Source organism: Balearica regulorum, chromosome W (genome assembly GCF_011004875.1).
Source record: "Balearica regulorum gibbericeps isolate bBalReg1 chromosome W, bBalReg1.pri, whole genome shotgun sequence".
NCBI lineage: Eukaryota > Metazoa > Chordata > Aves > Gruiformes > Gruidae > Balearica > Balearica regulorum.
The window spans coordinates 5,627,114-5,771,292 of record NC_046219.1 but is presented as its reverse complement, the minus strand read 5'-3'; the positions used below and the strand labels follow the sequence as shown (position 1 = coordinate 5,771,292).

Here is a 144,179-nt window from a genome sequence, read left to right as displayed (position 1 = left end):
GGAGGGCCATGAAGTTGATCAGAGGGCTGGAGCACCTCTCCTATGAGGACAGGCTGAGAGAGTTGGGATTGTTCAGCCTGGAGAAAAGAAGACTCCAGGGAGACCTAATTGCAGCCTTCCAGTACCTGAAGGAGGCCTAGAGGAAAGATGGAGAGGGACGTTTTACAAGGGCATTTAGTGATAGCACAGGGGGTAATGGCTTTAAGCTAAAAGAGGGTAGATTTAGATTAGATGTTAGAAAGAAATTCTTCACTATGAGAGTGGTGAGACACTTGAACATTTTGCCCACAGAAGTTTTGGATGTCCCATCCCTGGAAGTGTTCAAGGCCAGGTCAGATGGGGCTTTGAGCAATGTGATCTAGTGAAGGGTGTCCCTGCCCATGGCAGGGGGGTTGGAACTAGATGATCTTTGAGGTCCCTTCCAACCCAAACCATTCTATGATTCAGGTCATCCTACATGAAAAATGAATAATGGATAATAATCCGATGGCCGTACCAAGGTAGGAAGTTTTCTGTTCACATCTTTAACCTGGGCCCCAGGGAAGCAGCAGACTTCCCTAAGAAGTGGTTCTGGTTGTCATATCAGGCCTTCTGTTCCCTGCAGAAAAGAGTCTCCTATGACAGCAATCCGTCTTTTATTCTTTATGGAAGTGCAGGGCATAGGCTGACTTAACCTTGGCAGCACCTCCAACCTAGATGAACCATCATCATTGTCATTGTTCGGCTCCACTTGCAGAGCCTTGTACCTGTTACAAAGATGATCTTCAAAGGTCTTTTCCAACCTAATCCATTCTATGATTCTATGATTCTTTTTTTATTGCTATTCTAATCTCCGTATGTGGTCTCTTCCAAATCATGCACCACTACTTCTAAAATGAGTATATAATAATAATAAACATATGTGCTGGGTTGACCTTGGCTGGATGCCAGGTGCCCACCAAGCTGCTCTATCACTCCCCCTCCTCATCTGGACAGGGGAGAGAAAATATAACAAAAGGCTCGTTGGTCAAGAGAAGGACAAGGAGATTGATCAGCAATTACTGTCATGGGCAAAACAGACTGAATATGGGAAAATTAATTTAATTTATTGCCAATAAAATCAGATTAGGGTAATGAGAAATAAGAACAAATCTAAAAACACCTTCCCCTCACCCCTCCCTTCTTCCCAGGCTAAACTTTACTCCTGATTTCTCTACCTCCTCCCCTCGAGAGGCACTAGGGGATTGGGAATGGGGGTTGCAGTCAGTTCATCACATGTTCTCTGCTGCTTCTTCCTCCTCACACTCTTCCCTTGCTCCAGCATGGGGTCCCACCCATGGGAGACAGTCCTCCATGAATTTCTCCAGTGTGGGTCCTTCCCACGGGCTGCAGTTTTTCACGAACTGCTCCAGCATGGGTTCTTTCCATGGGGTGCAGTCCTTTAGGAACAGACTTCACCAGCACGGGTCCCCCGCAGGGTCACAAGTCCTGCACAAGTCCACAGGAACCTGCTCCAGTGTGGGCTCCTCTCCACAGGGTCACAGCCTCCTTTGGGTGCATCCACCTGCTGTGGCGTGGGGTCCTCCACAGGTTGCAGGTGAATATCTGCTCCATCATGGACCTCCACGGGCTGCAGAGGGACAGCCTTCCTCACCATGGTCTTCTCCATGGGCTGCAGGGGAATCTCTGCTCCGGTGCCTGGATCACCTCCTCCCCCTCCTTCTTCACTGACCTTGGTGTCTGCAGACTTGTTTCTCTCACATATTGTCACTCCTCTCTCTTCCAGCTGCCGTTGCACAGCAGTTTTTCCCCCTTCTTAAATATGTTATCACAGAGGCTGACTGGCTCAGCTTTGGCCAGCAGCAGGTCCGTCTTGGAGCTGGCTGGCACTGTCTCTGTCAGAGATGGGGGAAGTTTCTGGCATCTTCTCACAGAAGCCACTCCTGTATCACCCCACTAACAATACCTTGCCACATAAACTCAATAGAAGATACCTTTAGTCTTGTGGGTTGACACAGAAAATAACTGTCTTGTTCTATACTGCACTGGTAAAGCTTCATCCAAACTACTCTGTTCAGTTTGTGATACCAATGCCTTTTCCCTGGACATAGTTGAAAGGATGAGAGACAGTAATGATCAGAGGGTTAAAAGGGAACTGGTTTGTGTCATCTAGTGAGGATTAAGTTGGGGAGATATGATAAAAGTTCTGAAATATGATAGATGAAGAGAATAATTTCTTTATACATCTGCTAGGGAGAGAATGAGAAATCACAGACTGAAATTGTAACAAGGTTAGGTTATATCAGATGTTAGGGGAAAGGATGTAAAATAGTTATATCTAGGTGTTGTGGTTTTACCCCAGCCGGCAGCTGAGCACCACACAGCCACTCACTCACTCCCCCCTGGCAGGATGGGGGAGAGAATTGGAAGAGTTAAAGTGAGAAAACTCGTGGATTGAGATAAAGACAGTTTAATAAGTCAAGCAAAAGCCATGCACACAAGCAAAGCAAAGCAAGGAATTCATTCACCACTTCCCATGGGCAGGCAGGTGTTCAGCCATCTCCAGGAAAGCAGGGCTCTGTCACATGTAATGGTTATTTGGGAAGACAAACGCCATCACTCTGAACGCTGCCCCCCCCATCCTTCCTCTTCCCCCAAGCTCCTTATAAACTGAGCATGAGGTCATATGGTATGGAATATCCCTTTAGTCAATTTGGCTCAGCTGTCCTGTCTGTGTCCCCTCCCAACTTCTTGTGCACCCCCAGCCATCCCACTGGCAGGGCAGTGCAAGAACCAGAAAAGGCCTTGACTCTGTGTAAGCACTGCTCAACAATAACAAAAACATCTCTATATTATCAACACTGTTTCCAGCACAAATCTAAAACATAGCCTCATACTAGCTACTATGAAGAAAATGAACTCTCTCTCAGCTGAAACCAGGACACTAGGTATATGTTTTCTAGAAAGCTGTGGAATTTTTCAGCATAATTCACATATAGTTGAAGTTGCCTAGGAGCAGTGAGTTGAATTTAGATGTTCTCTCTAGTTCTTTTCCAGCCTGTATTCTGTATTCTGGAGAAACACCTTGTTTAAGTGTTCCTGTATACTATAGAGAGAGATTGTGGTGGTTTAACCTTGGCTGGATGCCTGGTGTCCACCAAACCGCTCTATCACTCCCCTCCTCAGCAAGGCAGGGAGGGGAGAAAAATAAGATGGAAGAAAACAACCCCAAACTCGTGGGTCAAGAGAAAGGCAGTTCAATACAGAAAAAGCAAAAACCTGTGCGCGGAAGCAAAGCAAAAGCAAAAGATTATTCCCTACTTCCCATCAGCAGGCAATGTCCGGCCACTTCCTGAGAAGCAGGGCTTCAGTATGCGTACTCCTTACTCCAGAAGACAAACATTGTAAAAAAAAAAAAAACCTGAATACCCCCACCCTGTTCCTCCCCCTATCTCTCAGCTTCTTATTGCTGAGCAGACGTCATATGGTATGGAATATCCCTTTGGTCAGTTTGGGTCGGCTGTCCTGGCTGTGTCCCCTCCCAAGATCTTGCCCACCCCCAGCCTGCTGCTGAGGGGGAAAAGAAATGTTGGAGAGACAGCCTTGATGTGTGCTGGCACTGCTCAGTAATAGCCAAAACACTGGTGTGTTATCAACACCTTGCTAGCTACCAAGACACAGCACAGCACTAGGAGGGCTGCTGTGGGGAGAAGTAACTCCATCTCAGCCAGACCCAATACAAAGGAAGATAGATACTAAGTTATATGTATATACATATATAGATACATGTTTGTCATGGTTTAACCCCAGCTGGCAATTAAGCACCACACAGCTGCTCGCTTGCTTTCCCCAGGTTGGATGGGGGAGAGAATCAGAAGAGTGAAAGTGAGAAAACTCGTGGGTTGAGATAAAGATGGTTTAATATGTAAAGCAAAAGCCACATGCACAAGCAAAACAAAACAAGGAATTCATTCACCACTTCCCATCAACAAGCAGGTGTTCAGCCATATCCAGGAAAGCAGGGCTCCATCATGCATAATGGTTACCTGGGAAGACAATCACCATCACTCCCAACATCCGCCCCCCCTTCCTTCTTCTTCCCCCAGCTTTTATTGCTGATCATATGGTATGGAATATCTCTTTGATCAGTTGGGGTCAGCTGTCCCAGCTGTGTCCCCTCCCAACATCTTGTGCACCCCCAGCCTACTTGCTGGTGAGGTGGGGTGAGAAACAGAAAAGGCCTTGACTCTGTGTAAGCACGGGTGTGTTATCAACACTTTTTTGGTCACAAATCCATAACATAGCACCTTACAAGCTGCTATGAAGAACATTAACTCCATCCTAGCCAAAACCAATACACTTCCAAAGAAATTTAATACATTCAGATATCCATCTTTCTCTGAAAGGACAGTTCAATACAGTTTAAATCTGAGTAATTAGACACAGTATATAAAAGTTTTGAAGGAACTCCAATCCCATTAGCTCAATTAAGTGTGAGAGACTGGAAATAGAGAATTTTGGCCAAATCCTCAGCTGACATAGCTGAAAATTTATTTCCATGTTCTTCAGGGTCAGGATTCTCCCATTTCCTAGTTGAAATTATCTTCCACAAACTTCAGGAATTTCCCAGACTTGCTTGTCACAGCAGTATGGTATTCCCAGTTGATGTCCGAGAAGTTGAAGTCTCCCATAAAGACAAGGGCTACCAATCCAGAGATTTCTTCTACTTGCCTATAGAATAACTCATCTGTGCTAATATCCTGGCTGGGTGACCGGTAGTAGACACCCACTACAACATCTGCTTCATAGCAGGATGAAACCTAAAGCTTCTGGTGAGAGCACTTCCCTGAACATGAGAGAAGCCCAGACTTAGGTCACTCTGCTGGCAGATATTAAGCAGGGCCTCTGGACCTGACTCAATACTTACCTACAGTATTGCTTGTGTCTGTGTATCTTACTCTAACTTGTCCAGAAATCCCACCTTTGCTCACTAGATTTTCAGTGTAAGTTTTGATGTTCCTGTGAAACGTTTTGCTTTGACAAATTGGCATTTTCTACTGAAGGAAATTCAATCAATAACTTCTGCCAGTTCTACCTACTGTTTTTAGGCAGATTTCAACACAGGGTATGTTAGGCAAGGGAAAAGAATGTTATTTTTCTGAGCAAGAGGCATACTCACATTAAGAGCTCAAAGAGGGAAATTTAGAGTAGGGTTTCAAGTGGAAAGGAAAGAACACTTGTTTGTGGGACTCTGTGGAGAGCTTGCAAGTGCCAGAAGCTTAATTTCCCTTGCATCTCAGCTCCCACACATGTCCCAAGGACACCACTCAACCTCATTTGGGCTGAAAGATGAGGAGGAAGGGATCATTTTATCAGTGATAGGAATATGAAACAATATAGAGGATAGCTCCAGTGCGAGGTTGTTTTTTTTTGACTGATGTGGAAAAGCAACAGAATATAACCTATTAATTTGGTATCGAAGAAGTCAAAGTATATTTTCAGTGCTAAATAGACGAAAATTAGTGGAGGGTGTCCCTGCCCATGGCAGGGGGGTTGGAACTAGACGATCTTTGAGGTCCCTTCCAACCCAAACCGTTCTATGACTCTATGAAATCCACTGTAATAAAAATAAATAAATACAACATTTTCCCTGCTCTTCTTCTATTGTTTTTCCTTATTGTTGTGATAACTACAGCTTGATTTTGCCCAAAATCTGATAATATTTTAGCATATGTTCTAAGTTATTTTTCCACTGATGATTTTCTTGAATTTAGACTTGTTTGAAAAAAGATCTGTGGAAAAACAATGATGCTGTTTCTTTTCTATTCTTTTCTTTTTCCTGTCTGAAGTGGGCCCTAGGCCATGATTCCCATGGTGATAGGCCATCTGGGTTAGAAATCTGACTCCAGAATTGAGGGTTACCTCATTGTCATGAGGAAAGAGGAAGTAAGTTAGAGAAACATCTATTTTTCACCTTGGACAAGTTTGTTAACTTGGATGCAGTGTTTTGTAGCTGTTTTGCTTCTACAAAGTCTGGAAAGTTCTGCTTTCTCCTTTTTTTACTTGAGGAGACATAACAGTTATGAACTTGAAACACAGATTTATTTTCATCTTTTCTAAAATTTAGATGTAAGAGGAATATGTTGATTGAAAAATATAACAGTTCAGCATGGGGTGTTATTATTCTGGTATTATTATCATTATTATTATTTTAAATATATTTACTACAACTGTGTTTCTAAATTATTGCCCTGGTTTCAGCTGAGATAGATAGAGTTATTTTTTTTCTAATAGCTAGTATAGTGCTGTGTTTTGGATTTTGCATTTTCAAATGCAACATCATCACGCATCTACTGGATGCCCCACGTGCTAATATGATATATTTGTCTAATTGCTAAAAGACATGGATTAAGTGAACTCATATAGACTGATTTTTGAACATAGTTTTTGTTCCCAAGAAACCAGATATCTCTTGTTGATTGTGTTATATATACATGACAAATTTAGTCTAATACATAAAGAGCTTGCCAGTATAAACATCACCTTTTCCATATATCCACTGAATCATATTTCAAAGATGACAAAATGTCACATGCATTCCTGTAGTTATTTGCATGGAGGAGTTATTCTCTCTGTGTAAATATGTTTTCGATGCTATCTTCTTGTATTAAACTCTTGTAAGTGTTGGGAAGCAATTTTAAGGCTGTAACAGATTGTTGGCTCTCTAGACAGTGCGTCCATTAGCTGATTTTAAAATGTAAAACAGGCAGAAATAAGCATTTTTTTGCTTTAAAGGAAAAAAACCCCTAATTCCTTGATGTGCATTTAGTTCAGGACTACAGCTGAGCTGAGTTGCACTGGATCAGTGACACAGCAGTTTTTTAGTCTTCCATCTCACTGTTCAGAATGCCAGTTTTCATTTTGAAATGCATTTTTTTCTCTTTCCTCGCTATAGTGAAATCTCAGCAAAGGTGAATTTAGGTGACTGAGTCCAGAGGAGCTGTCTACCTAGAGAGTCTCCGCCAAAGTAACCACAAGGGTGGTACTAATTTGGAAGGTCACTGATAATTATCTAAATTGTCAGTTTAACCAGCGCATTGGTGTTAAAAGCACATTTCCAAGAAGAGGAAAGATCACAGATCTCCAGTGTTCTGTGGGCAGTGATTTTGTTTAGTATTAGGGGAGAATGTTATCACTGATTTCTTCCCAGACTGTGGGAAGGAAGGGAAACCTGGAGGCATATGTGAGCTACATGGAAGGCAAACTAACCCTTCAGAGCCCAGGTAACCATTCAGTCTCCAAGCTGGTTAAACAGGATCCAGTTTTCCCCCTGAACTGCTCTGGCTGGTGCTGGTTGACTGAAGTGTGGAATCAGGCACCTTTTCTAGTTCTCGAAGCATTCAGGTTGCTCTGATTTGACAACGTGACACTACACACATTTTATGTTTTGAATAATTTCCTTTAAAAAAAGTTTTGTTCCAAACTAGTTTAGATTTTAGCAGATTTACACTATTCTAGGGGTCACTGGCCCATGGCACATGCCTTACTATGATCTGCTTCAAGATATAGCTAAACTTCACTGAGTAACAGACAAGGCTGGGAGATCATCAGTAGGCAAAATAATATTTCAAACCATTCCCACATTTCTGGAAATATTCATATATATCCTGGAAATGACAGAGTTTTTACTTGGAAGTGGAGCTTGTCCAAGTACTATCAATTTCTTCTCATCGAGCATAACTGAATTTTAAATTTAATTCTGCATGGCCAAAATTCTATTTATTCTTGGCAAGTTAGTGATAGTCTATGTGGTCTTCTAAATCACTAAAGCTGACTGCGACTTTTGAAAATACATAATTATTTAAAAATATGGGAGCATTTAACTTTAATTGATATACATGTGTATGAGTGTACATATTGATTTCTATAACCCCATTCACTGTATATATGGATATTACCAGACACTTTAAATACAATATATTGAAAACCTTCTTTGTAATTGAAATGACCAGCCATTAAAAGAAAATCATTCAACCATTAAAAGAAAATCTCACACATAGCCAGCCAAGTTCATCTGTCTTGTAATTTCATTGGAGCCATGGATTTATACCAGGGAAGAACTTGTTCCAGGGACTTATTGCTATAATAGGAAAACATAAAAACTATAATGCACTCTGTTGCACAAATGACAAATGTCATTCTAAACTTGTCTTGCCAGTCAAATGTATAAAAATGATAAAAAGCCCATGAAAATATGATTATACATAGCTGCATACTTTTTCTATATACAATGAAATTCTCACAGTGAAATCTTTTTCTTGTTCCTTTTTCTCTCTTAGAGATCAACTTGTTTCTAAGCAGATGATCATATTAGAAATGCTGCTAGCATACTGCATTCAGGAAATTCTGGGCTTTTCACTTAATTTCAAATGGAGTTCTTTGCATCCTGGTGTCACTCTGGTTGCGTTGTAATCTCTAGCATGATAAAGTTAATTTTTGGAAAATACTGCTTTGAAAAATATTTTTATTTGAAACAAGTGATCTTTAATTATACTGCTCAAAATCAAATACATTAGACAACTTGTGTCAAATTTGCCCTGCCTTATTTGGAAAAAAATATGTGTAGATAAAATATTTGTTTGACTTCCTGTGTTATCAGACTGTGAGTTCTGAGGGTTGCATTAGCTAGGCTTATGCTGTATTAAATGTACACAAAGCCCTCATCTCTTTCTTCTTAAGGCCTCCATCTTTTAAAGATTTTATGCATGTGCTTATCTTTATGCACTGTAAATAACTCTATAGACTTCTTAAATGTGGATGTCCTTACAGTATCAGGGCCTGAGATTTTACAAGGCTGTCTCTGTGCTGTTTAAGAGCTACACAGAAGCTCCAGACAAAATCTCTGTTTCTCTGTAAAAAAGGATAGCATGACTCCATGTGTGTGTACATGTATGTAGTTATCTTGTCTTTTTCTTTTTGGTGTTTGTCCTGGTTCTGGCAAGGACAGAGTTAATTTCACAAGGAGCCAGGACAGGTGAGCCAAGCTGGTCAGGGGCTATTCCATACCATGTGACGTCATGCTCACCATAAAAGGGGGCTAGTCGGGCAGGGGCGGTTTCGGGTCTGGTCGGTTGGTTGGTCCTCAGATCCGTAAATTGTTCTCTGTTATCACCCATTGTGAATATCTGTTATCAGTACTGTTGTTGATTGTTTTCCCTCTCCCTTGCTGTCCCAGTAAACTGCCCTTATCCCAGCCCTCGAGGCTTTGCCGTTGTTTTTCCGTTCTCCTCCCCGTCCTGCCGGGGGAGGGGTGAGCGAGCAGGACGTGGCACTCAGCTGCCGGCTGGGGCAGTCCTTTTGGCGCCCAACATGGGGCTGTGTTTCCACCCCTGGGGCAGTCGATTCCAGGTGTAATGGATGCCCCTCCAAGTGAAAGCAAACTGTGGCCTGCACTCTGTCACCAAAGGGATCGAGAAAAATGCATTAGCAATATCAATTGTGGCGTACCACTTGGCTGCCTTTGACTCCAGTTCATATTGAAGTTCCAGCATATCCGGCACAGCAGCACTCATCAGTGGTGTGACTTCATTCAGGCCACGATAGTCTACTGTCAGCCTCCACTCTCCATTGGACTTCTGCACTGGCCATATTGGACTGTTAAAGGGTGAGCGGGTTCTGCTGATCACTCCCTGACCCTCCAGTTGACGAATTAGCTTGTGGATGGGAACCAGGGAGTCTCTGTTGGTGCGGTATTGCTGCTGGTGCACAGTTGTGGTAGCAATCGGCACCTGTTGCTCTTCAACCCTCAGCAACCCTACAACAGAAGGGTCCTCCGAGAGACCAGGCAAACTAGAAAATGGTTCAATTTCCTCCGCTTCCAAGGCAGCTATTCCAAAAGCCCACCGGTAGCCTTTTGGATCTTTGAAATACCTTCTCCGCAGGTAGTCTATGCCCAGGATGCACGGAGCCTCTGGGCCAGTCACAATGGGGTGCTTTTCCCACTCATTCCCAGTTGGACTCACTTCAGCCTCCAGCAGAGTCAACTGTTGGGATCCCCTCATCACACCAGAAATAGATATTGGGTCCACCCCTTCATAGTTCGATGGCATTAGGCTACACTGTGCACCAGTGTCCACTAGGGCTTTGTACTCTTGTGGGTCCGATGTGCCAGGCCATCGGATCCACACAGTCCAATAAACCCTATTGTCCCTTTCCTCCACCTGGCTGGAGGCAGGGCCCCTCTAGTCCTGCTCGTCATAGTCACTACTCACCTCTTGCAAAAAGGACTTAGAAGTCCCTTCAAGAGGATCAGAAGTGCGATCAGGCCTTTCACTTGGTCTGGGGGGCTGCCCGGTGGAAACTGGAGCAGCATTCTTTCTGGAAGAGTCCCTTTTTATGACTGTCTTGCCTTGTAGCTCATGTACGTGTGCCCGCAGGGTTGAGGTAGGCTTCCCATCCCATTTCCTCATGTCTTCTCCGTGGTCACGCAGGAAAAACCACAGGATACCTCGTGGTGTGTATGCTCTATATCCCCTCTCCGGAGCAGAAAAACGCTTGCCCCCCACCTGTACAGATCGTATTTCAGCTGTTAGGAATTCAATATTATTTAATATTGCATTTTACTTTGCACTGTAAATTAGAACAAAAAAGAAAACAAATAACAAAACCTGAATATGTAATTTAAGTACATTCACATTTAATTTTGTATGTATTTTTACTGAAACATAAAATGATATAAACCAATTTCATTAAAAGTGTGTTTTATTAATCATAGTATTTGCTCTTATTTGCAAGCAGGTTGTATATTTAAATCAATGTTCTGGAACAAATGTAGGAATATTTACATAACAGAAAAATTCTAGAATTGTTCGGGGGAAGAGGGAAAAACTAAAAATGACCTTATTTGAAGGTCAGTGGAGAACTTTTGTCTGTCGTGAGATATCTGATAACAGAAGTAAATACAAGTAAAATAGTAAAGTGCTACATCTCCCCCAGGTCACGTAAGATAAGAATTGTAATGACGTCGACAGTATGCTGGCCCAATTAAAAACAAATTACCCACACTTTTATCAGCATCTCTATATAATGAAATCTAATTACCAGTGTCAAAGAGCACAAAATGGTCTATTTTTCTAAGTTCTGAATAAGATTCAGAAATCACCCATGATACAAGTTGGCAAAGGATGGACTAAGCCAGCTTCCCAATATATCAGCCATATACTATAGCAGCCTTCTGTTTGGTAATAATGCATCAGTGGAAGCTTTCACACCTTGAAGCTTTATTCATTTTTCTCTATAATTTATTATATTTAGCAAACATGGACTTTTATTTGCATTTTAAATATTTTTCTATTAAATTTAGTTTGTAAGTTTCTTACATCTTTATTCTAAAAAGTTTGGTGCTTGTCAGAAACAAATCTGCTGTCAGGTGAGAGTAGAATCTGCTGTTATCCCTGATGTGGAGTAATTACTGGAGGTGGCTTACTGAGACTAAAGCAGTGTTGAGGAAACTTCCAGGGTGAATATGCAAAGAATCTGTTCCATAAGCAACATGGCCTGCAACCTTAGATGTTGGCAAGCACCAGGGGAGCTTGGTGTGCTGACTCTGAGAAAAACAGCACAGAGCATGGAGCTAAGTGGAGACACCATGGCCAGGCTCTGTGATAACACCACAGGGATGGGAACTTGATGGTACCAATGGTACCGTGGAACTGATAAACTGCATAGTTGTTACCCTGAGCCAGTCCTGAGCCAGCAGTATTCCATTTTTCTGTTGAAATCATGTCCTTTGGTTGAACCTTGCTCATTATAATCTCATTATAATACCAAAACACACCTCCATCCCAAAGGCTACCCGCCTCCAAGGTGCGACCACCCCTCACTGAACATGCGCTCTGAATTTCTTTAAGTCTATAACTTTAAAAGCAAAGCGAGAAGGTTTTACACCAATCATAACAAAGCTATGTATGACTAGAGTCACTCAAGCTCCACCTGAAAGTAAGAAAATAGTATAAAAATGGCTTAAGAGAGGGGGATGTTAGGGAAGATACCATTGCAGACAAGTTGGGAGGACATTGCTGACTTTTGGGATCAGTTGATGGGCTGAACCTCTCTTTCCCCCCATAGGGACGCCTATTAGGTGAGATTTGAACACTCGGCTATATCGAGTGCTTCCCCAGGAAACTTAGAAAATCTCTATAGAGTTGTTTCATAATTTAATATATTTGCAGTTGGCTATATTATTCATATTCTTGGTACTTACATGTGCTTTGCAGACAGTGTATTTATCACCAGCAATCCAAAAGAACCTGTACTTCTGTCACTTCAAGAAACTGCACCATTCATTAATCTAGCCGTGAGAGTTCTTATTGGATGTGACCAAACTCCTTAAGTATGGCCCTGCTAGTCCATTGAACGCAACTAGACTGAAGGTGCCTCACACTATTGATGCATCTGTAATTGTGATAGTGTGGTGGGTTGACCCTGGCTGAGGGCCAGGTGCCCACCAGAGCCGCTCTATCACTCCCCTCTTTCATTAGACAGGGGAGAAAAGGTACAATGAAAGAAAACTTACGGGTCGAGATAAGGACAGGGAGAGATCATTCTCTAATTATCATCACGAGCAAAACAGACTGAACTTAGAGAGGGAATTCATCTAATTTATTACTAAGCAAAAACAGAGTAGAGGAATGAGAAATAAAACCAAATCTTAAAAACACCTCCCCCTACCCCTCCCGTCTTCCCGGGCTCAACTTCACTCCCGGCTTCAACCTCCGCCCCCCTCAGCAGCACAGGGGGACGGGGAATGGGGGTTACGGTCAGTTCATCACGCGGTGTTTCTGCCGCTTCTTCATCCTCAGGGGGAGGACTCATCGTTCCCCCGCTCCAGCGTGGGGTCCCTCTCACGGGAGACAGTCCTTCACGACCTTCTCCAAGGTGAGTCTCCTCCATGGGGTGCAGACCTTCAGGAGCAAACTGCTCCAGCGTGGGTCCCCCACGGGGTCACAAGTCCTGTCAGCAAACCTGCTCTGGCGTGGGCTCCTCTCTCCACGGATCCACAGGTCCTGCCAGGAGCTTGCTCCAGCGCGGGCTTCCCACGGGGCCACAGCCTCCTTCAGGTGTCTCCACCTGCTCCAGCATGGGGTCCTCCACGGGCTGCAGGTGGAATCTCTACACCCCCTCATCCTCCCTCCATGGGCTGCAGGGGGACAGCCTGCTTCACCATGGTCTTCACCACGGGCTGCAGGGGAATCTTGCTCCGGCACCTGGAGCACCTCCTCCCCCTCCTTCTGCACTGACCTTGGTGTCTGCAGATGTTCTTACATCTTCTCACTCCTCTCTCTGGCTGCAAAAGCGCTCTCTAACTGGTTTTTTCTCTTTCTTAAATATGTTATCACAGAGGCGCTGATTGGCTTGGCCTTGGCCAGCGGTGGGTCCGTCTTGGAGCCGGCTGGCATTGGCTCTGTCAGACACAGGGGAAGCTTCTAGGAGCTTCTCACAGAAGCCACCCCTGTAGCCCCCCCTGCTACCAAAACCTTGCCACGCAAAACCAACACAGATAGTTCAATATATTGAACGCGACCGGACCTATAGTGCCAAATTGGGTATCACAGAATCTAAGCCCAGCTGCCACCAGCCCCTCTGATATCTGAGGACAAGCTGGAACGCAAGGGGGTTTATTTCCTGCCAAACTTCTTTACCCTTTAATGTGACACCTGACCCCAAATTATCTTCTGTAATTGGAGGATGGGACTGCTAACAAAATTAGCCAGATGTCTGGAACTAACATTTTTTATTTCATGTTTTGGCTAAGATATGATGAGCACAGTAGTTCAGATGATACAGGCCAAATAACAAATATCCTATTTTATAACAATATGTTTCACAATTTTTTGCAGTGTCAGTTTCAATATGTTTAATTTATCTAGTAATATTCTAATATTTTTTCAGTAGGCTGATGAGCTGAAACAGGCTTACTTATTTGAGGGACCTGTAAAACAGTGCCTAGAAAAAGCATGTTAAATAAAGTCCTCACAATAAATTATTATTTCTAGATTAGGACAGTGGAAAATATCCTGTCTCAAAATTATGTTGGCAAGTGTGCTTTTCCAAGAATAAAATGAATATGAAGAGAATCAGCTGTGTGTCCAAAACCACTTAAAAGTTTGATATTCAAAGTGTTCAAATCAAGACCCTCAAATGCAATTTCTTCCCATTTCAATACATTGTGGCAACTCATATTTAATCAGAATCTGCATGGGTTTAAATAAAGGCAGAATTAGCTTAATAGGTCTTTTCTAACATGAAAACTTCTATAACAATAAGCTCTGATTGACCTTTCAGAGATTCAGGGGCCAATCTAAAATTTGGTGTAATTTATCAAAACAATAGATAAAACTCACCAAGTTTAGTTTTGGATTAGAAGTTCTGAACAAAATGGAGGTTTATACTTGCTTGGCCTTCAATTTATAACAGAAATTACAAAGTTTTTATTACAAAAACAAAACTAAAAATTTAGAAAATTTTGACATTTTATAGAATGTCATTGAACATCCTGCACATACTGTACATTTCACATGTTGCATTAATGCTTCAGCAATTTCATGTCTAATGGATTAGATCCTCAGCTGATGTAAATGAATAGTGAAGCCATTGGAGCTATTGAATTCAATTGGAACAGCTGAAAACCTGTCTGTAATACTACAGAAAGAAGCTGTTTGAATTGGGTTGACATAAAATTACAGTTAGCAACACAAGATATTTAAAGCATTTGTCCTTAAAACCAAACAAAAATACTTGCCATAAATGTTTTTTTCATAAGCTAGTAAAAAATTAAGAAAGATAGGAACAAAGAAACATCTGTGTTTTCTTATTTACTATCTCTTTGCTTTGCTTATAGCTTAATTGAATAACTTTAAAATATTCCTTGCAAAGCCTATATGAATAATAATTGGAAAAGGAACAATCTTAATCAAAATTATCTCTGACCTTGCAATACATTAACTGTATTGACTCAGAAAACAATAATTATTAGTGTCTGTGAATACAGAGGAAAGGTGTGTCTGGTTAGATAGGACATGATGTAATCTTGTCTTTAAGAACAATCAGGAGATGGTAATGCTGGTTCAGTCAATTCTCCCTTATCCAGGATAATGAGCAGCTGAGGTGTCTTGGAAAATGACAAACCTTAAATGATAACCCTGCTTCCAGAGAAGAGCTCGTACCTGCAAAGCCAGGACTTATGTTTCTTTGCACTGGTCCCAGCTTATCTGCTCCCAAGGCAGGGGAGAGAGGGAGGATGTTTAGTAGTTTACATGTAATGTAATGACTATAAAGAGAGGATTTGGGGGCCAAAAGCTGAATAACTACAGTCAAACGATGTTCCACAACAGCTCGGAAATCTTTTGGAACTGTGGAAGTGATGAGGAAATGTAATAATAAGAAAACTGAGTGCATTTAGATTAGGTCTAATAAGGGCAACATGAAAATCAAGCTCATAAACCCTGCAGGACCTGAGCTGGCTTAGGAATCTTTTGGACCTGGCAGAGTGGTGCAAAGACATGACTTGTCACTGCCAGTTCTTCAAGTACAGCAAGGTTTACTAAAATCTGATTGTAGTTTAATCACAGGAAAAGAAATGCTGTTCCTAGTTTCTGGGTTTGGCTTTACTGGTTTCTTCACGTCCCTACCCCTGCTGTCCCTCACCTAATCCCTATTGTACATCCTAATTGAAAATATACAGTCTACTTGCTCAAGTCATGCCAGTATTGTATTTACCTCCATTGTGGAGGATACTTATGGGAATAACAGTGACAACATTGATGGTTGAATTGAAAGTCAGGTTCATTTATATTACTACTTCTGTTTCATCTATACTGTGGAAACCCTTTAAGCGTGTTCATTACTTTCTAGTATCTTTCCAGTAATATCCACAGTGGGCTAAACTAGTGGAAACAATTAACAGATCCAGCCTTCCTCAAGAGCTTGAATTCCAAAGAACTTCAACCAGAGGCAAGATTAGGAATACAGTAATAAGCAAGATATATATTAACCCAAGAGAGCATTGCATAACAATAATACTAGCAAATATCTTATATTTTGTTTCTAGATTAATATGTGTATTATTTCTAGTTTCTCTTTGCAATTAGGTTTTCCTGTGATTATCACAGACCATGTGTCTGTAGAGAAGATCAAAAGGGAACATGACAACAGCATTACTAAAAGTATACAGGAACATTTCTGTTTCTGCTGTGCCTAGGAAAGACAGCGAGAAGGAAGAATATGATGTGAGAAAAATGTGTCATTCATGTATTGAATTTCATTGAAATCTCTATAACAGTCTGTTGTGAGTGGATATCAATACTGGTTTTACATAGACCTGAATATTTTGGGAATGAGACACTGATTGCCAGTTTTGTTTCAGAGCAACAGAAAGCATTAAATCCTTTTTTTTCCCTCAGAGAATGAATGTTTACAAGTTACTTTAGATGCATATGTGTACATAGATTTCATTCTGAATTTCATTTGATATGAAGCCAAATAAGAAATACCAGCTAATCTGAATAAGACATGAACTAGTAAAAGAATTGTAGAAGTCAATTTGAACAGATTATTCTGGCAAGGAAATTTCTTATTAGGTTGATGGACACTGCTGCTGAAGCTCCCCAAGACTGACCACTTCCCATTAATGACTTTGGTATAAAATGTAAGTGTGTGCCAATGAAGTCTGGGGACCACACAGAGTTGAGAGGCATTGCCCATACAGAATTAGAATATCTTGTTGTGGAACTGAATGACTGTGAGGATTAGAAGGACAGAATGGGGGGAATTAGCAAAGTTTGCTCTTCAAGAATAAAAGCAAGAATTTCACTATAAACTGAGGCTCATCAACTAACCATGACAGAGGAGGTAAAAGATCTTAGTACACTCATCACAGTATGGCTATCAGCCACTGGTTTGATGCAGCTCTGGAAAAGGAAAAGAGACAATGTTTCCACTAATGTTTTCCACAATGTTTCCACTAAAGATAAGCAGACACCAGTGTGTTTAACCTCTTATGTTCAATTCTCACATTATCCACCCCATGACTATAGTCACTCAATTCGAGATTCAAATCATGTTTGTATAAAGTCAATCTTGGGGGTATCCCTTATGTTTGAAGTTTCTTCCTCTTCACCTGGACGCATCTTCAATTCAGTACACCCAGACACCATACATACTTGATGAATTAGCACCCAGGTTAGCATAGATTTGATGCAAGCTAATAATATACAAACCAGAATAATCACAATGATTACTATCAATGTAAATTGCAATAAAACAGCAAGCCATCCTGATAGTGAGAATCCTAATCCATGCAAAAGTTTGTTCAACCATCCTACTTCTATGCTTCCCCTAAGATCCCTACTCACTTTTGCCACACACTTCATGTGGTCTAATTGTTCATTAAGGCTTTCTGTTACATTTGGTATGTGGATACAGCAAGTGTTGCTGGCTAAGTTCAAGTATCCACACACTCCATTTTCATGCAACAACAACAAATCTAACATCAGTCTGTTCTGTAATGCCATTTTCAATGTTGCCTGTAGTTGTATATTAAGTTCTTCCAAGTTGCATTAGCCAATGCTTCAATCTGTCCGGTGAGGTTATATAATATCATTCGATTCTGGAATTCTGTTATTTGAGGCATGAAAATTGATTCCAGAACCCATCCAACCACAGTTCCTGTTGTTGGGTATTGCCAGAAGTCTTCCGATTCACTTTTGATACTGAAACAGACTCTTAATAGTGTAATAATAGGACTAAATAGCTTGATTAGTTTTAAGAAAACCTCAATACACTAACTTAAAAGGTTGACATTGTCTGCAGCATCAGGGACTAAACTTGATGAGAAAAAAAGACTCTTCCATCTATTCTGCATACACCGATACAATGACTACACACTCATTAATATGTAGCAAATGAGGTTTGTCTGTCCAAAATAACGTATGCTGTAGAGATTGGGATTTCAAAAAAGACTTAATATTCAATTAATTTGTTTTCTTAAAAGTGAAAATGTATATATGACTGAACACTAAATAATTTTAAAAATTCTTCAATGTATATAATTATAGGATGTAATAATGAAAGGATTTTGTACTTAAAATAATGTTAAGCATTTCTTATTTTCGACCTGATGTTGAGTGGTTATTGACTCTCTTAGAATATTGATCAATGTTGAAGGCATGAGTGTTAGTATACTTGTGGTCATATTTCCATTCTCAAGGAAAATGCTGAATCATATTAGAATCACAGAATCATAGAATCATAGAATGCTTTGGGTTAGAAGTAACCTCAAAGATCATCTAGTTCCAACCCCCCTGCCATGGGCAGGGACACCCTCCACTAGACCACATTGCCCAAAGCCTCATCCAACCTGGCCTTGAACACTTCCAGGGAGGGGGCCTCCACAACCTCTCTGGGCAACCTGTTCCAGTACCTCATGACTCTCACAGTAAAGAATTTCTTTCTGACATCTAATCTAAATCGACCCTTCTTCAGCTTAAACCCATTACCCCTTGTCCTGTCACTACACTCCCTCATAAACAGGCCCTCTCCATCTTTCCTGTAGGCCCCCTTCAGGTACTGGAAGGCCACAATTAGGTCTCCCCAGAGCCTTCTTTTCTCCAGGCTGAACAATCCCAACTCTCTCAGCCTGTCCTCATAGGAGAGGTGCTCCAGCCCTCTGATCAACTTCATGGCCCTCCTCTGGACTCTCTCCAACAGCTCCATGTCTCTCCTGTACTGGGGACCCCAGAGCTGGACGCAGTACTCCAGGTGGGGTCTCACAAGAGCGGAGTAGAGGGGCAGAATCACTTCCTTCGACCTGCTGGTCACACTTCTGTTGATGCAGCCCAGGACACGGTTGGCTTTGTGGGCTGCAAGCGCACACTGCCGGCTCATATTGAGCTTCTCATCAATCAATACCCCCAAGTCCTTCTCCTCAGGGCTGCTTTCAATCCATTCCTTGCCCAGCCTATAGTCATGCTTGGGATTGTACCGACCCATGTGCAGGACCTTGCACTTGGCCTTGTTGAACTTCAGGCGGTTCTCACGGGCCCGCCTCTCCAGCCTGTCAAGGTCCCTCTGGATGGCATCCCTTCCCTCCAGCATGTCGACCGCACCACACAGCTTGGTGTCGTCGTCAAACTTGCTGAGGGTGCACTCGATCCCACTGTCCATGTCGCTGACAAAGATGTTGAACAGTGCCGGTCCCAGTACCGACCCCTGAGGAACACCACTCGTCACCGTTCTCCACTTGGACATTGAGCCGTTGACCACAATTCTTTGAGTGCAACCATCCAGCCAATTCATTTTATCCACCGAGTGGTCCATCCGTCAAATCCATGTCTCTCCAATTTAGAGACAAGGATGTCATGCGGGACAGCGTCAAATGCTTTGCACAGGTAGATGACCTGAGTTGCCCTTCCCTTATGCACCAACACTGTAACCCCATCATAGAAGGCCACCAAGTTTGTCAGGCATGATTTGCCCTTAGTGAAGCCCTGGTGGCTGTCACCACTCACCTCCTTATTTTCCATGTGCCTGAGCCTAGTCTCCAGGAGGGTCTGCTCCATGATCTTGCCAGGCACAGAGGTGAGACTGACCGGCCTGTAGTTCCCTGGGTCTTCCTTTTTTCCCCCTTCTTAAAAATGGGGGTTATGTTTCCCCTTTTCCACTCAGTGGGAACTTCACCGGACTGCCAGGACTTCTCAAATATGATGGCAAGTGGCCTGGCCACTTCATCTGCCAGTTCCCTTTGGGACCTGCGGATGCATCTCATCAAGTCTCATGAACTCCTGCACCTTCAGGTTCCTTAGATATTCTCGAACCTGATCTTCTCCTACAGTGGGCGGTTCTGCATTCTCCCAGTCCCTGCCTTTGCCTTTTGTGACCTGGGCAGTGTGGCTCGAGCACTTGCCAGTGAAGACTGAGGCAAAGAAGTCCTTGAGTACCTCAGCCTTCTCCATATCCTGGGTAATCAGGATGCTTGTTTCATTCTGGAGGAGGCCCACATTTACCCTTGTCCTCCTTTTATCACTGACATACCTATAGAAACTTTTCTTGTTGTCCTTAACATCCCTGGACAGATTTAATTCTATCAGGGCTTTGGCTTTCCTAACCTGATCCCTGGCTGCTCGGACAGTTTCTCTGTATTCCTCCCAGGCTACCTGCCCTTGCTTCCAGCCTCTATAGGCTTCCTTTTTGTGTTTGACTTTGCCCAGGACCTCCTTGTTCATCCATGTGGGTCTCCTGACATTTTTGCCTGACTTCCTCTTAGTTGGGATGCATCGCTCCTGAGCTTGGAGGAGGTGACCCTTGAATCCTAGCCAGCTGCCTTGGGCCCCTCTTCCTTCCAGGGCTTTGTCCCATGGTATTCTACCAAGCAGATCCCTGAAGAGGCCAAAATCTGCTCTCATGAAGTCCAGGGTAGTGAGCTTGCTGTACGCCCTCCTCGCTGCCCTGAGGATCTTGAACCCCACCATTTCATGGTCCCTGCAGCCCAGGTTGCCCTTGAGCTTCACATCCCCCACCAGCTCCTCCTTATCGGTGAGAACAAGGTCCAACATGGCACCTCTCCTCGTGGGCTCCTCTATCATTTGGAGGAGGAAGTTATCATCAATGCATTCCAGGAACTTCCTGGACTGCTTGTGCCCTGCTTTGTTATCCCTCCAACAGATGTTGGGTTGTTGAAGTCCCCCATAAGGACCAGGGCTTGTGAGCGTGAGGCTGCTCCTATCTGCCTATAGAGGGCCTCATCCACTCGGTCCCCCTGGTCAGGTGGCCTGTAGCAGACCCCCACTATGATGTCCCCTGTCCCTGCCCTCCCTTTAATCCTGACCCATAATCTCTCAGTCAGCTCCTCATCCATCCCCAGGTGGAGTTCCATGCACTCCAGCTGGTCATTGACATAGAGGGCGACACCCCCTCCTCGCCTGCCCTGCCTGTCCTTCCTAAAGAGCCTGTAGCCTTCCATCCCAACACTCCAGTCATAGGAGCTATCTCACCACATCTCTCTTAAAACATTCTGAAAATAGGCAATGAAATAATATGAAATCATTGCTCATTGAGATAACAAGGTGGCTATTCAAGCAGATAAACTCCTTAGAAACAACTCTTTCAACACTGTTGTTTTCAAATGCTTTCATACATTTATTTTTATGTAGGCCTACAACAGTGTGTCTGAATGAATCTCTGTTTCAAGGACTCAATCACATCTTCTTCAAGAAATTTATATGGGATCAGGTTGTGCTGTTGGTACTGTCGCGTGAAAGGGTACAAGTCTGATGTGTGGCTGAGGGAGGCCCTCCCGTTGAGTCACGAGGTTCAGAAAGGACCCCCTTGCTTTCTAAACTCCTTCTCAGAGAGGGGCCTAGGTGTGGCTAGGTCCAGTCTTAGTCCCAGACTTGGTCAACGGTTTATGTCTAAAGGGTTATGTGTGTAGCCACTTATCAGAGTCAACGTTTGCCTGTCAGAGCCCCACTAAGGACTTTCACTGAAACAGTTTCACAAAGTTGAAAAGAAAAATAGGTAATTTATTGAGGCGACAGATATAAAAGTTCGGAATTGCCGTTGATAAATGCACTAACTGCAACAATTTTGAGCTCAAGTTAATAGTTCAGCGCTTTTGTTAATGATAGTTTTCCCAGGGTGACATCCGACATAATCGGAGGCACGAGTCTTACCAAAGAGGCGTCCCTGCTTGGGGAGGAGAGAGGGGTCCAGGCCCGTCGACCCGTCCGGATAGTTGGAGTTCTCGTCCTCAAAAAAGAGGATTCTAAATGCCAGATTTATACTTTTGGCGAGGTGGGACTAAGTCAGGTATTGTGTGCCGATTGGCCCTTAACAAGGCTTGTTGTGCAGTTGATGGGGGCTGGGGGGGGAAGTGGCGGAGAACAAAGGCATTCAGTACAGAGGAGCGGTGGTCTGTTTAGTTTTACCAAAGTAAGGTCAAGCTGTGAAGGCTCCCCCTCACCCCAGGTGTCACTTAGTTGATTAAGGAGCAGACCCGTCAGGCGCCGCATCTTGTTAAGATGAACAAATTGCTCATCTCCTGCCCCTGTTCAGGTCCAGTGCTTATCAGTACAAGATAGAGGTACATAGAGGCCAGGTGCCCACCAGAGCCACTCTATCACTCCCTTTCCTTAAGTAGACAGAGGAGAAAAGGTATAACAAAAGGCTTATGGGTCGAGAGAAGGACAGGGAGAGATTACTCACTAGTTATCGTCACGAGCAAAACAGACTGAACTTAGAGAGGGAATTCATCTAATTTATTACCAAGCAAAACAGACTAGAGGAATGAGAAATAAAACCAAATCTTAAAACACCTCCCCCCACCCCTCCCATCTTCCCAGGCTCAACTTCACTCCCGGCTTCAACCTCCGCCCCCCTCAGCGGCACAGGGGGACGGGGAGTGGGGGTTACGGTCAGTTCATCACACGGTGTTTCTGCCGCTTCTTCCTCCTCAGGGGGAGGACTCCTCTCATCGTTCCCCTGCTCCGGCATAGAGTCCCTCTCATGGGAGACAGGCCTCCACAAACTTCTCCAACATGAGTCCTTCCCACAGGCTACAGTTCTTCACGAACTGCTCCAGCATGGTCTCTTCCACAGGGTGCAGTCCTTTAGGAGCAGACTGCTAGGGCGTGGGTCACCCACGGGGTCACAAGTCCTGCCAGCAAACCTGCTCCGGCGTGGGCTCCTCTCTCCACGGGTCCACAGGTCCTGCCAGGAGCTTGCTCCATCTTGGGCTTCCCACGGGCCCACAGCCTCCTTCAGGTGCCTCCACCTGCTCCGGCGTGGGGTCCTCCACAGGCTGCAGGTGGAATCTCTACACCCCCTCATCCTCCCTCCATGGGCTGCAGGGGGACAGCCTGCTTCACCATGGTCTTCTCCACAGGCTGCAGGGGGATCTCTGCTCTGGCACATGGAGTACCTTCTCCCCCTCCTTCTGCACTGACCTTGGTGTCTGCAGATGTTCTTACATCTTCTCACTCCTCTCTCTGGCTGCAAAAGCTCCCTCCAACTGTTTTTTTCCCCCCTTCTTAAATATGTTATCACAGATGTGCTGATTGGCTTGGCCTTGGCCAGCAGCGGGTCCGTCTTGGAGCTGGCTGGCATTGGCTCTGTCAGACACAGGGGAAGCTCCTAGCAGCTTCTCACAGAAGCCACCCCTGTAGCCCCCCCGCTACCAAAACCTTCCCACGCAAACCCAACACATACATGTGTTTGCATAGAGGCATTTCAGTTGGGCCCCCGATGAAGCTGACTGACTGGCTGGAGTGGATGGAAATCCTTTCTCCTGCACTTCAGGTGCTCTCCTGCTGACCTGTGATCTTTTTCCAGGCTCTGGGCATCTATTGCTTGCACTGGCATCAAACTGGTAGGAGTGGGATGGATTGAGGTTCCCCTCCCTGTCACCAAAATCTGGGAATAAACCTCGTAACACCAATGTAGTGTTAAAAGGCAGGCATTCTTTATCGCAGCGCTGGATGCATGGGGGAAATAGCTCCACCCAACGTGCATGCCAGGTGATCACCAACACACAGGTTATGTAGGATCAAAACATACATATTCATCATTTTTCTCAGAAAGGGCAGTCCTATGATAACCATTTCTTAGAATCCATTTCCATATTCCCCTCCCCGTCACGCATGCTCAGTGATTTGAGTCGGTGGTCCTCAAGGGGTCTCTGGTGGTTGTCAGTGGTCTCGCACCCGTGTTCGCTGGGTGACCCTCTTCTTGTGGGCATGCGCAGTACCCTTGCTGTGGGTGCACCTGTCCATAACGACTTCATAAGAGTAATATCTCCGTACTTATTGTCCGGTTGGGTAGGGACTATATATGGAACATAGCAGCATTGTACATTGCCATGGTCAGTTAGCTTCATTACCTATGACCTTGGTTACAAACTAGTTATCTCAACCTGATTCTATAGTTTCTGTTTCACGGCCCCTATCCTATGGTTACATCCCCTGTCAACTTTAGTTTAAAGCCCTCTTCACCAGCTTGGCAAGCCAATGAGGAAAGATGCTCTTCCCCTTCTCTGACAGATGGACCCCATCAGCCCCCAGTAGACCACGTTTATCAAAGTGAGTCCCATGGTCTAAGTAGCCGAATCCCTGGCTGTGGCACCAGTCCTGTAACCATTCGTTGCTTCACCAGCTTTGCCTGTCCCTTTCATACCCCTTCCCTTTGACCAGGAGGATTAATGAAAAAACTACCTGCACTCCAGAGTCCCTTACCACCACTCCCAGGGCTCTGTAATCCATCTTGATACTCCTCAGACTGCTCCTGGCTGTATCAGTGGAGCTCACGTGAAACAACAGCAGCAGATAATAGTGGACTGTACAAGGCCTGGTAGTCTCTCAGTGACATCCCTGATCCGAACCCCTGGTAAGCAGCACACCTCTCTAGAGAGTGTGTCAGGTCAGCAGATGGGTCCCTCAGTACCTCTCACAAGAGAGTCACCTACTACTATCACCTGTTGCCTTTTCTTAGTTGCACTGGTCATTATATGGAGAGCAGATCGAGCTGCCTTAGCTCCAGCATCTCTCCTGATGTAACAGGTCTTTCCTCTTCAGCCTGCAGAGCAGTGAAGCGGTTCTGCAAGGGCACCTCAGGCTTTGGGGGAAGTCTCTTCCTCCTGCTGGTCCTTGCCATTGCAAGCTTCCAGTCTTCTGTATTATTGCCCCCTCACCCTTCTGTGTGCGCCAGTGGGGGAGTTTTTGGCTGTTTGGTCATGGGCTGTGGGTCCACTGGAGACTGAACTTGGAACCAGCTATCTAATTCCCTCTCAGCCTCTCTGATGTTACATGGCCTTCTCACTGCCTCCTGCAGCTCAGCCACCTGCTGCAAGAGGTCCTCCACCTGGGCACACCTTTTGCAGACAGGTCTGCCCCCATTCCTGCCCGGAGAGAATGGTCTAGGCACTTCCTGCAGTCTGAGGTCTGCATTGCAGCTTCTCCCTTTAGCAGCTCCATCTGGGTGGAGGCATTGGCCACCACTGGGGTAGATGGTACAGACTCCCAGGCTGGAGCTGCAGCCTTTGCTCTCAGACAAATGCCCACTATTCTACCTCAAGGGTCAGGTAGGATGAGCACCCTTGACCTGTACAGATGGTCACAGAATGGTGCCTGGTTGCTGGGTTATGTGTACTTCAATTCTCTCACTTGGCCTGTCGAATGCCCCTTCTTCAAAAAGGCACCCTTCCATACAAACTACTGCACCACACCCTAACTGACACACCCCACTCTAGTCGCTCATGCTTCCTAAGGCTGCCTTTTGTAGGTGTGGGGGCGGCCGCGGTTGCTCTGGCAACGCCCAGGCCTCATCAGCGTCTCTCGCAAGACCTGCCAGCTACTGACAGGTCTCGCTGCTCCCCTGGCGTTTCCCTGCCTCAGGAAAACCCCCTGTAAGCCGAGATCTGCCGCTCTGCTGCGGGTCGGGCCAGCTCTGGAGTATCTCCCCTCGGTGACTGACTGAATGTTTTCCTACATTTTAAAGAGCCAAGTTATTTATTTTGATGGCTCTCCTTGGCAACTAATTCCGTATGATCTACTTCCAGCATCATACTGATTTTCATATATCTATCAAAAAACAGCTACTGGCTGTTCCCATAGCCATTAAAGCCTTGCCTGACTGTAAGTTGTAACAATATATAGGCAGTAATTTCTAGAAGGTAAGCTTTTAAGCTACAGAAGCTTTCATAATTTATTCTGTCAGATGGAACCATTGTTTTTTAGATTTGTTTTTTATTTTTTCAAAAGAGTAAAAATTCTTGGCTTCCTCATGTGCTCTTCCTATGTCTAGCTGTTGTCTCTTTAAGTCAGGTTCATTAGCCCGGTGTGCAATAAGCCAGTCTTGTACACAGAGACAAGATATTGTCTATTCCATATTTGTGCAAAAATGGGTGCTAGGTAGTTTCCCACAAAGCTAGCACACCAGTTACAGTTCCATTGTATATTTATACAGTCCAGGGTGTTAGTCCTGCCTACTATTCACACCTTCTAAACTACAATTGCTTAACTTTTTGCTCACTTTGATTTAAAGACACAGTACTTTCTAAATTCACTATGCATGTTCAGCGAGTAAGGGTCTTTATCTGGGGAGGGGGTATTTTTAGCACTGGAGGTGTGGTTTTCATATTATAATGAGACAGTTCACTCTAAGGACACCAATTAGAGGAATTTCGCTGACTTTTTACTTTCATCAGTATTTTCATCAGTTTAAAGCTAATATGAATGCTTGATCTAGTACAGTAGTCAATAACTCAATTTACCATTCAGAGAGCACCCAGATTATCTCCACGTAGTACTGGTTGCATGATGCATAGAGGGGATGTTTCCTTTCAACATCCAGTGTAGCATGGTGGTGTGGTTTTGCCCCAGCCAGCAAGCAGCTAAGCACCATGCAGCCACTCGCTCACTCCTCCCCCCCCCGACACACACAAGGGGATGGGGAGGAGAATGGCAAAAAAACCCCAAACTCGTGGGTTGAGATAAAGACAGTTTAATAGGATAGCAAAGGAAGAGAATAACAACAACAACAATAATACAAGTGATGCACAAATACAATTGCTCACCACATGCGAAAGGAAAATAAAACAATTCGACACCCAGTCTGTTTCCGTGAATCTGCCTCCCGGCTAGCCTCCCCAGTTATATCTATAAGGAGCATGACGTTATATCGTAAGGAATATCCCTTTGGCCAGTCTGGGTCAGCTGTCCTGGCTGTAACTCTCCCAGCTTCTTGTACACCTGGCAGAGCGCGAGAAGCTGAAAAGTCCCTGACTTAGTGTAAACACTACAACTACCTAGCAACAACTAAAAACATCACTGTGTTATCAGTATTATTCTCATCCTAAATCCAAAACACAGCACTACACCAGCTACTAAAATGAAAAATTAATTCTATCTCAGCTGAAACCAGGACAGTATCCACCCCTTATTCCATACCATATACATCATGCCCAGGTCCTATACTTCTCAATGCATTCCAATTAATCCCCATCACCTTTCCTGTCTTTTGATATGTACACACAGATATCATTCCCTTAGTCTATGGGCCATCCCTCTAAAATGTCCATTGAGTTCATTTAGTCCATGACTTTGGGCTCTGTCTGTCATTACAGTCTCTCAGGGCAGGGGAGATGGTGTGTGCTGCTGGATTATTGCATGCTGCATCTGGAGCTTGTAGTTGATGTATCTGGCATTGTCCACGCTCACAGTCTGCAGGCTGAGGATGTCAGTCTCGAGGAAGTTGCTGGGTGTCGGTTGCTGAAATCAGTTCTAGTTCCATCATCGCTGCACTTTGCTCACTTTCATCAAAGTTCATCTTTCATTAATTTGGGTGATTCTTACTGTAACTGTTGTTATGGCATACAGCAATCATAGTAGTGATGATATGCAATATTTTGTAGCAATCAACATTGTAGAATTTAAATCATTGGCTATTCTCACCCAAAGTCAAATCCACTTGAGGTACACATCGGACTTCCCCATCCTTCCGCATCACCCACCAGGTGCACCCAGGTCCTTGAGCAAAACCAATCCCATAGATGGGTTTGCCTTTGCCTGAAGCAGGAGTAATCCAGACTGTCTTCCCTAACATATTCTTTATATGCACTACAGGAACTTTATCTCCTTCTACAGTACGTAAAAGTTTTGATTGGGCAGGGCCAGCTCGATTGGTAGATCCCGTAGTGTTGACTAACCAGGTGGTCTTTGCTAAATGTGTATCCCAGTGTTTGAAGGTCCCACCACCCATTGCTCTCAGGGTAGTCTTTAACAGTCCATTGTATCATTCAGTTTTCCCAGAGGCTGGTGCATGATAGGGTGTCCTGGTTTCAGCTGAAAGGGTTAATTTTCTTCACAGTAGCTAGCATGGGGCTATGTTTTGGATTTGTGCTGGAAGCAGTGTTGATAATATAGAGATGTTTTTGTTCTATGGACCTATTGTTGAGCAGTGCTTACACAGAGCCAAGGCCTTTTCTGCTTCTCACACTGCCCTGCCAGTGGGATGGCTGGGGGTGGACAAGAAGTTGGGAGGGGACACAGACAGGACAGCTGAGCCAAATTGACTAAAGGGATATTCCATACCATATGACCTCATGCTCAGTTTATATGGGGCTTGGGGGAAGAGGGAGAGGAGGTGCGGCAGTGTTCGGAGTGATGGCGTTCGTCTTCCTAAGTAACCGTTACACGTGACAGAGCCCTGCTTTCCTGGCGATGGCTGAACACCTGCCTGCCCATGGGAAGTGGTGAATGAATTCCTTGCTTTGCTTTGCTTGTGTGCATGGCTTTTGCTTGACTTATTAAACTGTCTTTATCTCAACCCACGAGTTTTCTCACTTTAACTTTTCCAATTCTCTCCCCCATCCTGCCAGGGGGGAGTGAGTGAGTGGCTGCATGGTGCTCAGCTGCCGGCTGGGGTAAAACCACGACATAGGGGATGTGATACACCCACTCAATGCCATGCTCTTTGGCCCAGGTGTCTATGAGGTTGTTCCGAAAATGAGTCCCGTTGTCTGACTTGATTCTTTCTGGGGTGCCATGTCGCCACAGGACTTGCTTTTCAAGACTCAGGATAGTGTTCTGGGCAGTGGCATGGGGCACAGGGTATGTTTCCAGCCATCCAGTGGTTGCTTCCACCATTGTAAGCACATGGCGCTTGCCTTGGTGGGTTTGTGGGAGTGTGATGTAGTCGATCTTCCAGGCTTCCCCACATTTATATTTCAGCCATTGTCCTCCATACCAGACAGGCTTTAACTGCTCGGCTTGTTTAATCGCAGGGCATGTTTCACATTCATGGATAATCTGTGAAATAGCGTCCATGGTTAAGTCCACCCCTCGATCACGGGCCCATCTCTATGTCGCATCTCTTCCTTGATGACCTGAGGTGTCATGGGCCCACTGAGCTATAAATAATTCACCCTTATGTTGCCAGTCCAAATCCACCTGAGCCACTTCAATCTTGGCAGCCTGATCCACCTGCTGGTTGTTCTGATGTTCCTCAGTGGCCCGACTCTTGGGTACGTGGGCATCTACATGACATACTTTTACAACCAGCTTCTCTAGCTGTGCAGCAATATCTTGCCACAATGAGACAGCCCAAACAGGTTTGCCTCTGCGTTGACAGTTCCTCTGCATCCAGTGCTGAAACCACCCCCACAGTGCATTTGCCACCATCCATGAGACAGTGCAGAGATAGAGCACCGTCCACTTTTCTCTTTCAGCAATGTCTAAAGCCAGCTGGATGGCTTTCACCTCTGCAAACTGGCTTCATTCACCTTCTCCTTCAGCAGCCTCAGCGACTCATCATGTAGTATTCCACACAGCAGCCTTCCACCTCCGATGTTTTCCCACAATGCAACAGGACCCATCAGTGAACAGGGCATATGGTTTCTCATCTTCTGGCAGTTTATTATACAGTGGGGCCTCTTCAGCACTGTCCCGTTCCACTCAGTGGGTAAGGGAGAGGTTAACTTTTAATTCTCTGCACGATAATCAGGAGTAACGATAAATACTCTAGAGGTTCAAAGAAATCACAAATTTACTTAAAACTCAGCAGAACCACAAAAGATAACAGCTTAGCAAAACTTGCAACAATATTACCCTAATGTGCTGAAAATGAAGTTAGAGACTGTGGTGGTTTACCCTCGGCTGGATGCCAAGTGTCCACGAAGCCGCTCTATCACTCCTCTCCTCAGCAAGGCAGGGAGGGGAGAAAATAAGATGGAAAAACAACCCCAAAGTTGTGGGTCGAGATAAAGGCAGTTTAATGGCAAAAAGCCACGCACGGAAGCAAAGCAAAAAGCAAAAGATTATTCTCTACTTCCCATCAGCAGGCGATGTCCGGCCACTTCCCGGGAAGCAGGGCTTCAGCACGCATACTCCTTACTCCAGAAGGCAAACATTGTAAAAAAAAACAACAAATGCCCCCCGCCCTGTTCCTCCCCCTATCTCTCAGCTTCTTATTGTTGAGCAGACGTCATATGGTATGGAATATCCCTTTGGCCAGTTTGGGTCAGCTGTCCTGGCTGTATCCCCTCCCAAGATCTTGCCCACCCCCAGCCTGCTGCTGAGGGGGAAAAGAAATGTTGGAGAGACAGCCTTGATGTGTGCTGGCACTGCTCAGTAGTAGCCAAAACACTGGTGTGTTATCAACACCTTGCTAGCTACCAATACACAGCACAGCACTAGGAGGGCTGCTGTGGGGAGAAGTAACTCCATCTCAGCCAGACCCAATACAAAGAGAGTGGTGGAGAGGAAAAGAAAGAGAGAAAGAGAAAGAAAGGGAAGAGAAAAAATACCACCACCCTTGGATCCAGCGATGTTCTCTGCTTGTAGTTGTAGTCCTCAGGTGGCAGGCACACGCTGAAAACTTGTTTCCCCTTTTTATAACCCAATGTGCTCTCCCCATAGATGGGGTTTTGTCACCACTGAGCAGGTGCAGTATGTATTCAGGAATGTTCCAGAATGTTCCAGAATGTTCAGGAATGTGTTGGCGGGTTGTGGGAGTCTCACTGTCCCCCTCCCTTTGGGACTGACTGAGCGATGACCCCTCGCGGGCACGCATGCATGGCAGACGATCTTTGTCTGCATGTTTCAGGAATAGGGGGATGGGCTCCCAAGATGGCACCCTGCCTCTGCAGGTTCTGCCCTTGGTCGACACTCCCTCATTCAAGATGGGTGTTTATGACATTCACTTGTTATCAGAGCCCCACAAGCACGTGTCACCTCCTCCTCTGGTGATATTCTGAAATCTTTGTATTGTGGCCAATCCATGATCACTTCCAAGATTCCTGGGGTTTACCATTTGAGCACGCTGTGTGATCAGTGCGACTCGCTTACTCCATGTAGCATCATTTGCATGGTGTGCAGAGAGGGCCCTCCCTTTGAACATCCAACCCAGCACCAGCAGTTGGGGATGCTAAGAGGAGCTGTGCTTCAGTGCCAATCACCTCTGAAGCAGCTCGAACCCCTTCATATGCTGCCAATATCTCTTTTTCAGGTGGAGTGTAGCGGGCCTCGGATCCTCTGTATCCCTGACTCCAAAACCCCAGGGGTCAACCTCGAGTCTCCCCTGGTGCTTTCTGCCAGAGACTCCAGGTAGGGCCATTCTCCCTGGCTGCGGCGTAGAGTACATTTTTTTACATCTGGTCCTGCCCAGACTGGCCCAAGGGCTACTGCATGAACTATTTCCTGCTTAATTTGTTCAAAAGCTTGTTGTTGCTCAGGGCCCCATTTGAAATCATTTTTCTTTCAGGTCATCTGACAGAGATAGCTTATGATCAGACTGTAGTTCGGGATATGCATCCTTCAAAAACCAACAACATCTAAGAAAGTTTGTGTTTCCTTTTTGCTATTTCATGGAGACATAGTTACTATTATGTTGATCACATCCATTGGGATCTGACAGCATCCATATTGCCATTTTATTCGTAAAAAATTGGATCTCCTGTGCAGGTCCCTTGACCTTACTTGGTTTTATTACAGAACTGGCTTTCAGAAGAATATAGATTATTCTCTTCCCTTTCTCAGAAACTTCCTCTGCTGAGTTGCCCCATACAATGATGTCATCAATGTATTGCATGTGTTCCAGGGCTTCACCCTTTTCCAATGCACTCTGGATCAGTCCATGGCAAATGGTGGGGCTGTATTTCCACCCCTGGGGCAGTCGATGCCAGGTGTCCTGGACACTCCTCCAAGTGAAAGCAAACTGTGGCCTGCACTCTGTCACCAAAGGGATTGAGAAAAATGCATTAGCTATATCAATTGTGGCATACCAATGGCTGCCTTTGACTCCAGTTCATATTGAAGTTCCAGCATGTCTGGCATGGCAGCACTCATCAGTGGTGTGACTTCATTCAGGCCACGATAGTCTACTGCCAGTCTCCACTCTCCATTGGACTTTCACACTGGCCATATAGGACTGTTAAAGGGTGAACGGGTTCTGGCTCTCCAGTTGATGAATCAGCTTATGGATGGGAATCATGGTGTCTCTGTGCTGTGTTGTCGTTGGTGCGCCGTTGTGGTACTGATCAGCACCTGTTCTTTGGCCCTCAGCAACCCCACAACAAAAGGGTCCTCTGAGAGACCGGGCAGACTAGACAATGGTTCAATTTCCTCCGCTTCCAAGGCAGCTATTCCAAAAGCCCATCTATACCCTTTTGGGTCTTTGAAATACCCTTTCCGGAGGTAGTCTATGCCCAGGATGCACGGAGCCTCTGGGCCAGTCACAATGGGGTGCTTTTGCCACTCATTCCCAGTTAGACTCACTTCAGCCTCCAGCAGAGTCAACTGTAGGGATCCCCCCGTCACTCCAGAAATAGAGATGGGTTCCTCCCCTTCATAGCTTGATGGTATTAAAGCACACTGTGCATCGGTGTCCACTAGAGCCTTATACCTCTGTGGATCTGATGTGCTAGGCCATCGAATCCACACAGTCCAATAAACCCTATTGTCCCTTTCCTCCACCTGGCTGGAGGCAGGGCGCCCTCTAATCCTGCTCATTGTATTCGTTACTCACTTCTTGCAAAAAGGACTTAGAAGTCTCTTCAAGAGGATCATAAGTACGATCAGGCCTTCCACTTGGTCTGAGGGACTGCCCGCTGGAAACTGGAGCAGCATTTTTCCTGTAAGAATCCCCTTTTGTGATTGTTTTTCCTTGCAACTCATGTACTCATGCCTCTAGGGTTGAGATAGGTTTTCCATCCCACTTCCTCATGTTCTTTCCCTGGTCACACAGGTAAAACCACTCTATATATCCTCTCTCTTGAGTGGAGTAATGCTTACTCCTAATAGCTGAGATACTGGTCTGTACAGTTAGGGAATAGGACCTATCCTCTTTGAGTTGCTGGACCAGATTCTCCACAGCTGAGATGAGGGAGGAAGAGGGATTTTCTTCATATTGGCCGAGTCGGCTAGCCAGTTTATCCACTGTTGGTCCCTCTTTGTCTTTCCAGTTTATTGCAATGATTTGTGTGTCTCTGGAATATCCAGGGTTACAGCATACTTGTCATGGCAGTTGGAATAGCCACAGTGTCATTTTGTTGTCAGATCCAGAGACCTTCTCTTCCCTTTGAGGGTACTGAATAGTGTTGAACAGAGCTCAGTAGGCATGGGCCAGGCTCCAGCACATTGCAGTGATTTGTGTGTCTCTGGAATTGCCAGAGTGACAGCATACTTTTTCCAAATATTCTACTAGCTTTTCAGGATTCTGCACATATTCAGGGGTGAATTTCCAAAATGCTGGAGATGCCCACTGTCCTAGGCATTTGCCCATGCTATCCCACACACCCTGGCACTCATTACTATCCAGCCTTGGGGCAGATCTCTGGGCAATGTTTTTAAATAGTTGTTTAGGGTTAAACAAGACCTGAAACACATTCAGGAGACATAGCAATAGGAATATGGTGGTCTGAATATACCAAGGATATTCAAAATTCTCAAGAGCTATTGTAACTAGCCTGAAGGCAAAAGGGAAGGTGAAGGTGAAAGTATTCTCCCATCTCCTCCATAGACTGGTTCTCCAGGAAAAAAAGGTAGAGAGTGTGATTCCTAATAATTCCCGGGAGATAGCACCCGAGATATGAATGTGATAGCAATGATGAATACATAGATCAAATCATTCTCATGGCCACTAAGGTCATGGTTTAGCCCCAGCTGGCAGCTGAGAACCACGCGGCCACTCACTCACTCCTCCCACCTGCCCCGGCGGGACGGGGAGGAGAATCGGAAGACAAAGGTAAAACTTGTGGGTTGGGATAAGGGCAGTTTACTGACACAGCAAAGGGACAGGAAAATAACAACAACAGTACTTAGAATATACAAAACAGTGATAACACAAGGGGCAAAACAGAGTAGACTTGTGGAAATTAATTCATTACCAATCAAAATCAGAGTGGGATAATGAGAAATAAAACCAAATCTTAAAACACCTCCCCCCACCCCTCCCTTCTTCCCAGGATCAACTTTGCTCCCGATTTCTCTACCTCTTCCCCTCCAGCAGCACAGGGGGACAGGGAATGGGGGTTGCGGTCAGTTGATCACACGTTGTCTCTGCTGCTCCTTCCTCCTCAGGGGGAGGACTCCTCACACTCTTCCTCTGCTCCCGCATGGGGTCCCTCTCATGGGACACAGTCCTTCACGACCTTCTCCAACGTGAGTCCTTCCCACAGGCTACAGTTCTTCACGAACTGCTCCAGCGTGGGTCCCCCATGGGGTCACAAGTGCTGTGTCCTGCCAGCAAACCTGCTCCAGTGTGGGCTCCTCTCTCTGCACAGGTCCACAGGTCCTGCAGGAGCCTGTTCCAGCATGGGCTCTCTGTGGGGTCATAGCTTCCTTTGGGCACAACCAGCTACTCCGGCATGGGATCCTCCACAGGCTGCAGGTGGATATTTGCTCCACCATCAACCTCCATGGGCTGCAGGGGAACAACCTGCCTCACCATGGTCTGCAGGGGAATCTCTGCTCCGGCGCCTGGAGCACCTCCTCCCCCTCCTTCTTCACTGACCTTGGTGTCTGCAGAGTTTCTCACATATTCTCACTCCTCTCTTCAGCTGAAGTCACCACAGTAGTTTTTTTCTCATTTCTTAAATATGTCATCACAGAGGCATTACCAACATCACTGATTGGCTTGGCCTTGTGTGGTGGGTTGACCCTGGCTGGGGGCCAGGTGCCCACCAGAGCCGCTCTATCACTCCCGTCATTCACTAGACAGGGGAGAAAAAGTATAACGAAAAGCTTATGGGTTGCCATCATATTTGAGAAGTCGTGGCAGCCTGGCGAAGTTCCCGCCGACTGGAAGAGGGGGAACATAACCCCCATTTTTAAGAAGGGGAAAAAAGGAAGACCCAGGGAACTACAGGCCGGTCAGTCTCACCTCTGTGCCTGGCAAGATCATGGAGCAGACCTTCCTGGAGACTAGGCTCAGGCACATGGAAAATAAGGAGGTGATTGGCGACAGCCACCATGGCTTCACTAAGGGCAAATCGTGCCTGACAAACTTGGTGGCCTTCTATGATGGGGTGACAGTGTTGGTGGATAAGGGAAGGGCAACTAACATCATCTACCTGGACTCGTGCAAGGCATTTGACACTGTCCCAAATGACATCCTTGTCTCTAAATTGGAGAGACATGGACTCGATGGATGGACCACTCGGTGGATAAGGAATTGGCTGGATGGTCGCACTCAAAGAGTTGTGGTCAACGGCTCAATGTCCAAGTGGAGACCAGTGACAAGTGGTGTTCCTCAGGGGTCAGTACTGGGACCGGCACTGTTCAACATCTTTGTCAGCGACATGGACAGTGGGATCGAGTGCACCCTCAGCAAGTTTGCCGACGACACCAAGCTGTGTGGTGTGGTCAACACGCTGGAGGGAAGGGATGCCATCCAGAGGGACCTTGACAGGCTGGAGAGGTGGGCCCGTGCGAACCGCCTGAAGTTCAACAAGGCCAAGTGCAAGGTCCTGCACGTGGGTCGGCGCAATCCCAAGCACGACTATAGGCTGGGCAAGGAATGGATTGAAAGCAGCCCCGAGGAGAAGGACTTGGGGGTATTGATTGATGAGAAGCTCAACATGAGCCAGCAGTGTGCGCTTGCAGCCCAGAAAGCCAACCGTGTCCTGGGCTGCATCAACAGAAGTGTGACCAGCAGGTCGAAGGAAGTGATTCTGCCCCTCTACTCCCCTCTTGTGAGACCCCACCTGGAGTACTGCATCCAGCTCTGGGGGCCCCAGTACAGGAGAGACATGGACCTGTTGGAGAGAGTCCAGAGGAGGGCCACAAAAGTGATCAGAGGGCTGGAGCACCTCTCCTATGAGGACAGGCTGAGAGAGTTGGGATTGTTCAGCCTGGAGAAGAGAAGGCTCTGGGGAGATCTAATTGTGGCCTTCCAGTACCTGAAGGGGGCCTACAGGAAAGATGGAGAGGGACTGTTTATGAGGGAGTGTAGTGACAGGACAAGGGGTAATGGGTTCAAGCTGAAGGAGGGTCAATTTAGATTAGATGTTAGGAAGAAATTCTTCACTGTGAGGGTGGTGAGGCACTGGAACAGGTTGCCCAGAGAGGTTGTGGAGGCCCCATCCCTGGAAGTGTTTAAGACCAGGTTGGATGAGGCCTTGGGCAACGTGGTCTAGTGAGGGGTGTCCCTGCCCGCAGCACAGGGGTTGGAACTAGATGATCTTTTGAGGTCCCTTCCAACCCTAACCATTATATGATTCTATGAGATAAGGACAGGGAGAGATCACTCACTAATTATCGTCATGAGCAAAACAGACTGAACTTAGAAAAGGGATTCATCTAATTTATTACTAAGTAAAACAGAGTAGAGGAATGAGAAACAAAATCAAATCTTAAAACACCTCCCCCCACCCCTCCCATCTTCCCGGGCTCAACTTCACTCCCGGCTTCAACCTCCGCCCCCCCTCAACGGCACAGGGGGACGGGGAATGGGGGTTACGGTCAGTTCATCACACGTTCTTTCTGCCGCTTCTTCCTCCTCAGGGGGAGGACTCCTCTCATCGTTTCCCTGCTCCAGCATAGAGTCCCTCTCATGGGAGACAGTCCTTCACGACCTTCTCCAACATGAGTCCTTCCCACAGGCTACAGTCCTTCATGAACTGCTCCAGCATGGGTCTCTCCCACGGGGTGCAGACCTTCAGGAGCAGACTGCTCCAGTGTGGGTCCCCCACGGGGTCACAAGTCCTGCCAGCAAACCTGCTCTGGCGTGGGCTCCTCTCTCCACGGGGCCACAGGTCCTGCCAGGAGCTTGCTCCATCTTGGGCTTCCCATAGGGTCACAGCCTCCTTCAGGTGCCTCCACCTGCTCAGGTGTGGGGTCCTCCACAGGCTGCAGGTGGAATCTCTACACCCCCTCATCCTCCCTCCATGGGCTGCAGGGGGACAGCCTGCTTCACCATGGTCTTCACCACGGGCTGCAGGAGGATCTCTGCTCCGGCGCCTGGAGCACCTCCTCCCCCTCCTTCTGCACTGACCTTGGTGTCTGCAGATGTTCTTACATCTTCTCACTCCTCTCTCTGGCTGCAAAAGCTCCCTCCGACTGTTTTTTTTTCCCTTCTTAAATATGTTATCACAGAGGCGCTGATTGGCTTGGCCTTGGCCAGCGGCGGGTCCGTCTTGGAGCCAGCTGGCATTGGCTCTATCAGACACAGGGGAAGCTCCTAGCAGCTTCTCACAGAAGCCACCCCTGTAGCCCTCCCGCTACCAAAACCTTGCCACGCAAACCCAACACACTTTGGCCAGCAGCGGGTCATTGGCTCTTCTCGCAGAAGCCACCCCTGTAGCCCCCCCACTACCAAAACCTTGCCATGGAAACCCAATACCCCCAATTTGGGTGGGACACTTCATGTGCATGAATAAAATTACCCTTGTAATTCTATACTTTATAACCTAGCCTCTCTCCTTGGTCAGCATGGGCCAGTTGCCATTTTTTTGTAATAAGCTCCATGCCTACAGCTAAATTAAACACCTATTAAATGTCTTTGTCATGCCAGAATTCTTATTGAAGAATATTGCAATACTTGGATGTTGCAGGAACCTAGCATTTAACAGGAAGACACCAAAAATTTTCCCAAGAGCACCTCCTGAAAGAGTGAAGAATCAAGTAGATTCTGTTCAAATGAAGGCTGATATTTTTGAGCTCATTCTGAGCACACTGTAGGTTGGCATTCCCAGTTTAACTTTCTGGCTCCATCCTGCAGGCTCAGTCCTCTGCCATCCATAACAGACTTCCTACACAGCCACCATGCACTTTGTACTGGGTGTTGTGTAACCATCTTTTGGCACTTCCTTTGGCAGAAGGGCTGGTCATGTCAAAATGCCTCTACCAAGTACAGCACAGCCCCCAACCCCAAAAAACAGCAGAGGTGCATCCATTCCTCTGAAACACTGTGTAGCAAGCTCAGGGTGAAAATGTAATGGACCACAGAAAGACTGTTAGGTTGGATCTGTAGCTTTTCTTAATTCCCCAACCCAAGACTTCACTGACCACAAGGCCAAGTTGGGAAGTTTTTCCCTTCCCTGTTCACCCTTCTGCCTGACTGTTAACATGCAATCGCCGTGTTTGCGAGGTCAGATTTCTATCCAGAAGCTGTGATAGAGGGAACTAACACTTAAGGGAAATGGCAGGACCATTAACTAGCTTAAGCCACATATCTAGTAATCTTAACCCTTACGTAAGATGTTTTAACAAGAACTAGCGTAAGGAAGGGTCAAGATGACCCTTCGCTCTGCTTGCATTTTTGTAACCAATCACAAGATAAGGAGGTAGTAAATCAGAATGGAATGAACACGGAGGATTCTCTGCTAATTAGGAACTGGTCTGAGTAAGTTTTGTGGTGAAGGTGAAAAGTGCACAGTGAGGAAGACATACGGCCTTCATCCCTAAGACCCCGGCCCACGACCACCAAGAGGCACTGCGCGTGCGCAGCTGAGAGGAGTTAAAGGCGGAGACAATGGACATGAACTCATTGTAATAAGACCGCCTTTCCACGGAAAGATCATGAATATGTATAGGTGCTTTTTGAATATGTAACATTTTGTTGTATAAAATTCAAAGGGAATTGTCGCAAGGTGCGCACGATTTTGGTGGGATGACCCCCCGTGCTGCCCAGCGCTGAATAAACATACCTACTTTACAACTTTCCCAGTTGTGGAGTCCGATTTTCCGCACATCAGCTGCGCTTCAATCTGTCACTGTTATCGCTCCGGAGACAAATAGCCCGAGCACTGGGCACCCAACATAAACAGGAACCTGACAGCAGAAACGGAAAGGAAAAGAGACGGCAGGCAGCCCAGCAGAGGGGAAATCCAAACCGCGGGGGTGGGAGTGTGTGGTGGTGGGGGGTGCTGCGCTGTGTACGCGGCTTGTCAGGCGGGCTCCCAGCCCCCAAATACGGGGGCGTTGGTGGCTACCGTATGGGAGCACACTACCTGTGGTCGCTGCCGCTGTGGCTGAAGGCGGTCGAGAGCCGGAAGGTGGCAGGGAGGGCGCAGGGAGTCGTCGCAGCGGCTGAAGGAGACTGCTCGGGGCTGCTCCTACAGGGCAGGGGCCGGGGACAGCCCGGCGGACGGTACAGGTGTGGGCAGGTAAAAGTGCCAACTGCGGGCAGGACAGGAGCACACCAGGCAAGACAGCATCTTCGCACCACCGGAAAAAGTCTGCTTGTGCTTCCTGTTTCCTCTCTTCCCTCCTCTTCGATTGTTTTCCATAGGTGGCAGAAAGATCACGCAATCATTAAAAACACATCCCTTCCCTTTGTGTTAGTACTGGGGAAAGAAAGCAAGATGAGTGAGCAAGCACACTGAGGCAGGCAGCTCACTCGCTCCTGCGACGCCGGCCGCTGCCTGCGCTGCCGCTATGCTTAACGCGGACCACGGATGCTCTCTAACAGCGGCGGGAGAGGGAAGACGGTCTAGCAAAAGAAGAGGCTTTTTCCGCAAGGCACATGGCAAGACACTGGTAGCAACGGGGGAAAGGCCCCTCCCCACTTATTGAATCAGCTCTAGTGCGACGGGGGGTGGGGCCGGACCCATGGGGACGGTTTGGGGCCTGTTGGATGGGGTGGCTAGCTAATGGGAGGCGGAAGGTGGGACGGAGAAGCAGCAAGGTTGGTGTGGGGAGGTTGGCCCAGTGTGTTTAGCGGAGTGGATTTGCTGTCCTTTCTAGTTCATTCCGTTTGTCGTTATCTCCTTGCGCCGCGCTGATCTGCTCTGCTCTGCTCCGCTCCGCCCCGCCCCGCCCCAGCAGCTTTTGCCCGTCACTACGCCTTTGGAGGCATCCCGCTCGCCGCCTCATGCTGCGGCCCCGTCCCGCCTCCAACCCAGGGACCTGCATGGACGGGCATGGGGAGAGCAGTGCCTTCCTGCACTGCCGAGGCTGAGTGGCCACGCCGCCTGCCGTCCGCCACCTTCGGTCCCATCGCCGTACTGGGGCTGCTGCTGAGCACAGGTATGGGGGGCGGGCTGGAGAGGGAGGAGCCGAATCTCGACAAGGGACTACGCCCGCCTGCACAGGTGTACCTCAGACTTTAACATAGGCGGGACCGAGGGGTGGCTGGGTGGTGAGTATGTGTATTGGTGTGTATGCCGTTCGGGTCGATGCGGAGTTTGTGAGTGGTATCCTCAGGAAAACGTCTGTCAGAAGCGCGCTGTATGGGGGAAAACATGTGTGAAAACACTGATATCGTGCTGGAAATAGTGATTGCGGAACAGGGCAGCATGTAGCTGTACAGCAGCAAGCCAGAGGACTTGGAGAAAACGTTGTTTTTGTGTTTTGTTTTTTTTTTTCCCCTGGGTTTTGGTTGTGGGTTTTCTTGATAGAACAACTATTTGCCTGACTTAATGGAAACTGGGGAGAAGGTGGAAGATACACTGATAGTGCTTGCCTAAAGTATTTTTCTTTCAGAAGTGATCTGATTGGCTTTACTTCTGTGAAAGTGTTTCTCTTTAGTTTGAGTGCTTTTAAACATTTATAACTCTAGTGAAATAAATTGTATGTTTTAAGTGCAGGTTTAGGTCATCTGGATTTAGTCAGATTGCTGTTTCACACACACCCCACACCCCCATACTAAGAGCCTACTGAAAGCAGTAGAATGAATTTTCCTAAAGTTGCAAGGGGGCTTGAATGGGTAGATTTGTTTTGCTATTTGATAACTTGCCTTGCTCACCTAGACTAAACTATATGTGATTAAAATATCACAAATTGTAATTAAAAAAAATTGATGCTTTGAAAGTCAGGCTCTGAACTGGCATGGTCTATGTCAGTTTGCTTGGCATAGGTCTTTTCACTTTGTGACCATGTACCTTAAAACACGGAACTTAATTTTTTTTTTCTTTAGCAAAGCTGCATATTGCTTTCACAAAGATGTACTGAGAAACTTATTGGTTACTCATATGCTTCGTGGTCATGCTTGGCTGTAGGTTAAAGGCTGCTTCTACTGTGTTGGGATTTTGACAGGGTATTTGCTTTAGATACCTATCATAGGCAAAACACCTGTTGCCCTTTCCAAATTCACAGACTGGATGTTCTGGGTATGTCATGCGAGTCCTGAATCACAGGAGGGTTAGCTAAGGGGATAAGCAGAGAAATTGCTAATATCCTCTCATCACTGTGAATTGCAGAAAATAACTGCATTTAAAAATTAAAGGTCTAACATTATTATTTGGTCCTTTTTCACCCCCCATTTCTCAAATTTAGGAATATTTTAATTGGACTGTTAAAATCAAACTGAATTCAGCCTTATTTTACTTTGAGGACACACAAAAAAAAGTTGGGAAATAGTGTAAAGAGGAGGATTTGAGGGGAGGGAAAGGAACATCTTTTCTCTTTGTTTGCACTTCTATGTGCTTCTCTAAGTATTTTTGTGTTATAAATCTGTTTTATGACCGTTTGAAATCACAGATTAATATATTCACAGTGAATTTTATTGGTCTTAAAAGGAATAATGCAGCATGTTTTTGGTGCTTGAACAGCAATTACATGAAGTCTTGCAAGTATTCTTTATTAAGTTCAATTTGCTGTTATGGCTATCTTCTGCTCTTTGGATGGGAGAGAACCTGATTTATCATTTGACTGTTGACCTAGTTTTAATCCCTGTGGAATGTGTGCATCTATGTTTCCTTTAATACATTGTGCAACCTTGTTTGTTTTGTTTCTACCCCTTATGAGTTGCTTTGTGTAAAAGCTAACACCAGTCTTTTAATTAAGAGTTTAACTGCCATGAAAATCTGGAAGGATTTCAGATTGTGAGCTGTGGAAGAGAGGGCTGTAAAAATCCCAGTTTGCTTGCTGGGATGGTAATTATATCATCTTTGCAGAAATTTAGTGATCAGATAAGGTGTGACTGTTTGGTATGGGTGGGTTTTTTTTAATGTAACCTGAACTGTGTGTCTGTTTACGTGCATCTGATAAGTACTTCAGGTTTTGATGGGGAGAGGTACTTTTTTTGCCCCTTGTGTTATTATTGTATTATGCTGTAAGAGGTGCTATTGCAGTGTTTGGATTACCTAGCTGGTAACTTGAGCTTCAAACAGCTGTGGGTTTTCTCACTGTTTAATTCCAGAAAGCAAGCAGTGAAGCTTTAGCTATGGCAGTGCCAGGGAAGTAAAGAAAATAGAGTTTATGGCCTGGCCATAAACTCTATTTAAACTTTTTTTTTTTTCCCCCTCCCTGAGCTCTCGAAGAAGAGAAACTCTGATCTGTGCTTCATTCAGTTCGTGTCTAAACCTGTATCACTTCTTAACCACATCATTCTCAGGAACAAGATTCTGTTTAAAAGTTCAGTAACTTGTCACGTAAAGCACTGAAAGACTAAATGAAAACTTGCTTATTGACTAAGTGATTTAACTTAAAAAGTTGATGATGCAATTTTATGCTTATCATTTGCCAACTAGGAGTCCAGCGTTTCTTTTCCAGGAGTTAATGCTTTTAATCTGTTACTTGCTATTGTCTAGATGAAATTCAAGTCATGCTTGGGTTATCTCAGCTCTTGAGAGAGATGGGCTGTATTGTTATCTTCCACCTGTGTTGTGTTCCCCCCCCCAACCCCTTTTTCTCTCTTACAGAACGTTCTCCCCGATGGGTAAGCACTGTAAGTTCTTTAAGATATTTTCTGTAGCACTTGTGGATGTGGAAGGGGATATTGCTATCTAAGAGATTTGCTTGATTTCTCTCTGCCTTCTATTTTGTGCTTAGCTGACTGCCAGCTTCAAACACCTTGTCGAATCCAGAAGTGCACCACAGACTTCATGTCCTTAACTTCACATCTAAACTCTGCTCTTGATGGCTTTGATTTGGAGTTTTGCAAGGCCCTGCGAGCATATGCTGCTTGTACCTATCACAATTCCAAAGTATGCCGTGGAAATCTAGTCTACCATTCTGCAGTGCTTGGAATCAGCGACCTCATGAGCCAGAGAAACTGTTCCAAGGATGGACCCACATCCTCTACCAACCATGAAGTTACCCATGATCCCTGCAATTACAGTGGCCATGCAGGAGCCAGAGAACATCGGGGAGAGGAACAGACTTCTCCTACTTTCCTATTTTGTGGCTTGTTTGGTGATCCTCATCTGAGAACTTTTAAGGATCACTTCCAGACATGCAAAGTAGAAGGTGCTTGGCCTCTCATAGACAATAACTACTTATCAGTGCAAGTGACGAATGTGCCTGTGGTCCCAGGATCCAGTGCTACTGCTACAAATAAGGTATGGATTGTTCTTAAACACTGTGTATGCATACAAAAGTGGAAGGCCAAGACAGTAGAGTAGTAAACTACTTTACAACCCTTAACAGTTAGGGGTTGTAGTAGGTTGAGGATCTTCCATGGAATAGTTTGAGGAAAATAAAACTGCTGGGCTCATCTTTTGGAAAATTGCTTCTTTCCTTAGAAACAAACAAAACTCAAAACAGCCCCCCCTCCCAAACCAACCCCAAAGCACATACATAAATATTACCACATAAACATTTTAAGAATAATTAAATTGATGCTTTAAAATAAGCATCAGATTGCAGCATCTGTGACTGTCCCCACACTAAGTGGAAATTCTAGGGCAGAAGGATGGAAAGAGTGTGGGTCTTTACATTTTTTAAATTGTATAATAGAAAACAAAAAAATATTGACAGTGGCACAACAGATGAGTTACTCAGGATATTAAGTCTTTAATTGGAAAGATATGTCTTGTGAGAGATGTTTTCATTCACAAAATGCTCTTGGCAATTTGTAGGTATTCTGCATAGTTGTGATGCTGATAGGACATCTGTTTCTTTAGTGACTAAAGCTGTTATATATTCTATGGTCTAATTAAAACTTGCAATGCTAGTTTCTTTTGAGCTTGTTTGATCTGTTTATGCCTGTTGGCATAGGATCCCAGGGCCTTTCAGATGGAGCATGAAGGATTACTAGCTAGCTGGGAGACTTGAGTTCAATCTCTCCTTTTCCTTTCTTACAGACTTCCAGTATGAGTTTTGAGTTGATCACTGGCATCTCTGTATCTGATTTCTCTAACTACAGAAGTAGAGCTCCCCAGTCTTTTGAGGATCTTCTGAGGCTTAATGGCTATTACAGGGGGCTGTAGAGGAAGCAGGTAGGAAGAGTATTGTAGAATGCCTTCAATAGAAAGGAGGGTGGTGGTGGTTGTTTGTTCCCCTTCAAATAAAGTGTGCACACAAAAAAGTCTTTGTCTTTCATCACTATGACAGGTGTTCTGGATATCACTAACAGTTGTTCCTGAGTAGCAAATAAGGCAGAGGTGCTTGTACTTCCCTATGGAAAACTTTCCTTCTTGTTTGCAGTAATTGAAAATAGACAGGGAACTTTTCTTATCTAGGTGTGTTGTAGTGGGTTGTTTGAGAGTGTTTTTCCTTCTCTGCCCTCCCTTTCAAACAGGTGGTGGAAAACCCAGGGCTTTTACTGTAGTGGGTTTACTGGTCATAAAGTTTTGAACCTGGGAATAGGTTGTATTAGCAGTGTAGTGAAACATTGGGTAAGTGCTCTTTTTCCACAGAGTCAAAACACTTGGATATCTCTTATAGCTGCTTTGTCCGTGAGGTGGAGCTGATAATGTCTTATCTATAATGCAATGGAGTTTTTTCCTATTATTGAAGAGTAGGGAGGAGAAAGAAGCAGTCTGGCCTGTGCAAGTTAGTGCTGTACTTGGGCATATAGTTGGGTATAAACTGGTCAAATGGTTCAGCAGGTAGCTGTGGACAGCTTGAAAGTGTAGATGCTGAAGCACTTTCTGTGCGTTTGGGATATTTCTAAAAGGCAGAGGCCTGCCTGTGCCTTTAAGACAATGGCTCTGTTAAAAGCCACCTGCCTGTGCCTAAACTAGATGACTTATGACTGACTCTCCAGATAGGTAGTTGTTGAATCTCCTCTGTGAGCAGTATTCAATCTGGAACTAGGGCAGACTGAAACCTCTTGGGGTTAAATATGACAGGTTTTGCCTTAGGATCTTTTTAGTGTATTTCAACTTCCATCAAAATCCACCGTCAATGTGTTTTATCTGTTAGATATCTGTATCTTCCTGATTGCTTGACTTTGTAAAAGTCAAGTGTGGGAGAAATAATATACTTATTTCATAACCCAGAGTGGTTGGGGGGCCAACTGGTACTTCAGTCTTAATTGAAAGTTCTTAATTACCTTTTGATCATAACCAACTGATGGTTAGTTCATAGCGTGATGAAAACAAGTAGGTTTTTTGTTTGTTTTAAAATGGATAATATAGAAGTTCTGGAGAAGGGGACGTTGGCACCATCCTGGCTGGAAGACAGGTTGTGAATGTAACTTCTTGGGCAGAGGCTGTAGTAGAAGATACTTTCTGCTGGAAGCTGTATCTTTCTCATAGAATTCCAGTGTACTGGGCAGAAGATATAAATAAGCTCTCTTTGGTCTTGTGTTTGGTTTTGGAGCTAAGACTTGTTTAAAATCAAAATCTGCGTTTCTCTGATGTAACCTCAGCTCTGTGTTTGTGCTTTCAGCACTTTCACAGTTCTCCATAAAGAAAGCTCATTTAATTGTCATGAACATGTTTAGTATGTACAAAGCTCTGCTAGATTACACTCATGTGCCATGTTGTTCTAGACAGTCTCATAAGAAAAACAGGGCATGCAGCAAAACTACCAATATCTTACTGGGCACAGGCAATGTATTGATTTTGATGATTTGTCAATTTCATTGGCATAAACAATCCTGTTTCCTGGTGTTCGGGACAGCCTGACCTTACTAGAGGTTGTTTTGTAGGACAGTCTATGGCAGTTTACCAGGTACTAAACAGTTTTTCAGTCTCTAGGGCTGCTGGAGAACTGTTGCAGAAGTTTGTGTCTTGAATAACAATTTGGGGGGTGGAAAGGAGGCAAGAGCATGCATGTATACTCAGTGGTATCTATCTGACTGTCTTTAAAGCCTCTGGGGGTTTCTTGGGAACAGAAGGAAGGAGAATAAAGTTACAAATAAAGGTGGCAGTGTTTTTATCAGATGTGGAGATGGGAGTTTAATGCTGTGTGCTTAAACAGGCTTTACCTGCCTGTTACATGTATGCTTTACAAAATCACTACAGGGGAGAACCCTTCTTGGACTGTCTGCCTGGAGGAAAAAAAAAAGGAGGTGGAATATTTTAAGCTACTGTTCCAATTGATTAAAGGACACTTAACTATTATGAAGTTCTGAGTAGTTTTGAAATTAATCAATAATAGATGCTAGACGTTTCTAGAGTGTTCTGGTTTTGCTAGGATAGATTTAATTTTCACCAGAAGTTGGGACAAGACACAGCCAGGACAAGTGATCCAAACTAGCCAAAGGGGTATTCCATACCATATGATGTCATGTTCACCATAAAAGGGGGATAGTCGAGGAGGGGCAGTGTGGTGGGTTGACCCTGGCTGAGGGCCAGGTGCCCACCAGAGCCGCTCTATCACTCCCCTCTTTCATTAGACAGGGGAGAAAAGTACAACGAAAAAAAAACTTACGGGTCGAGATAAGGACAGGGAGAGATCATTCTCTAATTATCATCACGAGCAAAACAGACCAAACTTAGAGAGGGAATTCATCTTATTTATTACTAAGCAAAACAGAGTAGAGGAATGAGAAATAAACCCAACTCTTAAAACACCTCCCCCTACCCCTCCCATCTTCCCGGGCTCAACTTCACTCCCGGCTTCAACCTCCGCCCCCCCCTCAGTGGCACAGGGGGACGGGGAATGGGGGTTACGGTCAGTTCATCACACGGTGTTTCTGCCGCTTCTTCATCCTCAGGGGGAGGACTCCTCTCATCGTTCCCCTGCTCCAGCGTGGGGTCCCTCTCATGGGAGACAGTCCTTCACGACCTTCTCCAAGGTGAGTCTCCTCCACGGGGTGCAGACCTTCAGGAGCAGACTGCTCCAGCGTGGGGTCCCCCACGGGGTCACAAGTCCTGCCAGCAAACCTGCTCTGGCGTGGGCTCCTCTCTCCACGGATCCACAGGTCCTGCCAGGAGCTTGCTCCAGCGCGGGCTTCCCACGGGGTCACAACCTCCTTCAGGTGTCTCCACCTGCTCCGGCATGGGGTCCTCCACGGGCTGCAGGTGGAATCTCTACACCCCCTCATCCTTCCTCCATGGGCTGCAGGGGGACAGCCTGCTTCACCATGGTCTTCACCACGGGCTGCAGGGGAATCTTGCTCCGGTGCCTGGAGCACCTCCTCCCCCTCCTTCTGCACTGACCTTGGTGTCTGCAGATGTTCTTACATCTTCTCCCTCCTCTCTCTGGCTGCAAAAGCTCTCTCTAACTGTTTTTCTCTTTCTTAAATATGTTATCACAGAGGCGCTGATTGGCTTGGCCTTGGCCAGTGGCGGGTCCGTCTTGGAGCCGGCTGGCATTGGCTCTATCAGGCACAGGGGAAGCTTCTAGCAGCTTCTCACAGAAGCCACCCCTGTAGCCCCCCCGCTACCAAAACCTTGCCACGCAAAACCAACACAGGCAGCTCTGTGTGGCTCTAGGATGGTCTCAGTGGTGGTCCTGTACAGTCGTTGGGTGGGAAATCGCATTGTGTATCACCCATTTTGTATGTTCTTTTATAGGTACTGTTTTTGTTATTTCCCTCTCCCTTTGCTATCCCAGTAAACTGCCCTTATCCCAACCCACGAGTTTTACCTTTGTCTTCCCATTCTCCTTCCCATCCCACCGGGGGAGGGAGGAGGAGGAGTAGTGAACGAATGAACAGCTGTGTGGTGCTTAGCTGCCAGCTGGGGCTGAACCACAGCATAGAGTTACTTATAAAAACAAACAAAAACCCCCAACTTTGAGGCAGAAGGGAAGATGCACATCAATGTGTCCATATGGTGACTCGTCCAATCGGTGATAGCAAGCACAGGATCATGAGTGATAGAGGAGCCAATGAGGAGAGGTGCCATGCTGGACCTTGTTCTCACCAACAAGGAGGGGTTGGTAGGGGATGTGAAGCTCAAGGGCAGCCTTGGCTGCAGTGACCATGAAATGGTGGATATATAATGAATATACATAATGAATGATAGTCTGTGATATTGAGCGATGACTTGTTGCAGTGCTTGGATGGCATCAGTTGTTGCGTTTTCTATATCTTCCAGTGTAGCAGAGAGATTGCAGATTGCTTTCTCCAGCTCAGAGACCCCTAGCCAAGGAAGGAGGATCTGGACAAACTAGTGAAATCCAGATCCTTGTTTTACCAAAGAGTTAATACCATGACAATGTTGCAGGACGTTAGGGTAATTGCAGACATGGGTTGCAAAGAGGCTTTCTTCAACATGCCTCCCAGGCACTATTTGTCCAGGTGTGCAGGTCCCTTCTCGCTTCCATGGGAGAGTTTTCGTGGCACAGTTGCTGCACAGCCAGTATAGGCTGGGGGCATCTATTGTGCTAAGGTCATGGCAGTGAGTAGTGTCTTTCAGGCAATTGTTGATATTGATGTGGTAGGTTTGCATGGTGTAGGATGAACCCCACTGCATGGTTTGTAGTTGATCAGGGGACAGATCATAGCCCATAAAGTTCTGGAGGATGTAGAATTTTGATCTGTTCTTCACCAAGGTGGCAGTGGGTAGATGGTGGTTGGAAGATTAGTCTGAATAGAGTAGTACATGATGAAAGTTTTAGGTGCGTGGCCCCATAATTCCACCAATACCAGCATTTCCACCACAGGAACACCTTGGTGCCCAGATGCAGGATGATGTGTACAAATCCCACAATCAATTCCCTTTCTGACATTCACCAGTGCCTGAGATGTGCGAAGTAACAAGTTAGAATCTTAACCAGCAAGGCCCTGGTGGACTGTCCCGAAGAACAGCATCCAGAACATATTCAAAATTGAGGCTTGCAGGGAACAGCCAACAGTTGTACAAGTAAAATGACTTTACTACAGTAAAGAGCAATATAGCAGGAGGATTTTTCCAGATCATTGTGGTTGAGATAAGACAATTTAACAGGTAAAGCAAAAGCTGCATGCGCAAGCAAAGCAAAATAAGGAATTCACTCGCTACGCCCCATTGGCAGGCAGATGTTTAGCTATTTCCAGGAAAGCAGGGCTTCATCATGCATAACTCTTACTTGGCAAGACAAATGCCATAAGTCTGAATGTACCCCTCCCCTTCCTCCTTCCCTCAGCTTCTTGTGCTCTCTCCCCCCTCCCAGCTGCTGCAGCCTACTCACTGGCAGGGCAGCATGAGAAGTGGAAAAGGCCTTAACACTGTGCAAGCACTGTTCAGCAATACTGTTTGGTCACAAATCTAAAACACAGCACCATAGGAGCTGCTATGAAGAAAACTAACTTTATACCAGCCAAGACAGTACACAGATCAGTCCATGTTTCCAGGGTGGCCCAGTAGTTGGGCCCAGTCAGCAGCTCTGGGCTCATCATGGACATTATTGCTTCCTGAGATTCAAAATCACTTCTAGGACAGCCCAAAGGGGTGGTCTGTGGATCCAACATTGAGATTTGGGCTCTGGTGTCCACAACAAAGGTGACTGAGCTCTGGTCATTCATGACAACTTCTAATCGGGACATGGGGTAAGCAAAAGGGTCTGCTGGGAAACAGAGCTAGGAGGTAGATCTCCATCCAGTGATGGACACCCACCCACCAGTTCTCTGGCAACACCTTAGAGAGAGGAAGGAGGGGCTGAAGGGGTTAACACTGGGGTGTTGGAAGGCCCTGCAGGGGGAGGGGCAAGGAGGAATAGGACAGGATGGACATCTGACTGGACAACTAGGAGAGGGGACCTGCTGATGGCCATTCAAAAGCTGTAACAAGACAGTTTGGCAAACTATCAATTTTTTGGGTTGTGTGGGGGTAAACCCCCTTTCCGGCAGGAGCTGTCAGTGGCAGCCCTTCTTTGTCTGGCTAGTGGAGGTGCCCCGTCCTGTGCCTGGGCAAGGATTCATCAGAATCTGACCACCAGATACAAGAGCTGTTGCCATGGCACCCACCCCTACAGCTGGGGCATACAGAGCCCCAGTGTCCTGTAGTCCCCCTTACTGAGGTGAGTTGGAGCTGCCCCAGTGTGCCTAGAGCCTCCCAAGCCGCTCTACCCAGCCTTCCCCGGCTCTTTTAGGAAACTGATCACCCAGGGAGCAGAACTGTTCCCCAGTATAGGCTTGTACCTGCAAGTGCTTGAGGTGGGTAGGGGAAGGGCAGGGGTGTCTTCCCCTGTGGGGTTGGGAAGGGGGTCAGGGTCTGGTCTAGGGCCAAAAATGTCCCAGTTCAATTACCATCCTTATCATCATCCTGGTAGATAGTGGCCCTAACTTGGGCTGTTGTACTGGAATGGTTGCTCTGGGCCTTGAGGGCCCATTGGGCCAAGGGGTCTAGCTTATGCCTGTCCCTCTTGGCCCCTTGCTTAGCTTTTCCCACCTGTTCAAGGGTGCCATGTAGCCTGGTAATTTCAGCCCAGGCAGTGTCAAGGGCACAATTCAGGAGGCCAATTAAACCACCTTTACCTGTTAGCAACCACTGTGCCTCACCCAATCCATGATAGCGAGCACAGGGTTATAAGTGATGCCATGGCTCTGGTGGACTGCCAGGGACACTTGGTGTCTGAGTTATCTGGCTGCAGCAGCCAATTGTGCAAATGCCTTTTGTATGTGTGTAAGTTGTGCCACCCCTTGGCTCCACCAATGGCAGTGTGATTTGACAGAATCATACTTTACATGGATAATGTGGGTGGTATCCTGCCTACACTGCTGATGTTGGTCATCGGGCAGGGTGTTGGGAGGCAGGGTGTCACATGGTGAAATGTAATGTGGTGCTTCTGTAGGTGACCAGCAGGCTGATGAGGGATTACTGTATGTAGTTTTGTAACACCCCCGGCAGTTCTTGCTTCCAAGAACTTGGTACCAGCAGCATCATTGAAGCAGTCTCCTCTAAATCCCTCTACACTGGACTTTGAACTTTCCTATATTTATGAGCTCCAAAACCTTTTGGACAGGGTTGCGAGACCCCTTTAGAGATTTCATGTATGCTGAAGGGGAAATTCAAGTTGCACTGGTAATTTGTGACCAAGGAATGATCTGGTACAGAGGGCAGGAAGGCCTAACTGCAGAAGGGTTGGAAGTAGGAATGCCAGAGACAGAAGGACTCCCTGTAAGGGAGTGAAGTTTCCCTTGCTAATAAGATAAGAAATAGCTGCAACATTGTCTTGTAGCAGTCCTGGAATGTGAGTGCTCAGAGGCCACCTTTGGGCAGCAGAACTGGTGCTGGAAGATGGGGCTGAGGTGCCCCATGCTGATGTTCACAGGCTTGGTGCTGGTGCAAGTGTATATAAAGAATTGGCTTGTTGACACATCTTTGCAGACTCCTTGTAGAACTGCTTATGGTCGTAGGACTCTGTCCAATGTATTGTTCATTAAGCTTTTATATTTAAGCACAAATGTGTGTTTAATTCCCCCCAAGGTGTACAATAAAAATTCCCCAACAATGCTATGCAGCCATCTACCGATGAACTGCCTCCCACAGATGATTTAAGTCATTCACAGGTCTCCTAAGGCTATTTAAAGACTACTGGTCTAATATCATAAAACCTCTTGCTGAACCATCTTCCCACCTATTCTTCCACGTTAAATGAAATCACTAGTAAATCACTGGGGGGCTGTGTTTTTCCTTAAACATAATAATTCCTTATCTCTTCTTGTAGATGGGAGTGGTACATAATGAAAGCATTTGAATGCTTTCTTATGATGCTGGGCATGAGTGTGAATCAAAAAAATTCACTCAATAGCCAATGTGACTATTAAGCAGGTATCCTTTATTGCAGCACTGGGAGTTGCACCGGGATATTTCCACGAACGTGCGTCTCAACAAGAAACAAATTGTTCGTGATTTATATTACAAAAGAGTTTACATATTCATTAGGTTTCCAATAAATTTAATACATATTCATGAGTTCCCGGAATAATAATGAATATATGCTGATGTCCTGATACGCCTGCGCAGTTTCTTTCTCAGGTGGTCGTCAGGGGTCGTCCTCCTCAAATCTTCCTCTTTTTCCTCTTCTTCAGTGTACAGAGTTGGGTGACCTCTTCTTCATTATCTCCGTCTTGCAAGCTCAGCAACCTTGTTATCCATCCTGCCCAGATGGTCCCAGGCTTGTTGGCATATTGGGCCTCCCTTTATCAGGTTGCCTCAAACTTTGTGTCTTTTTCTAGTTCATACCCAAGGACTATCCCCTAATTTACGGCTTCTCTTATCCTGTTTCTGCATTCCAACTATTTTATTAATTGTTTTCTTTTGTACTGGAGCATGAGACAGGCGAAGCCTGAGTTTGTGGGGCCTGACTCAAGTGTTGCCAAGTTTTATATTCTGTTTTGTTTTGTTTTTTTTTAAAAATTGTTCTACGCTAATTAGATTCCCCTATTCATTCCCCCCTTTTCATTAAAGTTGCGCATTCTTTCGCAAGAAGGCCTACAATACATTCTCTTTTTGCGGTGTTCTCTTAAAGTATTTCCCTGACTCTACTGCGTGTCTTGTCTTATTTTGTTTCCAGTTCTCATATTCTCCTGAAGTTTGCCTACTACACCAAAATGCACATTGTATTAATATACAAGTCAGGATTATCATCAGTCCTATAAGCAGGACAAAACCAAATAGCTGCCGGAGCCAGGTCAAATTAGGTAGCCAGGAAGTTACCTTGTGCCAAATTTCTTCAAAACCCCATGAGTTATCATCTTTAGTTATTTTATGCAATACTTTGCTTTGTCTATGGATTTCGTCTAAATCTGTGGAGATTCTACTGCTTTGGTCTATGTACATACAACAGCTTATATTTATGGTTGCACAAACACCACCTTGTGAAGCTAATAATAAATCAAGGGCCGTTTGGTTTTTGAATCACTTCTTTTGACAGACTAGTTATTTCAATTTGCAAGGCCTGTATTGCATCAATGGTTTTGTTCTCAATGTTTTCTATTACTGCTGAAATGTTCACTATAGTTTTTTCTAGTTCACTTACCCCTAGCCATGGGAGAAACCACCTTACAAAACTATGGAACTCAGTAAGCCTATCTGCCTATAGCATTATGAGTTTTGTCTCTATCCTTTGGAGGGAAGTTGTTGTTCTTTCATCCTGAGGGTATAGTTTGTCAACTGATAGTAATGTTAGGAACTAAAGCTCCAAGAGTACAAGCTCCTTTCCATCCTAGGGGCAATATCTTCAAAGCCAAGTGTACCACAGTAGCCAATACCATCCCAGTTCCTAATGGGACCAGGAGTCCAGTATAGTTCAATCCTTTGAAAACCAGGATCAATCAATGTCACTATTTAAGGAAATGGACATGTTACATGTTGAAATATTCTCCTACAAAGGTGCCCTTTCCTGAACTTACCAACCAAGCTATTACTCGAGGTATAATTTGCTAATCACATCTACCTTCCATTCCTTGTTCCAGTTGGGATTAGGAATCTTTTCTAAGGGTGCTGTTGGCCCAGTAAAACGGATTTGTCCAGGAGACATTAGATGGAAGCGGAACTCCTATTAAGGATATTCCGTGGCTGTAATATTTAGGCATCTGGGTGCAGATGCCCAACAATCACTCTTATGTAAGATTTGGGTGATGTTTTGGACTAGGGAGAAGTGTAGATTTTGATTCCATCCTTCTACCTGATTGACATGGCTCAGGACTATTATTGTCACAAGTAGTGTCCAGTTGCTCATAATGTCCTTTTTATTTTTATCTTAAGGGGGGTGATTGTGGTTCCACAGTCCAGGATGCAGGGGCCTTCTTGATCCTTGACTAATGAATCCCCGCGGGCTGCTCTTGATCTTGATTGCGGTGAAGGTTGCTAACAGCACTTGAAACGGTCCATTCCACTTCTCTTCCAAGGGTTTACCTGTGAAATTCTTAACATAAACCCAGTCCCCGGGTTTGAAAGGATGGATGGGTTGAGCTAGTCCTCTAACTCGTGTTGCTAGAATAGTTTGTTCAATTATATTTAACTGTCTCTGTAAACTAATTAGGTACTGATACAGGTATCCTTCACCAAGTTGGGTAAGATCCTCCCCTGAATATTGCAATTGATATGGCCTCCCATATAAAATTTCAAAGGGGCTCATATTTTCCTTAGATCTCGGTTTTGTCCGAATTCTTAGTAGGGCTAATGGGAGGGCTTGATTCCATTGCAAGTTTGTCTCTTGACAAATCTTAGCTAGCTTGTTGTTTGAGTTAAATGGTTCATTTTTTCCACTTGGCCACTAGCTTGTGGTCTGTGAGGGGTGTGTAATTGCCAATCAATTCCTAAGATTTTACTGATTTTTGTTACCACTTTAGCACAAAAGTGAGTACCTCTATCTGAGGATATTGTTGCGGGTACCCCAAATCGTGGTATTACTTCATTTAGTAACGTTTTTGTTACCTCTCTAGCCTTGTTGGTTCTACAGGGAAACGCCTCTGGCCAGCCTGAGAAGGTATCTGTTAACACCAACAAATATCTGTATCCCCCTTTTCTGGGGCATTCGGAAAAGTCTATTTGCCAATGTTGGCCCAGACTATTACCTTTTCCTATTACACCCATCTGAATCTTGTTTGAGGTATTCGGGTTATTCTTTAAACAAATTTCGCACCTTTGGGTTACTTGTTTCACAGTGGTGTACAAATTTCGACTTACTAGTTTCTGGTTTAATTGTTTATATAAAGCATCTGTACCCCAATGTGTTTTCTTATGTTCATCTAAAACTAATTTCCATAACAAATTAGAGGGTACTATTATTCCTCCATCTGGAACATAAAACCATCCATCTTTTCCTTTGTTACCTTCTAAATCATTGATTAATTTTTTTTTATCTTCTTTGGAATACTTATCTGGCTCTAAATCAGAATTTGGAATTTGAAGTTTACTGTCTGGAATTAAGGCTGCCATCACTTTACCTTTTTCTGCTGCCTTTCTAGCCTCTGAGTCTGCTGATTTATTGCCAATCTCTTGGTCAGTGTTACCTTTTTGGTGCCCTTTACAATGCATAATAGCTACTTTTTCTGGAAGATTTACGGCTTCTAGTAACTTTAGAATTTCTTTTGCATGTTTAATATATTTTCCTTGAGCAGTGAGAAGTCCTCTTTCCTTCCAGATAGCACCATGGGCATGTACAACTCCAAAGGCATACTTTGAGTCTGTCCAGACATTAATCTTCTTCCCTCTTGCCAGCTCTAACGCTCGGGTTAGGGCAATGATTTCAGCCTTTTGTGCTGATGTCCCTGCAGGTAATGATTTTGCTTCTATTACCTTTTGGGTAGTGGTCACAGCATACCCTGCTTGGCGTTCTCCGTGTTTCACAAAGCTGCTTCCGTCTGTATACCAGGAGTCCTTGGCATCATGGAGCGGCTCCTCTTTTAGATCGGGGCGGCTGGAATATACCGCTTCCATCGTTTTTAAACAGTCATGGACCACCGGCTCCGAGATTTCCCCGCTAAGGAAAGAAGCTGGGTTCACAATGTTAGTGGTGACTATAGTTATATCATCTTGTTCCACTAGTATTGCTTGGTATTTCAGAAATCTAGAGGGGGAAAGCCAGTGTCCTCCTTTTTGTTCTAACATGGCTGAAACTGTATGAGACACCATTACCGTAATTTTCTGGCCCATTGTAAATTTGCGTGCTTCCTGTACATTCAGGATAACTGCAGCTACTGCTCGTAGACATCCAGGCCACCCTCTGCTTACTTCATCCAATTGCTCGGAAAAGTAAGCTACTGCTCTTTTATAAGGGCCTAGTTGTTGAGCCAGCACCCCTAAGGCTATTCCTTGCCTCTCATGAGAAAATAGCCAGAAGGGTTTAGACACGTCAGGAAGACCTAGGGCCAGTGCTCTCATCAGTTCTGTTTCCAGTTGTTCAAAGGCTCTTTTTGCTTCTCCCGTCCAGGTCAACTTTAACTGATTATCTTTTAGTAATTGATACAGGGGTTTCACTAAGAGTCCATAATTATATATCCATAATTTGCACCATCTTGTCATACCTAAAAAGGTCCTAAGTTCTTTCGCTGTTCCCGGCAATGGCGTGTGGCAAATAGCTTCTTTTCGACCTTTACCGAGTCCTCTTTGTCCTCCTGAGATCTCAAATCCGAGGTAAGTGACTTGTTGCTGAATCACTTGGGCCTTTTGCTGGGAAACTTTGTACCCACTCAATCCTAGAAAATTTAACAAGCTCACTGTCCGTTGGGCACAGTCCTCCTTAGTAGTTGTAGCCACTAGTAAATCATCCACATATTGTAATAAAGTCCCTGTCTGAGATGGAGGAGTCCATGTTTCGAGTTCTCGGGCCAACTGGTTCCCAAAGATAGTAGGGCTATTCTTAAATCCTTGAGGTAACACCGTCCAAGTTAATTGTGCTTTTCTGCCTGTTTCAGGATTTTCCCATTCAAAAGCAAACAGCTTCTGACTTTCTACTGCCAAGGGCAGACAGAAAAAAGCATCCTTCAGGTCCAGTACGGTAAACCAAATTTGGTCATTTTTCAATTGAGTTAATAATGTATAGGGGTTCGTAACCACTGGGTGCAAATCATCTACAATCTTATTTATTGCTCTTAAATCCTGTACTAGACGATAATTCTTCCCATCCGGTTTCTTCACCGGTAAAATTGGGGTATTATACTCTGATTCACACTCAATTAATAGTCTGAATTGTAGGAATTTGTCAATAATTTCCTTTACCCCTTTTCGATCCTCCAAGCGTAGAGGATATTGTTTAATTCTCACTGGAGTTATCCCTGGCTTTAATCTAATTTCTATTGGTTTAGCATTTTTAGCCTTACCTGGTGTTCCAGATGCCCACACTCCTGGGTATACCTGATCCAAAATTTCAGTTGGTATTGCACCTTCTTTTTCAATCTGTAATAAGGACAGACTTAATACTTCAATTAGTTGGTCTCCTTTTACTCTGAATTCAATTACTTCAGTACCAGAAACAATGTTTGCTCCCAATTGTTCCAATAAATCTCGGCCTAATAAAGGTTTAGGGGCTCCAGGCAAATAGAGAAATTTATGCATACCTATTTGTTTTCCCAATTTATATTTTATAGGTTGCATAAAAAAAGCCTTTTCAGTTTGGCCAGTTGCTCCTATCACAGTTACAAAGTCTTTGTCCATCGGTATTAAACATTGATTCAAAACAGAGTAGGAAGCCCCCGTATCCACCACGAATTCAACTTCCTTATCTCTGCTCCCTAGCTTTATCTTAACCAGTGGATCCGCTAGGATAGATTCCCCAGGTCCCCGTCATTCTAATTCCATTAGAGCCTTGGACTCTGAGGGACCCTGTTTCAGCTTGGGGCATTCCTTTTTCCAGTGTTCGAGTTCTCTGCAATAAGCACATTGATTACTTTTCAGCCCTATGCTAGTCCCTGAATCAAATCCTCCTTTTTCACCACCTCGCATTCTGCCTCTGCCTCTCCCTCCCAAGGGCCTGCCTTGATACTGTTGATTTAAGGCAGCAACAGTAGCAGTGGCTATTGTCTTTCCTAACTTTCTTCTATCATCACTTTCCCGATTTCTGTATGTTCTCCAAGCTTCCTCAATCAATTTTTCCAAATCCCGTATTTCTGGTTCCCTCAGTTTTTTAAGTTTCCTCCTAATGTCTTCAGATGATTGTCCCAGAAACAATGATACCAATTGCTGCTGCCCCACATCCGACAAGGGGTCTAAAGTAGTATACTTGCGCATTGCAGTCCTTAACCGATCTAAAAATTCTGTAGGGTCTTCGGTCCGATCTTGTTTTACAGCATATAACGTTGACCAATTCACTGCTTTGGGGATTGCATTTTCTAATCCAAATTTCACCCAGTCCTGATATCGTTTTAGCATTCGGTAGTCTGTGTTATCGTTTGGATCCCAATTAGGGTTGGCCAGGGGAACATATTGATCAACTACTCCGGCCAGTGTATTAGCAGTAATTTGTGCCTGCACGTGAGTACGGGCTGTTTTTAAAATCAATTGCTTTTCTGTTTCTGTCATCGCATCAAGCATCAAATCTATATCCTCCCAATCTGGGTTCTGGTTTTTAACTATTAACTCAAATCTTTTGGCCACCCCCGAGGGATCATCCCGGTAGTTTCTTACTTCCTTTTTCCAAGTGTCTAAATTGCTCATGTTAAAGGGAATCTTAATTCGAGTCGGTCCTCCTGGTCCCATTGCTTGCCTGAGTGGGGCTTGTATGATCGGACTTGTTCTACTACGAGTCTGGGCAGAGATTGGTATATTACCTCCTGCTGCCCTATATTCCCCCTCCTTGGGGAACCCTTCTAACAACTCAGGAGGTGGGGGTATGTAATCTTCAATCCTCTCTTCTACTCCCCTTCCTTCATCTTTCACTTTCAACCATCTCTCTCCGATGCTGCATGCAGAACAACAGCGTTTCAACTTTCTTTGACTATCTTTTTGTTCCTTTTCTAAAGCCAATACCAGGGGGTCCTGTGGGGCTAAATTAATCCCACATTCTCTTTGCCATTCTGGATGATTTCGTAGGGTAAAAAACATATCCGCATACATCGCTTCATCCCATTTACCTTCCCTCCTTAAAAACAACATTAGTTGCAATAAGGTATTATAGTTCAAAGTTCCATTAAAGGGCCACTTTTCCCCATCATCCAACTTATACAAGGGCCACCGTTGATTACAATATTTTGTCAGAGTTTTCTTATCTGTCACACCTCCTGGCGAACCTCCTATTTCTTTCCAGTGTCGCAATATGCATCCTAACGGACTCTTTTTCAAAACTCCTCCGCTCTGATTACTTCCCATTTTACTATCTCGCCAACCACAAACAATCTTTACTATTTCGGTAGCACGCCCCTTTTTCTCAAGGGGTCCACACTTTACACTTAGCACACTCTATGTCTGTCCCAGATTGAATTCACAATCTCTGTTTATACCATAAACATTCAAAAATAATTATTGATTCACAATATTTTAGGGTGTCAAAAGCAATATTCTGATTCCCACATTTATCAACAATTCTACTTCAGGGGCTGCATCATTCAGATTTTTAGTTAGTCTTTTAACATGGCAATAAAGGACATCCAAACTTACACGTCAATGCTACTATTAATCTAAATAATTACCCACAAGGTTATCATTAATCATTTGCTTCGTCCTTCTCCGGCTGTTTCCCTCGCGGGATAACAGAACTGCAGATCCGGACTCCACACTCGCTTCGTACGTGATTGTACGTCTCACACACTCACACAAATTCAAACACCTCAAGTTATACTTGAGAAAGAAAAAAAAGAAAACTTCTTGAAACTGTAACTGTTAAGCTCCTAAACAACCAGTACCTCCAGACAGTTACTTTTCAAGTGCGTGTGTGTGTGTAACAGTAACTGTTAAACTCCTAGACAACCAGTACCTCCAGTCAGTTACTGTTCCAGTGTATGCAAATAAGATGCTAGCAGTCCCGCATACGCTCAACCCTGCGTTATAACGTAACGACCTACGGGGAGCCACCAGACAACCGGTTCCAGAAACAGAGTAGTAACTGTTAAACTCCTAAACAACCAGTACCTCCAGACAGTTACTTAAAAAATAAAAGCAAAATATTTTAAAGGATACCTTTCAATAGATGGTCCTTGTCTGTCCCCGCAGTGATCCGATTGAGGAGAGGAGTCTCTCCAGAGAAATCCCCGGGGGTACCCAAGAGAGTCCCAATCTCAATGGGTCCTGCAGCCGGGCAGAGAGGGTCCCACCTGGGTCGCCAATCTGAATCAAAAAAATTCACTCAATAGCCAATGTGACTATTAAGCAGGTATCCTTTATTGCAGCACTGGGAGTTGCACCGGGATATTTCCACGAACGTGCGTCTCGACGAGAAACAAATTGTTCGTGATTTATATTACAAAAGAGTTCACATATTCATTAGGTTTCCAATAAATTTAATACATATTCATTATTATTCCGGGAACTCCTGAATATATGCTAATGTCCTGATACGCCTGCGCAGTTTCTTTCTCAGGTGGTCGTCAGGGGTCGTCCTCCTCAAATCTTCCTCTTTCTCCTCTTCTTCAGTGTACAGAGTTGGGTGACCTCTTCTTCATTATCTCCGTCATGCAAGCTCAGCAACCTTGTTATCCGTCCTGCCCAGATGGTCCCAGGCTTGTTGGCATATTGGGCCTCCCTTTATCAGGTTGCCTCAAACTTTGTGTCTTTTTCTAGTTCATACCCAAGGACTATCCCCTAATTTACGGCTTCTCTTATCCTGTTTCTGCATTCCAACTATTTTATTAATTGTTTTCTTTTGTACTGGAGCATGAGACAGGCGAAGCCTGAGTTTGTGGGGCCTGACTCAAGTGTTGCCAAGTTATATTCTGGTTGGTTTTTTTTTTTGGGGGTGGGGTGGGGTGTGTTTTTTTGTTTTGTTTTTTTAAATTGTTCTATGCTAATTAGATTCCCCTATTCAAGTGGCATGTGGTTTAAACTGCAGACCTATTCTGAAGATAAAGCATAAGAAGTATGAATAGCGAAGTTTCTTCTGCTGCATCACATTGCTATCTCAACAGTCTGCCTGTCCCACTGTGCCTTGCTCAGACGTACAGACATGTTATTACGTAGGCCTACTGCGGGATCTCATCTGCTTCTGTGCTGCTCTCTGTTAGCAAAAGAAATGCTCAATAGCAAAATCTTATGTCATAAGAAATATTGCAAAGGCTCTGTTTCAGTGTGCATGTTCCACTGGTTGAATGTACAGTTGTTAAATGTTTGAATAACCTCCTTGTTATAATCAATGTTCCTTGCCTCTCTAACTAGCTTTTCTTGTTATGTACCTGAATGCTGACTGTAACCTTTCCAAGATGGGTGTTGTGGCTGTATGTGCTGGGATTAGTAATTGAGAAGGAAGGAGTGGGTCTGAATTTTAGTAGCACGTTGAGCCCTCAGTGGTGTTGAGGTAGGTTCCACATGAATGCGTGCTCCTTGCCTGAAAGTACAACATAGTCAAGACAAATGTATGGGGAGGGAGGTGGACCTGGGGCTGTTCCACTAAAATTGTGAGTGAAACTGGGCAAGATCAAAATCTTTCCAAACATAATAGAAACTTCCTTTGTTTTGATGTGGTTTTTTTAAGTAAAAGGAAAACAAAGCAAAACAACACCCACCCCCCAAAAAACCCCCCCCCAACTCCCCAAAACGAAAACACTAAACCCCCACTGTCCAGTAAGTAGTGTCACCTTCTTGCATGTGGTACTGTCATGTTTTTGTTTTCTAACATCTGTATGAACTCTAGCCTAATTCTAGGCAGGTTTTGCCTGAACTCTCTCCTCAGGAATTTCTCCTGCAGTAGGTATATAAGACTTGGGCACCTGAAGTTGCATTTCTAGATATGGGAGTTGAATTTGTGTCTTATTGTTATGGCTGGGCTAGACTGGGCAAGGAAAGAAGTATTTAAAAATGAATAAGCAGAGCCAGAGTAGCTTGGGCAGAAGAAAAAGAAATGTTTAACAAAGGCATTGATGTTTTAGATAGCAGTACTGTCCATCAATAATAGAGTGGTACAGTGCAAATGTGCCAAACTGTTATATTGCTTACTTGCTCAAACTAATCCATGAGAAAAGCTGCTATTTCAAACTTTATAAAGTCACCAAGGACATGCAATGTATGTGTGAATTTGTGTGCTGAAAATAGGATTTGTTTCTGTAGCTCTGAACTGTTTTTTCTTTCTTCTACTCTTTCCCCTGCTTGCTTCCTCTTTCCCCTGCTTGCTTCCTCTTTCCCTAGTGGAGTTCCATGAAAGGGGGGGGGAAATGGAAACAGAAGCAGGGGCCAATTAAATGTTGGGATGTGATCTTGATCACAAGACCCTATAAGTAAACAACTGTATGCACAACCTTGTACTAATTCAAAGCAAATGAAGACTTTAACAGTCTGTGTGTATTCTAAAGGCATGATGAGTGAAATAGTAGAATGCAATCTACAAAATAATGAAATACTTGATGACAAAATGAATGCAGACTAGAGAAACAACCGTGCTACAGTGAAGTGTTTTTTCAAAACTATAGTAACTGAAGGAATATTAACTTGGTAGAGCTGCAGATGTTTTCTTTTACAGTAGCTATTCACCAATGTTTTTAAAAAAATAAACTGATCAAATGTTTGCCTCTTTCCCTGCTCTTTGAACTAATCCAGTTTAGTAACTCCTGTTCTTAGAGTCATTTACCTAAGCAAGTCTGGGTTCCTACAGGAATGAGAATTCATCAGTTTGTGGTGATGTTCTGGTTGGTGTTACAACTGCGAAATAGAAAACGTTTAATTTTTTGCATTGAAAAATGTGCTGTTCTCGTGCTTAAGAACAGCACGTTAAGTCTCTTGATTCTTTAGTATTTTTTCAGCTATTAGTACTTTAGAGCAGGAAAGCTAACAAAACCTATTAAACAATATAATTACAAATAACCTGATGAAAATTTCTGTCTTAAAGAACACTGTCACTTTACTGCAAATGTGGGAAATTCAAGGATATGAAGTGTACTGGGTTTCGTTGGGATGGAGTTAACTTTCTTCATAGCAGCTATGCTGTTTCAATTTGTGACCAAGAGTGGTGATAACACACCAATGTTTTGACTGTTGCTGAACAGCATAACAGTACTTAGCTCAAGACTTTTCTCTGTTTCTTATTCTGTGTGTGCCTGCCTCACACACACACACTCTGTGCCCCCCCCCCCCCCCCCCCCCCAAAGCAAGCAGACTGGGGGTGGGCAAGAATTTGGGAGGGGACAAAACCTGGATGGCTGACTCAAACTGACCAAAGGGATATTCCATACCATATGACATAATACTCAGCAAAATACTGGGAGGTAGTTTTTCTGAAGTAGCTGTTGCTCAGAGATGGGCTGAGCATCAGTCTGCTTCTGGGAGGTAGTGCATGATTGCCTTTGCATCACTTGGTTTTTTTGGTTTTGTTTTTTGGTGGTTGTTTTTTTTTCTGTGGGTGGCGGTGGGTTTTTTCCTTATTAAATTGTCTTTATCTCAACTCATGCATATTCTTTTTTCTTGCTTTTCCTCTTCCTATTCTCTTCTCCTGTTCTCCTGGGGTAGGGGGAAAGTGAGCAAGCAGCAGGTGAGTGCTTAGTTGCTGGCCAGGGTCAATCTGCCACACAAAGCTGTAGAATCTATGGTAAAATAGCAACATAGTTGCATATACTAACTACAGACCTACAGCACTGTTATTACATTATGGTGCTCACAGGATAGTGTGAGAATGCAGAGTTACAAGTGTTGTATTTAAGGCACACTAGCCATGCACCTTCTAGAGATGTATTATCACAGAATGGTTGAGGTTGGAAGGGACCTCTGGAGGTCATCTGATCCACCCCCCCTGCTCAAACAAGGTCACCTACAGCCAGTTGCCCAGGACCGTGTCCAGATGGCTTTTGAATATCTCCAAGGAGGAAGACTCCACAAGCTCTCTAGGCAACTTGTTCCAGTGCTCAGTCACCCTCACTGTAAAAAAAACACCACCCCCCCCAAAAAAAAAACAACAACAAAAAAACCCCCAAAAAAATCCCCCTCACCTTATGTTCAGATGGAACCTCCCATGTTTCAGTTTCTGTCCACTGCCTCTCATCCTGTCATTGGGGACAACTGAAAAGAGCCTGTCTCTGTCATCTTTGCACCCTCCCTTCAGGTATTTATATACATTAATGAGATTCCCCCCTGAGCCTTCTCTTCTCCATCCCAGTGCTCTCAGCTTTTCCTCACAGGAGAGGTGCTTCAATCTCCTCATCTTAAGAGGCCCTTTGTTGGACTCTCCAGTAGTGCTGTCGGTCTCTTGTACTGGGGAGCCCAGAACTGGACACAGCATTCCAGGTGTTGCCTCACCAGCACTGAATAAAGGGAAAGGATCATCTCCCTCAACCTGTTGGCAATACTTTGCCTAATGCAGCCCAGGATACCATTAGCCTTTTTTGTGATGAGGGTGTGTTGCTGGCTCACGTTCAACTTGGTGTCCACCAGGACCCCTAGGGCCTTTTCTGTAAAGCTGCTTTCCAGCTGGTCATCCCCCCAGTATGTTATTGGTGCCTGGGCTTATTTCTCCCTAGGTGCAGGACTTGGCACTTCCCCTTTATGAACTTCATGAGGTTCCTGTTTAGCCCATTTCTCCAGCCTGTTGAGGTCCCTCTGGATAGCAGTGCCACCCTCTGGCCTATCAGCCACTTCTAATTTGGCGTTGTCCACGTACTTGCTGAGGGTACACTCTGCTGCATCATCCAGATCGTTAATGAAGATGTTGAACAGGATTGGACCCAGTATCAACCCTTGAGCTATACCACTAGTTACTGGCTTCTAACTAGACATTGCAATGCTGATTGCCACCCTCTGGGCCCGACCAGCCACTTTTCAATCCACATCACTGTCTGTTCATCCAGCCCATACATTAACAGCTTGTCCATGAGGACCTTATGGGAGAGTATCAAAGGCCTTCCTGAAGTCCAGGTAGACTATATCCACTGCTCTCTCCTCATCTACCAGGCCAGTCATTTAATCATAGAAGTTTATCAACTTTGGTCAAGTACAACTGATTATTTTCTCATCCTTTATGTGCCTTGATATGGTTCCCAGGATTATCTGCTCCATCATCTTCCCAGGGATCGAGGTGAGGCTGACTGGCCTTTAGTTCCTTCTTGAAGATGGGGGTGACATTTGCTTCCATGCAGTCCTCAGGCATTTCTCCAAGTTGCCATGATCTTTCAAAGTTTAAGAGTGGCCTTGCAATGACATCTGTCAGTCCCCTCAGCACTCGTGGGTGCATCCCATGAGGGCCCATGGACTTATGTATGTTCAGTTTGCTTAAGTATTCCCTGACCTGATCCTCTTCCACCAAGGGTACATCATCTTTGCTCCAGATTTCCCCCCTGGTCTCTGGGACCTGGGATTCCTGAAGGCTGGTCTTGCTAGTCAAAGCTTAGGCTGAGAAGGCATTCAGTACCTCAGTCTTTTCCGTGTCCTGTGTCATCAGGTACCCCATCTCATTGAGCAATGGGCTCATGTTTTCCCTAGTCTTCCTTTTGTCTTCTATGTACTTGTGGAAGCCCTTCTTTTTGTCTTTGACATCCCTGGACAGGTTCAATTCCACATGGGCTTTAGCTTTCCTAACCTCATCCCTGCATGCTTGGACAATGTCTCTGTCTTCCTCCCAGGTTACCCCTCCTTGCTTCCACCCTCTGTATGCTTCCTTTCTGTGTTTGAGTTTTGCCAGGCTCTCCTTGTTCATCCGTGCAGGCCTCCTGGCACTTTTCCCTGACTTCCTGCTTGTTGGGATGGAACTCTCTTGAGCTTGGAGGAGGTGATCCTTGAATATTAACCAGATTTCTTAGGCCTCCTTCCCTCCAGAGCCTTATCCTATGAGACTCTTCCAAGCAGATCCCTGAAGAGGCTAGAGTCAGCTCTCCTCAAGTCCAGGGTTGCGAGCTTGCTTTTTACCCTCCTCCCTCCTTCCCCTCAGGATCCTGAACTCTGCCATCTCATGGTCACTGCAGCCAAGGCTGCCTTTGACCTTCACATCCCCAATGAGCCCCTCCTTGTTGGTCAGTAGGAGGTCCAGCAGAGCACCTCTCCTCGTTGGCTTCTCTATCACTTGGGTGAGGAAGTTGTCGTCAGTGCTCTCCAGGAACCTCCTAGATTGCTTATTCCCTGCTGTGTTGTCCCTCCTATGGATATCAGGATGGTTGAATTTCCCTCATGAGGACCAGGGCCTGTGAACGTGAGGCTGTTCCTATCTGTCTGTAGAGGGCCTTATCTGCTTATTCTTTCTGGTCAGGTGGCCTATAGCAGACACACCCCAGAATGTCACTTTTGTCTGTCCTGTCTTTAATCCTAACCTATAAACTCTCAGTTGGCTCATCATCTATCCCCATGCAGGGCTACATGCATTCCAGGTGCTCTCTCACATGAAGGGCAACACCACCCCCCCCGTCGTCTCCCCTGCCTGTCCTTCCTAAAGAGCCAGTATTCCTCCATTGCAACACTCCAGTCATGGGATCCATTACGCCATGTCTCTGTGATCCCAACAAGATTATAGACCTGCAACTGCGTGTGGATCTCTTAACTCATCATGTTTATTCCCTATGCTACAGGCACTTTGTAAAAATATAGAAGCTTAGCTTTAAGAAAACTTATATTAACTAGAAAGCTGCTTAAGGCCTAGAACTGTTTTAAAGACTATAATCGTGGGAAAGGGGGTTGTAATCAAGGTAATAGCTAACTGACCATGGCAATGTACAATGCTGCTACGTTCCTTGTACAGTCCCTACCCAACCGGACAATAGGCCCGGGAATATTAATCTTATGAAGTAAGTTGTAAGGGACAAGTGTATCCACAGCAAGGATACTGCACATGCCTGGAAGAAGAGGGTCATCCAGCAGACACGGGTGCGAGACCACTGACGACCACCAGAGACCCCTGAGGACCGCCAACTCAAATCACTGAGCATGCGTGACGGGGAGGAGAATATGGAAATGGATTCCAAGAAATGATTATCATAGGACTGCCTTTTCTCAGAAAAATAATGAATATGTATATTTTGATTCTATATAACCTGTATGTTGGTGATCACCTGGCATGCACGTTTGGTGGAGCTGTTTCCCCCGTGCATCCAGCGCTGCAATAAAGCAAACCTAGGGTAACTCACGTCTGGTAGAATTTTTCTTTAACAGGTGGCGACCCAGATGGGACCCTAGGACGCAAGAGGAAGAAGCACCAGTTAATTCTCTGGACAAACCCGTGACCAACGCTCGTTGCCGGCAAAATAGGTGAGTTCACCCAAGAGACTTGGACACGGGTGTTTCCAGACGATACTGGGAGTACTCTTGTGTTTAAACTTGCTAAAAGATTTGGTAAGAGGAAAAGAAGTAAGAAATGGGAAATACACCCAGCGTTGAAAGGGGGACGCCCCTTGCTGAGGTTTTGGAAAATTGGAATAAGGTTTATGGGGCACAGACTTTGCAAAAGAAAAGACTGATTGTGTTGTGTCAGGAGGAATGGCCATTCCTAACTCGAACTCGAGGGGGAGGACCTATGGATATTTGGCCTCCCAAAGGAACTTTTAAGCCCCATAAGTTAAAGTTTTTAAGGACTATTTTAGAAGATACTGCAAGTCAAAATATTGATTATTGGTATATTTGGTATGATTGGTCTTGTCAAAGACGTAAGCCATCTAAACCATGGGTAAGCCCACTTCCCTCTGCCCCTGAGGCCGAGGAAACTGACCTTCCCCAAGCAGGGATGTTTCCCATGAAATTGGATTACATCCCAAATCCCAGAGCAGGACCAGGAGCTCCTCCTGATGTCCCTGCAGTGACTGCTGTGATGCGCCACGAACCTTGGAAACAAGGTGATTTGATTATGTGGTAAAACAAAATGCCAAGATTAAGAGATGATGCAGAAAAATGTGCACAAATGCTATCTGGAATAATCACTGGTTACACACCTAATTGGAGTGACATGAAAACTTTGCTGAGAGAACTATTCCAGATGGATGAGCGAGATAAAATTTTTCAAAAGGACTGAGAAATTGCTCAGAGGGGTGAAGGATTAAATCCCTGGCCCACTGAGGACCCTAATTGGAATTTAGCCACAACCGATGGAATGCAAGCTTATCGGGCAGCCATCGGACAATTATTGGAGGCCATATGGCAATGTGGCAAAAGAGTTACAAATTGGACAAAGGTCCTTGAATGCAGACAAAAACCTGATGAACACCCCAGCGATTATTGGATAAGATTGAAAACTACCTTGTTGAAATACGGGGGAACGACTAGAGAAAATTTTCAAGAACCATTGGCTATTAGTGTATTTGTGGAGCAGTCTTCTCCCAATATAAATATTTTAAAAAGCACATGCCTGGGTGGCAAGGGGAAACCCTGACTAAAATACTGAGTATTGCTGCATTTGTTTTTGATGGTAGAGATGAAGAAAAACAAGAGAGAGAGAACGAGAGAAATAAACAGGAAAGAAAACGAGAGCGACAGGAAAAAGAGAGAGAAATTAGTTTGTTGGCTGCAGCAATTACACAGAATTATCAATCAAGAGGAAGGGGCAGGGGAATTTCAAGGGGAACGCCAAGAGGAAGGGGACGTGGGGGAAGGGCTCCCTTTCTTTCTTCTCTTAACCAATCTAATCCTAATACTTTAGAGTGTTTTTATTGTGGGAATATAGGACATATCCAGCGAGAGTGCCCACTCCGCCCAGTAAGTGCTGGACGAGGATCAAATCCACCGTATCCACCGCGCCCTCACTCACCATAGAAAATTAATGAGCTGAATTCCATGCTTACCGAAGGACTGCGAAAATGTCGAATGAAGGAGTGAAGGTAAATGAGTATGGACAAATTTCTGCAAAGGTAAACGGACTTTTTGTTGAATTTTTAGTAGACACAGGAGCAACTTTGTCCCTTTTGAATTACGCACTCCCACAAACATTGATTTCTAAAGAGAAGGTACTTATAAGAGGGGTTGTTGGACAAGAAATAAAATATATTTCAACCCCACTTCCAATTATCATTGCAGAGAAAATGGTATGGGGAAGATTTGTGATATCTCCAAATTCACCTGTGTCTTTGCTAGGATGTGATCTTTTGCAGGAATTTGGTACTCAAATACTCCTTGCTCCGGCTGGAATCAAGTTAATAATCATGGGATCAGAAATTGTGCAAATTCCACAAGAAGAAGAATCGGCTTTTAAAATCCCGAATGGACTTGAAGCAGTTCCCCGGGAACTATGGAGCAGCTCTGGTGATGATATAGGATTATTGTTATCTGCAGAACCGGTAATAATTAAAACAAAAGGAGGGTCACCTCCATCAATTAAACAGTACCCTATTGCAGATGAGGCTATCCCAAGTATTCAAAAACAGATTGCAGTTTTCTTAGAAAAAGGAATACTCAAGGAATGTCAAAGTCCATATAATACTCCAATCTTGCCAGTAAGTAAACATCGATTAGATAAAGATGGGGATCCAGAATATAGATTTGTTCAAGATCTCCGTGCAGTAAATGAGCATGTAATTTCCCCACACCCTGTTGTCCCTGACCCAAATTTAATTCTTACCCAAATACCTGTATGGGCACAATATTTTACTGTTTTGGATTTAACAGGAGCATTTTTCAGTATACCTATTGCTGAAGAAAGTCAATTGATTTTTGCCTTCACTTGGCAAGGAAAACAGTTGACTTGGACATGCTTGCCACAAGGGTTCACTAGTTCACCAACCATCTTTTCTCAAATTCTCAGAAACGATCTAAGAGACTTAAAATTTCCTGGGGGTTCTGTTTTGATTCAATATGTTGATGATTTGTTACTAGCAAGCCATACGGCTGAAGATTGTATGCGGGATGCTGAATATTTGTGCATCCAACTTGCAAAAAAAGGGTCACTATGCGTCTCTATCCAAACTGCAACTCTGTCAACAACAGGTAAAGTATCTGGGGTTTATTCTTAAACCAGGGAGGAGAGAAGTAGATCCAGAATGGGTAAGAGCTATACAAGAAATTCCCAGACCAGTAACAAAGAAACAATTAAGGGCATTTTTAGGACAAGTAGGATATTGTAGGCCGTGGATTCCTGGATTTAGTGAAATAGTGAAACCTCTTAATGAGGCAACGAAAAATGAGGAAGTGGAACCAATAGCTTGGGGTCCTGAACCAGAAAAAGCCTTTCGTGCATTAAAGGGAGCATTAATGCAAGCTCCAGCTTTGGGGCTTCCAGACTATTCTAAACCCTTTAAACTTTATTGCACAGAAAACAAAGGAACAGCAAATGGAGTTTTAGTTCAAACTTTAGGGCCACATGAAAGACCTATAGCCTATTATTCTTGCACATTAGATTCAGTAGCAAGAGGCATTTCTAATACTGACAAAATAATGACCAAATCTAGATTAAGTAAACGACGTTTAGTTGGAAATGAAGAGGAAACTTTTTGGTTAAATAACACTCACGTTTCCTTAATGAAGTCCTTTGCGAAGAATTTGAATTATACTGAATGTTGGCTTTGTGCATCTTTACCAAAATCTGTAGGTCGAGGGTTTGATTTAATTGGTATTCCAATTTTCCCGATTCAGTTTGGGAAAAGTTTTGAAGAAATACCTCTATAATGACTAAATATGAAGAGCAAATATTAACCATCAGAATTCCTCCTTTAGACGAATATCATAACATCCTCTGTGTAGAGACATGTTACCCCCCAGAGAACTGGACTCGGCAGTTTTGTCTTAATCACACTTTTGTGGGAAATTGGACTAAATGTAACATAACTAATCATATTAGATCTCGCTTGAGCTGGGCTTGGAGGGGACCAAAGGCACTAGGACTATTCTGGTTATGTGGTGACAAAGCTTATAAAGTACTCCCACCACGTTGGGGAGGAATTTGCACTCTAGGATTGGTAACTGTGGATTTACAAATTCTCCCTAAAACTATAGAAGTTCCAATCTGGCATCGCACCTTTTTAACTCGTGTTAAAAGGACCAATAACCCACTAATAGAAAAACCCTCAGGATTTCACTCTTTTCTCCGATGGTTCATACCATCTTTAGGGGTGAGTGAACTGGAAAAAGCGATTTTAAACATATCGGGGGAAATAGAAAAATTGGCAAATTATACCGCTCATGGGTTAACAACCTTGCAAATTGAAATTGCAGAACTCTCAAAAATTACGCTGCAAAATCGTATGGCCTTAGATATGATGTTAGCATCACAAGGCGGAGTTTGTACAATGCTAAATGTGAGTTGTTGCATGTATGTAGATCATTCAGGGGAATTATTGACTGACGTACATAAAATCTGGGACATTAGTTCTCAAATGCGACGAGTACAAAAAGACGATACATCTTGGGGTTTTACTGATACTGTGTCGTGGTTGACTTCCTGGGCTCCTGATCTATCTGTGTGGCTCAAAAAGGCGCTTGCTGTAGCGGCCTTAGTGATCATAGGGATTGTATGTATAATAGTGCTTTTTCAATGTTGCATAACCTGTTTTTCTAGTATAGTAGCAAAATTGTAAGAAGCTTGGAGATATAAATAATTGCAGGGATGCAATGAAAACAAAAGGAGGGAATTGTAAAAATATAGAAGCTTAGCTATAAGAAAACTTATATTTTGATTCTATATAACCTGTATGTTGGTGATCACCTGGCATACACGTTTGGTGGAGCTATTTCCCCCGTGCATCCAGCGCTGCAATAAAGCAAACCTAGGGTAACTCACGTCTGGTAGAATTTTTCTTTAACACACTTCAGAGAGGCACCCCAGCATGTTGAGTTCCTGGAGAGGATTTGGCGATTTCTCCATAATGGTGCCTTGTAGGCACTTCCTTTCTTACATGCAGGTGCTGGAGGTGACCCTTTGTGATCCCTTCCCGTCACACCACCCCATGCCCTTTGCTAAGGCTATCCTGCCCATCGCTCCCTCACAGGACTGCTGATTACTCTCTCCCTCCTCAGTCTTCTAGAGACTTCACTTGGACAGCTTCAGAAGTTACATGTTCAGCAACACCATCTTTGAAAGGGGGAGTAAGATGAGGTTTAAGTAATCTTTATGCTTGGCAGACTCAATGAAGATGATGTTATTGGCATCTTTCTCTCTGTAGGAATGGAAAGATTTGGTCCAAAATGAAATGTTTAAGTGCAGCTTGAATGTGTGAGTTTGTTTTTTCTTTAGTAACCTTAATGTAACTGAGGTTTGTATAGTATATCCTAAGTACAACAGCCTTATTTTGGTCCTTTAGACTTCCTCATTTGCAATAATTTAAGTGCTCTGTATGTGCCCAGAGTGCAAGGCTCGGACACTGATATTTTTAAAAAAACCTTTTCTTTGTCTGAAGGCATTCTGGTATTTGGGTTTTTCTTTCCTAGGTTTAGAAAGGGCAGCTAGTTTCTAGTATGTAAACAGTGACATGTAAGCAGCTGTGTGGGTGTTTTTACAATCCAGCCAGATTATAGAATCATAGAATAGTTTGGGTTGGAAGGGACCTTTAAAGGTCATCTAGTCCAACCCCCTCCATCCAGCCTGCGGCTGAGCGTTTCCAGGGATGGGGTGTCTACCACCTCTCTGGGCAACCTGTTCCAATGTTTCACCACCCTCATCATAAAAATATTCTTCTTTATATCTAGTCTAAATCTACCCTCTTTTAGGTTAAAACCATTGCCCCTTGTCCTATTGCTACATGCTCTGTTAAAAAGTCTGTCTCCATCTTTCTTATAAGCCCCCTTTGAGAAAGTACTATATGTATGTGTGTTGTCCCAAAACTGGGGGTTCATTTACTCGGTGTGCAACACACCAATATGCACACAGAGCAGAGGTATTTTATTGCATATTTGCGCATATATGGGTGTCTGTCCCAAGACAGCACACCAAAGCTCCAAATCAGTGGTTATTTATACATACAACATTAACATATTCATCTTTCTAATACATATGCACTGTTATTCTATTAAATGACTGGTTTAGATTTCTTCGTCTAGCATGCAAACTAGAATGCATGCTCAGTTCTTTTCTCCGCCTTTATCTTTTGAGTAGGTGGTATAATTGGGGTAGGTGGTCCATGGGTTGGTGGTCACGATCTCCCCCTGTTGGAATTACCTTTCCCCTAATTTCCTTCTTGAGCAATAAACTTGCTCAATTGTTGTCAAGCAATCATGTTGTAATTCACTTTGTTCTGATATCGGCAGCAGAGTCGCAGGATTCAATGTGGTACATATTGAAAGGATATTATCATCCTGTTCCAGCAACGCAGCCTGGTATTTGGCCAATCTACTAGGAGAAATCCAATGGTGTCCCTTGTTTTCTAGGAGAGAGATCACAGTATGGGGTACAAACACAGTCATAGGTTGTCCCAAGGTCAGTTTTCTGGCTTCTTCAATTAAAATCACTGTTGCAGCAACAGCTCTCAAGCAAGCAGGCCATCCTTTACTGACGTCATCTAACTGTTTGGAGAAATACCCCACAGATCTCTTCCAGCTTCTCAACAATTGAGTTAGGGCTCCTAAGGGCACTTGTTGCCTCTCATGCACATATAGCTGAAAGGGTTTTTCTAAATTTGGAAGTCCTAATGCAGGAGCTTCCATAAGCCTTTTCTCGATTTCATCAAACCCTTTTCAGCATTCAGCAGTCCGTTCCAACAGTCCATTCCCTGGACCCTTGGCCAAAATTAGGGATCCACAACCGACACCATCCAGCCATACCCAGGAATCCTCTTAGTTGTTTCTTTGATGTTGGTATAGCAATTCTGCAACTTGCTTCCTTTCGCTCTGCACTCAGTCTCCTCTGTCCCTGTATAATTTCAAATCTCAGATATCGTACTCTATCGTTTGCTATTTGTGCTTTTTTCTTAGAAACACAATATCCTGCAAGTCTCAAAAAATTCAGTAGACTAATTGTAGCTTCTAGATGTTCACTGCAATTACTTGAGCCAATTAATAAATCATCAACGTACTGCAACAAAGTTAAATGCCCATTATTATTTTGCCAGTGTTCTAATTCCTTTGCCAATACGTTACCAAATAATGTTGGGCTATTTTTAAATCCTTGTGGTAATACAGTCCAACATAGCTGAGTCTTTCATCTAGTAGTCGGGATTTCCCACTCAAAAGGAAAGATGAGCTGACTCTGTTCATCCAACAGAATGCAAAAGAAAGCGTCTTTTAAATCTAAAACTGTAAAATACATGTTACTTTCAGGGATGGAAGCAAGTAATGTATACGGGTTTGACACCACAGGGTGGACATCGAGTATTTATTTCCTGCAAGTCTTGTACCAATCTATATTCTTGAGAATTAGGCTTTCTTACTGGCAAAATGGGGGTATTAAAGTCCGATTGGCACTCCTGTAATAGTCCATATTCTAAAAAAGAATTAATGAGTGGTCGCCTCTAATTTGCAGGATATTGTTTCCTTCTTACCAGCTGGGCTCCAGATTTCAGTTCAGTTCTGATTGGATTAACATTTTTTTGCTCGTCCCAGTTTCCCTGATGCCTGTACCAATGGTATTACAGCAACCAATACTTCTTCCGGAATGTCTGCATTTTCATCCTTTTCACCTTGAGTCAGCAGGCACATCTATGCTTTCCAGGTGTTTTCTGGGGGAATGTGTAAGTGTACCAAATTTTCAAAAAAGGTTATTTGTGCTATGTTTAACTTACATAATAAATCTCATCCCAGCAGTGGCAAGGGGCACTCAGGCATGTAGAGAAATGAATGAGTTACTGTAGTGTTTCAAATAGTACACTCCATTGGTTGTAAAAAATTATCTTCTCCTGGTGGCACCAATTACACTAGTTTTAATTTTACTTAAAGGTCCCTTCCAATTAGTAAGTACTGAGTTGCTCTGCTATCTATTAAAAAACCTACTGTTTCATTTCCCAGCTTTACTGGAACCAGAGGATCGGCTGGGGAGCCTTTAATAGATTCCTCCGGTCCCCTTCAATCTAACCCTATTTCTGCCAATACCCTGGTAGCTGCTTCTGTTCCTTTTTTCTGCAGACAATCTTTTTTCCAGTGCCCTTCTTTTCTATAATAGGCACACTGATTTACTCCTACAGGAATATCACAATGGCTTTCTTCCATATTTCCACGACCACCTCCTCTACCTCTAAATCCCGATTATTATAGACTTTATAAGCAATCGATAACAATTGAGATATTGTCATGCCATCAGCACCGTCTACTTTCTGTAATTTCTTTCTAATGTTGGGTGCTGCTTGACCAATAAACAACACATTAAAAAGTTTGGAAATATTTCCATCCTCGGAGTCCAGGTTAGTCCACTTCCAAGCTGCTTCACATAATCTTTTATGAAAGACAGATGGAGGTTCCTTATCTCCCTGTCGTATTTCATGCAATTTTGCCCAATTCTGTGATTTCTGGATTCCATGCTGGATACCATACAGGACTCTTAATTTTTTTTTAACCCTCCACCAGTATTTGGATCCCACCTGGGATCCCCCCTTTGGGAGATAGATATCCATGTTAGGCACTCCCCCCATATTCCTGGGTTCCTCATTCTTTAGCTTTTTCTTCAACTGTTCTCCTTTCCTCTATACTAAACAAATATTGCAAAAGAGCTTGAATGTCACCCCAATTAGGATTATGAGTCATCATTGCAATTTTAATAGTGCTATACATCCCTTCTGGATTGTCTTGATACAAGCCTACTGCTTGCTTCCAATTTAACAAATCCGTAGTAAATGGAACATGCACATACGGTGGACCTCCCTCTGGACCAACAGCTTGTCTAAGAGGGGCTTGTATGCTTGGTTTCTGACCCCTTGTCCTTCCAGCTATTGGACTACCAATTTCATCTTCATCTGAACTTTCAGTTTTGGTTTTAGAAGGTACAACTAACAACTGAACCTCTTCATCATTTTCCTCTGTACCATTCCTCTTTGTTTTACAGCTTGTACAACAAGAATCACTATCTTTTTTCTTAAATAAATGCCATTTTGATATTTAGAATCCACAAGTCCACAATTTTTTCTAACTCCCCAATCATTTCGTAAAGCAAAGAACAAATCCACATAAGGTATCTTGTCCCATTCTTCAGTCCTTCGACAAAATAACTTTAATTGTAATATGGTATTATACTTAATGGATCCATTTTCAGGCCATTTTTCACCATCATCTAGTTTATACTGTGTCCAACATTGATTACAATACCGTATCAATTTCTCTTTCGTCATGGGGTCCCCTCCAAACTTATTCCAATTTTTCAGGATGCATCCTAAAGGGGAACAAAGGGGTGCCTTCTGGGAAGTAGCAATGCCCAATTCGGTACCAAAAAAGAACTTCCTAACCCAACGTTTCACACTGACCAAAATGAGGGACGTCTCCTTTCATTACCCAAAACAAAGTGTGGAAACAATACTATGCTACTGCTGCATATCTTCCATTGATGCGTCTTATGCAGAGCTCAAATGGGACCCTATGTCCCCCAAATGCAAGCTACTTCCCAGAGGTTAGACCTTTTCCCTTATTAAAAAAATACCTCTTTTTTAGTAGCATTGCACCGTTGTGTCGCTCACTGCCTGACTGCAGGGGAGGAGCTGATGGAGTCCCGGATCAACAGGTTGGTGCGTGCTGGAGTCCAGTTGGTCCGTTCTCCCCGTCGGGTATGGCAAGACGATCCAGGCAAGGCTGTCAGCATGGTCCCATCTGGGTCACCAAAAACTGTTGTCCCAAAACTGGGGGTTCGTTTACCCGGTGTGCAACACACCAATACACACGCAGAGCAGTGGTATTTTATTGCATATTTGCGCAGATATGAGTGTCTGTCCCAAGATAGCACACCTAAGCTCCAAATCAGTGGTTATTTATATGTACAACATTAATATATTAATCTAGTACATATGCATTGTTATTCTATTAAATGATTGGTTTAGATTTCTTCGTCTAGCATGCAAACTAGAATGCATGCTCAGTTCTTTTCTCTGCCTTTATCTTTTGAGTAGGTGGTATAATTGGAGTAGGTGGTCCATGGGTCGGTGGTCACGATCTCCCCCCTGTTGGAATTACCTTTCCCCTAATTTCCTCCTCCTTTGGCAATCCTCAATGATTCTTCAAGGCTTGTTGGTCAAACTAACAATTTATCAGTTATGCTTCTACTTCTTGACAATCACATCTTCATTAGTACATTGTTTGGATAAACATTAACTAACACAGGGATAGGACTATACAATGGTTGCCCTTAGCAGCAATAGTCTTGGTTACATTTTATTTCGCTGTAACGTGTATGCATATAACACACAGTAAACTTATTTGGAAGGGCAAAAAGCATTCCAAAGTGAAAATGGTTACCTTGAAAACTTAAACAGAGAAAGCTCTGCAGCAAAATTTGCTTTATCTCCCTTTTCAATGAAGTGTTAAGTATCCATCACTACTAGGGTGCTGGACTGAGGTAGGAGTGTCACCGAAATCCGGAATAAAACTCCTTAACACCAATGTAGTATTAAAGAACAGGCATTCTTTATTACGGCACCGGATGCACAGGGGATAGCTCTGCCTATCGTGCATACCGCCAACTATAACCAGTGAGGGTTATATTGCCCCAAATCATACATATTCATTATGTTTCCTGGAACTCATTATAATATTTGCATCTTAATTACGCGAGCGCTTTAAGTCTCTTAGGAGCTCCTGAAGGAGTCTTCAGTGGTCTCTGGTGGTTTGTTGAAGAGGTGCTTTTGGTGTCCTTTTTCATGAACTTCCGAGTCTTTCTTCCCTATATGGTCATGAGTTGGCTCATTGAGCAATCTTGTCACAGTGTGTTGCAAGAGGTGTTGGTTTCAACTGGTTTCCTGACTCTTATCTGGTGGTCTTATCTGGCGTCTGTTGTTGGGTGTCTGTTGTTGGGTCGTTTGTAAGTAATCCTCCAGGATGGACTTTCTTGCAACAATTCCCCCCTTTTGAGATTTCTCTATCTCATTAGAGAGATCTCAATACTTTATATATTTTGACTCACCCAGGCTCCTAATTATAGGAATACTTTGTATTAATATACAAGTTACCAAGATGATTATAATAATAAGAATGACAGCTATGAAGATTTGTTTAACCCAGGCTAAGTTTGGTAACCAATTTGTCAGCCATGACCAATCCAGCCCTTGTCTAAATTTCTTTAATATCATGGGCTAAGTGTTTCAGGTTCTGTATTTTACTCTCTATCAGCTCTGACTTGTTTGTTAGGTTGAAACAGCACATGCCTTTGAATTCTTCACATCCATGATTGCGACGGAGTAATAAATAGTCTATGGCTGCCCTATTTTCTAAAGTGGCTTGCCTTATCTGGCTCAGTTCTCCCTGTATAGCGGATAGCACTTGAGAGGTGTAATTGATATTTTTCACTAAGGCACAAGCCAGTCATTTCATTATATTATAATTCATAGCAATCCCTACTCCAGGGGCCAGAAATGCAGCTGCTGATATTTCTTCAGGACTAAAGAGCGTTACTTCCGCATCACATTCTTCCCCCAATGAGTGGACTGACCTTCTGGGCCTAGTTTCCTGCCTTGTGATATTGGCTGGCCTATATAATCGGGGAACTAATCTTCCCAGAGAACAGGGACCTCAGGTACAGTTGGCCAGGATATATGTGTAAGCCATTCTACCACACAGTAAAAACCACCCTTGAGGTAACATGACATGTTTGCAATTGGTTGACATGTCGTATGTCCGATTACAATGTAATGTAGGCTTAGGTCTAGATAAATTTATGCAGTTTTGGGAGCAATTAACAAACCTCATGCAACTCTTGGCTGGAAATGAGTTTCCTAGTCTAACCTTGAGCATTTTCCTATTAAACTCGACTAACTTTTCCCAAAGCCTCCACTGTGGTTTCACTATGTTGTAAGTCATCTCCTGCTATGGCCCAACACAGTATTTCCCCGGTTGGAAGCCCGGTCTGATGTTGCAGACAATTTTTATTACCAACTTCCCATTGTATGGTTTCTCTGGTTGGGCTTGTGCTGTTGCATTGGAAGTGATAATGTTTCAAGGTTCTCAGAGGGGTGGGCACTCCAACAAGGCAGGAAGTGAACACTTTACTAACCAAACTACCAGAATGTAAACCAAAGTTAGAAGTATGAACTACTTTAGTGGCTAATTGTTCCCATAAATTTTCCTCTGGATCCCAGATGGGAGGTTCATATGCATGCCCTTCTGACTCTAAGCTTCTTTTTGATCTCTGTTTCATGTTATTGTGCCCTTGAAGGGAGTTTGCTAAATTAAGATCCCTATGGTCAAGAGGAACCTATTGTAAGTTTTTAAAATAGCTCTGGGTTAGACAAAGATAATTTGTATGACGCATGTCCGTCAGATAGTATAGGTCCTATAATCCCAACCAAGGTAAACAGCAAATACACTGGTTCATGTGACTCAATTGATTTTTATCTTCAAGGGTCCTTCAGAAGTAATTTTCCATTGATCTGGTGGCACTTTCTTTACCCATGTATAATGAATCCAAGGTTCAATCTCTCCTACCTTGACTGCTGTATAAGTCATTAGGAGTACCTGAAAGGGTCCTTTCCACTTTTCTCGTAGAGGTTCGGAGTTTCATGTTTTTATGCATACAAAGTCTCCGGGTTGATACTGATGGACAGGAGTGTCCAATGTGAGTGGTCCTGTCAGGACAATGTGTTGTCAGAGAGCTGTAAGGACTTTTCCAAGAGAAATCGGATAAAGTTTTAAATCCGTTTCCCCCCCTACATTTACTTCCCCTTGGATCAGCGATGCTTGGTATGGTTTCCCATACAATACCTCATAAGGACTAATTTTGTCCTTAGTCCTTGGCTATATTCTGATTCTTAGAAGAGCTAATGGAAGGGCCTGCAGCCATTTTAAAGAGGTTTCTTGACATATCTTACTAATTTGTTGTTTCAGGGTCTGATTCATTCTTTCTACTTTTCCACTTGACTGAGGCCTCCATGGGGTATGTAAATCCCACTTGATACCAAGGATTTTACTTAACTGTTGGACCACATCTGCTACAAAATGTGGGCCCCGATCAAAGGACATTCCTATCAGTACCCCAAACCTTGGTATTATTTCTTTGAGTAACAGTTTAGTTACTTCCCTAGCTTTGTTGGTGCGACAGGGGAAGGCTTCTGGCCATCCTGAGAAGGTATCAACCAATACCAGGAGATATCTATTGCCATTTTGTTTTGGTAATTCAGAAAAATCAATCTGCCAATAATCTCCAGGGGAATTTCCTTTCCTAGTGGTCCCTGGGAGCGGCCTTTTCCTGTTAATGGGATTATTTTTTAAACAAATGGGGCATTTTGCTATTACAGACTTTACTATCCCAGTCATCCCTACACATATAATCGAATTTTGTAGATTAGAAATCGTAGCCTCACTTCCCAGTGTGTTTCCTCATGTGTCTCTTCTACAATCTCAGTCATTATCTGCAGTGGAACAATGACTTGTTTCGTGGGAGTTATTAACCAACCCTCTCCATTTGTGGTTGCCTTTAATAGTGATGCCAATTGTTGATCTGCCTCATTATAATTAGGTTTCAGAATTGGAAGTTTTACCTGTTTTGCTGGTACTAATGCAAGGATGCTTTGTTCAGCTGCTTCTTTAGCAGTTTTATCAGCCAATCGGTTGCCCACGTTTACTGTGGTTTGCCTGAATCGATGTGCTTTGTAATGCATTATTGCCACCTCTTTAGGTTTCTGAATTTCCTGTAGTAGTTGGAGAATTTCTTCCTTGTATTTAATAGGTGATCCTAGAGCTGACAACAAGCCTCTTTACTTCCAAATAGCCTCATGTGCATGGACTATTCCAAATGCATATTTTGAATCAGTCCATACATTTACCTTTTTCCCCTTTAGCTATCTTTAGGGCTTGCTTCAATGTCACCAATTCCGCCTTCTGGGCTGACGTGTTAGTGGGTAGGGTCCCAGCCTCTATTACCTGTGTGGTTGTAACCACTGCATATCTGGCCATCCGTTTTCCATCTTGGACAAAGCTGCTACCATATTGTCCAATTATTTGGAGAAATATCCCACAGCTCTTCTCCATGTTCCCAGTCTCTGATCCAGCTCGCCCACGGCAAGATGTTGTCGTTCATGTACAAATAGCTCAAAAGGTTTAGACAGATCCGGCAATCCCAGTGCAGGTGCTGACATCAAAGCCTTTTCCAAGTCCTTAAAAGCTACTTGGCATTCAGGGGTCCATAATAGGTGGTTCTCTTTTGACCCCTTCAAAGTTTCATAAAGGGGTTTTACCAACAGTCTATAATTGAGGATCCACAGTCTGTACCATCCGACCATACCCAGAAATGCCCTCAGCTCTTGTACAGTTCTTGGTTCTGGAGTTTGGCAGATCGCCTCTTTTCTGTCGGCTCCCAGTCTCCTTTGTCCTTGTGAAATCTCAAAACCTGGGATTCCACCAGCCCATCCCAAGGGTATTACTGCATCCTCTACTTCAGCAGAAATTTCTTTCTCTGGTCTTTGTGCATTCTGTAACATAGAAATTCTCCCTTCCACAGCTTTTGATTCAGGTATTAACAGTTGCACTTCTCCATTCTTAAAAGTTATCTGCACGTCTAATTTGCTCAATAAGTCTCTTCCCATCAAGGGCATCGGGCATTCAGGCTTATATAAAAATTGGTGAGTTACCCATTGTTTTCCTAATTTAAATTTTAGGGGCTGTAAAAAGGGCCAGTTTTCTCATTTCCCTGTAGCACCAACAACGTTTACAGTTTCATGGCTGAAATTCTCCTTACACGTGTTAAGTACAGAATAAGTTGCGTGTTTCTTTTCCTTCTCCCTATTATTAAAAACCATCCATGCTACCTCTAATATCTTTCCCAAATCTCTTGAATCTGCCCCCTCCAGTTTTTGGAGTTTCTTTCTTATATCTGAGGCCGATTGTCCCATAAAGATAGAAGCCAATTGGACAGCCTCTCTTGGTTTCTCAGGGTCCAGATTAGTATATTTCCTGGTAGTGACTTTTAACCGTTCCATGAAGGCGGACGGGGATTCATTTGGTTCCTGCTTAACTTCATATAATTTAGACCAATTGATCGCTTTTGGCATGGCATGCCTTATGCCAAATAGTATCCATCTTTGGTATCTTGTTAAAAGCCCCCGGGGTCCCGGTTGGTTGGGATCCCACCCTGGATCTGTGGCAGGAAAATTCTGATCTATTGTCCCCTGCAAATCCCCATTAGCATGTGTCCCTTCTGCCTGTTTTCAGGCAGTGTTTAATACCATTCTTTTCTCAGGATCATCTGATAATGTATCTAATATCACCTGTAAATCATTCCAATCAGGATCAGGACCCTCCCCCAGCCTCTGCTGAGGAACAATTATCAGTTCCAAATCCTCTTCCTCCTCCCGTCTGCATTTTAAACACCTCTTCCCAATACTACAAGCAGAGCAACATCTTTTTAAATTCTTTCCCCTCCCCTCCTTTTCCAAAGTCAGGACCATAGGGTTGTGCAGAATTATTCCACAATTCCTTTGCCATTCCATATGGTTTCTCAGGGTAAAGAATAAATCCACATATGGTACTTCATCCCATTTACCCTCCTGTCTACAAAATAACATCAATTGCAATATAGTATTATATCTCAGGGTTCCATTCCTTGGCCATTTCTCCTGATCTTAAAGAGTATACTTTGGCCACCAATTATTGCAATATTCTACTAGCTGTTTTTGAGTGAGGGGTCCCCCCCGCAATCTTTCCCCAATGCTTTAACACACATCCTAGGGGGGATCTTTTCAAAATCCCCCCTTCCGCCAAGGGCTTATTGCCCATTATAAAACAACACAAAACATGAAGGCAATACAAAATAACAATAGAACAACAGGACATCCACACCAAATACAAATTACACAAACAATACGAAATAACAACAGAAAAACAGGACATCCGCACCAAATACAAATTCCAAACCTGTGTGTCCTACAGACTTTTGTCTGATAGGATCAAGTCCTTGCCTTAGGTACCTTTATAGCCCAATGCTCTTGGTGTGGGCCTCTCCTGCCACGGTGGTAAGAGCAAATATCCAGCCAGATCAAATAAGAAGGCCTTTACCTTTCCCAGGGGTACCCTGATCCGTGCTCTTGGTGTCACCGAAATCCGGGAATAAACCTCGTAACACCAATGTAGTGTTAAAAGGCAGGCATTCTTTATTGCAGCGCTGGATGCACGGGGGATAGTTCCACCTAACGTGCATACCTAGCCTACGAACACGCACATATTTATATTCTCAATACACACATGGTCACAATTACATCACATAGTTACATAGTTACTTCATTATGATTGGTGTAAAACTTTCTCGCTTTGCTTTTAAAGCTATATACTTAAAGAAATTCAGAGAGCATGCCCAGTGAGGGGTGGTCGTACCTTGGAGGTGGGTAGTTTTTAGCATGGAGGTGTGTTTTGGTATTATAATGAGATTATAATGAACAAAGTTCACTCAAAGGACATGATTTTGACAGAAAATGAAATATTATTTGGCTCATGTACCAACCATACAGTTTATCAGTTCCATGGTACATACCAACCTCTCAGGTTCTCATTCCTAAAATGTTTTTCTCATTCCTTATTACTGCTAATAATCTCATCTTGATCCCATCACCATGGTTAAAAAGTTAAACACATCGGTTACAATCCCCCCTTTGGAAGTTTTGAAATAATCACCTTTTCAATACTTCCACTATACTAATTATTTTCTATGTGTTGGAGGAAACTCTGGGATTGTTTGTTTATTTTGCTGTTTCACAACAGCTTGGATGATCATATGAGTGAGAGAAGTTTCATGAATAATTTGTTTTTTTCAGATGTGTTAACCGATTCATCATTTTCCAAGTTATGATATATAATATTACTGACAAGGTCATACTGATCAAAACCAATGTTAAAAGAATCACGATGGGGCGACACAACTTGTTTAGGATGCCTGTAGCAGTAGGCGACCATCCGAAAAGTGTGTCCCACCATTTAAGTTCTGCATCTCTCTGCACTCTTTCAAAAACTCGATGTATTTCTTTCACATTGTGATGAACAGTTATTAGGGTTTTCTGCCCGTTTTCCTTAATTTTTTCCAGAATTTCAATCAAATCCTTGTGTCGTAATAACTCTTTTACTAAAGTGAGATTCATTCCAATGGGGATAGGTAATAATTCATGAATCAACATGTAATTAGACTGCAAAAGTTGGTGTGATGTGACTGGGGTCGAATAAGAAAAGTCACATCCATCAATCTTAGTAAAATTACAAATATAAAAATTTGAATTATTTTTAATCTCTACCACTACCTTATCTACATATAAAAAATCACAAACAGTTCTCAAGCATACACAGCCCTTGCCAATATATATAAGTATGGTTTCAGGGTTTTCGTTAGGATGAACCTCAAAATGGCAAATATTTTGTTCAGTGTCCAAACGAATATCTTGTGCCTCAATTGCATTACCTTCACAGACAAATCCTTGTTGTTCCCGCACGATGCAAGATTCCAAATTAACAGTTTGCCATTTTTCATTCATCTTTCGGGCCCATACTCTATGCTCGGAAGGATAGAGTATAGTTCTGTTGTGGCTTATCCCTAATGCAATGATGGGATAAATTGAGTATTTAGTAGCATTAGATATAGTGAGCACAAAAGTTGTAGCTGTGTTTGTAACGGGATCATAAGTAAAGTTTACCGGGCTCCACCAGGACTGGAGTTCTTTCTCAAAATCAGTAGCACTGTCCCAAATTATTTTCCTAATTTCAGTAGGGAGAGTGCCTTCTTCGCCTTCTCTTATAATTGAGGCAGCCACCGACTGCATCCATAATTGAGCCTGGATACAACTGAGAGCCAAAGAGAGGTTATTTTGGATCACCCCAAGTGCGTCCGTAATTAACTCGTGGTCCCTTACATTTATTCTTTCCCATGTGGGTAATACACTTGACAACAGCCACTGGTTAGTTCCTAAAGCCAGTAAAGAAGATCGTAAAGGTTGTTGTAATCTAGCCAAATCACTAATTGAGGCCACCAATTTGTTCATTATTACTTCTGAATCAATGCTATTTAAAACTCCCAATCCTGTTCCCAAAACACCGGTCAAGTCTCTTTGTGTTCTTTTCGTAGTAAGAGTTCGTTTTTGTAGCCAGGTTGTCCACCCCTCATATGAGATTTTTAAGAAAGGTGAATAAGCTGGTTGAATATCTGAAACATTGTTTTGCATTGACAATTCAACCTGTTTGAGAGACCATGCCGGGTTAAACAACATTTGTTGCAAGCCTGTATTTCTGATCACATATGGTCCAATTTCAAAGATTTTCGGGTTAAGCGCAACAATTGGTTGGGTAGTAGGTATTATAACGTCTATTTTAAGTTCTCCCCAGTATTTGGTGTTATTTTTACCACATATCACTTTACGGGAGTATTGTACAGCAGTCAAATTTAACCAACAGTCTAAATTTTGATCTTTACACAAAATAGGGCCATGCGGTCCATTTTCATAACTGTTTATAGGTTCAATGCGAGATTCAGTGATTAATCTGCATCTTATTGTGATGTCATTCCCTTGTGGTACCATAAAAGAGGGGGTGACTTCACTTTTACTAGTTAACGTAAAAAGGGTATCTGTGCCAGCATGCGTGACTACTGCAACAAGCATCACTAGGGGTTTAGTTACAACATTTATCTTGAATTTGAATGTAAGGCTTCGTAATCCTCCTGTCAATGGATTAGGTCGCCAATTGTATATCACATAAACTGGCTTAGTCAAAGTAAAAATTGTGCCAACAATCTCCTTGTTCCTTAATACAGAATTTGGTGATTTCAACATTATTGGTGCTAGGGTCTAAGGAGTAATTACCGACATTCTGCTGGCGGCAACACGTAATGAGAGAATCTTGTTTGTTACATTTCCATTCTGTGGTGGGACAGAGTCTCGTTGTAAGATTAGAACTAGGGTCTAATAGATTTCCGGTAATGGTAATTGAAGAAGCTTTCTCATGAAGAGATCCTTCCATCTTTCTGCATCCTACTTGGATTTAACCCAATCAAACAATTCATAATATTCATAGTTCAACACATAACATGCAAACCCTTTATAAATTTTCCATTTTGAAAACCAGTTCTTTTAGCTTTCCAGTTCCCTGTCAAATTTTCTACACAGTCTGAGTTTCAAAGGTCCTTTTTGCATAGATGTCCACTGCTCTGACGGTGCCTTCTTTACTCGAGTATAATGAATCCACGGCTCCACTCCTTCTACCTTAACTGCGGTATAAGTTGTCAACAGTACCTGGAAGGGTCCCTTCCACTTTTCTTGGAGTGGTTCAGAACTCCATGTTCTTATATACACAAAGTCACCCGGCTGGTATGGATGTACAGGCGTATCAAGAGCAAGCAGTCTGGTCAGCACAATATATCTTCTGAGCGCTTCGAGGGTCTTTCCTAAAGAAATCAGATATGTTTTCAAATCTGTTTCCCTTGTTACCCTCATGTCCCCTGGGATTAAAGGAGTTTGGTAGGGTTTGCCATATAATATTTCATATGGACTTACACCATCTTTAGACCTTGGTTGGATTCTTATTCTTAACAGAGCTAATGGCAAAGCCTGTGGCCATTTCAAAGATGTTTCTTGGCAAATTTTACTCATTTATCTTTTCAAGGTCTGATTCATTCTTTCAATCTTCCCGCTTGATTGCGGTCTCCAGGGAGTGTGTAAGTCCCATTTTATCCCCAGAATTTTACTTACTTGCTGGACTATTTCTGCTACAAACTGTGGTCCTCTATCAGAAGACATGCCCAATGGTACCCCAAACCTTGGTATTATCTCTTTTAACAATATTTTAACCACTTCTCTCGCTTTGTTGGTGCGGCAAGGAAAAGCCTCTGGCCATCCAGAAAACGTATCAATCAGTACCAGCAGATATCTATACCCATTTTGTCGGGGTAATTCAGAAAAATCGATTTGCCAATAATCTCCTGGGGAATTACCCTGCTTTGTTACTCCTAAAGGTGCTTTCCTCTGGTTTAAAGGATTATTTTTAAGACAGATCGGGCACTTAGCTATTATTGACTTAATTATTCCTGTCATTCCTACGCACACTACAAATGTTTTCAAATTTGTAACCATAGCATCTACACCCCAATGCGTCTGCTCATGTTGCTCTTTTGTAAGTTTCAACATAATTTGTGGGGTCACTATTACCTGATTTTCTGGTGTTACCCACCATCCTTCTGCATTTTGGGATGCCTTTAAATGCTCTGTCAATTGTTCGTCTAATTTACCATATCTTACTTTTACATTTGGAATTTTTACCTGTTTTACTGGTACCAGTGCAAGGATACCTCGTTCTGCAGCCTCTTTTGCAGCTTTATCCGCCAACCGATTACCTATATTGACAGCCGTCTGACCAAATTGATGAGCTTTGCAATGCATTACGGCCACTTCCTTTGGTTTTTGCACATCTTGTAGGAGCTGAAGAATTTCCTCTTTATGTCTTATAGGTGATCCTTGGGCTGATAACAGCCCTCTTTCTTTCCATATGGCTCCATGGGCGTGGATCACACCAAATGCATATTTGGAGTCAGTCCATATGTTTACTCTCTTCCCTTCAGCCATTCGTAAGGCCTGCTTCAGCGCCACCAATTCTGCTTTCTGCGCTGATGTATTTGCAGGTAGTGTCCCTGACTCCAATATCTTGGTGGTGGTAACAACAGCATACCCGGCCATTCGCCTTCCTTCTTGCACAAAACTGCTTCCATCCGTGAACAGTTCCAGATCAGGATTCTCCAAGGGTTTGTCCTTCAGGTCCGGTCTGCTGGAATAAACTTGTTCAATGGTTAACAGACAGTCATGTTCCAATTTCTCAGTAGGATTTTCTGTTGACAGGAACATTGCTGGATTTACAGTTGCTGTGGTTTTTAATTCCACATCATCTTGTTCCAATAGGACAACCTGATATTTCAACATTCTGCTAGGGGATAACCAATGACCCCCCTTTTGTTCTAAGACAGTTATTACCATATGCGGTACATATACCACTATCTTTTGGCCCATAGTCAATTTTCGGGCTTCCTGAATCAGCAGCACCGTTGCTGCCACGGCACGCAAACATCCCGGCCATCCTTTACTCACGTTGTCAAGTTGTTTGGAGAAGTACCCCACCGGTCACTTCCAAGATCCCAGCCGTTGCGCCAGCACTCCAAGGGCCAGATGTTGCCTTTCGTGTACAAACAGCTCAAAAGGTTTGGTTAGATCAGGTAAACCCAGTGCAGGGGCCGTCATTAATGCCTTTTTGAGTTCTTTAAATGATTTATGGCATTCAGGTGTCCAAGTCAGGTATTGATCTTTAGATTCCTTCAGGGCTTCATATAGGGGTTTCACATACAGTCCATAATTTAAAATCCAGAGTCGGCACCATCCAATCATTCCCAAAAAGGCTCTCAGTTCCTTTGGACTGTTAGGTTCGGGAATCTGACAAATGGCTTCTTTCCTTTCGTTTCCCAATTGTCTTTGTCCTTGTGATATCTCAAATCCCAAATAAATCACTGCTTCTTTCCCTATCTGAGCCTTGTTTCTGGAGACTCTATATCCTCCTTGGCCCAGGAAATTCAATAAACTGATAGTCATTTCAAAACATGTTTCTTTACTTTTTGCTGCTATCAGGATGTCATCCACATATTGTAGTAATATGCCTCCTCCTTGATTCTGTTTCTTCCACATTTCTAATTCCTTTGCCAATTGGTTTCCAAATATTGTGGGGCTATTTTTAAATCCTTGTGGAAGTACAGTCCATGCTAATTGCGTTTTCCTTCCTGTAGTGGGACTCTCCCATTCAAAGGCAAATATGCCTTGACTTTTTGTATCCAGAGGTATGCAAAAGAAGGCATCCTTTAAATCCAGCACAGTAAACCATTTATGTTCCTCCCTCAGAGATGTCAGCAAGGTATATGGATTGGCCACTACTGGGTGTATATTTTGAACTATCTGATTTATGGCCCTTAAATCCTGAACTATTCGATATTCCCTGCCTCCTGATTTCCTTACTGGTAATATAGGGGTATTATATTCTGATTCACATTCTACTAACAGCCCATATTCTAAAAATTTTGTGATTAATTCCTCTAGCCCCTTTCGGGCTTCCCATTTGAGAGGGTACTGTTTTTGTCTTACCGGCTTGGCTCCAGGTTTTAAAGTCACCTTTACCGGTTCTGCCAGTTTGGATCGTCCCGGAACTCCACTTGCCCATACCAGGGGGATAACTGCATTGTCCACTACTTCTGGAATCTGTTCCTCCTTGGGGGAATCCTGTAACATAAACACTCTCGCCTCTATAGCTTTTGATTCTGGTATTAGTAATCTAATTTCTCCATCTTTAAAAATAATTTGTGCCTCTAATTTACTTAATAAATCCCACCCCAATAAAGGCAATGGACATTCAGGCATATATAAAAATTGATGTGTTACCCACTGTTTTTCCAGCTTAAATTTTAACAGTTTCAAGAAAGGCCAGTTCTCTTTTCGCCCTGTCGCACCAACACCCTCTGCTGATTTATAGCTGAGTTTTGCTTTACATGTTTATTATTCTCGGTCAAGATTGCCAGAATTTTCCATCCCTTTGCATTTGTCTGACTTCTTTTTCTTTTTCTCTGTTGTTATACACAGTCCAGGCTACTTCAAGCATTTTACCTAAGTCTCTGGACTCAGCCCCTTCCAATTTCTGAAGCTTTTTCCTTATGTCTGGGGCTGATTGTCCCATAAATATAGAGGCCAATTGTAAAGCTTCCTCGGGTTTCTCTGGGTCCAGATTGGTATATTTTCTAGCAGTCACCTTCAGTCTTTCCATAAAGGCCGAAGGGGATTCATTTAATTCTTGTCTTATTTCATATAATTTAGACCAATTAATTGCTTTTGGCATTGCATGTCTAACGCCAAACAAAATCCACTTCTGGTACCTAGTCAACATTCTTCTGGGCCCCGGCTGATTAGGGTCCCATTTAGGGTTTGTGGATGGAAAATTCTGGTCCACCGATCCTTGTATATTTCCATTAGCATGGGCACTTTCTACTTGTTTTCGGGCTGTGTTTAATACCATTTTCTTTTCAGTGTCTTCCAATAATGTATCCAATATTACTTGCAAATCTTCCCAATCAGGATTTTGGGTTCTAATTATTGTTTCCATTACTTTGGCAACTCTTTCTGGGTCATCCCGATAGGTGCCTGCAGTTTCTTTCCATGTTCTTAAATCGGTTATGGAGAAGGGGACTTTCACCATTACCGGACCCTCGTTGCCAACAGCCTGTCGAAGAGGGGCCTGGAGGGGAGTTAATCCGTCTCCTCCCCCTCTTCCTCTTGTTTTCCCAGCAATTGGGCTAAATCCTTCCGCCGCCTCTTCCACAGGAGGGGCGGAAGCGTTATTGACCCCCAGATTTTGATCCCCTTGATCATTTCCTAACCTCCTGCGAGGTGCAACCAATAATTCAACATCATCATCTTCAAATTCACATTTAAAACATTGTTTACCACTATCACAAGATGAGCAACCTGTTTTCAAATCTTTATCGGGTTCCTGCCCCTTTAATGCCATTACTGCAGAACTAGATGGAACCAATTCACATTGCCTTTGCCATTCCGGATGATTTCGCAGTGTGAAAAACAAAATCCACATATGCCATTTCATTTCATTTACCTTCCCTTTACAAAATAACATTAGTTGCAAAATTGTGTTATACTGCAACGTCCCGTTTTCCGGCCACTTTTCCCCATTCTCTAAAATATACAGTGGCCACCAGTGATTACAATATTCAGTCAACTGTTTCCGAGTCAAAGGATCAATGTTTCCCAGATCTTTCCAATGTTCCAAAATACATCCCAGTGGTGTTTTTCGTGGGATTGATTTCTTACTCGGAAAAGTACCCATCTCTCAAGGACTCAGTGGTTGTGATTGTGCACTATCACAAGCACTAGTCAGAGGGACTCCAACCCATGTTAGATCTCCCTCAGGGATTTCCCCTGCCACCGGAAATCCCAGGGATTTCTGCTGCCACCAGAAATCCCAACCTTGGAGGCTTCCCCTCCCCAGTGGGCCCTGCTCCACAGGCTTTCGCCTAGCAGAGACTTTTACCTGAGACGTCTCCTCAGCCCAACTCTGCGCAGCTTTCACCGCGCCTTACGAGCAGGCCTCCCGTGCTCCTAATGTGGGCCTGTCCCAATGCGGGCCTGTCCCGGTGCGGGCCTGTCCCAATGTGGGCCTGTCCCGGAGAGCCACGGGGCTCCTTGAACCTAGTGTGGGCCTGTCCCAATGCGGGCCTGTCCCGGTGTGGGCCTGTCCCAATGCGGGCCTGTCCCGGTGAGCCACGGGGCTCCTTGAATAAGGCCTTCAACTTGTGCTCTTGGTGCGGGCCTGTCCCGCCACGATGGTAAGAGCAAATATTCAAAAAAACAATATTCAAATCAAATAAGAATGCCTTTACCTCTCCCAGGGGTCTTGCTCAGAGCTCTTCGGTCCGGGGATCGGAGGTTCTCCCCGAGAATTCCCCGGTGCCGGCTGGAGATCCTGCGATCCCACGGATCCGTCGAGGTTCAAAAGCAGGGTCCCATCTGGGTCGCCAGAAACTGTCACCGAAATCCGGGAATAAACCTCGTAACACCAATGTAGTGTTAAAAGGCAGGCATTCTTTATTGCAGCGCTGGATGCACGGGGGATAGTTCCACCTAACGTGCATACCTAGCCTATGAACACGCACATATTTATATTCTCAATACACACATGGTCACAATTACATCACATAGTTACATAGTTACTTCATTATGATTGGTGTAAAACTTTCTCGCTTTGCTTTTAAAGCTATATACTTAAAGAAATTCAGAGAGCATGCCCAGTGAGGGGTGGTCGTACCTTGGAGGTGGGTAGTTTTTAGCATGGAGGTGTGTTTTGGTATTATAATGAGATTATAATGAACAAAGTTCACTCAAAGGACATGATTTTGACAGAAAATGAAATATTATTTGGCTCATGTACCAACCATACAGTTTATCAGTTCCATGGTACATACCAACCTCTCAGGTTCTCATTCCTAAAATGTTTTTCTCATTCCTTATTACTGCTAATAATCTCATCTTGATCCCATCACCATGGTTAAAAAGTTAAACACATCGGTTACATTGGTGCGGGCCTGTCCCGCCATGGTGGTAAGAGCAAATATCCGGATCAAATAACAACAGGACGTCCAAACCAAATACCAAATTCCAAACCCGGATGTCCTACAGACTTTCGTCTGATGGGATCAAATCCTTCCCTTAGGTACCTTTATAGCCCAACCCCGTGAGATTTTCGTCACGCCTTACAATCAGGCAACCTTAACCCGTGCTCTTGGTGCGGGCCTGTCCCGCCATGGTGGTAAGAGCAAGTATCCAGATCAAATAAGAATGCCTTTACCTTTCCCAGGGGTCTTGCTCAGAGCTCTTTGGTCCGGGGATCGGAGGTCCTCACCAAGAATTCCCCGGTGCCGGCTGGAGGTCCTGCGATCCCGCAGATCCGTCGAGGTTCAGAAGCAGTGTCCCATCTGGGTTGCCAAAAACTGTCACCAGAATCGGGAATAAAACTCCTTAACACCAATGTAGTATTAAAGAGCAGGCATTCTTTATTGCAGCGCGGATGCCCGGAGGATAGCTCCGCCTATCATGCATACAGCCGACTACAACCAGTGAGGGTTGTATTGCCCCAAATCATACATATTCATTATGTTTCCCGGAACTCATTATAATATTTGCATCTTAATTATGTGTGCGCTTTAAGTCTCTGGTGGTCCCTAGTGGTTTGCTGAAGAGGTGCTTTTGGTGTCCTTTTTCATGAACTTCCGAGTCTTTCTTCCCTATATGGTCATGAGTTGGCTCATCGAGCAATCTTGTCACAGTGTGTTGCAAGAGGTGTTTCCTGACTCTTATCTGGTGGTCTTATCTGGCATCTGTTGTTAGGTCGTTTGTAAGTAATCCTCCAGGTAGGGTGTTCTTTCAACAGTAACTGAAGGCGGACACTCAGCCCACAATCAGACAGTCCCGGAGCCCAGCCAAACCACACCTCCCTGACTAGCCCCCTTTTATCCTGAGCATGACATCACATGGTATGGAATAGTCCCCTGGCCAGCTTGGGTCACCTGCCCTGGCTCCTTGTGAAAATTAACTCTATCCCAGCTGAAACCAGGACACCTTTTTTTCAAAGAAAGGAATTCTGGAGAGAAGAGCTTGGTTGTTGCTCTTATTGCATCCTGTTAGTCCTGTCAGGTTCCTTACTTAACTGTTATATCAAGTAGCCAGTTCTGTATCTCATTAAAACCATCTGTATCATAGAATCTTAAGGTTGGAAAAGACCTCTAAGATCATCAAGTCCAACCGTCGACCCAGCACCACCATGTCTACTAAACCATGTCCCAAAGTGTCACGTCTACACGTTTTTTGAACACCTCCAGGGATGGTGACTCCACCACCTCTCTGGGCAGCCTGTTCCAATGCCTGACCACTCTTTCGGTGAAGAAATTTCTCCTAATATCCAATCTAAACCTCCCCTGGTGCAACTTGAGGCAGTTTCCTCTTGTCCTATCGCTAGTTACTTGGGAGAAGAGACCAACACCCACCTGGCTACAACCTCCTTTCAGATAGTTGTAGAGAGCAATAAGGTCTCCCCTCAGCCTCCTCTTCTCCAGGCTAAACCACCCCAGTTCCCTCAGCTGCTCCTCATAAGACCTGTGCTCCACTCCCTTGACCAGCTTCATTACCCTTCTCTGGACATGCTCCAGCACCTCAATGTCCTTCTTGTACTAAGGGGCCCAAAAGTGAACACAGTACGCGAGGTGCAGCCTCACTAGAGCCAAGTACAGGGGCACAATCCCTTCCCTAGTCCTGCTGGCCACACTATTCCTGATACAAGCCAGGATGCTGTTGGCCTTCTTGGCCACCTGGGCACACTGCTGGCTCATGTTCAGCCGGCTGTCAACCAGCACCCCCAGGTCCTTTTCCACCAGGCAGCTTTCCAGCCACTCATGCCCAAGCCTGTAGCATTGCATGGGGTTGTTGTGACCGAAGTGCAGGACTCAACACTTAGCCTTGTTGAAACTCATATAGTTGGCCTCGGCCCATCGATGCAGCCTGTCCAGATCCCTCTGCAGAGCTTTCCTACCCTCAAGCAGATCCACACTCTGGTTTAGATTGGATATTAGGAGAAATTTCTTCACCGAAAGAGTGGTCAGGCATTGGAACAGGCTGCCCAGAGAGGTGGTGGAGTCACCATCCCTGGAGGTGTTCAAAAAACGTGTAGACGTGACACTTTGGGACATGGTTTAGTAGACATGGTGGTGCTGGGTCGACGGTTGGACTTGATGATCTTAGAGGTCTTTTCCAACCTTAAAGATTCTATGATTCTATGATTATTCCATGCTGCTTCGGGAGCTTGCGGCTGGTATATCTGGCATGGTCTGTGCTCGCTATCTGTGAGTTGAAAATGTCGATTTCAAGGAAGTTGCTGGGCACCAGTTGCTGAAGCCACTTCTAGTTCCATAATCGCTGCACTTTGCTCAGTGTCATCAAACTTCATCCTTCATTATTTTGGGTGATTCTTACAGTAATATCATTGATACAGTATATCGCAATTGTAGTAGTGATGACATACAATGGCAGGGTTATTTAGCAATTAACATCATACAATGTAATTTATTGGCTATTCTCACACAAAATCAAATCCCCTTGAGGTACACATCGGACTTCCCCATCCTTCCGCATCACCCACCAAGTGCACCCAGGTCCTTGAGCAAAAGCAATCCCAAGGATGGGTTTGCCTTTGCCAGACTGTCTTCCCCAACGTATTCTTCATGCGCACTACAGGGACGTTATCTCCTTCTACAGTACGTAAAAGGTTTTATTGGGCAGGGCTAGCTCGATTGGTAGACCCCCTCGTGCTAACTAACCAGGTGGCCTTTGCTAAATGTGTATCCCAGTGTTTGAGGGTCCCATCACCCATTGCTCTCAGTGTAGTCTTTAGCAGTCCATTGTATCGTTCGATTTTCCCAGAGGCTGGTGTGTGATAGGGGATGTGATACACCCACTCAATGCCATGCTCTTTGGCCCAGGTGTCTATGAGGTTGTTTCAGAAATGAGTCCCATTGTCTGATTCAATTCTTTCTGGTGTGCCATGTTGCCATAGGACTTGCTTTTCAAGGCCCAGGATAGTGTTGCAGGCGGTGGCATGGGTCATGCGGTATGTTTCCAGCCATCTGGTGTTTGCTTACACCGTTGTAAGTACGTAGTGCTTGCCTTGGCGGGTTTGTGGGAGTGTGATGTAATCAATCTGCCAGGCCTCCCCATATTTATATATAACCATCATTGTCCATACCAGAGAGGCTTTAACCACTTGGCTTGCTTGCAGCGCATGTTTCACATTCATGGATAATCTGCGAAATAGCGTCCATGGTCAAGTCCACTCCTCAATCACAAGCCCATCTATATGTTGCATCTCTTCCTTGATGGCCTGAGGTGTCATGGGCCCAACGAGCTATAAATAAGTCACCCTTATGTTGCCAGTCCAGATCTACCTGAGCCACTTCAATCTTGGCAGCCTGATCCACCAGCTGGTTGTATTGATGTTTCTCAGTGGCCTGACTCTTGGGTACATGGGCATCTACGTGACATACTTTCACAACCAGCTTCTCTAGCTGGGCAGCAATATCTTGCCACAGTGGGGCAGCCCTGATGGGTTTGCCTCTACATTGCTGGTTGTTCCGCTTCCATTGCTGTAACCACCCCCACAGGGCATTGGCCACCATCCATGAGTCAGTACAGAGATAGAGCACTGGCCACTTTTCTCTTTCAGCAATATCTAAAGCCTAGTTGGATGGCTTTCACCTCTGCAAACTAGCTCGATTTACCTTCTCCTTCAGCAGCTTCTGCGACTTGTCTTGTAGGACTCCATACAGCAGCCTTCCACCTTCGATGCTTTTCCACAATGCGACAGGACCCATCAGTGAAGAGGGCATATTGCTTCTCATGTTCTGGCAGTTTATTATACGGTGGGGCTTCTTCAGCACATGTCACTTCCTCTTCTGGTGACATTCCAAAACCTTTCCCTTCTGGCCAGTCTGTGATCACTTCCAGAATTCCTGGGTGATTGGGGCTTCCTATTCGAGCCCGCTGTGTGATCAGTGCCACCCACTTACTCCACATAGCATCGGTTGCATGGTGCGTAGAGGGGGCCCTCTCTTTGAACATCCAGCCCAGCACCGGCAGTTGGGGATGCTAACAGAAGCTGTGCTTCAGTGCCAATCACTTCTGAAGCAGCTCGAACCCCTTCATAGGCTGCCAATATCTCTTTTTCAGTTGGAGTGTAGCAGGCCTCAGATCCTCTGTATCCCCGACTCCAAAACCCCAGGGGTCAACCTCGAGTGACCCCTGGTGCTTTCTGCCAGAGAATCCAGGTAGGGCCATTCTCCCCGGCTGCGGCGTAGAGTACATTTTTTACATCTGGTCCTGCCCAGACTGGCCTACGGACTATTACATGAACAATTTCCTGTTTAATTTGTTCAAAGCCTTGTCGTTGCTCAGGGCCCCATTTGAAATCATTCTTCTTCTGGGTCACCTCGTAGAGAGGGTGTGTTGGGTTTGCATGGCAAGGTTTTGGTAGCTGGGGGGGCTCTACAGGGGTGGCTTTTGTGAGAAGCTGCTAGAAGCTTCCCCTGTGTCTGATAGAGCCAATGCCAGCTGGCTCCAAAACAGACCCGCCGCTGGCCAAGGCCCAGCCAATCAGCACTGTAGCCCGTGGGAGAGACTCACGTTGGAGAAGTTCGTGAAGGACTGTCTCCCATGAGAGGGACTCCACGCTGGAGCAGGGGAACGATGAGAGGAGTCCATCCCCTGAGAAGGAAGAAGTGGCAGAGACAACGTGTGATGAACTGACCGTAACCCCCATTCCCCGTCCCCCTGTGCCACTGAGGGGGGGCAGAGGTTGAAGCCGGGAGTGAAGTTGAGCCCGGGAAGATGGGAGGGGTGGGGGGAGGTGTTTTAAGATTTGATTTTATTTCTCATTCCTCTACTCTGTTTTGCTTAGTAATAAATTAGATGAATTTCCTCTCTAAGTTCAGTCTGTTTTGCTCGTGACGATAATTAGTGAGTGATCTCTCCCTGTCCTTATCTCGACCCATAAGCTTGTTGTTATACTTTTTCTCCCCTGTCTAGAGAAGGAGGGGAGTGATAGAGCAGCTCTGGTGGACACCTGGCCCCCAGCCAGGGTCAACCCACTGCAGAGGGCTTACAATCAGACTGTAGTTTGGGATATGCATCCTCCAAAAACCCACAACTCCTAAGAAAGCTTGTGGTTCCTTTTTGCTCGTCAGTGCAGACATAGCTGTTATTTTGTTGATCACATCCATTGGGATCTGACGACGCCCATCTTGCCATCTTATTCCTAAAAACTGGATCTCCTGTGCAGGTCCCTTGACCTTACTTCATTTTATGGCAAAACCAGCTTTCAGCAGGATTTGGATTGTTTTCTTCCTTTTCTCAGAAACTTCTTCTGCTGTGTTGCCTCATATGATGATGTTGTCAATGTATTGCAGGTGTTCTGGAGCTTCACCCTGTTCCACTACCACCAATGGGATCGAGAAAAATGCATTTGTGATATCAGTTGTGGCATAGCACTTGCCTGCCTTTGACTCCAGTTTGTATTGAAGTTCTAGCATGTCTGGCATGGCAGCACTCATCAGTGGTGTGATTTCATTCAGGCCACGATAGTCTACTGCCAGTCTCCACTCTCCATTGGACTTCTGCACTGGCCATATGAGACTGTTAAAGGGTGAATGAGTTCTGCTGATCATTCCTTGGCTCTCCAGTTGACAAATCAGCTTATGGATGTGGATCAGGGAGTGTCGGTTGGTGCGATATTGCTGTCGGTGCACCGTTGTGGTAGCAATTGGCACCTGTTGTTCTTCGACCCTCAGCAACCCCACAACAGATGGGTTCTCTGAGAGACCAGACAAGGTAGACTACTATTCAATTTCCTCCGTCTCCAAGGCAGCTATGCCAAAAGCCCACCAGTGCCCTTCTGGGTCCTTGAAATACCCTCTCCAGAAATATTCTATGCCAAGGATGCACGGAGCTTCTGGACCAGTCACAATGGGGTGCTTTTGCCTCTCATTCCCAGTTAGACTCACTTCGGCCTCCAATACAGTTCGCTGTTGGGATCTCCCTGTCCCTCCAGAAATACAGATGGGTTCTGCCCCTTTATAACTTGATGGCATTAGGGTACGCTGTGCACCGGTGTCCACTAGAGCCTTATACCTCTGTGGATCTGATGTGCTAGGCCATCGAATCCACACGGTCCAGTAAACCCGGTTGTCCCTTTCCTCCACCTGGCTGGAGGCAGGGCCCCCCTAATCCTGCTCATTGTATTCGTTACTTGCTTCTTGCAAAAATGACTTAGAAGTCTCTTCAAGAGGATCATAAGTACGATCAGGCCTTCCACTTGGTCTGGGGGACTGCCCGCTGGAAACTGGAGCAGCATTTTTCCTGTAAGAATCCCCTTTTGTGATTGTTTTTCCTTGCAACTCACGTACTCGTCCCCGTAGGGTTGAGGTAGGTTTTCCGTTCCACTTCCTCATGTCCTCTCTGTGGTCACACAGGTAAAACCACAGCATGCCTTGTGGTGTGTACCGTCTATATCCTCTCTCTTGAGTGGAGTAATGCTTACTCCTAATAGCTGACATACTGGTCTGTATAGATGGGAATAGGATCTATCCTCTTTGAGTTGCTGGACCAGATTCTTGACAGCCAAGACGAAGGAGGAAGAGGGATTTTCTTCGTATTGCTGGAGTCAGCCAGCCACTTCATCCACCATTGGCCCCTCTTCGTCTTCCCAGTCCATTACTGCTAATGAATTTGCATGCGACGTGCTGGTTTCAGCAGGGATAAGAGTTAATTTTCTTCCTAGCAGCTGTTATATTGCTATTTTTTGGATTTAGGATGAGAATAATGTTGGTTAGGTTGCCTGGAAGGCGGGGTTGCTTTAGCTACCAGCCAGGTTAAACCATGACAGCTCCGTACAAGCTTCCGCCACGTGGGTCGTGTGCAGTGGACTTCATCTGGATCTGTGGGTAACTGTGCATTGTCCGGGTCATTTCCAGAAGATCTGAGGGACCTACTGTTTCTATCATTGTTTATTCAATAAGTATAAAGGTTTTAAAGGCCAGTTGTAATCTTAAAAGAACAAGTAATTGGTTTATGTTTCTGCTTTCTATGTTGGAAGTCACCCTTCAAAAGGCATGTTTTGGGGTATTTTTCAGTCTAGTTTTGTTTCTTCATGGGCACATTCTTTAGTAGCAGTGGATTGGAAGTGTCAAATCTCCCAATTCCTAGGACAAATGGATCCAGGAGCTGTAACCAGTAATTTGACTAGTTGTTCTGGTAATGCATCTCTCGTCTTACTGGTTGTTGTATTGATGGTTGTGACTAAACGTATCAGTGTAGAGTTAGTACTCTAACACAGATAATCCTGGTAACTCTTCCAGTAAGAGATTTTTTTTTTTTCCTCTTCCTCACCCCCAGATAACTATTATTTTTAAATCATACCGAGACTGTACAGATCAGAAAGTATATCAAGCAGTGACTGATGACTTACCTGCAGCTTTTGTGGATGGCACAAGCGGAAGCGATAGAAACACCAAGAGCTTGCGAATTGTGGAAAAAGTTGGTGGCAAATATGTCGAAATGCATGCCAGGTACATCGGAACCACAGTGTATATACGCCAACTTGGACACTACTTAACGATGGCCATTCGCATGCCTCAAGAGTTTGCTATGGCCTACGAGGAGAGTCAGGATCTGCAGCTATGTGTGAATGGTTGCCCTTCAAGTGAATGTATTGATGATAGTGGCCACTTGCCATTGTCTGTCATGGGGCAATTACTCCCCCAGTCAGGTGCTACTCATCCCTGGTCAGTGTACACACTAGAAACTGCCACCACCAAATGCCATGAGAAGATACTGGTGAAGGACATCTATTTTTACTCATGTGTGTTTGACCTACTCACAACTGGTGATGTTAACTTCACAGCTGCTGCTCACAGTGCCTTGAAGGATGTGGAGGCATTGCACCCCAGAAAAGAGCACTGGCATATCTTTCCCAGCAATGAAAGTGGTGGTGGTGTGGGCAAGGGTAGCAAATTCTTTGTTAGTCCTGGTCTTGTGTGCTTGATCCTTGCTGCATTTTTGTAGGGAGGGGTTTGTCTATAACAAAGTTTTTAAATATATATTGTCATAATATATTGAGTAAAGAGGAGTATATACGTATATACCATGTATATGAAGGGATGCTTTGTCTTGGGCTACCCACCAGACTGTATATATTGTGTTACTGTTTTCATGTACGTTGGATGTAGTATTCTTTGTATCTATTTGTTTTGCAGTTGGTGAAATGTTTTATAATGTCCCCGAATAGAAAGAACTTTATTTTTATGTATTTCAATATTTATGCATTTATCTGAGTAATTATGCATTATACATATGTGCATATACCCAGTGCTCCTGCTTGACTTCACAAAATTTTGTTAATATATTAACTTGTTTATTTTTCTATCCTTTCTATTACTGCAGAGGTCAGCACCTCTCTTCTGTAATGACATTGGTAATTTGTTGGGTTCTCTAGTTAAATCCATTAAGAATGGGATCTTGTTCTGTCCCTTAAACAAATGTTCCTCCCTTTGGAGAGAGAGTATGAAGCACTACCCATTAGCACAGAAAACCATCTTGGATAATTCTGCATCTCCTAAACATAGCATTTATGCTGCAGAGACATGAATCACAGAACTTGTTTTATAATTCTGACATTCTAATTCCATAGCATGAGCTTCGGAAGAAGAAAAGTACTTACACCATCTCTCATAATGCATTGGAGTTTTTTGTGTGTGGCTGAACTTCCTCATTGGTGCACTGAATTTAAAGAGCTCATGGCTGAAAGCTAGTGGATAAAGCCTAGCATTGCTGCACTAATGCTCATACTTAATAGGTGTCGTTTATTAGTTAACTTTGTCCATGGATTTCATGAGTGTGTGTGTCTGTATATGTATACTAGTGTTGAACCGTGAGCCCTTCAAATAAGTAATATTTCAGAAATGTAGTACTTCCTCTAAAAAGTTTTCATTTTCTTGTTTCTGCTGTGGGATTTCTTGAGAAAATGTTATTTGCACGTGTTCGTTCTTGAAGTCTAACATAGCTAAGAGAGCTTGGTTAATTAATTGAAGTTAATGCCAAATGTGGATATTTTGAAGCTTATGAATGGTCTCAGAGGAGAATGAGCTTAGAGGGAACACTGATTTTCACAGACACTAGGAATGGCTGTCTTAGCTGCAGATTTTATTTTCATGCATAGAAACCCCACAATGTGTCAGTTCTTGCTAAACCTTTTACACGTGTCTCATAAATATACTAGTAAGTATATGATTGTATACAAGAGTGACTGTGCAGTGTGTAAATACTCTTAAATTATTCTGATAGAAGAATAAAGTTGCCTACCCTGCTGAGGAACATCTGTAATGTGGTATAAGTGACCCCTGGTGGGATGCAGAGAAATTGGGGATGTGGGTTGTGCACTGGGCAGGCAATCTATAACCCAAAGCCCCATACCCCATATTTATTTTTTAGTCATCATTTGCTGCATAGGAATGTGCTGAATACAATAATTCTACTTCCTTGTAGATACTTATTTTCCTCTTCTAAATTAGCCGTGTAGTAAAATCTATGATCAGCAGTTGCAAACCAGGCCAGTTTATTGAAACCAACAGCAGGAAGCATTCCCTCGGAATCCTGCTTATATGCTCTTCCTTTGCAGTATTTACAGAGATATTTAGAAGAGCTTAGGCACAGTGGTCTGATGTTGCTGTGTCTGTCTTGAGAAATGTTATGAAAATCCTCTTTTAGAGTTACTGGATAACTCTCAAACCAGAAGAAGCTTTGGAGAGAAAATTGCTGTAAAACTGAAGAGGAAATGGAGGGACTGAAAGAATAAATGGTAAGGAAGAGTCCATAAGATTACAGAACTTTGTATAACAAGATGATCTGCTCAGCATGCATGGGAGTTTTAATATTTCAACTGCAAGGCTCTAATCACTTAGCATGAGCATAAATTGAAAGTGCCAAAGCTTAAAACAAGTTATATCAGATGTATATCTAGAAAGATAGACCTAATAAACACAACTTAGAATGTTGTTTTTCCTAGGCTTTTGTTAGAGCTTGTCTTGGTTTCAGCAGGGATAGAGTTAATTTTCTTCCTAGCAGCTGGTATAGCACTATGTTTTGATTTAGTATGAAAATAATGTTGATAATACACTGATGTTTTTAGTTGTTGCCAAGCAGTCAAGGATTTTCAGCTTCTCATACTGCCCTGCCAATGAGAAGGCAGGGGGTGCCCAAGAAGCTGGGAGGGGACACAGCCAGGACAGCTGACCCAGACCAGCCGAAAGGATATTCCATACCATATGACATCATACTCAGTATGTAATGAGTTTGGCTGGGAGATGAAGTGGTTCGGGAACTAGCTGAGCATCGGCTTTCGGTGGTGAGCAATTGTGCTATGCATCAATTATTTTGTATATTCTATTATTACTGTTGTTATTATTATTGTCATCTTCCTTTTCTGTCCTATTAAACTGTCTTTATCGCAACTCACAAGTTTTACCTTCGTTTCTTTTCGATTCTCTCCCCCATTCCACTGTGTGGGGCAGGTAGTGAGGGAACAACTGTGTGGTCGTTTAGCTGCCTGCTGGGTTAAACCACAACAGTCCTTTTGGCACCCAAGGTGGGGCATGAAAGGTTGAGATAACAACAGATCTGACCAGAGCATGTTAAAACAAATTGGCTATAAGGATTCATTATATTAGTTTAACCTCGCCTTCCAGGCAACCTGACCAACATTATTCTCATCCTAAATCCAAAAAATAGCAATATAACAGCTGCTAGGAAGAAAATTAACTCTTATCCCTGCTGAAACCAGCACGTCGCATGCAAATTCATTAGCAGTAATGGACTGGGAAGACGAAGAGGGGCCAATGGTGGATGAAGTGGCTGGCTGACTCCAGCAATACGAAGAAAATCCCTCTTCCTCCTTCGTCTTGGCTGTCAAGAATCTGGTCCAGCAACTCAAAGAGGATAGATCCTATTCCCATCTATACAGACCAGTATGTCAGCTATTAGGAGTAAGCATTACTCCACTCAAGAGAGAGGATATAGACGGTACACACCACAAGGCATGCTGTGGTTTTACCTGTGTGACCACAGAGAGGACATGAGGAAGTGGAACGGAAAACCTACCTCAACCCTACGGGGACGAGTACGTGAGTTGCAAGGAAAAACAATCACAAAAGGGGATTCTTACAGGAAAAATGCTGCTCCAGTTTCCAGCGGGCAGTCCCCCAGACCAAGTGGAAGGCCTGATCGTACTTATGATCCTCTTGAAGAGACTTCTAAGTCATTTTTGCAAGAAGCAAGTAACGAATACAATGAGCAGGATTAGGGGGGCCCTGCCTCCAGCCAGGTGGAGGAAAGGGACAACCGGGTTTACTGGACCGTGTGGATTCGATGGCCTAGCACATCAGATCCACAGAGGTATAAGGCTCTAGTGGACACCGGTGCACAGCGTACCCTAATGCCATCAAGTTATAAAGGGGCAGAACCCATCTGTATTTCTGGAGGGACAGGGAGATCCCAACAGCGAACTGTATTGGAGGCCGAAGTGAGTCTAACTGGGAATGAGAGGCAAAAGCACCCCATTGTGACTGGTCCAGAAGCTCCGTGCATCCTTGGCATAGAATATTTCTGGAGAGGGTATTTCAAGGACCCAGAAGGGCACTGGTGGGCTTTTGGCATAGCTGCCTTGGAGACGGAGGAAATTGAATAGTAGTCTACCTTGTCTGGTCTCTCAGAGAACCCATCTGTTGTGGGGTTGCTGAGGGTCGAAGAACAACAGGTGCCAATTGCTACCACAACGGTGCACCGACAGCAATATCGCACCAACCGACACTCCCTGATCCACATCCATAAGCTGATTTGTCAACTGGAGAGCCAAGGAATGATCAGCAGAACTCATTCACCCTTTAACAGTCTCATATGGCCAGTGCAGAAGTCCAATGGAGAGTGGAGACTGGCAGTAGACTATCGTGGCCTGAATGAAATCACACCACTGATGAGTGCTGCCATGCCAGACATGCTAGAACTTCAATACAAACTGGAGTCAAAGGCAGGCAAGTGCTATGCCACAACTGATATCACAAATGCATTTTTCTCGATCCCATTGGTGGTAGTGGAACAGGGTGAAGCTCCAGAACACCTGCAATACATTGACAACATCATCATATGAGGCAACACAGCAGAAGAAGTTTCTGAGAAAAGGAAGAAAACAATCCAAATCCTGCTGAAAGCTGGTTTTGCCATAAAATGAAGTAAGGTCAAGGGACCTGCACAGGAGATCCAGTTTTTAGGAATAAGATGGCAAGATGGGCGTCGTCAGATCCCAATGGATGTGATCAACAAAATAACAGCTATGTCTGCACTGACGAGCAAAAAGGAACCACAAGCTTTCTTAGGAGTTGTGGGTTTTTGGAGGATGCATATCCCAAACTACAGTCTGATTGTAAGCCCTCTGCAGTGGGTTGACCCTGGCTGGGGGCCAGGTGTCCACCAGAGCTGCTCTATCACTCCCCTCCTTCTCTAGACAGGGGAGAAAAAGTATAACAACAAGCTTATGGGTCGAGATAAGGACAGGGAGAGATCACTCACTAATTATCGTCACGAGCAAAACAGACTGAACTTAGAGAGGAAATTCATCTAATTTATTACTAAGCAAAACAGAGTAGAGGAATGAGAAATAAAATCAAATCTTAAAACACCTCCCCCCACCCCTCCCATCTTCCCGGGCTCAACTTCACTCCCGGCTTCAACCTCTGCCCCCCCTCAGTGGCACAGGGGGACGGGGAATGGGGGTTACGGTCAGTTCATCACACGTTGTCTCTGCCACTTCTTCCTTCTCAGGGGATGGACTCCTCTCATCGTTCCCCTGCTCCAGCGTGGAGTCCCTCTCATGGGAGACAGTCCTTCACGAACTTCTCCAACGTGAGTCTCTCCCACGGGCTACAGTGCTGATTGGCTGGGCCTTGGCCAGCGGCGGGTCTGTTTTGGAGCCAGCTGGCATTGGCTCTATCAGACACAGGGGAAGCTTCTAGCAGCTTCTCACAAAAGCCACCCCTGTAGAGCCCCCCCAGCTACCAAAACCTTGCCATGCAAACCCAACACACCCTCTCTACGAGGTGACCCAGAAGAAGAATGATTTCAAATGGGGCCCTGAGCAACGACAAGGCTTTGAACAAATTAAACAGGAAATTGTTCATGTAATAGTCCGTAGGCCAGTCTGGGCAGGACCAGATGTAAAAAATGTACTCTACGCCGCAGCCGGGGAGAATGGCCCTACCTGGATTCTCTGGCAGAAAGCACCAGGGGTCACTCGAGGTTGACCCCTGGGGTTTTGGAGTCGGGGATACAGAGGATCTGAGGCCTGCTACACTCCAACTGAAAAAGAGATATTGGCAGCCTATGAAGGGGTTCGAGCTGCTTCAGAAGTGATTGGCACTGAAGCACAGCTTCTGTTAGCATCCCCAACTGCCGGTGCTGGGCTGGATGTTCAAAGAGAGGGCCCCCTCTACGCACCATGCAACCGATGCTATGTGGAGTAAGTGGGTGGCACTGATCACACAGCGGGCTCGAATAGGAAGCCCCAATCACCCAGGAATTCTGGAAGTGATCACAGACTGGCCAGAAGGGAAAGGTTTTGGAATGTCACCAGAAGAGGAAGTGACATGTGCTGAAGAAGCCCCACCGTATAATAAACTGCCAGAACATGAGAAGCAATATGCCCTCTTCACTGATGGGTCCTGTCGCATTGTGGAAAAGCATCGAAGGTGGAAGGCTGCTGTATGGAGTCCTACAAGACAAGTCGCAGAAGCTGCTGAAGGAGAAGGTAAATCGAGCTAGTTTGCAGAGGTGAAAGCCATCCAACTAGGCTTTAGATATTGCTGAAAGAGAAAAGTGGCCAGTGCTCTATCTCTGTACTGACTCATGGATGGTGGCCAATGCCCTGTGGGGGTGGTTACAGCAATGGAAGCGGAACAACCAGCAATGTAGAGGCAAACCCATCAGGGCTGCCCCACTGTGGCAAGATATTGCTGCCCAGCTAGAGAAGCTGGTTGTGAAAGTATGTCACGTAGATGCCCATGTACCCAAGAGTCAGGCCACTGAGAAACATCAATACAACCAGCTGGTGGATCAGGCTGCCAAGATTGAAGTGGCTCAGGTAGATCTGGACTGGCAACATAAGGGTGACTTATTTATAGCTCGTTGGGCCCATGACACCTCAGGCCATCAAGGAAGAGATGCAACATATAGATGGGCTTGTGATTGAGGAGTGGACTTGACCATGGACGCTATTTCGCAGATTATCCATGAATGTGAAACATGCGCTGCAAGCAAGCCAAGTGGTTAAAGCCTCTCTGGTATGGACAATGATGGTTATATATAAATATGGGGAGGCCTGGCAGATTGATTACATCACACTCCCACAAACCCGCCAAGGCAAGCACTACGTACTTACAACGGTGTAAGCAAACACCAGATGGCTGGAAACATACCGCATGACCCATGCCACCGCCTGCAACACTATCCTGGGCCTTGAAAAGCAAGTCCTATGGCAACATGGCACACCAGAAAGAATTGAATCAGACAATGGGACTCATTTCTGAAACAACCTCATAGACACCTGGGCCAAAGAGCATGGCATTGAGTGGGTGTATCACATCCCCTATCACACACCAGCCTCTGGGAAAATCGAACGATACAATGGACTGCTAAAGACTACACTGAGAGCAATGGGTGATGGGACCCTCAAACACTGGGATACACATTTAGCAAAGGCCACCTGGTTAGTTAGCACGAGGGGGTCTACCAATCGAGCTAGCCCTGCCCAATAAAACCTTTTACGTACTGTAGAAGGAGATAACGTCCCTGTAGTGCGCATGAAGAATACGTTGGGGAAGACAGTCTGGCAAAGGCAAACCCATCCTTGGGATTGCTTTTGCTCAAGGACCTGGGTGCACTTGGTGGGTGATGCGGAAGGATGGGGAAGTCCGATGTGTACCTCAAGGGGATTTGATTTTGTGTGAGAATAGCCAATAAATTACATTGTATGATGTTAATTGCTAAATAACCCTGCCATTGTATGTCATCACTACTACAATTGCGATATACTGTATCAATGATATTACTGTAAGAATCACCCAAAATAATGAAGGATGAAGTTTGATGACACTGAGCAAAGTGCAGCGATTATGGAACTAGAAGTGGCTTCAGCAACTGGTGCCCAGCAACTTCCTTGAAATCGACATTTTCAACTCACAGATAGCGAGCACAGACCATGCCAGATATACCAGCCGCAAGCTCCCGAAGCAGCATGGAATAATCATAGAATCATAGAATCTTTAAGGTTGGAAAAGACCTCTAAGATCATCAAGTAAAACCGTCGACCCAGCACCACCATGTCTACTAAACCATGTCCCAAAGTGTCACGTCTACACGTTTTTTGAACACCTCCAGGGATGGTGTGGGGTGCCGGACTTATCCAGGCTTGTTGGTGCCGAATACAGGGCCATTATGACCCAGCAGAAGGGGCCCTGGGGGAGTCCAGCTTGGGCGAGAGCAGGGATTGAGCAACTTGCTTATCTTGCATTGATAAGCACTGGACCTGAACAGGGGCAGGAGATGAGCAATTTGTTCATCTTAACAAGATGCAGCGCCTGACGGGTCTGCTCCTTAATCAACTAAGTGATGCCTGGGGTGAGGGGGAGCCTTCACAGCTTGACGTTACTTTGGTAAAACTAAACAGACCACCGCTCCTCTGTACTGAACGCCTTTGTTCTCTGCCACTTCCCCCCCCAGCCCCGATCAACTGCACAACAAGCCTTGTTAAGGGCCAATCGGCACACAATACCTGACTTAGTCCCACCTCGCCAAAAGTATAAATCTGGCATTTAGAATCCTCTTTTCTGAGGACGAGAACTCCAACTATCCGGACGGGTCGACGGGCCTGGACCTCTCTCCTCCCCAAGCAGGGACGCCTCTTTGGTAAGACTTGCGCCTCCGATTATGTCGGATGTTACCCCGGGAAAACTATCATTAACAAAAGCGCTGAACTATTAACTTGAGCTCAAAATTGTTGCAGTTAGTGCATTTATCAACGGCAATTCCGAACTTTTATATCTGTCGCTTCAATAAATTACCTATTTTTCTTTTCAACTTTGCGAAACTGTTTCAGTGAAAGTCCTTAGTGGGGCTCTGACAGGCAAACGTTGACTCTGATAAGTGGCTACACACATAACCCTTTAGACATAAACCGTTGACCAAGTCTGGGACTAAGACTGGACCTCGCCGCACCTAGGCTCCTCTCTGAGAAGGAGTTTAGAAAGCAAGGGGGTCCTTTCTGAACCTTGTGACTCAACGGGAGGGCCTCCCTCAGCCACACATCAGACTTGTACCCTTTCACGCGACAGTAAAATTGGCGTCACAGACAGGATTGCCATGGATAAACTGCTGCAAAAATATAAGTGTGCACCATCCCAAGTGGGAATAGAATGGGCCCAAAAATTTTGGAAAGATGAGGACAAAGTGATAGAGAGGCTAGAACAGTGTAGAAGTGAGCAAAAGATTAAAAAAGGTAAAGGCAAAGGAATTGTTTGTGCTGTGTTGGGGGCTTTTTTATCCTGTGCACAAAGGGAAATTAAAGAGTCCCCTCCCCCTGAACGAATTGCAGATGTAGAATATGCCTCTCTGAAATCAGAAAATGAAGTATTGAAAACTTCATTGACCTTTGAAAAGGAAAAAGGTGAGAAATTGGGAACACGAGTAGATGCCCTCGTGATTGAAAACCAAAGCTTAAAAACAGAAAATAGGGAACTTAAAATGCTATTAGCCTCAGCGGAAAGGCGAGAAAAACAACTGCAGGAAAAGTTAAATCTTTTTACCGAATCAAATGCCATCCTCGGTCTCGGCTAAACAGATCCGCAAATTAATACACTGTGCAGATCCCGAGACATGGGATGGAGACATCTGGTATGATAACGATAATGATGAACCGGTGGAAGATTTTGATCTTACCCCAGAACCTGTGCCTATACGACCACTGATTAAAACTGAAACTACAAATGAGGGGGATGATGATGTTCGTACTACTGTACGCACTATTCCCTGGTCTCCTGCTGAATTAGCAAAGTTGCAGGAAAAGTATTCCAGGAACCCGGAGGAGTCTGAGATGGAATACGTGTGGCGAGTCTCCCTTACGGGAGGGGACCGAATTTTACTAAGCGAGGAAGAAGCAGGAGGCTATTGGGGCCCTGGAGTGTTTTTAACCACTACACCAGGCAATCATAATTATTCATTAACGACACGGGCTGCCTATTGGGCTGGCGGCATAGACCCGCAAGAAAGAGGAGATCCCCTTGTTATCAAAACATCAGGATTCTCTGACTTGGCTGTGTCTGTACAAAAGGCAGCCTGCATACAAGCAATGTATGAGAGGGATGTGTTAAGGAAATCCCCAATGCTAGCCCCTATTGACCCAGCAAGGTTAACTCCCCTCATCCGTGGCCTCCCGGACAGCCTAAAGACATATGTAGCTAATGTCCAGGATAGGATCAGAGCCACCGGGGAGGCTAATGCTGTACCTTACCGTGCACCCCAAGTTGGGAGACACAGGGATCAGTCAATTCCCACCTGGAGCGAGTCTGTACAAGAGGTAGTGAATTATGGGCGCCGCATGGGTTGGATTGGACTGACCACTGGGAAACCGCCAGAACCACCCCCTCGACGAGTTCGTCAGGTCCACACCACCAAGCCTAAATCAGAGTTCAAACTAAAGTTTGATAAGGAACGTAATGATCTGTGGCGCAGAGCCTTGGCGATGGGAGTGCCATGACAGTTACTATATGGCACATCCACTGCTGATCTCCGAGCTCTGGTACAATCACTAAGCCAAAGAATTGATTCAGTGGGGGGAAGTCAGACGGCTGGAAATAAATCAATTCCTGTTAGATCCTTGCCCTCAGCCCCACAGCAGGAGCTGATTGATTTAGTAGATACTCAAACAAAAAACTTGCATCCCCGGGGAGGACAGTGAGCCACCCTGCCCGGCAAGTGCTAGCTATACAATGGCTCTTTGATAAACATCACGAACCTGTCATTGCTATTCCAGTAGGACCAAGGAGAATTTTTACATATTTCCTCATTGATACGGGTGCTCAAATGTCAGTAATCACCAAGGAGACCGCGGAATGCCTAAATGTGAAACCCGGTCGCCGTAAGGTAAAATTTACAGGGATTGATGGGATCGTAAAGGAATGCCCCACAGCAAAAATTGCCTTGTGGCTCCCAGGCGAGAGCAAATTGACCCGCACTGAAGTACTGGTCGGTGCTGCAAACACCAACATATTGGGATTTGATGTGTTGTATGGCAGAGTGTGGAAACTCCCTGATGGGTCAGTCTGGAGTTTCGCTGGACGAGATGATGGAGAAATAGCATGGCTTGAAGAGGATGAAACTAAAGCTATAAACTTATTAGAGATGTCTATACCTCTACCCCCATCAAGAATTACTAATGTAAAGCAGTACCCCCTGCCAGCAGCCACACATTCGGGCATTGACGGAGTGGTAACAGATTTAGAAAAAAGAGGTATTATCACTCGCACACACTCCCCCTATAATTCTCCTGTCTGGCCAGTAAAAAAGCCAAATGGACAGTGGCGGCTTACAATTGATTATAGGCGATTGAATGCCAATACTGCACCTTTAACAGCAGCCGTACCAAACATTGCAGAATTAGTAACCCAAATTCAGGGAGCATCGCACCCATGGATGGCAACTTTAGATGTCAAAGATATGTTCTTTACGATCCCACTCAAGGAACACTATAAGGCCCAATTCGCTTTTACCTGGAAAGGGGTACAGTACACCTTTAACAGGCTGCCTCAGGGATATAAACACTCCCCCACCATTGCTCACAATGCTTTGGCGAAGGTTTTAGCAGAAATTCCCAGCCCACAGGGTATCACGATCTATCAATATATTGTTGACATACTGATAGGAGGAGAAAACTCAGAGGAAGTCGGGCATACCATGGAAGGTATACAAGAAAAATTGATGACTTTGGGACTAGACTATTCCCCCATCCAAGTGTCAGGGACCTGCCCAGGAGGTTAAGTTCCTGGGAGTTTGGTGGATTAAAGGAGCCGCCTCTGTTCCCCCCGACACCCTGGAAAAAACAGAGCATGGGCAGAATCCATCTAGCATAAAGGAGTTACAGCAAGTTCTGGGAACCTTAGGCTATTGGCGCAAACATATCCCTGGTTTTTCTATTATCGCCCGTCCCTTATACAATCTGCTCAGGAAAGGTAAATCATGGGAATGGACTAAACAGCACGAGACTGCGTCAGAATTGTTAATAAGAGAACTGAGGCTATTTCAACAGCTAGGCCCCTTACACCCGACTGACCCTATCCACGTAGAGTGGGGATTCAGTGAACATGGTTCCCACTGTAACCTATGGCAAAAGGGACCAGAAGGGCCAGAGAGACCGCTAGAGTTTAGCTCCCATTCTTTCAATGACACCGAAATGAGATATTCAGACCTTGAAAAAGGCTTGCTATCCTTAGTGCGAGCAGTGAAAAAAGTGCAACAGATAAGAAAAGGACAGAGTGTGATCATTCGGGGACCTTTCCGTCTTCTGGATATAGTTCGGAAGGGTACGGCACCACCTGCAGGCATTGCCCAGAAGCCTACAGTCCGTAAATGGTACGCCTACCTGGAAAGTATCAATGACATCATGCCTATTACAGAAGACAGCATTAAAGTATCTAAATTGCAGAAAGATATAGACAGCACATTGTTATTCCAAACTCCATCAAGCAAACCATCTCCAATTCAGGAGGCACCTCCTCTGAAGGAAGGCAGTGACCTTAAAGGGGTATGGTTCACTGATGCATCATCTTACAGGCAAAACAAGGAGTGGAATTATAAGGCCGTGGCACTGGAAGTGGCCACAGGGGAAAAGTTAAGCGAAACAGGTAAAGGAAGTGCACAAGTAGGGGAGCTTAGGGCAGTCCTACTAGCCGCCCGACATGGTGCCAGCCATATCTACACCGACTCACATGCTGTTTTTAAAGGAGCCACAGAGTGGGTAGGCCACTGGGCAGTCAATGACTGGCAGGTAAACAGAGTCCCAGTCTGGCAACCAAAAGCTAGAAACAATTGCTAGAAGTAGGAGAACAAAGGCTGCTGCATATCGGATGGGTGAAAGGACATGATCGATCAGCTTCTATTGCTGCCCAGTTCAATCAACAAGTCGATAGCCTCACACGACTACAGAAAATTGATGTCGTGAGTAATGAGCATGAATGGGAAGGCTTGCTTGAATGGTTGCACATAAAACGAGGCCACACTGGGCGAGCCGATTTGTATCGAGAAGGTATAGCCCGAGGATGGCCCATATCAGTAAAGCTGGTTGAGCAAGTAGTAACTGCCTGTTCACAACGTCGTCTGCGACTTAACAAAGATCATCCAAGTAAAGCACCTCCCCTGCATATCCGGGACAAGAAAACACTGTGGCACACCTGGCAGATCGACTACATTGGCCCACTACGACCCTCAGGGGGTAAAAAATACATACTGGTGGGAGTGGAAGTCATTTCAGGAGTTACCATGGCTACAGCTGTCGCAGCTGCCACTGGTGAAAACACACTCCATAGTCTGAAGGAATGGTTTAGTACACTTCCCCTTCCTGAAGAGATTCAAAGTGATAACGGGTCACATTTTTCAGCTACAGTAGTACAAGACTGGGCAAAGGAAGAAGGCATCCGGTGGGTATTCCATACTCCTTACTACCCCCAAGCCAATGGTATCGTGGAGCGAACAAATGGCTTGGTCAAGCGATTTGCTAAAACTCGTGAATCTGGATGGCATCTACGACTGGCCAGTGCCATCTATCAATTAAACAATAGATGGAGCGGAGACGGTTGCCCAAAGATGAAAGCTTTTTGTGCTTCTGCCACAACTTTAGTGCCAAAGGCAGATGTAAAACCTGGGGAATACCCTACTGGCTTTTATGCAGGCCAGCCTGTGCTGGTTAAAATGCCTCACATTGGGCCAGTGGCAATGGTACTAACAACTCCAAAGAAGCTTTATGCTTGGGAAGCGAAAGACAGTTCTGGAAAACTCCATCGAATCAGCACTAGGTGGATAGTACCCAGCTTCTAACCTAATATCTGCCGGTCAAATCAAGACCGAGCACTTCTTTTGTGTTCACAGGTACTCCGAATGACAGGAAATTGCACCTGGGATCACGGACTCCCCTACACCAATCTAGAGTGCCCCCAAGGGCTACTGATTTTTATTTGTTGCGTATTTCTATTTCTAATTCTCATACTCATCTGGAAACCAACGTTTTAATATGGCCATGGTTAACAAAACTGTGATATTGTTTGAGGCCATAGTTGAAATAATTTGTGTGTTTAGTAAAATGTTGGTTTGGAATATATTCCAGGCTTAACTGTGTTTATCATTACTGCTGTTCTGTTTGTACTATTTACTGTTAAGTAGTAACCAAAGTTTTGATTATGAGCCTATTATGTGTAAGTAGTTTTAGGATAAGTTTAATATATATGTACATGTTAGGTAGAGTAATTGTGTGTGTGATCCATAGAGACTATGATCGAAGAAGTAAAAGAACCTTAGAAATGCTACAGGACAACACTGCTTTTAAGCTAATGCAAGGATTTTTTAGGATGATGGAGTGGACTCAGGGTACTACTTGCTTAATGATGCCAACAACCCCTGCGGAGGGACTCCCTTTTATGGTGATTCCTCTTGACCTAAGTGGAGCACTGTCTGATCTGTGGAAAAGAAATGACACTCTAATACAAGACTTAACATGGATGAATGTAGAAAATACTACTTCTTTAAACTATACATATCCCTTGGGCCTTAACCTTAGCACTATATGGGATACCAATTGCACTATGCAATATTGGCCACAGAATCCTTGGATAAACCCACGCAGAGCAGCTGATAACAACAATGTACCTGCAAATGTCAGTTGCACTGAGGTACCTTGGCTTAATCAGCCTCCTCGGCCGTTCTGGGGTTTGCCCATTACATTCCAATATAATGTCCCAGTAGAAGCTGAATGGTGTATTGAGTTTCCCTCTAAGTATGGATCTGACTGTGGCCCACAATCTAATAATTTATCTTGCATATGGACCACCACTGATCACAAAAAACGTTTTGAACAATGGGTGAGGAGACCCCAATATACCATGCCATTGGGACCAGACAGGTTATGGAATTGTACCAACAAAATGAATTGCTCCAATATTGATGATTATCTATGGGTATGGTTTGCCTCAGACCCCTATCATGCCTTACGAAGTATATGTCTGTGTCATAATTATAGTGCTCCAATCCCTGGGCCAGCACCAGACTGTAAAAAGGAGGTGACGCCTGGAAACATCACTGTCTGGTCAGTGTACAATTCTGGTAAATGTAGAATCCCTACGAGACATTATAGGAATGGACACTCCACGCGTAGCGTAGTAGAAAACAGTACGTGTACCACTCTAATGTTACCTGCACCACCTGATACCATATGGGTATGTTCTGATGGACTGATATCGGATTACATTCAACCCTATTGGGATGGGTTGGAATGCACTTTAGGACTTCCAAGTTTATGTCCTACAATAGCTTTTAATTACACTCAATCATTGACGAAAGTAAGAGGGTACAGAACAAAGAGAAACGTATTACCCCCCACGTCATGGCCAAGTTATTATACACTGGGAATGAGGATAAATTTAGCCATGAAAGCATTCTGGGGTCACTGGACAGTAATAGTTAACAATCGACTTCATATAGAAAATCTAACGTGGCAAGTAGAGACTCTTGCTAATTGGACACGAACTGCCATCGAGGCTAGCAACACCCAGCTACAAGCAACCTCACAGATGACCTTACAAAATCGATTGGCCTTGGATATACTACTACTGAAGGAGAACGGCGTTTGTGGGTGGCTAAATAACACCTATCCCGATGAAACTTGTTGTGTTTCAATCCCAAATGTGTCTGTTACCTTGCACGAAGCGATGGATGAGATGAGAAAAATTGCAGACCAGACCCGCGAACTCCGTGAGAAAATGAAACCAGGAGACTGGCAGTGGACTGGGTGGATTTCAAAAGTTTTCACTTGGTTTGGATTAAAAGTGAGTGGATGGATTCAGAATCTAATCCAGTATGCATTAATGTTTATCATAATGATTGTTATTGTTGGAATTGGATTGTCATGTGTGAAAACTATGATAACTAGAGCTGTAACTGCACAAGTCAGGATGCTTCAAGTCTGTGATACTGAATATGTCCCTTTAATACCATCCCCTATTGAAAATTATGAGAATGGAAACACGGGAGAGAGACATGGATCCCTCAACCCGCCTAAATCCAAATTATATGATGTTCCTCTTGGCGAGTTGTGACTAAAGTCACGGGGTGGATAATGTGGGATGCCAGACTTATCCAGGCTTGTTGGTGCCGAATACAGGGCCATTATGACCCAGCAGAAGGGGCCCTGGGGGAGTCCAGCTTGGGCAAGAGCAGGGATTGAGCAACTTGCTTATCTTGCACTGATAAGCACTGGACCTGAACAGGGGCAGGAGATGAGCAATTTGTTCATCTTAACAAGATGCGGCGCCTGACGGTCCACTCCTTAATCAACTAAGTGACGCCTGGGGTGAGGGGGAGCCTTCACAGCTTGACGTTACTTTGGTAAAACTAAACAGACCACCCCACCTCTGTACTGAAGGCCTTTGTTCGCTGCCACTTCCCCCCCCAGCCCCCATCAACTGCACAACAAGCCTTGTTAAGGGCCAATCGACACACAATACCTGACTTAGTCCCACCTCGCCAAAAGTATAAATCTGGCATTTAGAATCCTCTTTTTTGAGGACGAGAACTCCAACTATCCGGACGGGTCGATGGGCCTGGACCTCTCTCCTCCCCAAGCAGGGACGCCTCTTTGGTAAGACTTGCGCCTCCGATTATGTCGGATGTTACCCCGGGAAAACTATCATTAACAAAAGCGCTGAACTATTAACTTGAGCTCAAAATTGTTGCAGTTAGTGCATTTATCAACGGCAATTCCGAACTTTTATATCTGTCGCTTCAATAAATTACCTATTTTTCTTTTCAACTTTGCGAAACTGTTTCAGTGAAAGTCCTTAGTGGGGCTCTGACAGGCAAACGTTGACTCTGATAAGTGGCTACGCACATAACCCTTTAGACAGAAACCCTTGACCAAGTCTGGGACTAAGACTGGACCTAGCCGCACCTAGGTTCCTCTCTGAGAAGGAGTTTAGAAAGCAAGGGGGTCCTTTCTGAACCTCGTGACTCAACGGGAGGGCCTCCCTCAGCCACATATCAGACTTGTGCCCTTTCACGCGACAGTAAAATTGGCGTCACGGACAGGATGGCCATGGATAAACTGCTGCAAAAATATAAGTGTGCACCATCCCAAGCGGGAATAGAATGGGCCCAAAAATTTTGGAAAGATGAGGATAAAGTGATAGAGAGGATAGAACAGTGTAGAAGTGAGCAAAAGATTAAAAAAGGTAAAGGCAAAGGAATTGTTTGTGCAGTGTTGGGGGCTTGTTTATCCTGTGCACAAAGGGAAATTAAAGAGTCCCCTCCCCCCGAAGGAATTGCAGATGTAGAATATGCCTCTCTGAAATCAGAAAATGAAGTATTGAAAACTTCATTAACCTTTGAAAAGGAAAAAGGTGAGAAATTGGGAACACGAGTAGATGCCCTCGTGATTGAAAACCAAAGCTTAAAAACAGAAAATAGGGAACTTAAAATGCTATTAGCCTCAGCGGAAAGGCGAGAAAAACAACTGCAGGAAAAGTTAAATCTTTTACTGAATCAAATGCCATCCTCGGTCTCGGCTAAACAGATCCGCAAATTAATACACTGTGCAGATCCCGAGACATGGGATGGAGACATCTGGTATGATAACGATAATGATGAACCGGAGGAAGATTTTGATCTTACCCCAGAACCTGTGCCTATACGACCACTGATTAAAACTGAAACTACAAATGAGGGGGATGATGATGTTCGTACTACTGTACGCACTATTCCCTGGTCTCCTGCTGAATTAGCAAAGTTGCAGGAAAAGTATTCCAGGAACCCGGAGGAGTCTGAGACGGAATACGTGTGGCGAGTCTCCCTTATGGGGGGGGACCGAATTTTACTAAGCGAGGAAGAAGCAGGAGGCTATTGGGGCCCTGGAGTGTTTTTAACCACTACACCAGGCAATCATAATTATTCATTAACGACACGGGCTGCCTATTGGGCTGGCGGCATAGACCCGCAAGAAAGAGGAGATCCCCTTGTTATCAAAACATCAGGATTCTCTGACTTGGCTGTGTCCGTACAAAAGGCAGCCTGCATACAAGCAATGTATGAGAGGGATGTGTTAAGGAAATCCCCAATGCTAGCCCCTATTGACCCAGCAAGGTTAACTCCCCTCATCAGTGGCCTCCCGGACAGCCTAAAGACATATGTAGCTAATGTCCAGGATAGGATCAGAGCCACCGGGGAGGCTAGTGCTGTACCTTACCGTGCACCCCGAGTTGGGAGACACAGGGATCAGTCAATTCCCACCTGGAGCGAGTTTGTACAAGAGATAGTGAATTATGGGCGCCGCATGGGTTGGATTGGACCGACCACTGGGAAACCGCCAGAACCACCCCCTCGACGAGTTCGTCAGGTCCACACCACTAAGCCTAAATCAGCGTTCAAACTAAAGTTTGATAAGGAACGTAATGATCTGTGGCGCAGAGCCTTGGCGATGGGAGTGCCACGACAGTTACTATACGGCACATCCACTGCTGATCTCCGAGCTCTGGTACAATCACTAAGCCAAAGAATTGATTCAGTGGGGGGAAGTCAGACGGCTGGAAATAAATCAATTCCTGTTAGATCCTTGCCCTCAGCCCCACAGCAGGAGCTGATTGATTTAGTTGATACTCAAACAAAAAACTTGCATCCCCGGGGAGGACAGTGAGCCACCCTGCCCGGCAAGTGCTAACTATACAATGGCTCTTTGATAAACACCATGAACCTGTCATTGCTATTCCAGTAGGACCAAGGAGAATTTTTACATATTTCCTCATTGATACAGGTGCTCAAATGTCAGTAATCACCAAGGAGACCGCGGAATGCCTAAATGTGAAACCCGGTCACCGTAAGGTAAAATTTACAGGGATTGATGGGATCGTAAAGGAATGCCCCACAGCAAAAATTGCCTTGTGGCTCCCAGGCGAGAGCAAATTGACCCGCACTGAAGTACTGGTCGGTGCTGCAAACACCAACATATTGGGATTTGATGTGTTGTATGGCAGAGTGTGGAAACTCCCTGATGGGTCAGTCTGGAGTTTCGCTGGACGAGATGATGGAGAAATAGCATGGCTTGAAGAGGATGAAACTAAAGCTATAAACTTATTAGAGATGTCTATACCTCTACCCCCATCAAGAATTACTAATGTAAAGCAGTACCCCCTGCCAGCAGCCACACATTCGGGCATTGACGGAGTGGTAACAGATTTAGAAAAAAGAGGTATTATCACTCGCACACACTCCCCCTATAATTCTCCTGTCTGGCCAGTAAAAAAGCCAAATGGACAGTGGCGGCTTACAATTGATTATAGGCGATTGAATGCCAATACTGCACCTTTAACAGCAGCCGTACCAAACATTGCAGAATTAGTAACCCAAATTCAGGGAGCATCGCACCCATGGATGGCAACTTTAGATGTCAAAGATATGTTCTTTACGATCCCACTCAAGGAACACTATAAGGCCCAATTCGCTTTTACCTGGAAAGGGGTACAGTACACCTTTAACAGGCTGCCTCAGGGATATAAACACTCCCCCACCATTGCTCACAATGCTTTGGCGAAGGTTTTAGCAGAAATTCCCAGCCCACAGGGTATCACGATCTATCAATATATTGTTGACATACTGATAGGAGGAGAAAACTCAGAGGAAGTCGGGCATACCATGGAAGGTATACAAGAAAAATTGATGACTTTGGGACTAGATATTCCCCCATCCAAGTGTCAGGGACCTGCCCAGGAGGTTAAGTTCCTGGGAGTTTGGTGGATTAAAGGAGCCACCTCTATTCCCCCCGACACCCTGGAAAAAACAAAGCATGGGCAGAATCCATCTAGCATAAAGGAGTTACAGCAAGCTCTGGGAACCTTAGGCTATTGGCGCAAACATATCCCTGGTTTTTCTATTATTGCCCGTCCCTTATACAATCACAGCCACATAACAGACTTGGACCCTTTCACGTGACAGATGGTGACTCCACCACCTCTCTGGGCAGCCTGTTCCAATGCCTGACCACTCTTTCAGTGAAGAAATTTCTCCTAATATCCAATCTAAACCTCCCCTGGCACAAATTGAGGCAGTTTCCTCTTGTCCTATCGCTAGTTACTTGGAGAAGAGACCAACACCCACCTCACTACAACCTCCTTTCAGATAGTTGTAGAGAGCAATAAGGTCTCCCCTCAGCCTCCTCTTCTCCAGGCTAAACCACCCCAGTTCCCTCAACTGCTCCTCATAAGACCTGTGCTCCACTCCCTTGACCAGCTTCATTACCCTTCTCTGGACATGCTCCAGCACCTCAATGTCCTTCTTGTACTGAGGGGCCCAAAAGTGAACACAGTATGCGAGGTGCAGCCTCACCAGAGCCAAGTACAGGGGCACAATCCCTTCCCTAGTCCTGCTGGCCACGCTATTCCTGATACAAGCCAGGATGCTGTTGGCCTTCTTGGCCACCTGGGCACACTGCTGGCTCATGTTCAGCCGGCTGTCAACCAGCACCCCCCAGGTCCTTTTCTGCCAGGCAGCTTCCACAGGGTGCAGTCCTTTAGGAGCAGACTGCTCCAGTGTGGGTCCCCCATGGGGTCACAAGTCCTGTCAGCAAACCTGCTCTGGCATGGGCTCCTCTCTCCATGGGTCCACAGGTCCTGCCAGGAGGCTGCTCCAGCATGGGCTTGCCATGGGCCACAGCCTGCTTCAGGAGCCTCCACCTGCTCTGGCGTGGGGCCCTCCACGGGCTGCAGGTGGAATCTCTACACCCCCTCATCCTTCCTCCATGGGCTGCAGGGGGACAGCCTGCTTCACCACGGTCTTCACCACGGGCTGCAGGGGAATCTCTGCTCTGGCGCCTGGAGCACCTCCTCCCCCTCCTTCTGCACTGACCTTGGTGTCTGCAGAGTTTGTTACATCTTCTCACTCCTCTCTCTGGCTGCAAAAGCTCCCCCCTAGGTTGGTTTTTTCCTTCTTAAATATGTTATCACAGAGGCACTACCACTGTCACTGATTGGCTTGGCCTTGGCCAGCAGTGGGTCCGTCTTGGACCTGGCTGGCATTGGCTCTGTCAGACACAGGGGAAGCTCCTAGCACCTTCTCGCAGAAGTCACTCCTGTAGCCCCCACCCCCACCCCACTACCAAAACCTTACCATGCAAACCCAATACAACTTGGTGGGTGATGCAGAAGGATGGGGAAGTCCAATGTGTACCTCAAGGGGACTTAATTTTGGGTGAGAATAGGCAAGGATTTAAACTGTATGCTGTTAATTTCTATATAATACTGTATGGCATCAATATTATTGTTACTGTATGCCATAACAATGGTAGTACAGTAAGAATCATGCAGACTAATGAAGAATGAACTTTGATGAAACTGAGCAAGGTGCGAAGTCGATGAAAATAGAACTGACTTCAGCAACTGGCACCCAGCAACTTCCTTGAAATTTACATCTTCAATCCACAGATTGTGAGCATGGACCACGCCAGATACATCAGCTACAAGCTCCAAATGCAGCATGCAACAGTCCAACATCACACACCGTCTCTCCTGCCATGAGAGACTGCTATGACAGATTGAGCCCGAAATCATGAACTAAAGGAATTCAGTGGACTTTTTCTGGACATTTATGAACATTTTATAGACATTTCACAGAGGTTGTCCATTGACTAAGGAATGATATCTGTGTGTGTATATATCAAAAGACAGAAAAGGTGGTGGTGATTAATTACAATGTATTGGAAAGTGTGGGACCTAGGCATGTTGTAGATGGTATAGAATAAGGGGTGGATATCATCCTGGTTTCTCTGGGATAGAGTTAATTTTCTTACTATCAGCTGATATAGTACTATGTTTTGGATTTAGGATGATAATGTTGATAACACACTGATGTCTTTAGTTGTTGCCAAGCAGTCAAGGACTTTTCACCTTCTCATACTGGCCTGCCGACGAGAAGGCAGGGGGTGCCCAAGAAGCTGGGAGGGGACACAGCTGGGACAGCTGACCCAGACTGGGAAAAGGGATATTTCTTACCATATGACGTCATGCTCAGTATATAATGGGTTTGGACGGGAGGTGACGCGGCTTGGGAATCATAGAATCATAGAATGCTTTGGGTTGGAAGGAACCTCAAAGATCATCTAATTCCAACCCCCCTGCCACAGGCAGGGACACCCTCCACTAGACCACATTGCCCAAAGCCCCATCCAACCTGGTCTTGAACACTTCCAGGGAGGGGGCCTCCACAACCTCTCTGGGCAACCTGTTCCAGTGCCTCACCACCCTCACAGTAAAGAATTTATTCCTCACATCTAATCTAAATCGACCCTCCTTCAGCTTAAACCCATTACCCCTTGTCCTGTCACTACACTGCCTGATAAACAGGCCCTCACCATCTTTCCTGTAGGCCCCCTTCAGGTACTGGAAGGCTGCAATTAGATCTCCCCAGAGCTTTCTTTTCTCCAGGCTGAACAATCCCAACTCTCTCAGCCTGTCCTCGTAGGAGAGGTGCTCCAGCCCTCTGATCAACTTCGTGGCCCTCCTCTGGACTCTCTCCAACAGCTCGAGGTCTTTCTTGTACTGGGGCCCCCAGAGCTGGATGCAGTACTCCAGGTGGGGTCTCACCAGAGCAGAGTAGAGGGGCAGGATCACCTCCCTCGACCTGCTGGTCACGCCTCTTTTGATGCAGCCCAGGACACGGTTGGCTTTGTGGGCTGCAAGCGCACACTGCCGGCTCATGTTGAGCTTCTCATCAATCAATACCCCCATGTCCTTCTCCTCAGGGCTGCTTTCAATCCATTCCTCGCCCAGCCTGTAGCTGTGCTTGGGATTGTCCTGACCCATGTGCAGGACCTTGCACTTGGCCTTGTTGAACTTCATGTGGTTCACACGGGCCCACCTCTCCAGCCTGTCAAGGTCCCTCTGGATGGCATCCCTTCCCTCCAGCATGTTGACCACACCCCACAGCTTGGTGTCATCAGCAAACTAACTAAGCATTGGTTTTGGGTGCTGAGCAATTGTGCTGTGCATCACTTGCTTTGTATATTCTTTTGTTACTGTTGTTGTTATTATTATTATTATCTTCATCTTCCTTTTCTATCTTATTAAACTGTCTTTATGTCAGCTCACATTTTTAACCTTTGTTTCTTTTTGATTCTTTCTCCCGTTCCACTGCAGGCGGGGCGGGGGGAGGGGTAGTGAGGAAATGATTGTGTGGTTGTTTTAGCTGCATGCTGGGTTAAACCAGAACACAGCTAGAATTTGGGATAGGAGGAACAATCTTAAGTGGTAGACATGTCATTGAAATGCTCTATGGAAACATCTGGCTGTAGGAAGGAAAGGGAGGTTTAAATTTATGTTTAATGTGTTCAAAAGTCAGCCTTCATTTTTGTAAGAGCTTATTTTCAAATATGCTTACTACTGTAAGCTCTGTAGAAGGTAATATATCATGGTCATTGGCATTTTAATGCAACAACTAGTAAGTTATTATTGAAGCTATCTGTTGTCTGCCTTTGACTTGTTAGCCAGTGCCTTCTATGTTAACGGCTTATTCAAAAGAGTGTTTTAAATCTCTTCTGTAACATTTCTAAACATTTCTCCTAATCCTGTGCTAATAGAACCTCTTTAACAGCAGATGAGGATAGTTCTCTGTTTTTGTAGCTGTGGAGACTGATGACTTCCCCAGGACACACAGGAAGCATGTTACAGAACCGAGCAGACAACACGGTGCTTAATCCTTCATCTTTCTTGTATGTACATATGGCTCTTAAACAAGGGTATTATAAAAGGAGATGGTATGCTCAACTGACTGAAACCAAAAATTTTTTTCTCTCTCTCACACTCCACTTCCTGAAAAACCTGGCTAGATGAATAATCTGCATAGAGCACCTATGAAGTTAGGAACAACTTGAAAGCAGGGTCTGAGAACAACCTACCATGCTTTCATGTGATTAAGTTATGGCCCTTCCATATACAAGCACATCAGTGCATCTCATTTCAAGCAGCTGCTGTCTTGCCAGCAAATAATTAACCAACTATTTACATTCTCTTACATTAACATTATGGATACCTGTATTGGATTTATGTGGCAAGGTTTTGGTAGCAGGGGGGCTGCAGGAGTGGCTTCTGTGAGAAGAGATCAGGAGCTGCCCCCATGTTGGACAGAGCCAATGCCAGCCAGCTCCAAGACAGACCTGCCACTGGCCAAAGCTGAGCCAATCAGCAATGCTGACAGTGCCTCTGTGATAACATATTTAAGAAAGGGTTAAAAAAACTGCACAGCAGCAGCTGGGTGAGAGGAGTGAGAAAGATGTGAGAGAAACAACCTTGCAGACACCAAGGTTGGTGAAGAAGGAAGGGGAGGAGGTGCTCCAGGCACCAGAGCAGAGATTCCCCTGCAGCCTGTGGTGAAGATCATGGTGAGGCAGGCTGTCCCCCTGCAGCCCATGGAGGATGATGGTGTAGCAGATATCCACCTGCAGCCTGTGGAGGACCCTACGCCAGAGAAGGTGGATGTGCCCTGAAGGAAACTGTGACCCCATGGAGAGCCCACACAGGAGCAGGTTTTCTGGCAGGAACTGTGGCCCTTGGAGAACCCATGCTGGAGCAGTCTGTTCCTGATGAGTTGTACCTCATGGAAAGGACCCATGCTGGAACAGTTCATGAAGGACTGCATCCCATGGGAGAGACCCCACACTGGATGGGTCTTACGGGTCCCTTCCAACTCAAGATATTCTATGGAGCAGGGGAACAGTGTTAGGAGGAAGGAGCAACAGAGAAGAACTGTTATGAACTAACCGTACCCCCCATTCCCCATCACCCCTGCACCGCTCATGGGAGGAGGAGGTAGAATGATTGGGAATGAAGTTGAGCCTGGGAAGAAGGGAGGGTGGGGGACATAGTGGTTTTAGTTTTGTTTTTATTTCTTGCTATCCTATTCTATTATTAATTGGCAATAAATTAAATTAATTTCCCCAAGTCGAGTCTGTTTTGCCTATGATGGTAATTACTGAGTGATCTCCCTGTCCTTATCTTGACCCATGAGCTTCTCCATCTTATTTTCTCCCTATCTTGCTGAGGAGGGGGAATGAGAGAGTGGCTTGATGGGCATCTGGCAGACAGCCAAGGTTAACCCACAACAATATCATGCATTTGTTTTATGTTTTTTTGAGGATGGGGGAGTGGCTATTTATTTTACCCCTAAATTAAACAAGCAGTGTTGCAAGACTTGCACCACCTAATAAGTGTTTCATTAGGAGATATGTTTAGGAAAAAAACAAGTGGCTTGTTTGTTTTCTCTCTTTTTGTCAGACAGTGTAATGTCAAATCATGGGCTCATTTTCTTCATATAAGTACAGCTGGGGTGTTTTACATTGAAGTTTTAATGATTTGGGTTATTTTAATTCTCATATGTGTCTTGAGTGATAAACAGTATTCCTTTCTGTCTTTCTCTGTTCTAGGTATTAAAAAATGCTATCATCTACATAATGCTTAGACATGACTAGTAATGACTCAATTTGTTTTAAAAGCTATTCAGTGCTGTTTACAAGATAAAGTTTCTCTGTATCTGAACTCTGCTAGTTCTCTCCATTTATATTCAAAATGAACAAGGATTGCATATGTTAATGTTGTTCATTAGATTTTATTATTCTTATGAATTAGCTTGATCTGAAGAGCCACATAACCACAGATCCAATACAAGTATGCAGGTAAATTTATTGTGATGTTGATGATCTGATTCAGAGTTCTTTTAATCTATGTTTGTAAATTACATTTCATTGAAATTAAAAGCTGCTGATTAGTAAATCAACTGAACATTAAGATTGATTAAAGAGTTTGGATACATGCAGGGGCAATCCTCAGAGCTGATAGCTATATATAAAAGAAACTTAATGTGTAGTATTTGGAGTTTCAGTAAATTTTATTTATAGGAATTATGTTCATAAGTATTGCTGTTTTATAGCTTAATTTCCACTTATTTGTAAACCATAACAGTAGGAAATTAATCCATGAAAAATACAAATCACATACTTTCAGCTGATTTTAGTATATGCTGAAAGCTGCATCTACAAAAAATTTTAAATGCCTAGTTGGTGTGTGAACTGTTTAAATACAGAATTGAGTTTTACTACATAGGTTTATCAGCTTAAACCCAGAGGTTCCTCTCGGATCTCTGCCTCTCTCTCGCTATTAATCCAATAAAATACCCTAAGGCATCTGTATTTTTGCTACTGGGGAAAGAAAAAACTTATAAGTTGTGAGAGTGGTGCCTGCAGATTCACAAATCCATTCATTCATCTACCCAGTTTAACTGCAGGACATTCTAGCAGATTAGTCTTCAAATCTGCCATAGAGGATAGTAAGAATTATTTATGGTGCAGTAGTTTAAGTATTCTGCTGGGGCTTGGGAGAGGCAAGTTAAAATGCCTCCTCTGCCTGTGCAGAGATTTGCTCTTTCACATCTGGAGAGTGCCAGTGCCCTAACAACTGGGAGGTATTCTCACATAAATGCCATTCTGCTTTGTTCAGAAGTGATAGCTTTATGTAAATGAGGTCTTAGATGCCTTGAAAGAGATTGGACTTCACCCTGTAGAGTTACTTCAGTTAAATTCAGTAAACTAAACGTGTATGTCTTTTTTGTAGTCAGTGGAGTCAGGGGCACTACTTTAGGCTGGGATGAATTGTCTTCTAGAGGTACCTATTGATGTCCTTAACTAGAGAGGGAAACCAGACATCTAATTTTTACATAACTAAAGTCAAATGAAGTGAATTCAGGCCTAGTGGCTAAATTTAAAATTCCAATCTAGGTTCTTCCTCAGAAACTACCCACATTTACTAGAGACAAGCCAGCTGACACAGGTGTTTCCCACCCAGGCCTGACTGATGGAAAGCTCTTGGACTCTGAAAGCCTCACCATACCTGACCTCCTTGGCCTGGTCTGAACACTGAAACTTTCAACACCTGATTTTTCTTTCAAATATACTTGGAGAAGGCAGCAATGCTACCCCAGCCTGAGCCCCTCTCCCCTCCCAGAGCAGCTCTGTGGGGAGGGGGGGGAGCAGGAGTCAAGGAACAAAGAGGAAAAAAGAGATTGTAAGTGGGATTATAGTGGGTAAGGCATAACCTTATTTTTGGCCTTTAATTCCAAGAGTGTTTGCATTTTCTAATTGACATGGTTTAGCCCAAGCCAGCAGCTGAGCACCATGCCACCGCTTACTCACCTCTCCCCCAGCAGGACTGGGAAGAGAATGGGAAAGACAAAGGCAAAGCCTCTTGGGTTGGGATAAGGACAGTTTACTGGGACAGCAAGGGAGAGGGAAACAATCAACACTACTAATAACAAATATTCACAATGGATGATAACAGAAAGCAATTTACTGATACCACGACCGACCGGACGCTCAGACCATCCCGGAGCCACACCAAACCCACCTCTCCCTGACTAGCCCCCTTTTATGGTGAGCATGATGTCACATGGTATGGAATAGCCCCCTGGCCAGCTTGGCTCACCTGTCCTGGTTCCTTGTGAAAATTAACTCTGTCCTAGCCAGCACCAGGACATTATCCACCCCTTATTCTATACCATGTACGTCATGCCCAGATTATTTCACAGATATCATTCCCTTACTCTATGGGCCATCCCTCTAAAATGTCCCTCAAGTTCATTTAGCCCATGGCTTTGGGTTCCATCTGTCATTACAGTCTCTCAGGGCAGGAGCAATGGTGCGTGCTGCTGGATTGTTGCACGCTGCATCTGGAGTTTCATGGCTGGTGTATCTGGCATGGTCCATGCTCACAGTCTGGATGCCAAAGATGTGATTTTTCGATAAAGTTTCTGGGCACCAGTTGAAGTCAGTTCTAGTTCCATCATCGTGGCACTTTGTTCAGTTTCAAAGTCCATCCTTCATTAGTTTTGGGTGATTCTTATGGTCATACCATTGATACAGTATATCGCTATTAACATCATGCAATTTAATTTATTGGCTATTTTCACCCAAAATCAAATCCCCTTGGGGTACACACCGGACTTCCCCATCTTTTCTCATCACCCAACCAAGTGCACCCTGGTCCCTGAGCAAAAGCAATCCCGCAGATGGGTTTGCCTTTGCCTGAAGCAGGGATAACCCAAACTGTTTTTCCCAACATATTTTTCATGCGCACTACAGGAACTTTATCCCCTTCTACTGGGTGTGGGAATTTTGACTGGGCAGGGCCAGCTCGATTGGCAGATCCCCTAGTGTTAACTAACCAGGTGGCCTTGGCTAAATGTGTGTCCCAGTGTTTGAGGGTCCCACCACCCATTGCCCTCAGGGTAGTCTTTAGCAGTCCATTGCACCTTTCAAGTTTCCCAGAGGCTGGTGCGTGGTAGAGGAGGTGATACACCCACTCAATGCCATGCTCTTTGGCCCAGGTGTCTATGAGGTCATTTCGGAAATGAGTCCCGTTGTCTGACTCAATTCTCTCTGGGGTGCCATGTCACCACAGGACTTGCTTTTCAAGACCCAGGATAGTGTTCCGGGCAGTGGCATGGGGCACAGGATATGTTTCCAGCCATCCAGTGGTTGCTTCCACCATTGTAAGAACGTAACGCTTGCCTTTGTGGGTTTGTGGGAGTGTGATGTAGTCAATTTGCCATGCTTCCCCATATTTATATTTCAGCTATCGTCCTCCCTACCACAGAGGCTTTACCCGCTTGGCTTGCTTGATTGCAGCGCATGTTTCACATTCATGGACGACCTGTGAGGTGGCATCCATGCTCAAGTCGACCCCTCGATCACGGGCCCATCTGTATGTCACATCTCTTCCTTGATGGCCTGAGGTGTCATGGGACCAGCGAGCTAGAAATAATTCACCCTTATGTTCCCAGTCCAGATCCACCTGAGCCACTTCAATCTTGGCAGCCTGATCCACCTGCTGGTTGTTCTGATGTTCCTCAGTGGCCTGACTCTTGGGTACGTGGGCATCTACATGATGTACCTTTACAACCAGCTTCTCCAGCTGTGCAGCAATATCTTGCCACAATGGGGCAGCCCAGATGGGTTTGCCTCTGCGCTGCCAGTTGCTCTGCTTCCATTGCTGTAACCACCCCCACAGGGCATTGGCCACCATCCATGAGTCAGTGTAGAGGTACTGTAACCGATGTGTTTAACTTTTTAACCATGGTGATGGGATCAAGATGAGATTATTAGCAGTAATAAGGAATGAGAAAAACATTTTAGGAATGAGAACCTGAGAGGTTGGTATGTACCATGGAACTGATAAACTGCATGGTTGGTACATGAGCCAAATAATATTTCATTTTCTGTCAAAATCATGTCCTTTGAGTGAACTTTGTTCATTATAATCTCATTATAATACCAAAACACACCTCCATGCTAAAAACTACCCACCTCCAAGGTACGACCACCCCTCACTGGGCATGCTCTCTGAATTTCTTTAAGTATATAGCTTTAAAAGCAAAGCGAGAAAGTTTTACACCAATCATAATGAAGTAACTATGTAACTATGTGATGTAATTGTAACCATGTGTGCATTGAGAATATAAATATGTGCGTGTTCGTAGGCTAGGTATGCACGTTAGGTGGAATTATCCCCCGTGCATCCAGCGCTGCAATAAAGAATGCCTGCCTTTTAACACTACATTGGTGTTACGAGGTTTATTCCCGGATTTCGGTGACAGTACAGCGTTGGCCACTTCTCTCTTTCAGCAATATCTAAAGCCTAGTTGGATGGCTTTCACCTCTGCAAACTGGCTCGATTCACCTTCTCCTTCAGCAGCTTCTGTGACTCGCCGTGTAGGACTCCAGACAGCGGCCTTCCACCTTCGATGCTTTTCCACAATGCGACAGGACCCATCAGTGAAGAGGGCATGTGGTTTCTCATCTTCTGTTAGTTTATTATACGGTGGGGCCTCTTCAGCACGTGTCACCTCCTCCTCTGGCGAGATTCCAAAATCTTTGCTTTCTGGCCAGTCCGTGATCACTTCCAGAATTCCTGGACGATTGGGGTTTCCTATTCGAGCCTGCTGTGTGATCAGTGCAACCCACTTGCTCCATGTAGCATCGGTTGCATGATGTGTAGAAGGAGCCCTCTCTTTGAACATCCAGCCCAGCACTAGCAGTCGGGGCGCCAAGAGGAGCTGTGCTTCAGTGCCAATCACCTCTGAAGCAGATCGAACCCCTTCATATGCTGCCAATATCTCTTTTTCCATTGGAGTGTAGTGGGCCTCAGATCCTCTGTATCCCTGACTCCAAAACCCCAGGGGTCGACCTCGAGTCTCCCCTGGTGCTTTCTGCCAGAGACTCCAGGTAGGGCCATTCTCCCCGGCTGCGGTGTACAGCACATTTTTCACATCTGGTCCTGCCCAGATTGGCCCAAAAGCTACAGCATGAACTATTTCCTGTTAAAATTGTTCAAAGGCTTCATGTTGCTCAGGGCCCCATTTGAAATCATTCTTCTTCTGGGTTACGTGGTAGAGAAGGCTTACTATCAAACTGGAATGTGCATCCACCAGAAACCCACAACACCTAAGAAAGCCTGTGCTTCCTTTTTGTTGGTCCGTGCAGACATGGCTGCTATTTTGTTGATAATATTGACAGGGATCTGACGCCGCCCATCATGCCACCTTATTCCTAAAAACTGAATCTCCTGTGCAGGCCCCTTGACCTATGACGTGGTTTAGCCCCAGCCGAAAGCTAAGTGCCACCTGCAGCTCGCTCACCCCTCCCCCGGCGGGATGTGGAGGAGAAGGGAAAAACAACGGCAAAGCCTCTTGGGTTGGGATAAGGACAGTTTACTGGGACAGCAAGGGAGAGGGAAACAATCAACAGCAGTGCTGATAACAGATAGTAACAATGGGTGATAACAGAGAACGATTTACCAATCCGACCACTGACCCACCGGATGCTCGACCTGTCCCGGAGCCACGCCGACACGCCGAACCCGCCCCTGCCCGACTAGCCCCCTTTTATGGTGAGCATGATGTCACATGGTATGGAATAGCCCCTGGCCAGCTTGGCTCACCTGTCCTGGCTCCTTGTGAAAATTAACTCTATCCTTGCCAGAACCAGGACATTATCCACCCCTTATTCTATACCATCTATGTCATGCCCAGATTATTTTACAGAACTCATTGCCTTACTCTATGGGCTATCGCTCTAAAATGTCCCTCAAGTTCATTTAGCCCATGGCTTTGGGTTCCATCTGTCATTACAGTCTCTCAGGGCAGGAGCAATGGTGTGAGCTGCTGGATTGTTACACGCTGCATCCGGAGTCTTCACAGCCGGTGTATCTGGCATGGTCCATGCTCACAGTCTGGATGCCAAAGATGTGATTTTTCGATAAAGTTTCTGGGCACCAGTTGAAGTCAGTTCTAGTTCCATCATCGTGGCACTTTGTTCAGTTTCAAAGTCCATCCTTCATTAGTTTTGGGTGATTCTTATGGTCATACCATTGATACAGTATATCGCTATTAACATCATGCAATTTAATTTATTGGCTATTTTCACCCAAAATCAAATCCCCTTGGGGTACACACCGGACTTCCCCATCTTTTCTCATCACCCAACCAAGTGCACCCTGGTCCCTGAGCAAAAGCAATCCCGCAGATGGGTTTGCCTTTGCCTGAAGCAGGGATAACCCAAACTGTTTTTCCCAACATATTTTTCATGCGCACTACAGGAGCTTTATCCCCTTCTACTGGGTGTGGGAATTTTGACTGGGCAGGGCCAGCTCGATTGGCAGATCCCCTAGTGTTAACTAACCAGGTGGCCTTGGCTAAATGTGTGTCCCAGTGTTTGAGGGTCCCACCACCCATCGCCCTCAGGGTAGTCTTTAGCAGCCCATTGCACCTTTCAAGTTTCCCAGAGGCTGGTGCATGGTAGGGATTGTGATACACCCACTCAATGCCGTGCTCTTTGGCCCAGGTGTCTATGAGGTTGTTCTGAAAATGAGTCCCGTTGTCTGACTCAATTCTCTCTGGGGTGCCATGTCGCCACAGGACTTGCTTTTCAAGACCCAGGATAGTGTTCCGGGCAGTGGCATGGGGCACAGGATATGTTTCCAGCCATCCAGTAGTTGCTTCCACCATTGTAAGAACATAACGCTTGCCTTGGCGGGTTTGTGGGAGCATGATGTAGTCGATGTGCCATGCTTCCCCATATTTATATTTCAACCATCGTCCTCCCTACCACAGAGGCTTTACCCACTTGGCTTGCTTGATTGCAGCGCACGTTTCACATTGATGGATGACCTGTGAGATGGCGTCCATGCTCAAGTCCACCCCTCGATCACGGGCCCATCTATATGTCGCATCTCTTCCTTGATGGCCTGAGGTGTCATGGGCCCACCGAGCTAGAAATAATTCACCCTTATGTTCCCAGTCCAAATCCACCTGAGCCACTTCAATCTTGGCAGCCTGATCCACCTGCTGGTTGTTCTGATGTTCCTCAGTGGCCCGACTCTTGGGTACATGGGCATCTACATGACGTACCTTTACAACCAGCTTCTCTAGCTGGGCAGCAATATCTTGCCACAGTGGGGCAGCCCAGATGGGTTTGCCTCTGAGCTGCCAGTTGCTCCGCTTCCACTGCTGTAACCACCCCCACAGGGCATTGGCCACCATCCATGAAGCAGTGTAGAGGTACAGCGTTGGCCACTTCTCTCTTTCAGCAATATCTAAAGCCAGCTGGATGGCTTTCACCTCTGCAAACTGGCTTCATTCACCTTCTCCTTCAGCAGCTTCTGTGACTCACCGTGTAGGACTCCAGACAGCGGCCTTCCACCTTCGATGCTTTCCCACGATGCGACAGGACCCATCAGTGAAGAGGGCATATGGCTTCTCATCTTCTGTTAGTTTATTATACGGTGGGGCCTCTTCAGCACGTGTCACCTCCTCCTCTGGCGAGATTCCGAAATCTTTCCCTTCTGGCCAGTCTGTGATCACTTCCAGAATTCGTGGGTGACTGGGGCTTCCTATTCTAGCCCGTTGTGTGATCAGTGTGACCCCCTTACTCCATGTAGCATCGGTTGCATGATGTGTGGAAGGAGCCCTCCCTTTGAGCATCCAGCCCAGCACTGGCAGTCGGGGTGCCAGGAGGAGCTGTGCTTCAGTGCCAATCACCTCTGAAGCAGCTCGAACCCCTTCATAGGCTGCCAATATCTCCTTTTCCGTTGGAGTGTAGCGGGCCTCGGATCCTCTATATCCCCGACTCCAAAACCTCAGGGGTTGACCTCGAGTCTCCCCTGGTGCTTTCTGCCAGAGACTCCGGGTAGGGCCATTCTCCCTGGCTGCGGTGTACAGCACATATTCTTTACATCTGGTCCTGCCCAGACTGGCCCAAGAGCTAGAGCATGAACTATTTCTTGTTTAATTTGTTCAAAAGCTTGTCGTTGCTCAGGGCCCCATTTAAAATCATTCTTCTTCCGGGTTACGTGGTAGAGAGGGCTTACTATCAGACTGTAATTCGGAATGTGCATTCTCCAGAAACCCACAACACCTAAGAAGGCCTGTGTCTCCTTTTTGTTGGTCGGTGGGGACATGGCTGCTATTTTGTTGATAATATCCATAGGGATTTGACGCCGCCCATCATGCCACCTTATTCCTAAAAATTGGATTTCCTGCGCAGGCCCCTTCACCTTACTTCGTTTTATGGCAAAGCCAGCCTGCAGCAGGATTTGGACTATGTTCTTCCCTTTCTCAGAAACTTCCTCTGCTGAGTTGCCCCATAGAATGATGTCATCAATGTATTGCAGGTGCTCTGGGGCTTCACCCTTTTCCAGGGCACTCTGGATCAGTCCATGGCAGATGGTGGGGCTGTGTTTCCACCCCTGGGGCAGTCGGTTCCAGGTGTACTGGATGCCCCTCCAAGTGAAGGCAAACTGTGGCCTGCACTCTGCTGCCAAAGGGATCGAGAAAAATGCATTAGCGATATCAATTGTGGCGTACCATTTGGCTGCCTTTGACTCCAGTTCATATTGAAGTTCTAGAATGTATGGCACAGCAGCACTCATGGGCAGTGTGACTTCATTCAGGCCACGATAGTCTACCGTCAGCCTCCACTCTCCATTGGACTTCCGCACTGGCCATATGGGACTGTTAAAGGGTGAGCGGGTTCTGCTGATCACTCCCTGACCCTCCAGTTGACGAATTAGCTTGTGGATGGGAACCAGGGAGTCTCGGTTGGTGTGGTATTGCCGCCGGTGCACAGTTGTGGTAGCAATCGGCACCTGTTCCTCTTCAACCTTCAGCAACCCTACAACAGAAGGGTCCTCTGAGAGACCAGGCAAACTAGAAAATGGTTCAATTTCCTCCGCTTCCAAGGCAGCTATTCCAAAAGCCCACCTGTAACCTTTTGGGTCTTTGAAATACCCTTTCCGGGGGTAGTCTATGCCTAGGATGCATGGAGCCTCCGGCCCAGTCACAATGGGGTGCTTTTGCCACTCATTCCCAGTTAGACTTACTTCAGCCTCCAGCAGAGTCAACTGTTGGGATCCCCCCGTCACACCAGAAATAGATATCGGTTCCACCCCTTCAGAGCTCAATGGCATTAGGGTACACTGTGCACCCTTGTCCACTAGGGCCTTGTACTCTTGTGGGTTCGATGTGCCAGGCCATCGGATCCACACAGTCCAATAAACCCTATTGTCCCTTTCCTCCACCTGGCTGGAGGCAGGGCCCCTCTAATCCTGCTCGTCATAGTCACTACTCACCTCTTGCAAAAAGGACTTAGAAGTCCCTTCAAGAGGATCATAAGTGTGATCTGGCCTTCCACTTTGTCTGGGGGGCTGCCTGGTGGAAACTGGAGAAGCATTCTTTCTGGAAGAGTCCCTTTTTACAGCTGTCTTGCCTTGTAGCTCATGTACGCGTGCCCGCAGGGTTGAGGTGGGCTTCCCATCCCATTTCCTCATGTCTTCTCCGTGGTCACGCAAGTAAAACCACAGGATACCTCGTGGTGTGTATGCTCTATATCCCCTCTCTGGAGCAGAAAAACGCTTACTCCTAACAGCTGAAATGCGGGTCTGTACAGGTGGGGAGTAAGATATATCCTCTTTGAGTTGCTGGACGTCCTGAGACAGTTTCTCCACAGCCGAGACGAGGGAGGAAGAAAGGCTCTCCTCATACTGCCGGAGTCGGCCAGCCATTTCGTCCACCGTGGGTGCCTCTTCACTTTTCCAGTCGATTACCGCCAGTGAGTCGGCGTACGATGATGGTGCACTTCGCACAAATTTTCGCCACATGGGTCGGGTACATTGGACTTCATCGGGGTCTGTGGGCAACTGTACATTGTCCGGATCATAATAAACCATCTCCCGCACAGCTAATTCCCTCAGATATTGAATACCTCTCTCCATGGTGGTCCACTTGCCCGGCCGACGTACGACATCTTCGCTGAAAGGATACCTTTCCCTCACACTTGACAGGAGTCGCCTCCAGAGGCTAAGGGCCTGTGCCTTCTTCCCAATTGCTTTGTCAATGCCCCCTTCCCTAGACAGGGATCCTAGCTGCTTGGCCTCCCTGCCCTCCAATTCTAGGCTACTGGCCCCGTTATCCCAGCAGCGGAGCAGCCAGGTAATAATATGCTCCCCTGGAAGGCAGCTGAAATCTTTTCTCATATCTCTCAGCTCACTCAGGGACAGGGATCGAGTAATCACTTCTGGTTCTGGCTCTTCTTCTTGTTCTCGTGATGGCCCCGGTTCATCATCATCTCTCACTAAGCGAACCGATTTCCTTGTGTATTTCTTTTTGTGTATAGGGGCGACTGATACTGGTATGGGTTGATCTTTTGGCTCGACTACAGTGCCTGTTGCGGGGGTTTGGGTAGCTGCAGTGCCTGTTGCGGGGGTTTGGGTAGCTGCAGTGCCAGTAGGTCTGTTCTCCCTCTCTTCCCCCTGGATGGTGCTGTCTACTGTCGAGCAGTGTTTGGCAGATCGTGGCCAGGGCCCAGCAGAGCACAGTAAGTTGTGTCTCCTTGGAATACGCACAGCATTTTCCTTTCAAATATTCTACCATTTTATCAGGGTCTTGCAATTGTTCAGGAGTGAAGCTCCAAACCATTGGGGGTGAGAAGGTCTCTAGATACCCGCCCATACTCTCCCACATGCCATGCCAGCCCTGACCATTCAGCCTTGGGGAAGATCCCTGGGTGGTACTCTTGAAAAGATTTTTGCTAACCCTGAACAGGACTTGGAAAACATGCAGGAGACCTAGCAACAGGAATATACTGGCCTGAACATTCCAAGGGTATTCAAAATTCTCAAAAGCTGTTGTAACCAACCAAAAGGGAAAAGGGGAGGTGAAAGAGTGGGAGAAGGTATCCCCCCTGTCTTCACAATAGATTGGGTGCAATTATTAATCAATTCTGAAAGATATTGACCAAGGTATGGGCATGACAGAAATGCTACATACAAGTACCATCTCAGACTCATGACCGTCAATGATATCTTATCATAAGTCGATATCACACAATACAACAACATGAGAACACAAACCCCTCTCCCAGAGGTGATAAACAGCGCCGCGGGGATTACATAGAGTAAACTGAGGTTTACAAACCAGAGCCATGGGACCAAACAGAACATCATTATGACCAGTGACTGTTTCAGTAACATTATAAATGCTTATAACAACTTTGTTTTAACACACTTGGGTCAGACTTGTCGTTATCACAACCCCTCGAGCCCCACGTTGGGCGCCAAAAAGGACTGTCGTGGTTTAGCCCCAGCCGGTAGCTGAGCACCGCACGGCCACTCGCTCACCCCTCCCCCGGCGGGATTGGGAGAAGAATGGGAAAAGAAAGGCAAAGCCTCCTGGGTTGGGATAAGGACAGTTTACTGGGACAGCAAGGGAGAGGGAAACAACCAACAACAGCATTGATAACAGAATATTCACAATGGGTGATAACAGAAAGCAATTTACCAATCCCATGACCAACCAGACACTCAGACCATCCAACAACCACACCAAACCCTCCCCTGCCCGACTAGCCCCCTTTTATGGTGAGCATGACGTCACATGGTATGGAATAGCCCTCGGCCAGCTTGGCTCACCTGTCCTGGCTCCTTGTGAAAATTAACTCTATCCTAGCCAGAACCAGGACACTAATGAATGACATAGGTGTGGTTTAACCCCAGCTGGTAACTGAGCGCCATGCAGCCACTTGCTCACCCCTTCCCCTCCAAGGGGATAGGGAGGAGAATAGAAAAAAAACCTCGTGGATTGAGATAAACAGGGTTTAATAGGATAACACAGGAAGAGAATAATTATTATTATAATTATTATAATAGTAAAAATAATAAACCAAGTGATGCACAAGTGCAATTGCTCACCACACGCAAAAGGAAAATAAAACAATCAGATGCCCAATCTGTTTCTGAGCAGCAAATCTGCCTCCCAGGTAGCTTCCCCAGTTATATACGGAGCATGATGTTACATTCTCACCAATAAGGAGGGCCTGGTAGCGGATGTCAAGCTCAAGGGCAGCCTTGGCTGCAGTGACCATGAAATGGTGGAATTCAGGATCCTCAGGGCAGTGAGGAGGGAATGCAGCAAGCTCAATACTCTGGACTTCAGGAGAGCAGGCTTTGGCCTCTTCAGGGATCTGCTTGGTAGAATACCATGGGACAAAGCCCTGGAGGGAAGAGGGGCCCAAGACAGCTGGCTAGGGTTCAAGGGTCACCTCCTCCAAGCTCAGGAGCGATGCATCCCAACAAAGAGGAACTCGGGCAAAAATGTCAGAAGACCCACATGGATGAACAAGGAGGTCCTGGGCAAAGTCAAACACAAAAAGGAAGCCTACAGAAGGTGGAAGCAAGGGCAGGTAGCCTGGGAGGAACACAGAGAAACTGTCCGAGCAGCCAGGGATCAGGTGAGGAAAGCCAAAGCCCTGATAGAAATTAGTCTGGCCAGGGATGTCAAGGACAACAAGAAAAGCTTCTATAGGTATGTCAGTGATAAGAGGAGGACGAGGGAAAATGTGAGTCCCCTCCGGAATGAAACAGGCCACCTGGTTACCCAGGATATGGAGAAGGCTGAGGTACTCAATGACTTCTTTGCCTCAGTCTTCACTGGCAAATGCTTGAGGCACACTGCCCAGGTCACAGAAGGCAGGGACTGGGAGAATGCAGAACCGCCCACTGTAGGAGAAGATCAGGTTCAAGAATATCTAAGGAACCTGAAGGTGCACAAGTCCATGGGACCTGATGAGATGCATCCACGGGTCTTGAGGGAACTGGCGGATGAAGTGGCCAGGCCACTCTCCATCATATTTGAGAAGTCCTGGCAGTCAGGCGAAGTTCCCACTGACTGGAAGAGGGGGAACATAACCCCCATTTTTAAGAAGGGAAAAAAGGAAGACCCAGGGAACTACAGGCCGGTCAGTCTCACCTCCGTGCCTGGCAAGATTACAGAGCAGACCCTCCTGGAGACTATGCTCAGGCACATGGAAAACAAGGAGGTGATTGGTGACAGCCACCACGGCTTCACTAAGGGCAAATCGTGCCTGACAAACTTGGTGGCCTTCTATAATGGGGTTACAGCGTTGGTGGATAAGGGAAGGGCAACTGACGTCATCTACCTGGACTTGTGCAAAGCATTTGACACTGTCCCAAATGACGTCCTTGTCTCTAAATGGGAGAGACACGGATTCAATGGATGGACCACTCGGTGGATAAGGAATTGGCTGGATGGCCGCCCTCAAAGAGTTGTGGTCAACGGCTCAATGTCCAAGTGGAGACCAGTGACGAGTGGCCTTCCTCAGGGGTCGGTACTGGGACTGGCACTGTTCAACATCTTTGTCGGCGACATGGACAGTGGGATCGAGGGCACCCTCAGCAAGTTTGACGACGACACCAAGCTGTGTGGTGTGGTCGACACGCTGGAGGGAAGGGATGCCATCCAGAGGGACCTTGACAGGCTGGAGAGGTGGGCCCGTGAGAACCACATGAAGTTCAACAAGGCCAAGTGCAAGGTCCTGCACGTGGGTCGGGGCAATCCCAAGCACGACTATAGGCTGGGCGAGGAATGAATTGAGAGCAGCCCTGAGGAGAAGGACTTGGGGGTATTGATTGATGAAGAACTCAACATGAGCCAGCAGTGTGCGCTTCCAGCCCAGAAAGCCAACCGTGTCCTGGGCTGCATCAAAAACAGTGTGACCAGCTGGTCGAGGGAGGTGATCCTGCCCCTCTACTCTGCTCTTGTGAGACCCCACCTGGAGTACTGCATCCAGCTCTGGGGGCCCCAGTACAGGAGAGACATTGAGCTGTTGGAGCGAGTCCAGAGGAGGGCTGTAACCATGGGATAGGGGTTGTGAAACAGAAACTATAGAATCAGGTTGAGATAATTAGTTTGTAACCAAGGTCATAGGTAATGAAGCTAACTGACCATGGCAAGGTACAATGCTGCTATGTTCCATGTACAGTCCCTACCCAACCGGACAATAGGTTTGGGAATATTAATCTTATGAAGTAAGTTGCTATGGATAGGTGCACCTACAACAAGGATACTGCGCATGCCTGCAAGAAGAGGGTCACCCAGTGAACACGGGTGCGAGACCACTGACGACCACCAGAGACCCCTGAGGACCACCGACTCAAATCACTGAGCATGCGTGATGGGGAGGAGAATATGGAAATGGATTCCAAGAAATGATTATCATAGGACTGCCTTTTCTGAGAAAAACGATGAATATGTATGTTTTGATCCTATATAGCCTGTGTGTTGGTGATCACCTGGCATGCACGTTGGGTGGAGCTATCCCCCGTGCATCCAGCGCTGCAATAAAGAATGCCTGCCTTTTAACACTACATTGGTGTTACGAGGTTTATTCCCGGATTTCGGTGACAGTTTTTGGTGACCCAGATGGGACCCTGCTTTTGAACCTCGATGGATCCGTGGGATCGAAGGACCTCCATCCGGCACCGGGGAATTCTCGGGGAGAACCTCCGATCCCCGGACCGAAGAGCTTTGAGCAAGACGCCTGGGAGAGGTAAAGGCATTCTTATTTGATTTGAATATTTGCTCTTACCACGGTGGTGGGACAGGCCCGCACCGAGAGCACGAGTTGAAGGCCTTATTCAAGGAGCCCTGTGGCTCTCACCACCGTGGCGGGACAGGCCCGCACCAGGAGCACAGGAGGCATGCTCGTAAGGCACGGTGAAAGCTGCACAGAGTTGGTCTAGGGAGACGTCTCAGGTAAAAGTCTCTGCTAGGTGAAAGCCTGTGGAGCAGGGCCCACAGGGGAGGGGAAGCCTCCAAGGTTGAGATTTCTCTTACCACCATGGCGGGACAGGCCCGCACCGAGAGAAATCCCTGAGGGAGCTCTAACACGGGTTGGGGTCCCTCTGACTAGTGCTTGTGATAGTGCACAATATCACAACCACTAAGTCCCTGGGAGATGGATACCTTTCCAAGTAAGAAACCAATCCCACGAAAAACACCACTGGGATGTATTTTGGAACATTGGAAAGATCTGGGAAGAATTGATCCTTTGACTCGGAAACAATTGATTGAATATTGTAATCACTGGTGGCCACTGTCTACTTTAGAGAGTGGGGAAAAGTGGCCGGAGAATGGGACGTTGCAGTATAACACAATTTTGCAATTGATGCTATTTTGTAAGAGGGAAGGTAAATGGAATGAAATGGCATATGTAGATTTGTTTTTCACACTGCGTAATCATCCGGAATGGCAAAGGCAATGTGAATTGGTTTCACCTAGTGCTGTGGTAATGGCATTAAAGGGGCAGGAACCTGATAAAAATTTGAAAAAAGGTTGCTCAGCTTGTGATATTGGTAAACAGTGTTTTAAATGTGAATTTGAAGAAGATGATGTTGAATTATTGGTTGCACCTTGTAGAAGGCTAGGAAATGATCAGGGGGATCAAAATCTGGAGGCTAACAATGCTTCCGCCCCTCCTGTGGAAGGGGAGGCAGAAGGATTCAGCCTGATTGCTGGGAGGACAAGGGGAAGAGGGGGAGGAGACGGATTAACTCCCTTCCAGGCAGTTGGTAATGAGGGCCAGGTAATGGTAATGGTAAAAGTTCCCTTCTCAATAACTGATTTAAGAGCATGGAAAGAAACTGCAGGCACTTATTGGGATGATCCTGAAAGGGTTGCCAAAGTAGTTGAAACAATAATGAGAACCCAAAACCCTGATTGGGAGGATTTGCAAGTAATATTGGATGCTTTGTTGGAAGATACTGAAAAGAAAATGGTATTGAACACGGCCAGAAAACAAGTGGAAGGAGCCCATGCTAATGGGATTATACAGGGGACAGTGGACCAGAATTTTCCATCCACAAATCCTGAGTGGGACCCTAATCAACTGGGACCCAGAGGGATGTTGACTAGATATCAAAAGTGGATTTTGTTTGGTGTTAGACATGCAATGCCAAAAGCAAGTAATTGGTCTAAACTTTATGAAGTAAGACAAGAATTAAATGAATCCCCTTCAGCCTTTATGGAAAGACTGAAGGTGACTGCTAGAAAATATACTAATTTGGACCCAGAAAAACCACGGAAGAAGCTATACAATTGGCCTCTATATTTATGGGACAATCGACCCTAGAAAAAGCTCCAGAAATTGGAAGGGGCTGAGTCCAGGGATTTAGGTAAAATGCTTGAAGTAGCCTGGACTGTGTATAACAACAGAGAAAAAGAAAAAGAAGTCAGACAAATGCAAAGGGATGGAAAAATTCTGGCAATCTTGACTGAGAATAATAAACATGTAAAGCGAAACTCAGCCATAAATCAGCAGAGGTTGTTGGTGCGACAGGGCGAAAAGAGAACTGGCCTTTCTTGAAACCATTAAAATTTAAGCTGGGAAAACAGTGGGTAACACATCAATTTTTGTACATGCCTGAATGTCTGTTGCCTTTATTGGGATGAGATTTATTAAGCAAATTAATGCACAAATAATTTTTAAGGATGGAGAAATTAGATTACTAATACCAGAATCAAAAGCCATAGAGGCGAGAGTGTTTATGTTACAGGATTCCTCCAAGGAGGAACAGATTCCAGAAGAAGTGGACAATGCAGTAACTCCTTTGGTATGGGCAAGTGAAGTTCCAGGATGATCCAAACTGGCAGAACCAGTAAAGGTGACTTTAAAACCTGGAGCCAAGCCGGTAAGACAAAAACAGTATCCTATTAAGTTGGAGGCTCGGAAGGGTTTAGAGGAAATAATTACAAAATTTTTAGAATATGGGATGTTAGCAGAATGTGAATCAGAATACAATACCCCTATATTACTGGTAAGGAAATCAGGAGGCAAGGAATATTGATTAGTTCAGGATTTAAGGGCCATAAATCAAATAGTTCAAGATATACACCCAGCAGTGGCCAATCCATACACTTTACTGACATCTTTGAAGGAGGAACATAAATGTTTTACTGTACTGGATTTAAAGGATGCCTTCTTTTGCATGCCTCTGGATACAAAAAGTCAAAGCATATTTGCTACAGGACGAAAAACACAACTAACATGGACTGTACTTCCACAAGGATTTAAAAATAACCCCACAATATTTGGAAATCAATTGGTAAAAGAGTTAGAAATGTGGAAGAAACAGAATCAAGGAGAAGGTATATTATTACAGTATGTGGATGACATCCTGATAGCAGCAGAAAGCAAAGAAACATGTTTTGAAATGACCATCAGTTTATTGAATTTCCTGGGCCAAGGAGGATATAGAGTCTCCAGAAACAAGGCCCAGATAGGGAAAGAAGCAGTGATTTATTTGGGATTTGAGACATCTCAAGGACAGAGACAATTGGGAAACGAAAGAAAAGAACACATTTGTCAGATCCCCAAACCTAACAGCCCAAAGGAACTGAGAGCCCTTCTGGGAATGATTGGGTGGTGTCAACTCTGGATTCTAAACTATGGACTGCCTTATATGAAGCCCTGAAGGAATCCAAATGCCAATACTTGGCTTGGACACCTGAATGCCACAAATCATTTAAAGAACTCAAAAAGGCATTGATGATGGCCCCTGCATTGGGTTTACCTGATCTAACCAAACCTTTTGAGCTGTTTGTGCACAAAAGGCAACATCTGCCCCTTGGAGTGCTGGCGCAAAGGCTGGGATCCTGGAAGCGGCCGGTGGGGTACTTCTCCAAATAACTTGACACTGTGAGTAAAGGATGGCCGGGATGTTTGCATGCCATGGTAGCAACAGTGCTGCTGATTCAGGAAGCCTGAAAATTGACTATGGGCCAAAAGATAGTGGTATATGTACCACATATGGTAATAACTGTCTTAGAACAAAAGGGGGGTCACTGCTTATCCCCTAGCAGAATGTTGAAATACCAGGTTGTCCTATTGGAACAAGATGATGTGGAATTAAAAACCACAGCAATTGTAAATCCAGCAATGTTCCTGTCAACAGAAAATCCTACCGAGAAATTGGAACATGATTGCCTGCCAACCATTGAACAAGTTTATTCCAGCAGACCGGACCTGAAGGACGAACCTTTGAAGGATCCTGATCTGGAACTGTTTACGGATGGAAACAGTTTCGTGCAAGAAGGAAGGCGAATGGCCGGGTATGCTGTTGTCACCACCACCAAGATATTGGAGTCAGGGATGCTACCTGCAAATACATCAGAGCAGAAAGCAGAATTGGTGGCGCTAAAGCAGGCTTTACGGATGGCAGAAGGGAAAAGGGTAAACATATGGACTGATTCCAAATATGCATTTGGTGTGATCCACGCTCATGGAGCTATCTGGAAAGAAAGAGGACTGTTATCAGCCCAAGGATCACCGATAAGGCATAAGGAGGAAGTTCTTCAACTCCTACAAGATGTGCAGAAACCGAAGGAAGTGGCCGTAATGCACTGCAAGGCTCATCAATTTGGTCAGACGGTAATCGATTGGCAGATAAAGCTGCAAAGGAGGCTGCAGGACAAGGTATCCTTGCACTAGTACCAGTAAAACAGATGAAAATTCCAAATTTAAAAGCAAGATACAGCAAACTAGATGAACAGTTGGCAGAGCACTTAAAAGCATCTCAGAATATGGAAGGATGGTGGTTAACATGAGAAAATCAGGTAATAATAACTCCACAAGTTATGTTAGAACTTGCAAAAGAGAAACATGAGCAGACACACTGGGGTGTAGATGCTATGGTTACAAGTTTAAGAACATCTGTAATGTGTCTAGGATAGGAAAATATGAGTGGAAGTATTGAAAAGTTATTATTTCAAAACTTCCAAAGGGGGGAAATGTAACCATGGGATAGGGGCCGTGAGACAGAAACTATAGAATCAGTTTGAGATAACTAGTTTGTAACCAAGGTCATAGGTAATGAAGCTAACTGACCATGGCAAGGTACAGTGCTGCTATGTTCCATGTACAGTCCCTACCCAACCGGACAATAGGTTTGGGAATATTAATCTTATGAAGTAAGTTGCTATGGATAGGTGCACCTACAACAAGGATACTGCGCATGCCTGCAAGAAGAGGGTCACCCAGCGAGAACGGGTGCGTGACCACTGACGACCACCAGAGACCCCTGAGGACCACTGACTCAAATCACTGAGCATGCATGATGGGGAGGAGAATATGGAAATGGATTCCAAGAAATGATTATCATAGGACTGCCTTTTCTGAGAAAAACGATGAATATGTATGTTTTGATCCTATATAGCCTGTGTGTTGGTGATCACCTGGCATGCACGTTGGGTGGAGCTATCCCCCGTGCATCCAGCGCTGCAATAAAGAATGCCTGCCTTTTAACACTACATTGGTGTTACGAGGTTTATTCCCGGATTTCGGTGACAGGGCCACGAAGCTGATCAGAGGGCTGGAGCACCTCTCCTATGAGGACAGGCTGAGAGAGTTGGGATTGTTCAGCCTGGAGAAGGCTCTGGGGAGACCTAATTGCGGCCTTCCACTACCTGAAGGGGGCCTACAGGAAAGATGGTGAGGGACTGTTCATCAGGGAGTGTAGTGACAGGACAAGGGGTAATGGGTTTAAGCTGAAGGAGGGTCAATTTAGATTAGATGTTAGGAAGAAATTCTTTACTGTGAGGGTGGTGATGCACTGGAACAGGTTGCCCAGAGAGGTTGTGGAGGCCCCATCCCTGGAAGTGTTCAAGGCCTGGTTGGATGAGGCTTTGGGCAACCTGGTCTAGTGGAGAGTGTCCCTGCCCGCAGCAGGGGGGTTGGAACTAGATGATCTTTAAGGTCCCTTCCA

General features: G+C 45.0%; 1 protein-coding gene across 2 annotated transcripts; it reads left to right on the top strand.

Moving 5' to 3' along the window:
• Positions 1-39,820: 39,820 nt before the first annotated feature.
• LOC104641730 (repulsive guidance molecule B-like) lies at positions 39,821-102,144 on the top strand. Of its 2 annotated transcripts, none has more exons than XM_075739041.1 (3): positions 39,821-39,989; positions 42,735-43,243; positions 99,025-102,144. In XM_075739041.1, exons 1-3 carry the CDS (start codon positions 39,884-39,886, stop codon positions 99,691-99,693), a joined length of 1,284 nt encoding a protein of 427 aa, XP_075595156.1. In that variant the 5' UTR covers positions 39,821-39,883; the 3' UTR covers positions 99,694-102,144. The 2 variants fall into 2 exon arrangements, with proteins under 2 accessions (XP_075595156.1, XP_075595157.1); XM_075739042.1 differs by lacking the exon at positions 39,821-39,989 and adding an exon at positions 40,018-40,299.
• The last annotated feature ends 42,035 nt before the right edge of the window (positions 102,145-144,179 follow it).

Excerpts from the sequence above, each read along its gene's own strand:
- LOC104641730 (XM_075739041.1), top strand. The coding sequence starts at position 39,884 with ATGGGGAGAGCAGTGCCTTCCTGCACTGCCGAGGCTGAGTGGCCACGC. Across the intron at positions 39,990-42,734 it reads GGGGCTGCTGCTGAGCACAG|CTGACTGCCAGCTTCAAACA; the intron begins GTATGGGGGGCG and ends TTTTGTGCTTAG. Across the intron at positions 43,244-99,024 it reads GTGCTACTGCTACAAATAAG|ATAACTATTATTTTTAAATC; the intron begins GTATGGATTGTT and ends CCTCACCCCCAG.